The sequence below is a fragment of the Nicotiana sylvestris genome, chromosome 3 (genome assembly GCF_000393655.2).
Source record: "Nicotiana sylvestris chromosome 3, ASM39365v2, whole genome shotgun sequence".
NCBI lineage: Eukaryota > Viridiplantae > Streptophyta > Magnoliopsida > Solanales > Solanaceae > Nicotiana > Nicotiana sylvestris.
Window position 1 is genome coordinate 148837988 of NC_091059.1, and position 144179 is coordinate 148982166.

General features: G+C 39.7%; 5 protein-coding genes and 2 long non-coding RNA genes across 7 annotated transcripts; 3 read left to right on the top strand and 4 right to left on the bottom strand.

Moving 5' to 3' along the window:
- Positions 1-33415: 33415 nt before the first annotated feature.
- LOC104242413 (14 kDa proline-rich protein DC2.15-like) lies at positions 33416-37052 on the top strand. Its single transcript, XM_009797458.2, has 3 exons — positions 33416-33599; positions 34034-34037; positions 36595-37052. The coding sequence occupies exons 1-3, from the start codon at positions 33443-33445 to the stop codon at positions 36935-36937; spliced, it is 504 nt and encodes a 167-aa protein (XP_009795760.2). The 5' UTR covers positions 33416-33442; the 3' UTR covers positions 36938-37052.
- Positions 37053-50101: 13049 nt separating this feature from the next.
- Positions 50102-51485, top strand: LOC138886923 (uncharacterized). The gene is made up of 2 exons (XR_011405883.1): positions 50102-50531; positions 51322-51485. It is a non-coding gene; the product is annotated as an uncharacterized lncRNA (long non-coding RNA).
- An 8467-nt stretch (positions 51486-59952) lies between these two features.
- On the top strand, positions 59953-61352 carry LOC138886924 (uncharacterized). The gene is made up of 2 exons (XR_011405884.1): positions 59953-60397; positions 61179-61352. It is a non-coding gene; the product is annotated as an uncharacterized lncRNA (long non-coding RNA).
- Positions 61353-62860: 1508 nt separating this feature from the next.
- On the bottom strand, positions 62861-63716 carry LOC104241161 (14 kDa proline-rich protein DC2.15-like). Its single transcript, XM_009796080.2, has one exon. The coding sequence runs from the start codon at positions 63588-63590 to the stop codon at positions 63114-63116; it is 477 nt and encodes a 158-aa protein (XP_009794382.2). The 5' UTR covers positions 63591-63716; the 3' UTR covers positions 62861-63113.
- A 7071-nt stretch (positions 63717-70787) lies between these two features.
- Positions 70788-71641, bottom strand: LOC138886925 (14 kDa proline-rich protein DC2.15-like). Its single transcript, XM_070168607.1, has one exon. It carries the CDS (start codon positions 71515-71517, stop codon positions 71041-71043), a length of 477 nt encoding a protein of 158 aa, XP_070024708.1. The 5' UTR covers positions 71518-71641; the 3' UTR covers positions 70788-71040.
- A 7231-nt stretch (positions 71642-78872) lies between these two features.
- LOC104232051 (14 kDa proline-rich protein DC2.15-like) lies at positions 78873-79532 on the bottom strand. The gene has a single exon (XM_009785143.2). The coding sequence runs from the start codon at positions 79442-79444 to the stop codon at positions 78968-78970; it is 477 nt and encodes a 158-aa protein (XP_009783445.1). The 5' UTR covers positions 79445-79532; the 3' UTR covers positions 78873-78967.
- Positions 79533-133025: 53493 nt separating this feature from the next.
- On the bottom strand, positions 133026-133985 carry LOC138888160 (uncharacterized). Its single transcript, XM_070169976.1, has one exon. The coding sequence runs from the start codon at positions 133983-133985 to the stop codon at positions 133026-133028; it is 960 nt and encodes a 319-aa protein (XP_070026077.1).
- Between the last annotated feature and the right edge of the window lie 10194 nt (positions 133986-144179).

Below are 144179 nucleotides of genomic sequence, written 5' to 3' on the forward strand. Positions count from 1 at the left end.
TTTCCACAGTTGCACTTTGGTGGATGTAAGCACGTGATTTTTGCCCTATGAAACCAAAAAATTCAAAATAAAACGATTTTCCTTTGTGTGCAATTTTTGAGAATTTTTGTGACATTTTTGGATAATTATTTGTATTTGTCCATGCATGTTTATTTGTTAAATTTATAAAAAAAATACAAAAATATGTCGCATTTGCATTTAGGATTTAATTCTACAATTAGGAATAATTAAGTTTGTTTTACAAGAATGAAAATTACAAAAATATGCATCGTTTGCATTTTTAGCATTCAATGTCAGATTGTGCAATTTTGTTTTAATAGGTGTTTAATTATGTATGATATTTGTCGCTAGGAATTAATTAGTATTTTTTATAAGTTAATTTAGTTTATAATTTAATTTAGAATTTTAGTTTTATTAATTAGAAAGTAAAAGAAAATAGAGCAAAAAATATAAAGAAAATCGAAATTGAGCCTCTTCTTCAAATTCAAACCACAGGCCCAAAGATACCCAACCTTCCCCATGACCCGGTCCATTTCAACACGGGTCGACCCGGTCCGCCCCACAACCCCAAATGACCTAACCCCTCCTAATCTTCATTTCATTTTCCTAACCCTAAGACTACACTCATCCGCCTCCCTCTCTCTTTCTCTCCATCTCCTCCAAACAACCTTCATCCATGGCTGCCCCTTTCACACACATGCACAACTCCTTCACCATCTCCAAAACTCCAAAACACACACACACACAAACCACCACCATCATCTTCCTCCTCACGTGAGGCAGCTCCAAACAAAAAGCCAAGCAAGTTGCTTTCTTCTTCGTCGTCGAGCTCGAGCTTGAGCTCCCATGGCGGCCTTCTTCGTTGAGCTCCATGTTTGACGCCGACATGAACGACCACTGCCATCTCCGAGCTCCAGCCATGGACATGGGGTTTTCTTCATCTGCTCCACCAACAAACCTTCCCAGCTCGCTTCTGCTGCTTCTGCTACGTCCAAACAGAACCCATGGCTTCTACTTCTTCGTCGTCTCCTTCAGTCAAACAACCCATCGTCAACACTGCCCAGTCGACCTCCAGCTGCCTCGTCGAGCTCCTTGTCCAGCAGTAGCAGTTGCTGCTATTTCACTACCTCCGTAACTGCCCAGTCGACCTCCAGCTTGGCGACACAGCAGCAACAACTGCTGTTTCTCCGGGGTGTTGCTGCCTTCTGCTTCGTCCAGCTTCGACGGGCTGCCACTGCCTCGTTTTCAAACGATACCAAACGACCATCTTCCTTGATCGTCTGTTCGTGGTCGTCTTCGGCATCGAGTTATTTTGGTGCGATAATTGTTTCCGGACAGATTTGTTTTCGTTCAAGTTCATCGTCGTTCCGATCCGGTTAGTTGGTTTAACCAATTCATTTTTATTGTTTTTCTTATTTTTCTTCAGTTTGTTTCATTTTTCTTGTTTATTTTTAGGTAGAAATTGTTAGTAATTATAATGTTTTTAGATTTAAGTTGAAGTTTAATTAATTATTTCTTTAGTTTTTTTATTAATTTAAAAGGATTTGGTTTTAATATAGAAGTATTAGTTTAAATCGTTTGAATCCGTCATGTTTGTTGTTTAATATAGATTTAATTCATGTTCATTTTTTGTTTGAAGTTCGTTTTTAATCCAATGATTTAATGTGAGTTTATGTTTTGGTTTTTAATTTTTTGATTTAGTTTGAATCATGTATCTTTGTTGTTAATATTGTTGTCTCCTTGCTCATTCATTTTTGTCTAGGTTAACCAGGATTGGTTCCCAATATGGTTAACTTATTCCCATTAATTTGATGTTGTATGATTCAATCTGTGTTCATGGGATTTGTTGTTTGAATTTGTTTAGGAATTGGTTATATTTGCTGTATTTTGGTTGGAATTGATTAGGTGAATTGGTTATAGCTGATGGGGGTAGATTGGTAAATTACAGTACGTTCAGGGGTAAAATGATAATTTCAATAAGGTCGGAGGGGTATTTTTGGAATTGAACATTTGAACAATTATTTAATCTGAGTGCTCCGTCCACTAGGCATTAACAATATTAAAATAATATAGTGGGGGACAAGACATAATGTAGTGGGGGGGGAAATAATGTAATTATTTAAGTTAAGCATGGGGGATAGGATATAATGGAGTGAGGTTGATATATTTGTTTAATGTAGTGGGGGACAAAACATGTAGGCATGGGGGACAAAGGAATTAAATAAGAAAACATTAAGTAGTGGGGGCAAGGCATGCAATTAAAAGAATATTTCAGGTTAGTGGTTCAAGACAAGAGTCTTGCTATAAATAAGAGTCATTTTGACATAGAAAGGGGAGGATTTGGGGGAGAAAATTTTTGAGGAGGACATTTTTAGAGAGAGGTTTTTAGAGAGGATTTTTGGAAGAGGAAGACATTCTGAAAATCTCAAGAGTGTTGGAGAGTTGAAAAAGAGAAAACAAAAACAAAGTGAGAAACGAGTTTAGTTTCGGGTTTAATACACGCGTGGGTTGTTACTGTTTAGTCTTTTTACAAACTTGTGAGTTTGTTCTATTAAGCTTGTTTGGTTTTCTTCAAATTTTTCTGGGCCTTGAATCTGGTTCGAATTGCTGCTGTTGGGTTGCTGTTGCGTTGCTGTGTTATTACTGCTGCTGACTCCTCCTTCTTTTCTTCTTGTATTACCATTTCCAGGTACACATTTGTACACTCTTGGCTTGAGGCGAAATGAAGTATTGACCAGGCTTTGTTCCTGTTGAATTCCTCCTGTTTAGATTTTTGCTTGAATAGAATTTTCCTTTCTTTGTATAAAAATGTAGTTGACTGATTAATGAGTAAGGGGGTTGCATATATATAATAACTCCTTCATCTAATGATGTTAGTTTAAATTAATCAAAGAATAGTTAATTTATTTTGATATTATTGTGTGTCAATCTCATGTTCTAGTGTTATTAAATAATAGAATATAGAACGAAAGCAATCTCTCTTTGTACAAGCTCGATTACAATTTCCCATTTGCATTTGTCTTAGACTAATAACTAATAAGTCACGTCCCCATTTTTTAAAAGCATGTAATTAATTTGGAGATTTTATTTTAGAGACAAACTTAATAAAATGTAGTCACATTAGGATTGTCCTTTTAAAATAAATGAGATGAGCCTCGCTGGATAAACACATAAATGATGGGGCCCTCGTTAAATGTATGTATTAAATACTTAGATTTCGGGATGGGCCGTTTAGCAAATTTCACGGCCCTACCCAAAATAATGAGACGCTAGTCACTTTAGGCATGTATTTAATAATGTTATCTTCTTAAACTCGGGTGCACATTTATGTGACCCAAATCCAAATCTCAACGAAGTCGAAATGTGTCGCTAACCACGGGTGCATTGATTGTGACGTGGTTCGAGATGCATGTCCATGACGTTGCAAATTCCTTAAAAAAATAATGAATGAGACGAGCCTCGACAAACAAGAATACACAAATTGCGGGGCCCTCAATGGATAGTTATTTCGAATGCTTAGATTTCGAGACAGGCCGCATAACGAACTTTACGGCTTTTCTTAAAATAACAACGCGTTAGTCTTTAGGCACGTATTTAATAATGTTATCTTCTTAAACTCGGGTGCACATTTATGTGACCCAAATCCAAATCTCAACAGAGTTGAAATGTGCCAACAACCACGGGTGCATTGATGTGACGTGGTTCGAGATGTATTTCCACGATGTTGCAATTCTTGATAAAAATAATAATAATGACAAAAGCGGTTAAAAGTTAAAATTCGCACATAGGTTCAACATGTATTAAATCAGATAATCAAGCCGAATATGACAGTTGAGCGACCGTGCTAGAACCACGGAACTCGGGAATGCCTAACACCTTCTCCCGGGTTAACAGAATTCCTTATCCGGATTTCTGGTTCGCGGACTGTTAAACAGAGTCATTCTTTTCCTCGATTCGGGATTAAACCGGTGACTTGGGACACCCTAAATCTCCCAAGTGGCGACTCTGAAATAAATCAACAAATCTCGTTTCGATTGTCCTTTAATTGGAAAAACCCCTTCACTCCTTGCGGGGACGGAAAAAGGAGGTGTGACAGTGGACGAAGAGGTTGAACCATTTGTGTAATATTTGCTTTTAGTAAAAAAAACCTTACTTTTAATAAAATATTTGCTTTTAGTAAATTTTGAGCACATACAATAACTACAATGAGCCCGTTATTTATAGGCGAGACAACACACACATAACCTACTATCTAATTGGGCTATACTTTGCGTGTTAAATATCATGATGTTGACAAGACAACTTTATGTTAGCTAGTCAGCTTTTTCAGTTCGACAAGACAACACACACATAACGTACTATCTAATGGCGCTATATTTTGCGTGTGAAATATCATAATGTTGACAAGACAACTTTATGTTAGTTGGTTAGCTTTTTCAGTTCGACAAGACAACACACACATAACGTACTATCTAATGGCGCTATACTTTGCGTGTTAAATATCATGATGTTGACAAGACAACTTTATGTCAGCTGGTCAGCTTTTTCAATTCGACAAGACAACACACACATAACATACTATTTAATGGCGTTATACTTTGCGTGTTAAATATCATGATGTTGACAAGACAACTTTATGTCAACTGGTCAGCTTTTTTAGTTCGACAAGACAACACACACATAATAAATATATAGATAATTTTATTAAATTATTATTTAAATAGGTAAAATGGGAAAATACAAATCATAGTTAACAAGCATAATTTTATTTCATAAATCTTGCAACATAGACATAATAGCTAATTATTACAACATCAACTCATGGGTAGTTAGGTACACTAGAAGAACACCCACCACGAGCTTGATTAGTTTTGCCACTCAAACCAGTTGAAGGACATTTACGATGGTCGTGTCCTGTTTGCGAGCATATACCACATTTGCGCGCATAAACGGTGTCACTAACATCCATTTGGTTCCATATACACGTTCTCTTCTACACCTATCTTTTACGCAAATAGGACTTGTTACACACCATTTTAAATGGTTTCGGAGGCCAATAATGCTCAGCACCCACTGGCTGCAACTGACCAATATATGTGTTTAGGTACTTGGAAACACTATATTGTTGATCAACATAGTTGGTCTCCGCATAACCAACACATTGAAAACACTTGATGGCATGTGAGCAAGGCATGTGGTAGATGGACCATTTCCCACAGGAGCATAACCTTGCTAATTCATTTAGGGTATGTACATTATTACCCCGATTATTATGGATAGCGGTGCGAACTTCAAAAATACCTCTTTCGTTATCATACTGCAAAAATGAATGCCAATGTGCTCGCCGTCTGTATTTCTTAAATCTCTGCATCGGCACTGGCATAAATTCAACACCCCTCTCCATCAATTTTGTTGCAGCTGCAGACCATTCAACAAACCTCTCCGCCATCTGCTTGAACGACATCCGCACCATGGCTATGACGGGCAATCCTCTTGCCGACTTCAATAACCCGTTGAAGGACTCTAACACGTTTGTGTGAGCACGTGATTTTTGCCCTATGAGAACTACTCCCAAAAAATTCAAAATAAAATGGGTTTTGTGTTGTTTGTGATTTATTCGTATTTTGTCTATGCATGTTTATTTCTACTTTAATTAAGAAAAAATACAAAAATATGTGGTGCATATGCATTTAGGATTTAATTTTACAATTTAAATCACAAAAAATATGTACTTTGCATTTAATGTCCGAATTGTGTGATTTTATCCTCATTTGATGTTTAATTTCGTGTGATAGATTATTAAGAGTTAATGTTTTAGTTAATTGTCAATTTTATAATTTAATTAGGATTTTTAGTTGGTAATTAGGAATTAAAAAGAAAATAGAAGAAAAAGAAGAAACAAGAGAAGAAAATCGGACTGGGCCAATTTTAAAAGACAGTTCAGGCCTAGTCCAAATACCCTCTTACCCGGTCCAACCCAACCAGTCTTGGGGGCAGGTGGAATGACACCGTTCGGGCATGAAAAATCTGGGACGTTGATCTCACTTGATCGAACGGTCTAGTCAATCTCCAGATATATCCAAACGACGTCATATATAGCCAATAGATCCAGGCCATTCATTTCATTTGATCCAACGCCTCAGAACAATCCCCACAACCCGACCCACTTGCCCCCGGATCGACCCCGCCCCAGTACTACTCTAAACGACATTGTTTCCTTTAAATGAATTGATCCAGGCCATTGATCGTGCTTGATCCAATGACCAGGGTTAAACCACCCCCTCCGTATATAAGCCCAACCTCTCACCTCACACCCCCTAAGCCATACCCCTATTCATCGTCTCTTTCAGAGACAAACCAAACGACCCTCGAAACCCTAGCCACCCTGAAACCCTTTCGCCTAAAATCCGGCGGCAATAACGTCGATGACCATGAAACCAACACCCCTAGGGAAGCTAACCACCCTCTCCACGAATCTCTTACCCATTTTGCTCGAATCAGCCTGTAGCTTCTCGAATCTTCAATTGGAGATTCGAGTAAAACTTGAAACCCACCCCAACCAGTCCCAAACTCACACCAAGGCACCCCCTGACCCCCCTCGTTACGGATCTGTTAACCGTTTGCCTCGAATCAACCTCCAGCTTCTCGAATCTTAAATCGAAGATTCGAGCAGAACCTAAACCTACCCCAACCAGTCCCAAACTCATACCAGACATCTCCCTGACCTCCCTCATCACCAAACCACCATTGGTTTGGTTCGAATCAGACCAGAACCATTCGAACCCCAAATCGAACCCCCAAGAACCCTAGAAAACCAAAGGTTGAAGTTTGTCCGAAGAAAAGTAATTTGGTGGTCCAGTGGACCTTAGTCAAAGTGTTCTCAGTAAAGAACACTCGATTAAGGTCCGTTCGACCTCAAAAAGGTCCGAGTCAGAGTCCAAGTCAGGATCGTCTAGTCTCCGAGTTCCTGAGGTATTTTCCTTTTCCTGTTTGTTCCATTTTTGTGTTTGTTTATTCTGTTTACTTTGTTTAAGTGTAGCTTTATTGATTTTTCAATTTTTGTCGATTGATTCTGTCTTTCTTCATCAGACCTTTTATTTGGTTCAATTTTGTCATTGCTTCTATTTGTTGTCGATTGTTATATGTTATAATTTGTGTAATCGATTGAATAAGTGTCGTCGATTAGTCTGGTATGCTTGAATGTTAGATTAGCATGATAATAGTCTAATTTGTGGTTCATTCTTGTCTGTTTCCCTCCTTCCTCGTTTGTGTTCTAAAGTTTGTATTAAAATGAGCTTGTTTGTATATTTGAATTTAGAACTGCGCCTGTTGGTATATTCAGTTCATTGAACTGGATTTATTGGTCATTTGTTATCGTGAATTACTAGCTGATTTGAATTGGTTATAGCTATTGTAGTTTGTTGGATTCAGCTTAGTTAGTTGGTAGGTTTGAATCGGTTAGAGTTGAAAGGTTCAATGCAGAGTGAAAGGGATTGGGTAGGGCAGTAATTTCAGGGACTTTAGGAGGGTATTTTAGGATTGAAAGATTTGAAATTTGTTAAGCTGAATGTCCTGACAGTGGGGTATTAAAGTACCAATAAACTAATGAATTGTTTAGTAATCAGTGGGGAACAAGGTTTAATGGCATGAGAAGTTGATTAAATAAGTTAAGTTACCCATAACCTTGGATTAAAAAGAGAAAAAAAAACATGTAGTAGTGGCTGTCAGGGAATATCATGGGTAGAAATACTTAAGTGCTCCTTAGAGCTGGAAAATGGGCTAAGGTTTTGGGTTTAAATATAGAGATTAGTAGAGACATTGAGGAGGACTTTTGAACGGGCAGTAAGGGTTTAGAGTCAAAAACATATAGAAAAAGTCCAAATATAGACATACATACAGAGAGAAAAACAGACATTGAGAGACAAAATAGCGAGATGGCTTGAGAGACACACACTTCCTGACCTTGACAAAGATTGAGAAAACCTACTGTTGCATTAGTGCTCCTGAAGTCAAATTAGAATTCCAGTTGATGAGTTGCATGTTTCTAGCTTAATTTCTGTTTGTGAGAGTTTCAGAGGTTTCCTGGTTGGTTTTCTAATGATTTTGGGTTTATTCAGGCTGGTTTTGAGTCAGTTCTGGTAATTCTGTTTGGTTTTAAACACTTCTGGATTTCTGGTTTATCACTTGGGTCTGCTCGTTGTTCTATATTACTGGGCATTGATTACTGTTGTTGTTGTTCGAGTTATTGTTGTACCTGACCTCTTCTACTTCATTTATATTCCAATTCCAGGTACACAGCTTTGCCTTTGATAGTTTCGAGCTGAAATATGAAAGGATTGAAGCAAGAAAGCTAAGTTATTTCAATTTCTGTAACTGTATATTCAACATTCAGCTTATTGATGTGGTTTAGATTTTTGTTTATGATGTATTAAGTGGGCTAATAAAATGCTAAGTATGAATGTGTCTAGTTGAATCATAAAATCATGTATTCATATATACAAAACGTACAGGAATTTAGTCGTTGAGCACCAGTTGTGATTAATTGGAAGAAGTTCATGTTAGCTTTAGTTAAATTCATGTCAACTATTTTCAAATCTGTTTGAAGAAAACTCATGTTATGAGATAGAGTTCCTAATAGCATTTGTCGTGTAGATCATAATATTAGGCGAGCAAGTGGTTTTAATTGGTGACTTTAAGCTCAGTCCCAGCGCATTAATTTGCATGTAGGAAAGGTAATATCCAAATAACAAATAGGATTTTGAAATTGACAGTTTGTTTGCCTATAGAGCATTGAATAAAGCCATGATATCCCTGTACAGAGGCCCATGATGGATCGATTACCAAATTGAACTGAATCTATTTGAGCACTTAGTCACGGTTCAGTGACATGCTAATTAATTAGGGCCTTTTCTTATTACTAGAGACAAAATATGATAGAAAAATGTAGTCACTTTAGGATCGTCCTTTTAAAATAAACGAGATGAGCCTCGCTAAATAAAATGCACGGACTGCGGGGCCCTCACAATTGTATGTATTAATTACTTAGAACTCGGGATCGGCCACTTAGCGAACTTCACGGCCTTTCCCCAAAATAACCACGTGTTAGTCTCTTTAGGCGCGTACTTTATATAACATTACCTTCTTAAACCCGGGTGCACATTTATGTGACCCAAATTTAAATCTCAACGAAGTCAAAATGTGTCGATAATCACGGGTACAATGATTGTGACGTGGTTCGAGATGCATTTCCATGACATTGCAAATTCCTTTTAAAAAAATAATGAATGCGACGGGCCCTCTATACATGTTGGTAAAGTTACTTATACTTCGGGATGGGCCGTTTAGCAAAATTTCACGGTCCTACCCAAAATAATGATACGCTAGTCGCTTTAGGCGCGTATTTAATAATATTATCTTCTTAAACTCGGGTGCACATTTATGTGACCCAAATCCAAATCTCGACAAAGTTGAAATATGTCAATAACCATGGGTGCATTGATGTGACGTGGTTAGAGATGTATTTTCACGATGTTGCAATTCTCGGTAAAAAATAATAATAATAAAAGCGGTACACAGTTAAAAATTTGCACATATGTTCAATATGTATTAAAATTAGATAAATAAGCCGAATATGACAGTTGAGCGACCGTGATAGAACCACAGAACTCGGGAATACCTAACAGCTTCTCCCGGGTTAACAGAATTCCTTACTTGGATTTCTGGTTCACGGACTGTAATACAGAGTCAATCTTTTCCTCGATTCGGGATTCAACCGGTGACTTGGGACACCATAAATCTCCTAAGTGGCGGCTCTGAAATAAATAAATAAACCCCTTTCGATTGTCCTTTAATTGGAAAATCTCCCTTTTACGCCCCTCGCGGGTGTAGGTGAAAAAGGAGGTGTGACAGCTCTGGCGACTCTGCTGGGGAGATAACCCATAATCTTTGGTTCAGGGTTCAGAATTCGAGCTTAGATAAATTGTTATATTTGGCTTTATCTGATTTTGTTACATGTTTGGGCCTAATGTGCTAAATGCCGCTTTTACCGCTTTGATATTATCTGAACTATATATAAACTGTGCCGAAACCCTTCTCTTCTTACCTCCGGGGATGTGCTTGCTGGTTGAGACTCCCTATTCTGTTAGTGTCATATCTGAAATAAGAAAGAGGCCGGACAAGTTACTAAGCCAGATGGCCTTTTGGTTCCCGGTACGTAGCCCCCTCCTCGACTTGAGTTGTCCGCTCGGGTACACAATTTAGAACAAATACCCAAGTTACAAACCTAAAATAACTCAGCTTCATGCCGGATCCCCAGTAGGAACGTTTGTTTGCATCATGTGCATTTGACTTTGGAGGCTCAACACAGGGGTTGGGTCTGTCTAGGACAGGTGTACCAAAACGACAAAAGACCATCATGATGCATCCAACTTGCTACCTGTGCATTTGTTTTTTCGGACTCGCATGCTGACCAGTTTTTGGATACTTTGAGAAAAGAGAGATAGAGCTAGTTAATCGTCTGTTTTGAAAAATCAATGTCCAAATAGCGTCGAAACTCTGTCGAATTTTTGAAAACAAAAAATGGGGTTTTGTTTATGAAAATTGGTTTTATTTGCCATTGAAAAGAGTCTTGTTTTCAAAAGAAGTTTGTTTTATCTACCCAAACTACGCCAGTTTGATTCTCACAGGGTGCGGGATACGTAGGCAACCCTCATCGGGTCCAACCTCCCCTTTTACAAAAATAGCCAAAAATGTCCAATTTTAATTGTCAACATAAATAAGTCGGGTGATGCCGTTTTTGGCAAGAATAGCCGAATGTTCCCGAAAGGGACGCCGGAAGGCTGACTTTGCATAAATGGCCACTTTTAGTCATTTTTGGATTTTTGAATCGGTTGACTCACCCAGCTTTAAAATCTTCGTTCCTGAAGTGCTGAAAAGCCATGTGCGGAGCCGGATCTTCCTTTTAATCTGTGAGAAATTAAAAATAGTCAATTTGTTGAGTCAAATAAATTTTATTTCTTAATCACCTTAATAAATGTGCAGGATAAGCATGATGCAAAATGAACCTTTTTCAATAATGACTAAAATCCCTTTCAAGTTGCGGCTATGGTGGGATGATTTAGGTGGTGAAGGGCAAGATGTGGTCAAGAAATATCTAAAAGGTCTTACGGGTTTATTAGAAATCCAGTCTCGGGGGGATATCATAAGAGCTTTGGTCACCTGCTAGGACCCGACACACAATGTCTTCTACTTCTCCGATTTCGAACTCACTCCGACTTTGGAGGAAATAGCCGGGTACATCGGAAATGCTGAAGTTCCATTGAGGCAAAAATACATGGTTGCTCCAAGAGCTGTCACTGTGCATCGGTTTTTAGATTCATTAAAGATACCCAGGACGGTCCATAACCCAGATTTGGCCGCAGGTTTTTGTAATCTGCGCTTCATATACGACAGATACGGTCATGTCGGAGGATTCAACAACCCGGGTAACGAGTTATGCAGCAAAAGTAACCGTCAGAAATGGGACGAGCATAGAGAAGTGGCTTTTATGATAACCTTTTTGGGCCTTTTGGTATTTCCAAGGAAAGACGGAAACATTGATCTGAAAATAGTTGGGGTCGTCAGTACCTTGCTCACTCAAGATAAAAGCACTCTTGCGCTTATGATAGTATCTGATATCTTCCGAGCTCTCACAGCCTGCAAAGCCAGAGGGAACTTTTTCAAGGGGTGTAACTTGTTGCTACAAATATGGATGACTGAGCATCTCTGCCACCGTTCCCAGCTCTTGAGTTATGGTTCCTCGAATAAAACTTGCATAGTAGAGTTCTACACAAGAATCAAGGGGTCGGTCTACCCGAGGGAGTTACGATGTGGACATCATTCTTTCGGACCCTCACCGCCAGCCAAATACAGTGGACACTGGGATGGCTGCCTGTGGATGAAATCATATATATGCCAGCCATTGGGCCCCATTTCCTTTTGATGGGACTCCGAAGTATTCAGCCTTATGCCCCGTATTGAGTCTTGAGACAGTTGGGGAGATGCCAAATAGTTCCGAAAGATGAAGATATTAGTGGCAAAGTAGTCGAGATCGGGCCCAACGGACAGTTTCCTGAAGCAGCAGTCCGATAAATTTGGAGCGAGTGTCAATACTTAACAGCCAATACATGTGTACGCGATCGGTCCAAGGGTGAAGTTTCGCCGGGATACCTTTCTTGGTTTAGGAAAGAAATTGAGTTTGGGAGACCGACCAAAAGGACCCATCTCTAGGAGTTCGTCCAGGCGTCGCAAGAACAGTGGGATTGGTTGGCTAAAGAAGAGAGTTGCAGGGCAGAAATAGGCAAGCTGAGGCAACAGATTAGAGATCTAGAATTTGAAAATAGTCTTCAAGTTGATGCCGACCGGGGAGAAAAGAGCAAATTGGCCCAAGAAAATAAGGCGCTGAAAGCCCAAATCCGACAGATGAGGAGAGATACTGACAAACAACAAAGGAGTCGGTCGGATGAGCGGTTAATAAAAGGGTTAAAAAAGGAAATCGGTGAGTGCCGGGATGAGTTGAAGAAATCTGAGGATACCTTAGCACAATTCCAGGCACAATGGGCAAAGAGAACAAAAGAGCGCACACAGTACTTATAGCAGGCAAGGAAAGATCATGAAAAGACCATTGTCAGTCTAAACGGAAGGTGACCACCCTAGAGAGCAAGGCGGCTAAACAAGCCAAGGCTTTTGAAACCGAGAGTAAAACATTGCTATAATCTAATGGCCTCGATGGAAGATGAAATACAACAGTTACGGAAACAACATCTGCATGATTCTCGGGTTTTGAAGGCTAGAGGGGATCAAATAGAATGCATACTCCTAGAGAAAGACCAAACCAGGAACAAGATTCTGACTATTGCTCGTGCTATTACCAGGAAGTGTCGGGAGTGTGAAAACATGACCCGTATTACCTTCTTTTCGGTGGTGACGATATTTGTGAAGCAAATCATGTATGAATTGGAGCAGCTGGAAAGGAACCTTACACCTAAAACCGCGGTGAGGCCGAATGACGCCCCGCGAGCACCCAAATTTAAAACTTTAATGTGTTCATAGTTTGAATCTGCATTTTCTTTTTCTTAGAGTCTGTTGTCTGTGAGAGTCTGTCTTTATTTCGCATCAGAGTATGTCAGTAGTTATTGAGTTCGTACTTGGTTTGGTTTCGAGTCTATTATTTTCCTTTCCAAGGAGCGTCTGGGTTGTAATAGAATGTTTATTAATGAAAAATCGAAAATTTCCAAAAATTATCTTTTTGCTTTTCGCACTTATAGGGTAGAACTACGCCCGGTCTGATTCATGCGGGGACATGATACGTAGGAAATCCACATAAGATTCGACCACCACTAAAAAGAAAAAGAGAAAAGGCGAAGTGAATAAAAGAAAAGAAAAGAAAGAAATAAAAAGAGAGATAAAGAAAGTTTCGGAAACACTTAAACGAGGCACAAACAAAGTAAGCCGGAATGACGCATGCGGTCGAAGCAAAGACATGTTAGAAATGGTTAAACTGCCTAGGAACATTGCATCCGCCAACGTGAAATTGCAATATGTGTTAAACTCTAACGCTAACAAGTTTGTTGTTGATCCAGAGATTTCGAACCAGTTAGTTTGTTAGAACGTTCTGGCAGATTACCATTACTAAACAAGATCCAAAGGGTCCGTATTAAAAAGCATGACTAGTTCAGACCAAAGTGTCGAGGATGAAAGGACGGAGAATCAAATGCTGAAGGAGGAAATGGATAAGATGAGACAGGAGATGAAAGAAATGCAGTTGGCCTTAGCTAGGGTACAAAAAGTGCCTTGCCCTCCCGTTATTCCCACTCTCCCACCAGGACACATGCCGGAATACCCTCCCCCTGGCCCTTCGACAAGCTTCCCCAGTCACCAATACTATCATGGAAGGAATGCCTATGATCCCCAAGCTTCACAACCCAATCAGAACCCTCCTCCACCAAATGTTCCTATTTTTGTGGCACCCCCACTAGCCACGTTGCAAAGATCATCCAGCGAGCCGTTGTTTCAGGCTCACGATAACCAATATTACCCACCTAAACCAACCTTCAAAGCACCCGAGCCTCATACTTATAATACTCACTTCGAGATCCCAGTAGAGACTGAAAAACCGGCTAAGAGCCTAGAGAAAGACGAAGTGCTTCAAAAGTTTAAAAGCATGGAGCAGTCCTTCAGGAATATCCATGGGTTAGGCAACCAAGTCAGTGTGGCCTACAAAGATCTGTGCCCATTCCCAGACATTCAATTGCCAGCAGGGTTCAAGATGTCAAAGTTTGATCTATATGAGGGGCACGGTGATCCAATGGCACATCTGTGAGAGTTTTGCAGTAAGATGAGAGTGCCCGGGGGAAAAGACGAGCTGCTGATAGCTTACTTTGGTCAGAGTCTGAGCGGTTCCGCACTGGAATGGTACACAAGACATGATCCGAGCAGGTGGTACACCTGGGATGATTTAGCACAAGCATTTGCAGGTCACTTTCAGTACAACCTTGAGATCGTCCCTAACCGTCTCACATTGTTGAAACTTGAGAAGAAGCCTGGGGAAAACTTCCGAGAATTTGGGTTCCGCTGGAGAGAGAAAGCGGCAAGAGTTGATCCTCCGATGAGAGAGGGGGAGATGGTGGACTACTTTCTGCAGACTCTGGAGCCAACTTACTTCGGTCACCTAGTGATGTCAGTTGGCAAATATTTCAACGAAGTAGTGAAAATGGGCGGTATGATTGAAGAGGGACTTAAGTCCAACAAAATCTTGACCTATTCGGCAATTAAAGTAACCACTCAAGCCATCCACAGCAGCACAGGAAGTGCGCTCGGAAAGAAGAAAAAGGAAGATGTCGCAACAGTCAAGGCAGGTACTTGGTCTAGATCCAGAGGTCCCCCCTCACTACAAACCTAGACCCCATCACTCAAACTACCCACATATTCCATACGGCCCTCCACAGCCCTACTACCCACCACAAGAGCCACATTTCTCTGTCCATCACGCCCAAACTTACACCCAGCCCCCGGATTGCCCACAATAGCGTGCGCTGGCTCCCCAGAATACATATCCACCTCCATAAAACACATATCTACCACCAAGGGCCTACAGGAATCCTTCGGGGCCAGGTTTCCGTGGGAATCAGACTCTCAGGAATGAAAGGGTGCAGAGGCAGAGAACATTTACTCCACTGGGAGAAACCTATACTACTCTGTTCCACAAATTGAGGCAGTTAGGCCTATTGAGTCCTGTGGAGCCCAAATTGCCAAATCCCCTTCCCAAAAAACTGGACCACTCGGTAAGCTGTGAATATTGTTCGGGGTTTCCCAGGCACGATACTAAAAAGTATTGGAAGTTGAAGACTATTGTACAAGATCTTATTGACACAAATAGGATCGAGGTCCAGGAGCCAGAGACACCCAACATCAATTAGAACTCGTTGGCAACACACCATGAAGCCCACATGATCGAACTAGTGCATGAAGGAGTGAAGCTCAAGAGGCCCTCACAAACAGTAATGATGATCCGTGCCAGTCCGAAAGAAAAGTCGATCAGTGGAGAGGCGGTAGTATAGTCGGAAAGGGAAGAAGGCAAGCCAGTAGTGGTGATGGGGAAGAGTTCGTCTGATGTTGCCAAGAATGCAGAGCCGGTCAAAGTAACGGTGCAAGGGATATCAAGAAAGCCAGTAGCCGTGAAGGGGGCATGAACAGGACCAGTTGTTATCAGGCCAGTAATGCAGTTGCCAATAATCAGCGAGAAAGCTGTGCCATGGAGCTACAGTCAAGTAATGGTAATGCATAAGGGGAAGGAAGTTGTGGAGTAAATATGTGAGGCACAGGGGTTAACTCGTTCGGGAAGGTGTTTTGCTCCCACAGAGTTAAGAAGGGCCAATCCAGTAGCGACAGAATCCAGTTACCGAGGAAGAGGCGGAAGAATTTTTAAAGAAAATGAAGGCGCAAGATTACTCCATTGTGGAGCAGTTGAGGAAGACCCCGGCACAGATCTCATTGTTATCGTTGTTGATCCATTCAAATGAGCATCGCCAGGTATTGATGAAAATTCTGAACGAAGCCTATGTTCCGGATAAGATCTCTGTGAATCATCTGGAGAAAATAGCAAACAAGATTTTCGAGGTCAACAGGGTCACTTTTTCAGACGATGAGTTGCCCGTGGAGGGTACAGAACATAATAGAGCCCTTTATTTGACCGTGAAGTGTGAAGACTCGGTAGTCACTCGAGTACTGATTGATAATGGGTCCAGTGCCAATATCTGTCCTTTGGCCATATTGAACAAACTGAAGGTCGATGGTGACAGGATTTACAAGAACAACATCTATGTTTGAGGGTTTGATGGTGGTGGTACAGACACAGTGGGTGACATCATACTTGAATTAACAATTGGTCGAGTCGAGTTTACCATGGAGTTTCAAGTTTTAGACGTGGCAGTGTCATATAATCTTCTGTTGGGGCAACCCTAGATCCACGCCACCAAAGCAGTGCCTTCTACTTTACATCAGATGGTCAAATTCGAGTGGGATAGGCAAGAGATCATAGTACATGGGGAAGACAATGCAAGCGCCGTAAGTGATGCCATCGTGCCCTTCATATAGACTGATGATGATAAGGGAACGTGGGTTTACCAGGTTTTCGATCCGGTTTCAGTGGATAAAATTTCTGAAGGCAAGGACCTTCCACTTCCTAGGATCGCAGCCGCGACTGTCATGGTAGCCTCAGAGATGTTGAAGAACGGGTTTGTGCCAGGCAGAGGTTTAGGGGCTGCTCTTCAGGGTATTGTTCAACCGGTTTCTTTGCCTAAAAATTTGGATACCTTTGGGTTGGGGTTCAAGCCTACAGCGGCGGATGTGAGGCGGGCCCGCAAGTTGAAGAAAAGAGTCTGGGTCCTTCCTAAGCCAATCTCGCGCCTATCCAGATCATTTGTCAGAGCAGGTATCAGAAAGTTGTCGGTCCCGAAAGTTCTCGGACCACTGATCGGGCCAAATGGAGATTTGAATGAGGGCTTTGAAAGGTTGTTCGCTGATGTCAACATGATAGAAGCTGGAGAGGGTTCCAGTAAGGCAGACATACAGTTTGTGGGGCCTAGGGCCAATATCAACAATTGGACGACTACTCCTCTTCCTACCCGGAGGGAGTCTTGGTAGTAGGCTCTGGATTTTTCTTTCTTGTTTTCTGGATTATTCCAGGGTTGTAATCCAGTTTTTGTTTTATTTTTCTATTCGACAAAAGCGTGAAACTCTGTTATCCCACATTTTAATAAAGTGAAAGTTTTCTCTCTTTATTTTGTTTTAATTCTGTTTTCTTCTTTTCTCTTTCTGAACAGTTCTCTTTATACTGGTTCTAATGACATACCATGCACAACGAATCTTCAACCTAGTCTAAAAAATCAATCTGATTACGAACTAATTGTACAAGAGGTCGATTATGATGATGAATCGGAATACGATGAGGATGAAGCCTTTGAAGAGATAAACAGAGAATTAAGCCAGTTCGAAGAGAAACCCAAGCCCAATTTGAACGACACTGAAGCTGTCAATTTAGGGGATGCAGACGATGTCAGGGAAACCAAAATAAGCATCCACATTGAGCCGAACATCAGGGAGGAACTAATCAAAGCACTCATTGAATTCAAAGATGTTTTTGCATGGTCATACGATGACATGCCGGGCTTAAGCACAGATCTAGTGGTTCACAAATTGCCCACTGACCCCACATGCCTCCCGTCAAGCAGAAATTGAGGAAGTTCAAGAAAAATATGAGTGTGAAGATTAAAGAAGAAGTAACCAAGCAGCTGCAGGCAAAGGTTATTCGGGTCACTCGATATCCTGATTGGTTGGCTAATGTGGTGCCAGTGCCGAAGAAAGATGGGAAGATCAGAGTGTGTGTCAATTACCGCAATTTGAACAAAGCAAGCCCCAAGGATAACTTTCCATTACCCAACATCCATATCTTGATCGATAACTGTGCCGGACGTGAGATCGGGTCTTTTCTAGATTGCTATGCGGGGTATCATTAGATTCTGATGGATGAAGAAGACGCAGAAAAGACGGCTTTCATTACGCCATGGGGGACTTATTGCTACCGGGTAATGCCTTTTGGCTTGAAGAACACTGGGGCAACGTACATGAGAGCAATGACTATGGTGTTTCATGACATGATACCCAAAGAGATTGAGGTGTACGTAGATGATGTGATCATAAAATCTAAGCGTCAGGAAGACCACGTGGCAGACCTAAGGAAGTTTTTCCAAAGACTTCGAAGGTACGACATTAAGATCAATCTAGCCAAATGTGCATTTGGTGTTCCATCTGGGAAGTTGTTGGGATTCATCGTCAGTCGGCGAGGCATTGAGTTGGACCCGTCAAAGATCAAATCCATCCAAGATTTGCCACCGCTGAAGACAAGACACAAGTAATGAGTCTGTTGGGAAGGTTGAATTATATCAGCAGGTTTATTGTGCAACTCACGACAACTTGTGAGCCCATTTTTCGGCTACTGAAGAAAGATGTTGCAGTAGAATGGACGGCAGAATGTCAGGAAGCATTTGACCAAATCAAAGATACTTATCAAATCCACATGTGTTGGTTCCACCTGAGCCGGGAAGACCGTTAATTCTTTATCTAACGGTCCTAAGGAATTCGTTTGGCTGCATACTGGGCCAACACGATATTATAGGAAGAAAGGAGCAAGCCATCTATTATCTCAGCAAGAAGTTTACAGGCTATAAGGTTAAGTACACTCAACTCAAGAAGACAAGTTGTGCCCTAACTTGGGTGGCCTAGAAATTGAAGCATTATCTGTCATCATATACTACTTATCTCATTTCACGCTTGGATCCACTGAAGTATATATTTTTCAGAAGCCAATGCCCACAGGGAGATTGGCGAAATGGCAGATATTACTCACAGAATTTGACATCGTCTATGTGACGAGGACGGCCATGAAGGCCCAAGCATTGGCTGATCACTTGGCCGAGAATCCTGTTGATGAAGAATACGAGCCCTTGAGGACGTATTTTCCTGATGAAGAAGTGATGCATGTAGATGAGTTGGAATTATCTGAGGAACCAGGTTGGAAGCTCTTCTTTAATGGAGCCGCAAATGCGAAAGGAGTTAGAATAGGAGCGGTACTTATTTCTAAAACAAGACATCATTATCCTGTTACGGCACAGCTACGTTTCTATGGTACCAATAACATGGCTGAATATGAGGCATGTATTTTGGGCTTACGGTTAGCTGCAGACATGGATGTCCAGGACGTCCTAGTCTTGGGAGACTCGGACCTCCTGGTGCATCAGATTCAGGGTGAATGGGAAACAAGGGATTTGAAGCTCATACCATATCGACAATGTTTGCACGATCTAAGCAAGAGATTTCGATCAGTGGAGTTCAGACACATCCCAAGAGTTCATAATGAAGTTACCGGTGCTTTGGCCACCTTAGCATCAATGTTGCACCACCCAGATAAAATTCATGTTGACCCATTGCATATCCAGGTTCGTGATCAGCATGCTTATTGCAACATGATAGAGGAAGAAATGGATGGCGAGCCATGGTTTTATGATGTCAAGGAATACCTCAGGATGGAGATATACCCGGAGCAGGCCACCGGAGATCAAAAGAGAGTCATTCGGCGATTGGCAAATGGATTTTTCCTCAGTGGAGGAGTGTTGTACAAAAGAACACCAGATTTAGGATTGCTGAGATGTATAGATGCTAGTCAAGCCACGACAGCTATGACAAAGGTACATGCTGGAGTTTGTGGGCCACATATGAGCGTATATGTATTGGCGAAGAAGATTCTTTAAGTAGGGTATTATTGGCTCGCTATGGAGCGTGATTGTATCAGTTTCGTGCGGAAATGCCATCAGTGTCAGATACATGGAGATCTGATTCATTCTCCACCGACATAATTGCATACAATGTCAGCGCATTACCATTTGTTGCCTGGGGCGTGAATGTCATTGGACCTATTGAGCCGGCAGCTACCAACGGGCATAGATTCATTCTGGTGACCATCGATTATTTCACTAAGTGGGTTGAAGCCAAAACTTTCAAGTCAGTAACCAAGAAGGCAGTGGTAGATTTTGTTCACTCCCATATCATCTGTAGATTTGGAATCCCAAATGTGATCATCACGGATAATGGTGCTAATCTTAACAACAATTTGATAAAAGAGGTATGTCAACAGTTTAAAATTACACACCGCAATTCCACCCCATACCGTCCCAAGGCGAATGGAGCAGTTGAGGCAGCCAACAAGAACATAAAGAAGATACTGAGGAAGATGATAGAAGGATCCAGACAATGGCATGAGAAATTACCATTTACTTTGTTGGGATATCGCACTACTGTTCGCACTTCAGTAGGTGCAACTCCTTATTCGTTGGTATACGGAACTGAAGCAGTGATACCGTCGGAAGTTGAAATTCCATCCCTTCGAATTGTCGCTGAGGCTGGGATTGATGATGATGAATGGGTCAAAGCCCGATTGGAGCAGTTGAGCCTGATTGATGAAAAGAGATTGGCAGCAGTATGTCATAGCCAGTTGTATCAGAAGAGGATGACAAGAGCATATAATAAGAAGGTGCGTCCCAGGAAATTTGAAGTAGGACAACAGGTGCTGAAACGCATCCTCCCACATCAGGCTGAGACAAAGGGCAAGTTCGCCCCGAATTGGCAAGGGCCATTCATTGTAACCAGAGTGTTGTCCAATGACGCTTTATGTTTAACAGATATCAAAGGGAATGCGTCGACATGGCTATCAATTCGGACGTAGTTAAGAGATATTATGTATGATTTCTTTTGATTATAATCGTTGTTTGTTTGTACTTGGCATTTATCGGAGAATGAAATGACGAAGGCAATTCTTTATTCTATCTAAATACTTTAACCTTTGCTTCCCCCTTTGAGCCTTATTTATCTTTCATACCCCTCTTTTGGAATCAGTAATGAAAATGAAAGAAAATGAGAAGAGAAAAAAATGATAATAAAGACAAAAGAAAGTCACAAGAAAAACAAAGGAATTGGGAACTACGTTTGACCTGATTCCTCAAAGAGGATAGGCGCCTCAAGGCTCGGTCATAGTGTAACAAAAACAAAATCCCAAAGCAAGAAAAACTGGGGCAGAAGTTGTGTTTATAATTTTGGGAAAGAAAGTTGATTCCAAGAGTTGTAATGTTTTACCCATCAAAATTATTTTGAATCTTTTGATACCCCTTTTTCTTTTAGCCATACATAAAAACCCATATTGATGTCCAAAAAATACCTCCCGATCAGTATCCGAGAAGTGCCAAGTCAGGCAAATAAGAGTCGAGAATAACACTCTGATCCCCAACAGAGAAGAGGATCATAAGCTGGAAATGAATTGATAGCCGAAAGAATCCCTAGCAGAGAGAGTCATATCGGTAACACTCTGATCCCCAGCTGAAAAAAATAAAATAAAATGAGAGAGTCTTATCGGTGAAAACCTCCACAGGCACCATAAGGCGACGTAAGTTGAGAGAAATATAACGAGAGAGTCTTATCGGTGAAAACCTTCACAGGCACCATAAGGCGACGGGAGATGAGAGAAATGAGAGAGTCTTATCGGTGAAAACCTTCACAAGCACCATAAGGCGACGAGAGTTGAGAGAAATGAGAGATTCTTATCAGTGAAAACCCTCGAAGGGCGCTGTGAGGCGACAAGACAAGATTGGTGGAAGGGATCCACATTTGGCAAAGGGTTGAGTGCCTATTTATCCCCAGCAAGATGAGGTCGTCCGAAAGATTGATTGATACAAATAGACTAGGTTGATTAATCCGGAATGCACGACATGATCGTTGGGATCGGTTATATCATTTAGATAAGTTCTTTTCTTTCTTTTTCCCCAGCATTTGTTCAGAAAGACTTCTTCTTTTTCTATCTTTTAAAATCATCATTTTTTCATTTTTGGTCTAAAGACTTTATCTCCCCAGCAGTTTGGTTTTGAAAAGGATTTTTCAAAGCTTATTACCAGTTGCCAAGATGGTGCAAAAGCACAATGTGGATAGGACGGGCCAAAGATAATGCAATGGAACGAGAAAGACGTTCGTTGCAAGACCAAATGATGGATTGGTCTAGGATTACAGGGGAAGTTGGAGAAAAACAGAAAAACAACAGTGGAAAAGTTATGGATCAAACTCCAAGAGCCAGCAGATTTGCGAGATACAGGAACAACTCCGATAGATTATCGACCGAGTTCCGCGATGGTCGGACAACACAGAGCGGGGAAGGAAGAGAAAAGAAAAACCATCCCCGGCAGGAATATCATTCCCAGCAAATAATATCATCTCCAACAAGGTTTGTAATAAAACGCAAAGCAGGGAAAGGAAAAAGGGAAAAACCATCCCCAGTAGGAGTGGCACGACCACTCGCCATGTTTTAAAATAATAAATTTTTCTTTGATTTGAAGCAGGGAAAGGAAATGTTATTGACAGCGGGAAGACGTGGCCACAAAGAAGATTATCAAACGGGGGCAGAAAATTTTCTCTCATTACAAAATTTTTCTTGAAATCAGATAGCCACTTGGGGAAGATGGAAGATAACACAAGTTTTGAAGGAAGTGGAATCCCCAGCAGTTTACGGGAGAAGGAAATACAAGTTTTAAAGAAAGCAATTTTGGAAAAAGCAAGATAACCCAAGTTTTAAGGGTAGTGGTCTTTGAATCAGTATCATCCCCACCATTGTTAAAAGGAGGAAAGTAACTAGTCTTAAAGAAGGAAGATAATTCCCCAGCAGTGTTATCCCCGACAGGTTTCAGAGAAGTGAAAGCACCAGCTTTAAAGGAAGTAGTCTTTGAAGAAAAAAAATAACATATTTATGAATAAAATATCGGTGTTATCCCCAGCAGTTTTCAGAGGAATAAAACACCAGTTTTGAGGGAAGCAGTTCTGAAAGAGGATGATTCAAGTTAGAAGAAAAATGGTTTGGGAGGCAGGAAGGAACAACAGCAATAAAACGCATTGTTTAAGAAGAAGTTGAAGTCAGGAACCCACCTGGAGAATGGAGGTATTACATTTTACGAAATAGTTGAAGTCAGGAGCCCGCCTGTAGAACGGAGGTTGTTACAATTTCAAGTCGAAGTCAGGAGCCCGCCTATAGAATGAAGGTATTATGTTTTGGGAAGTAGTGAAGTCAGGAGCCCGCCTGGAGAATGGAGGTATTACATTCGAGTTGTAGTTGAAGTCAGGAGCCCGCCTGGAGAATGGAGGCTGTTGTCATTTCAAGTTGAAGTTGAAGTCAGGAACCCGCCTGGAGAATGGAGGTGCTATGTTTTAAAGTCAAGTTGGAGTCAGGAGCCCGCCTGGAGAACGAAGGTGTTACATTTTAAGTCATAAATTGAAGTCAGGAACCCGCTTGGAGAATGGAGGTGCTATGTTTTAAAGTCAAGTTGGAGTCAGGAGCCCGCCTGGAGAACGGAGGTGTTACATTTTAAGTCATAAATTGAAGTCAGGAGCCCGCCTGAAAAATGGAGGTGCTATGTCTTTAAGAAATTGTTGAAATTAGGAGCCCGCCTGAAAAATAGAGGAGTTATATTTTTAAGAAGCTGTTGAAATTAGGAGCCCACTGTTGAAATCAGGAACCCGCCTGAAAAATAGAGGAGTTATATTTTTAAGAAGCTGTTGAAATCAGGAGACTGCCTGAAAAATAGAGGAGTTATATTTTTAAGAAGCTGTTGAAATCAGGAGCCCGCCTGAAAAATAGAGGAGTTATATTTTTAAGAAGCTGTTGAAGTCAGGAGCCCGCTTGAAAAATAGAGGTACTATATTTTTAAGAAGTTGTTGAAGTCAGGAGCCCGCCTGTAGAACGGAGGTTGTTACAATTTCAAGTCGAAGTCAGGAGCCCGCCTGTAGAATGGAGGTATTATATTTTGGGAAGTAGTGAAGTCAGGAGCCCGCCTGGAGAATGGAGGTATTACATTCGAGTTGTAGTTGAAGTCAGGAGCCCGCCTGGAGAATGGAGGTTATTGTCATTTCAAGTTGAAGTCAGGAACCCGCCTGGAGAATGGAGGTGCTATGTTTTAAAGTCAAGTTGGAGTCAGGAGCCCGCCTGGAGAACGGAGGTGTTACATTTTAAGTCATAAATTGAAGTCAGGAGCCCGCCTGAAAAATGGAGGTGCTATGTCTTTAAGAAATTGTTGAAATTAGGAGCCCGCCTGAAAAATAGAGGAGTTATATTTTTAAGAAGCTGTTGAAATTAGGAGCCCACTATTGAAATCAGGAACCCGCCTGAAAAATAGAGGAGTTATATTTTTAAGAAGCTGTTGAAATCAGGAGACTGCCTGAAAAATAGAGGAGTTATATTTTTAAGAAGCTGTTGAAATCAGGAGCCCGCCTGAAAAATAGAGGAGTTATATTTTTAAGAAGCTGTTGAAGTCAGGAGCCCGCTTGAAAAATAGAGGTACTATATTTTTAAGAAGTTGTTGAAGTCAGGAGCCCGCCTGTAGAACGGAGGTTGTTACAATTTCAAGTCGAAGTCAGGAGCCCGCCTGTAGAATGGAGGTATTATATTTTGGGAAGTAGTGAAGTCAGGAGCCCGCCTGGAGAATGGAGGTATTACATTCGAGTTGTAGTTGAAGTCAGGAGCCCGCCTGGAGAATGGAGGTTATTGTCATTTCAAGTTGAAGTCAGGAACCCGCCTGGAGAATGGAGGTGCTATGTTTTAAAGTCAAGTTGGAGTCAGGAGCCCGCCTGGAGAACGGAGGTGTTACATTTTAAGTCATAATTGAAGTCAGGAGCCCGCCTGAAAAATAGAGGAGTTATATTTTTAAGAAGTTGTTGAAATCAGGAGCCCGCCTGAAAAATAGAGGAGTTATATTTTTAAGAAGCTGTTAAAGTCAGGAGCCCACCTGAAAAATAAGAGTTACTATATTTTAAAGAAGCTGTCGGAGTCAGGAGCCCACCTGAAGAATGGAGGCTGCTTTATCTTTAAATTGTCGTTGAAGTCAGAAGTCCGCCTGTAAAACGGAGTCTGTTATAATTTTAAGTCAAAGAAGTCAGGAGCCCGCCTGTAAAACGGAGTTTGTTATATTTAAAGTTGATGAAGTCAGGAGCCCGCCTGTAGAACGGAGATTGTTATATTTTAAGTTGAAACAGTCAGGAGCCCGCCTGTTAGAGCGGAGGTTGTTAAAGTTTAAGTTGATGAAGTCAGGAGCCCGCCTGTAGAACAGAGGAATAAATTTCAAGTTTGAAGTCAGGAGCCCGCCTGCAGAACAGAGGAATACATTTCAAGATCAAATCAGAGGTCAGTAATGCGGAGGGTTACAACAAAACACCCCCAGCATGAATCCCATAGCAGAAATCAGAAAAAAGACTACAAGAGCAAGTTGGAAGATAGATAAGATGTTGTAATCCCTAGTTTAGTCTAGCTTCTTATTTTCTTTTAGCACGGTGTAATAAGGAGATCGAAAAGCAGTAGCAACAGTATGCAGCAGCAGTAATAGCAAAAAGGCAGTCCCATGGTAGTCCCAGCTACCAAAACTTCCCGAACTACATTAACCTGATTCCCTTTTAGCCAGGGATATGTAGGAAACCATTGAAGCAAAGGTTCGGTTAAATCTTTTCAAAAATGCTTCACACGGAGTATTCCAACGGGCAAAAAATCGCTCGTATTCGCTCACTTTATCTTTGCACGAAAACTCTTTGTGTTTTCGGACAAAGAGGGCAGCTGTGAGCACGTGATTTTTGCCCTATGAGAACTACTCCCAAAAAATTCAAAATAAAATGGGTTTTGTGTTGTTTGTGATTTATTTGTATTTTGTCTGTGCATGTTTATTTCTACTTTAATTAAGAAAAAATACAAAAATATGTGGTGCATGTGCATTTAGGATTTAATTTTACAATTTAAATCACAAAAATATGTACTTTGCATTTTTTTGTATTTAATGTCCGAATTATGTGATTTTATCCTTATTTGATGTTTAATTTCGTGTGATAGATTATTAAGAGTTAATGTTTTAGTTAGTTGTCAATTTTATAATTTAATTAGGATTTTTAGTTGGTAATTAGGAATTAAAAAGAAAATAGAAGAAAAAGAATAAACAAGAGAAGAAAATCGGACTGGGCCAATTTTAAAAGACAGTTCAGGCTCAGTCCAAATACGCTCTTACCCGGTCCAACCCAACCAGTCTTGGGGGCGGGTGGAACGACGCCGTTCGGGCATGAAAAATCTGGGACGTTGATCTCACTCGATCAAACAGTCCAGTCAATCTCCAGATATATCCAAACGATGTCGTATATAGCCAATAGATCCAGGCCGTTCATTTCATTTGATCCAACGCCTCAAAACAATCCCCACAACCCGACCCACTTGCCCCTGGATCGACCCCGCCCCAGTACTACTCTAAACGACACCGTTTTCTTTAAATGAATTGATCCAGGCCATTGATCATGCTTGATCCAACGGCCAGGGTTAAACCACCCCCTCCGTATATAAGCCCAACCTCTCACCTCACACCCCCATAAGCCATACCCCAATTCATCGTCTCTTTCAGAGACAAACCAAACGACCCTCGAAACCCTAGCCGCCCTGAAACCCTTTCGCCTGAAAGCCGGCGGCAACAACGCCGATGACCATGAAACCAACAACCCTAGAGCACCTAACCACCCTCTCCACGAATCCCTTACCCGTTTTGCTCGAATCAACCTGTAGCTTCTCGAATCTTCAATCGAAGATTCGAGCAAAACTTGAAACCCACCCCAACCAGTCCCAAACTCACACCAAGGCACCCCCTGACCCCCCTCGTTACGGATCTGTTAACCGTTTGCCTCGAATCAACCTCCAGCTTCTCGAATCTTCAATCGAAGATTCGAGCAGAACCTAAACCTACCCCAACCAGTCCCAAACTCATAGACATCTTCCTGACCTCCCTCGTCACCAAACCACCATTGGTTTGGTTCGAATCAGACCAAGACCGTTCGAACCCCAAATCGAACCCCCAAGAACCCTAGAAAACCAAAGGTTGAAGTTTGTCCGAAGAAAAGGAATTTGGTGGTCCAGTGGACCTTAGTCAAAGTGTTCTCAGTAAAGAACACTCGATTAAGGTCCGTTCGACCTCAAAAAGGTCCGAGTCAGAGTCCAAGTCAGGATCGTCTAGTCTCCGAGTTCCTGAGGTATTTTCCTTTTCCTGTTTGTTCCATTTTTGTGTTTGTTTATTCTGTTTACTTTGTTTAAGTGTAGCTTTATTGATTTTTCAATTTTTGTCGATTGATTCTGTCTTTCTTCATCATACCTTTTATTTGGTCCAATTTTATCATTGCTTCTGTTTGTTGTCGATTGTTATATATTATAATTTGTGTAATCGATTGAATAAGTATCGTCGATTAGTATGGTATGCTTGAATGTTAGATTAGCATGATAATAGTCTAACTTGTGGTTCATTCTTGTCTGTTTTCCTCCTGCCTCGTTTGTGTTCTAAAGTTTGTATTAAAATGAGCTTGTTGGTATATTTGAATTTAGAACTGGGTCTGTTGGTATATTCAGTTCATTGAACTGGATTTATTGGTCATTTGTTATCGTGAATTACTAGCTGATTTGAATTGGTTATAGCTATTGTAGTTTGTTGGATTCAGCTTAGTTAGTTGGTAGGTTTGAATCGGTTAGAGTTGAAAGGTTCAATGCATATTGAAAGGGATTGGGTAGGGCAGTAATTTCAGGGACTTTAGGAGGGTATTTTGGGATTGAAAGATTTGAAATTAGTTAAGTTGAATGTCCTGATAATGGGGTATTAAAGTACCAATAAACTAATGAATTGTTTAGTAATCAGTGGGGAACAATGTTTAATGGCATGGGAAGTGGATTAAATAAGTTAAGTTACCCATAACCTTGGATTAAAAAGAGAAAAAAAAACATGTAGTAGTGGCTGTCAGGGAATATCATGGGTAGAAATACTTTCCTAAGTGCTCCTTAGAGCTGGAAAATGGGCTGAGGTTTTGGGTTTAAATATAGAGATTAGTAGAGACATTGAGGAGGACTTTTGAACGGGAAGTAAGGGTTTAGAGTCAAAAACATATAGAAAAAGTCCAAAGATAGACATACATACAGAGAGAAAAACAGACATTGAGAGACAAAATAGCGAGATGGCTTGAGAGACACACACTTCCTGACCTTGACAAAGATTGAGAAAACCTACTGTTGCATTAGTGCTCCTGAAGTCAAATTAGAATTTCAGTTGATGAGTTGCATGTTTTTAGCTTGATTTCTGATTGTGAGAGTTTCAGAGGTTTCCTGGTTGGTTTTCTAGTGATTTTGGGTTTATTCAGGCTGGTTTTGAGTCAGTTCTGGCAATTCTGTTTGGTTTTAAACACTTCTGGATTTCTGGTTTATCACTTAGGTCTGCTTGTTGTTCTATATTACTGGGCATTGATTACTGTTGTTGCTGTTCGAGTTATTGTTGTAGCTGACCTCTTCTACTTCATTTATATTCCAATTTCAGGTACACGTCTTTGCCTTTGATAGTTGCGAGCTGAAATATGAAAGGATTGAAGCATGAAATCTAAGTTATTTCAATTTCTGTAACTGTATATTCAACATTTAGTTTATTGATGTGGTTTAGATTTCTGTTTATGATGTATTAAGTGGGCTAATAAACTGCTAAGTATGAATGTGTCTAGTTGAATCATAAAATCACTCTACTGGAAACATAAAATCACTCTACTGGAAACATAAAATCACTCCAGGCAAATAAAGAGTCGAACAACGAAGCAATGTTGATCAACTTAGAGCTACTTGAGGGACGCAGGGACTTGGCGCGTGTAAGAATGTTAGCTAAAAAGTAGAGAATAAAGCGGTATTATAACCAAAGAAACAACCTCCGTTATTTCAAAGTAGGAGATTTGATTCTAAGGAAAGTAACTCAAAATATTCGGGAGCTCAACACGGTAAGCTGGGTCCGACGTGGGAAGATCCCTACTAGATTTCAGCTATCACTGGAAAGGTTCATACGAGTTGGAGAACCAGAATGGAGACAAGTTTCCTAGCAACTAGAACGTGACACACCTCAAAAGACATTATTGATGATGAATAATATCCGAGCAGAATGTATGTGCTGCACTCTTTTTCCTTCGTTCAGTTTTTGTCCCAATTGGATTGTTCTTGCAAGGTTTTTAATAAGGCAGTGATAGAATGCATACTATGAAGACAGTAGCAATAAGACTTTTGATAGTAAGGAAAACAAGTAATCTTCCACTCGGCGACAATTAGATAATCTTTGGCTCGATAGCAAATTCCCACTGGAAGTTAAGTTTGCTCCGAACAAAGGTTACCCGACCGTTCACGAGCACAAATAGCTAGAGGATTGTTAGATAGTCTTTTGCTCGATAGCATGGATTCCTAAGGGGAAGTATGGTGTGTTGCCGAGTTAAGGATTATCTAGCAGTTCATTGGTAGAATATTTGAAGGCACAAGACTTCCAGTATTCCAATTCACATTCTTCGCATTCGAACACTAGGGGGAACGATATGAGGATACGACAATATTGACTGCGATGGCAACCGGGAAACAAAAATCCAAAAACATAAATGCATCATCGGGGTCGGGGACTGCGCAGCCAGCTCGGTAGAAACAAGTTGTACAACACATCCACAAGTAATGGCAGTTTCTTTTTAGCATAGTAAATGTTTGTGCACTTTTGAAAATAAAAGGAATTATATGAAATGAAATCCTTTTGTTTTTATCTTGTTTTTTATCTGAATAATGAACTAACTTTGTCATTTGAAAGTTAAATAAATACTTCAAATGCTAGTGTCGTAATGAACAGGAGATGTCCTCTTCAAGAGCACCGTAAACATAAGAGGGTCTCTCTTATAAAACCCCTCATGTTAAAGGGTTGGTTTCGGAAGAATTTATATCCAGAATCAAAATGCCTTTGGGGAACAATACTTTCGAAGATGTACACGAAAGGACACAAAAAGTAAACTTGCACAAATACTTATAGAAACCCCCACGTAAAAGGGGATAATGCTTGGAACCAAAGCACTTCGAGGAAAATGCATCCGAGACTTGACATAGTAAAACGCGAATAGAAAAACATGAGTGAATTCTTAAGCAAATGCAAAAGTTAAAGACTTGCATGGATATTCAAACAAAAGTAAGACTCAAACAATACTTGAGAAAAAATATGTCTTTATTTACAAGAACGTGCCAAAATGGCAAAATTATAAGAATGGGAAAAAGAAAAGAAAAGCTAAACTGTAGCATCTCCGGAACTAGGAGGAAGAGAAGTATCCGCGCCCCGGGGAGAAGTAGGTGGATCCACCGATGGCACGACATTTTCCCCAATTTGGTCTTTAGCATCGTCGCCTTCCGATTCCTCTTCAGTTCTGAAAAACTCAGAACCGGAACCAGAAGAACCAGGAGCATCAGACTACGCCGAGAGTCCATTTTTAGCATCCAACTCAAGCTCTCAGACCTTAGCAATTTTGGCATCAAAGTCAATGATACCTGTTTTGGCCTCTTCCAAGTTTTTCTCCTCATGCTGTACATGGAATAAGTTTTTTCAACGAAGAGGGAAGCCGCTCGGTGCTTAAGTTCTTCTTTGAGTTGAGTTACCTCGGCAGAAAGGCTTTCCCGGGAAGACTTAATAGATTTGAGACTAACATCAAGGTCGCGGAAAGTTGAACTACAAAGCCTGTTATGCTCGATAGTTTTCTGGTGCTTCTCTTCCAACTGGGCATGTTTTCTCTCGCAACAACAAGCTCTTAGATTTTGGAGTTCAAGGCTGCCTCTAAGTGAGTCACTTTTCAGTAGTGGCAGCCTCATGCTCCGTCGCAGCAAGAACTCCGTCCTGGAATTCAGCCCGTTTAGAATTAACTTCAACAAATCAATTTGTCGTCTTTGAGGTAAGTATCTTGCCTAACCTTGTGTGGGGGAATTCCACTTAGGATTTGAGTCTTCTATGCTAATTATAGTTCGTGCATGCGAGGTGACGAGTGCGTGCTTGGACTTATTTGTGTGAAATTTGCCTTTAGGGATCTTAGGTCCTTATGTTCATTAAGTGGGGAGTTTTTCGATATGATTGGGTTTTCTAATTGTTGTTTTACCTCTATATGCTCCATACGATGTTGTTTGCTTTCCTCTAACTCTTACTTGTTACTTGGCTCTTATTTGCCTTAATGAAGTGATTGTTCTCCTTATTGTTTTGCTATCTCTTAATTGTGAATTCCTCTATGACCCCGTGCATGTATGCCATATGTCCAAATTATTGTGGTTTCCGGTATAGTTATCACGTGCTTTATATGTCTTGTTGTTTGTAAAGGTTGTTGTGCTTCTTGGTTTCTCCGTGACTCTCTTGTTGTCGTATACTCATACCTTTGGTGGTGGAAATCTTGTGTTTGGGTTGTTGAATTGTTGTTGTTGATTTTAAACTATATTTGGTTGTTGATATGTTGAGGAGGAATAATGGAGAATTGATGTTGTCTGGTGGGATCGGGTTGCACACCGCAACAAGGAGTAATAAGGGTAGACAGGTGGGATCAGGTTGCGCGCCACAACATGAGGAATAAGGGTGACGTATATTGAGGAGTAATAAATGTGGACTGGTGGGATCGGGTTGCACACCGCAATAAGGAGTAATAAGGGTGAATGATCATGTTGTTACTGATATGGTGATATAAATACTATTTACTCTTATTGTAATTGTTAACGAGGAATAAGGGAGGATCGGTGGGATCGGGTTGCACGCCGCAACAAATATATACTATTTACTTTATTGTAATTGTTGAGGAGGAATAAGGGAGGATTGGTGGGATCGGGATGCGCGCCGTATCAATATATATATGCGCTTATGTATTCCTCTTTGATTGTACAAGTTATCCGATGGTTTTACATTTCATTTAGGGTTTGGTTATAGCTGAATATTGAGAAGATCCTAGTTCATTATTTAAGACTTGCCAACTTGTATTTCGGGTTTCATTGAGTCGTGAAGATCGGGTTATTGGCATCGAGTTATTGACTTGCCGTTGTTCCTTGAGTTCTTTCCCCGAAACTATTATTCTGGTGAAATAATTTTTAAAGTAAATTTACCATGTTAAAACATTTTTCTCCTATCCCGTTAAGTTATTAGTGGTATCGTGATTTAAATAAAGGAATTTATACTACGCTGCTTTGCATGACTTTTTAAATTTGATATATATATATATATATATATATATATATATATATATATATATTTCATACTTCACATTTCAATAATTGTTATATTTTTAATTCAATTAGTTTCTCATTAAATTTTCTTAAACCGTCTGAGGTTGATTTTATTTAAAAAGAAATTTCTACTAAGTTTTAATTTATTAAATCCTTTGTTAAAGGTAATAATTCATTCGATGATTGTATTTTAATTGAAAAGGGAACTTTCTTCATTTAAATGAATTCTAAAAATAACTTCATTTCTTGCTGATTTCCTAATTGGTTTAGAGATTGTACTCTACTTTATGTTATGTAAATGAGACTCCTTGAACATCTTAATTGCGTTGGTTATGGACCCTATGTATTGAGTAACATGAGGATGTTGTTGTACAAAGTGAGATAGAAAATGTGGGCATAAGGTGTCGAGTGTGCTAAAGGTTTGGAAATTGAGGTTATAATATGAGACATAGAGTTCTGAGATGGCTGGAATTGTGCATCAGAAATGATATGATTGATTGAGTTGACATTGCCTCCCTTATTTGAGTACATTTTACTTGTCTGTGTCCTAACTATGTTAGTGTTGATTTACTTGGTTATCTTTCGTTTCCATCGTGTTTTCCTTTTATTGTTTCTACTGATTGTAGTTTGTTTTCTTCCTGCTGTTGACATTACTTTGTTACCTTTATCTTAGTAGTTTATTATCATATCTTGTTCATTTATTTGACCAGTAAGTGTCTTGACTGTTCCTCGTCACTACTCCACCGAGGTTAGTCTTGATACTTACTAGGCACCGCTGTGGTATGCTCATACTACACTTCTGTACACTTTTGTGTACAGATCCAGATATTGATCGATAGTAGCTGTGCATTCGTCGCGGTGGAGACTCAAGGTAAACCTGCTACTCCGTTCGCATGCCTCGGAATCACCTTCGGTTGTACTTATTTTCATTGGTCATTTTTGTCCGGATCAGTGACATATTTATTTTGTATAACTACTCTTAGAAAGACTTATGACTTGTACTTATTTAATTTAAAGTTAGAAAATATCAATGTAATGTCAGTTAATGTTAAGCATACCTAGTTTAGAGACTAGATGTCATCACGACTCCTTCCGAGGAATTTAGGGTTGTGACATTACTAGTTTAATATCTCCGTAAACTTTCTTCTTGCAGTATAAATATCCTGCATTAGTACCAGAATTATACCATCTTCCCTTTACAATCTTTGTAGGAAGTACATTTTGCCTTATATTCCTTATAACAATATGGCTTCCAAAACAAGTGCCTCAGTTACCCTTTTCCTCTCCTTGAATCTCCTTTTCTTTGCCATAGTCAGTGGAACTGATTGTGGCTCTTGTCATTATAATCCTCCTAGCACCGGTAATGGTGGTGGCAATACTGGTGGCTCGGGCAACGGAGGAGGTTCCAGTAATTGCTGCGGAGGTGGCAATGGACAAGCCAGGTGCCCGAGAGATGCTCTGATGTTCGGTGTATGTGCAAATTTAGTCGGTGGATTGGTGGGCGCGGTAATTGGGAGTCCTCCAACGATGCCATGCTGCAGTTTGATCGCGGGGCTGGCGGATTTAGAGGCGGCAGTTTGTTTGTGCACAGCCATAAGAGCCAATGTGCTTGGATTAAATCTGAATGTGCCACTCTCTCTCAGCCTTGTTCTCAACAACTGCGGAAGGAGTCCTCCTACTGGATTCACTTGCTAAGCCGACGTACCCAAATGCCTATTTCAGCCTTTGTTATGTCAGTCGTTTTGTTTTTGCATCAATTTTCTTTTATGATCATTTGTTCTATGTTGTGCTAATTGTTATTGCAAAAAAGCGAGTGAGCTTGCAAAATGAAAGCAGGTTCGTGAAGTAGTTGATTTCACATTTGCACTCAAAGGTTTATTAAGGCATATACTACCTCTTCTATTTAACCAGCATCTTGCTGGACTTCTCTTTGACTACTCCATGGTTGTAAGATGGCTGCCTAGCCCAATTTTTCACTAAAAAAAGAGTGAAAAATAAAATATAATATAACAAAGAAAATGGTGAAGAGAAATTTTTCCAGATAACTTGGAACGCTCAAGTCTAGCTATGAGCTATCAGAAAAATAAATGTTTCGGAGATACTTAAAGTGTGCAATTGTAATTGTTTGGCAAAATTAATTACTTCCCTAAATATAATCTTTGTGATTGTTTGGAAATTATTTGTACGTCGATTCTTCTAAAGAAATGTGCAGTTTTCATGGTATCAATTTAGAAATTCCGAAACTCAAAAAAATTGGAGTGCGTTCGAAGTAGGCTATCTCGATTTGTCAAGTGACTTTAAGGAAAAATTCGCAAAAATTTCAAGTTTGAACAATAGTCACGTCCTGCTAGCTACTTTAGTTGATTGATTAAAACAACATCAAGTTGTATGGGCTAATGATAAAAGATTTCTTCATTAGCTACATGCTAGTATACTGTCACGATCCGACTACTAACCAAGTCATAACCGGCACTCGGTGCCTTAGCTTTACCGAACAAAGCTTCTTGGCTTTTCTATTCGGTTCTGTTCTGTTTTTGTTGTGCAATGCATCTCAAAACAATTCAATATAATTTAAAGCAAATTTTTTTCTGAATCTTTAAATAAAATAATATTCTGAAAAGAAATTTGTTCTGTTATCTTAAATACATTGAAAAACAAATATAATACAAATTGGATACCCATGATGACTATGTTCTGACTCTGTCTATAAAGCCTCTAAAAAATACTGAATAACAAGACAAAATTCTGGAATCAACGAACTCCATGAACCAAAATTGAGCTCACCAAGTCTACTGATAATAGGAGGAGGATATCCTAGCTCGTAGCTTACTTACCTGCAAAATATGTGTCCACGTCTTGACCAGTACACACACGACATGCTCCGGCAGTTGCAGCCAAAACACAAGGCCATAAATTCTAGCTCTTGTTCTTAAAATATAATATAATGATCAAGGGGTCAACAGGTCTAAGCCCACAAATCTTTACTCATTCGCAGAGCAGTAAAATAAAATGTATCCATTTTCAGAAAGACACAAGAGCACGGACTCCTGATCTTAATACATTTCCGATAGAACTTCTTGATGGCTGAACATAGCTTCTTGAAAGATATACATGGTAACCGTTTTTACTGACTCAGTCATACTCCAATTGGACAGATGCCTAATTTGACAAGCGATATATGACTCCTCGCAAGTTTCCACTTTTTTTTTTCCACTGAATGAGCATTCCCCAGTTGACATGTCTGAATTCTGATGTACGCTGAAATCTCTCTCAGTACTAAGATTGACAATTTGTTACTCAAGTACTACATGATTTCAACTCCATAATTTGTTTTATTAGTACTGTTTTTCAAACAGCATAAAGTTTTTATGTAGTACCGCAAATAAATCCAAATGAGATTTTTTTTTCTAATTTATCAAGCTGTGATGTTAGATTTATTTAGCATAAGATTTATTACATAAGATTTCTAATACCAAATACACAAAATGTTCAAAAGAAGAATAGGGAAGCAAGTTAGGAAGTGTATTTTGTTTACCAATGCAATGACATCTCCAGCGGCCATGGCCAAGATATCAGCACATGAGACTTTGTTCTTACAACTTTAATTATGCATAAGATGAATTTGCCTGTAGGAGCCTAGAAATTTTCGCATGCAGCAACTAGGATTAACCTTATAATATACACTAGAGGTGTACAAGAAAATACAACCAATACAAATGAAATCAATGAGTAATCTTTACTAAATCCTTAGAAATTCTTGTTTGAAATTTGCATATTAGTCTATCTTGTATGTTATTAACATTTTAATAAACTCCACCACTATGTGGTGGTTTCAATTTAAAAAAATAATAATGTGAAGAATAATATAAGGAGGAACGGGATTACCAGTAAGTATGTTGACATTGAAGTTGTTCTAATTATGAGGAAGTTAATTTGTTAAGTAGTGGGAAACAGGAAAGGGGCATCAGGCATGGCTTAAAATATATGTCATGCAGATTTCAAATCACAGGTATTAGTATTAGCTATGAAGCTAGTGGAGGAGCTGTAATTAATCAATAATAATGTGATAATTTAGCTCAAGAGTCAGAATTTCCTTCCTTGAGAAATTATTTTTCATAACACGCATTACTAGTTTAATATCTCCGAAATTCTCCTCTTGCAGTATAAATACCCTGCATTAGTACCAGACTTATACCATCTCATCTTTGCAATTACTTCTACAATTTTTGTAGGAAGTACATTCTGCCTTAACTTCCTTATAACATGGCTTCCAAAGCAAGAGCCTCAATTACCCTTTTCCTCTCCTTCAATCTCCTTTTCTTTGCCATAGCCAGTGGAACCGATTGTGGCTCGTGTCATTATAATTCTCCTAGCACCGGTAATGGCGGTGGAAATAGTGGTAATACTGGTGGCTCGGGCAATGGCGGCGGCTTTGGCAACGGAGGAGGTTCGGGCAATGGCTGCGGAGGTGGCAATGGACAAGGCAGGTGCCCGAGAGATGCTCTGAAGTTGGGTGTATGCGCAAGTTTAGTTGGTGGATTGGTGGGCGCAGTAATTGGGACTCCTCCAACGATGCCATGCTGCAGCTTGATCACTGGGCTGGCGGATTTAGAGGCGGCAGTTTGCTTGTGCACAGCCATAAGGGCAAACGTGCTGGGAATAAACCTGAATGTGCCACTCTCTCTTAGCCTTGTTCTCAACAACTGCGGAAGGAATCCTCCTAATGGCTTCACTTGCTAATCCAACGTCCCCAAATGCCTATTTCAGCCTTTTGTTATGTCAGTCATTTTGTGTTTGCATCAATTTTCTTTTATTATCATTTGTTTGCTATGTTGTGCTAATTGTTATTACAATAAGCGAGCGAGCTTGCAAAATGAAAGAGCAGGTTCATGAAGTATAGTTTAATTTACATTTGTACTCATGAAAGGATATATATTCATCTTGCTGGACCTTTTTTTAATGCGGTTATCCAGATTCATATCTGGATTGGGTTGTATTTACAAAAGGAGTACATCGAGGGGGGCTAGACCTTACCTCAAGAGATAAATACAACTAGGTGACATAATCACCCAAAACCAGTTGGAAGGAAACAATAGGGCCATATATATTAACTAACAAAAAAATTGGCTTTGTCATATTTTGATCGAAAACTGGGAAATTGCCACTTATCTAATAGGAACACACTTTTTGCTCAGTAGGTAGTTGTGGAAAGTTGTGGCATAATAGTCTCTGACGGGAAGAGGAAGCTACTTTGGCTAAGCTATCAGCTACCAAGTTGCCTTCTCTAAATCAATGGTTTACTCTTATGTTTGCCTCGCCAATATTGCTTAATATTTTGTTCAAAATCTGCTCGATCTTAAAGTTAGTAGCCTTGTTGATTAGCATATTGGCAATGATCAAGGAGTCAAGTTCGAGAATGAAATTAGTGTATCCCTGCTGTTTGCACCATTTCACTCCAAACTTAGCTGCTAATGCTTTAGTCATATTGTTTCTTGTACTAGTAACTGGGACAAAGAAGGCCATGGTTTTAAATCACCTATGTTGTCCCTCACAATACCTCCAATTCCTGCTCTACCACTCTCTTTAATAAAACTTCTATCAGTGTTTACGTTGATTGAGGTCGTTGGAGGAAATTCCTAGATGACTTGCTTCCAAATTCGAATTGGTTGCAATCTCTCGATCTTTACACATAGAGCTGGCCACTGTAGACCTCTCTCCATTTCTGGCAGCTTGCTTATCAGCACCATCTTTAGGTTCCAAATGCGTTGATACTTCATGTTATTGTGATGAAATTTGTTTTTGTTTCCATATCTGCATAAAGTCCATTGTTTCCATATTTCCCAACAAATGATAATAGGTGCCACTTGCAGGACCAGTTTATGAATTGTATTGTTAGTCTTCATCTCCCACCATCTTTTGAAAGTTACAATGACTGGTTTTTGTTGATGTTTCAATCCCAATGGTTGTCCAATTGCATTCCATACGAATTCTGCTACGCCGCTTCCAGTGAAAATATGTTGCACTGATTCAACCTGTGAACTATTACTATAGGAACATCTAGAAATAATGTTAGTACCAAATTTCCCTATGATGTCATCAAAGGGTAATATTTTTTTGAAAATTCTCTAGCTTAAAAAGGACAATTTGAAAGGGATAGAATTGTGACATTCTTTGCTGAGAAAATCATTGTTCTGCTTGTGCATTCTAATAAATGCCATGTAGTTTTGTTAGAGAAAAGACCATTTTCTGAAACTTTTCATACGAGGAAATCATTTAGATTCTGGTCTCCATTGTCCACACTAGTGATCTTACCAATAAGATGATCAGGAACTACTATGGACAGCTTGTTGATGTCCCAGTCGCCATTAAAAATGAAGTCATTAACAGTAACTTTAGCGGATTTTCCAAGGCCTTGAATGATTCTAGCTAAGGCTCCCTCACCAATCCAGTTGTCCCACCAAATTCTAGAGTTACCAGATTGTATTTTTCAGATGATTTTAGGCTCTGCCTTGCTCCTACTCTTCATCAAGCTCTTCCAACCGTGAGAGTCTGAGGAGTTAGGGATTTTAGATACTGGATGAGACCTTTTGCAATATTTGGATTTAAGGAAGGTTGCACGTAGTGAATAATTGGTTCTAAACATCCAGCACCTTTTGATATTGAGTGATTCAGCAATGTCATGCATACTTCTTATTCCTATACCACCTAATTCCTTAGAATAACAAAGATTTTTCCAAGAACTCCAACGGTAGTTCTTGTTACCATCAGAAGAGCCCCAAAAAGATTAGAGAAGTGCTTTTCGATGAGATTGATGGTGCCTTCAAGGGGTTCAGAGCAGACAGAGTGTAAATGGAAAGTGATTGAAGGACATGTTTGATAAGAATCAGTTTTCCCCTGCAATGAGCCTTTTGATATTTTGGATAACAGGCCATCGAACAAACTGATTCTTTTCCTTCCCTGATAGATAGGACATCCAATATAATTGAAAGGAACATCTTTATCCATGAAGCTAGTGGCTTGTCTGATTTTGCTGATCCGGTAGTAAATGTGTTTGGTGCACTGATGAAAAAACTCTTGTCGTCATTCGCTTTCTGCCCTAAGGCCTTTTCATACCTTCTAATAGTCTTTTTAATCAATTTGATAGACCTACTGTTTCCTCCACTGAAAATCATAATATCATCTACAAATGCCAGATAATTAATGACATGTCTATTGTGCTTCATACTGAATGAGGTAAAGCCATCCATAAAGATCAAGATGTTAAGAGATCTAGAAAGCACTTCTACTTCGATGATAAAAAGTGAAGGAGATAGAGAATCTACTTATTTAAGGCCTTGAGTGCAATTGAAAAAACCTTTCATGGTACCATTAATAATGATAGAATACCAAACATCTGTCATAAGCCTACATTTAATATCAATCCATTCTTCGCTAAACCAAATTTTCTCATTGTAGCAAAAAGGAAATTCCAAGACATTTTGTCGTATGTCTTAACCATATCCAATTTGATAATGACATTACCCCTTTTGATAACTTGCATGATGTTGTGAAAAATTTTCCCATACAGAAGAACATTTTCAGTGATCATTCTTCATCTAACAAAGTCACTTTAATCTTCAGAAATAATTTTTTCCCACATGGGATTCAATCTTCAAGCCAAAATTTTCTTACTGGAGAAGTTGCTCAGCTCGAAGAAATTGGTAGGTGATTCCACTTTAGATATGAAAACCAAGCAAATATGAGAATAGAATTTGGTCATGTTCTTCCCATTAAAAAACTCCTGGACAAATTCTTTAATATCCTCATTGATGATATTCCAACATTTATGGTAGAAAATACCATTAAAACCATCCTGACCCGGCTGAACTAGAAGTGCTCATGCTAACAACAGCCTCCCTGATTTCCTCTCACTCTGGAATAGCAGTAAGAATGATGTTTTCCTCCTCTGTGATACATTTGGAAGTATAGTTAAAAATGCCCTGGCCATTGAAGTTATGCTTAAGATTGAAGAGTTGCTGGAAACGATGAATTACAACTTTGCCAATTTTGTCATCTCCCTGAACTCATTGGTCTCTGTGATCCTTGATCCTGTTTAGTTGTAACCTACTCTTTCTATCTCTGATAACACTATGTAAGTACTTAGGATTGGAATCACCCTCCTCAAACCATTTGATCTTGGCCTTTTGTTTTAAAATTGAATTTTGCATTCCTAACCATCAGATATACTTTGCTTGGCCTTTGTTAAGAGCTTCTCTGGATTGGTCATTGTTGGTGAAGGTGTCATGTTCTTCAAGATCTTGCATTTTGGTTTCCCATAGTTTTACATGATCAAAATCATTCCCAACGTTATCTCTAGACCATTGACTCAACTTCTTACTAAGTAGCTTTAGTTTTTGCTGAAGCCTCCAAGTAATGTGAGTAGACCACACTTGTTCTACCAAGTTCATGAAGGATGGCTGGTCTACGAAGAACAAGCAATACTTGATCCCCTTATGATGATCATTTCAACTTCTAACTAGAAGTGGTCTATGATCTGACCCTGTTCCTGGAAGGTGCTTGACCACATTATTAGAATAAAGCTGGAACCATTGGTCATTGATGAAGACTCTATCCAGTCTCATCTATATTCTTTTCTTAGGCTCCCAATTATTTCACCAAGTATATTTTGGACCAACAAAACCCAAGTCCACAAATTCACAGTTGTTCATACAGCTACAAAAGACAAAACTTCTGTACATTCTATGAGGTTTACCCTTTTTTCTCATCAGGATCAAGGATAATATTGAAGTCACTTTCGATACATCAAGGGCCACTAATTTGGTTATGGATGCCCTCAAGACTACTCCATAACTCTTTCCTTTCCACTGAGGTATATTTAGCATAGACAACAATAATATAGAGATCAGTGTTAGTATTAGCTTAGTGCAATAATATAGAGATCAGTGTTAGTTAGTTGATCATCATTTGTCATGACACTGGTATGGAAATTTTCAGTCCACATAAGCCAGATCTGACCATTTGTATTGGAGATATAATGTTGTAGTCCGAAGTATTTCAAGTACCTATCAATATTAGTCATATTGATAAAAGGTTCTAGAATCGCCACAAGATCCACCTTATTGATGTTCATAAGTTTTTTTTTAGCCTTTGAATGGCCTTTCATGAGTCTACTCCTCTAATATCCAAAAATATTACACTGATCAAGGACATATTGGAGGGAAAGGTCAATTTTTCCTCCTTCCATCAGAAGGATTTTGATTAATTTCTTTGGATATTTTTCTTGTTTCTATTTCTGCCTTTTCCCTTTTTAACAAGAGTAAAACTTTAATTGTCATCCTGACTTTCCTGTTCAGTTTGTAATTTATCCTCCGGAATGACAACTGTGACTCTGTTCGGAGAAGTAACCTCTATCTAATGATCAGGCTCCTTGCATTCCTGAAGTTTCTTATCTTGCTCCTGATTAGGATCCCGATTTAATTCCACCACCAAATCAAGTCTAGCATGGCTTTGATATTAGAAGGCATACTGTATGAGGTCTTATTGTCCTTCTGGTAGTTGTTTAATTTCTGCTTACCTTTAGCTTCTTCATATATCCTGGCTTCTTGAATATTTGTGGATTCTTGCAGCACTTCATCTGTGATTACTGAAGTTTCCTCCTCATTGTCGATGCTTTGCGTATCAGAATTATTGTTTTTGAAATCCTCTTTGGTAGTATTCTGATGCACATCTTTATCTTTTTCCTCCTTTGACTTTGAATTTCCATCCTTGTTTTATTCATGTTCTTGTTGTGTTTCTAATTCCACGACCCTGTATTTTTTTCCATCCTTTAGCTTGCCATTAGACTGATTATGCATAGGTTTAAAAGTTACTTTGGGCTTCGTCTTGGGCAACCTCTTTTGCTTCCTAGTCTTGCTTTTATTGGGAAGTTGTTGTCTTGATAGTCTATTCCTTTTGCTCTATGTTGTTACGTCTTTCATCCATGTCTTCATTAGATACGTTCCTTGCTTGTTCACTTCGATTGTCTTGCTCTATAGTATGGACCACTCCTCCACTGTTATTTCTATCCAAATTATTGGTATTTTGACTTGCCTCTTTGGTGACACTGTCCTCTTTTACCTACTTTGCCTTTTGTTTGTTCCTTGTTTCATTTCCTTCCTTCATATCGATATCTTCTTTTTTTTTTCCTTTTTTGGTTTCTTCTTCCTTAGTTTTAGCTGTTTTTTTACTTTTTAGTACCCGACCATTGAGCATGTTGTGCCCGAATTTTTTACAAAACTTACAGTGTTTGGTATGCCTTCATACTTTAACTTCTGGACAAAACCTGTATGTGGAGAATTTTCATAGATACATCCAATATGGACTGATTCTGGTTGGGGATTTAGGAGATCTATTTTAATTCTAACCTTGGGCTTACTGGGTCTAGTTTTTTGCCCAGTGGCCAGGTCTATTTCAAGAGGAGTGCCAATTTCGCTCACCACTTGCTTGACATAATGCCATGTGTGCATGTGAAACAGAAGGCTGGGGAGGAGGACCCATACCGGAGCAATCGGAAGATCTTCTTCAGGGTTGAAGTTAAGTTTGACCATTTTTGAAGCCACATTGCCATTCAATCTCAATAACCCACCTGTACCAAACCGTATTAGAAGCTTCTTCGTTGGTGAAGTCTAGGAAGACATTTTCGTTGTCGTATACTCAAATTTTGACTGAACCTTTGATTGAGATCAATTCCTTAAATTCCGACCTTAAACGATCGATTTGAGGTTTTGGCCTTAAGAATCTGCCGACAATTGTAAGCCTGCACTCTGCTACCATGATACCATAATAGTCCGATGCTTTGAATAAATCTACTGGCATTCCATTATGTGTTGTGTGAATGGCTTTCACAGATTCTCAGTCGTATCGATGAATAAGTGGAGTAGTACCAGCAGTCATAGAACTTTTTTGTGGCTGTTGAATGCCAAAACTCCCACATCTGTGGAGGACCAAATTGGTTGGGAATTTTTCTCTATAAAAGGAGGCATAATATTTAGAATTTAAACACCTCTTATTTGCCTTCTTATCTTCTTAAGGCATTTGTATCTTCTCTCTTTAGTATTATTTCACTTGTATTTTTGAAGTGGAATAAAATATTGGTTGTGTCCGAGAAAGTAGGCAAAATTGGCCGAACCTCGTAAATTCTGGTGTTCCTTTTATTATTGTCTTATTTATTATTTAGTGGTTGCCATAATTTTTGGTATAGTAGTTGTGATTCATTCACACTATATATATTTGGTTTTCACAACAATTGGTATCAGAGCCAAGGTACTTTCTAAGTATGTTTTGTGGTTGCAGCATAGTCTGATCTTCCACATCAGAAAAGATTTATCTTAGTAACTGAGTCAAGGTTCTGTTTGAGTATGCTCTGTGGTTGCAGCTTAGTCTGATCTTCCACACCAGAAAGGAAATAATCTTGATTTGTGTCGTCAGCTATTAAATAATATTTGTGTCAAAATGAGAGACAATAAACAAGAAGAATTTACATCAAATGTCAATAATACGTCATCGTTGACGTCTTCGCTTATGACAAGAATTGTGTCAAATGCGAAATTTGCGGTAGAAATTTTTGACGGGTCATGACATTTTGGGATGTGGCAAGGCGAGGTTCTAGATGTCCTTTTTCAACAAGGGCTAGATCTTGCCATTGAAGAAAAGAAACCAGATGTTATTGGAGAAGAAGATTGGAAAATTATCAACCATGTTGCTTGCGGTACCATTCGATCCTACCTTGCTAGAGAGCAGAAATATCCATACACAAAGAAAACTTCTGCAAGTAAATTATGGAAAGCAGTGGAGGATAAATTTTTGAAGAAAAATAGTCAAAATAAATTGTACATGAAGAAGAGAGTGTTTCGCTTCACCTATGTTCCTAGTACCACGATGAATGAACATATCACTAGTTTCAATAAGTTGGTCACAGATTTGTAAAATATGGATGCAACTTTTGGTGATGGTGACTTGACCTTGATGTTGTTGGGGTCACTTCCTGATGAGTACGAGCACCTTGAAACTACTCTACTCCATAGAAATGACGAAATTTCTCTCAAAGAAGTTTGTTCAGCTTTGTATAGCTATGAACAAAGAAAGGGAAAAAAATAGAAGGGCGGAGAAGGAGAAGCACCAGTTATGGGGGGTCGTCCTCAAAATCAAACGAGGACAAAGAAGGGAAGATCTAAGTCAAGATCTAGACCCAACAAAGATAAATGTGCCTTTTGTCGAGAAAATGGGCACTGGAAGAAAGACTGTTCGAAGTTGAAGAATAAGGCAAAATATCACAATGGAAAGGCCATTATAGATTCAAATGTAGCTAATTGTGATGATTCAGACTTCTCATTAGTTACAACAGAGTCATCAACATTATCATACATATGGTTGATGACCTCGGCTTGTAGCTATCATATATGTCCCAACAAGGACTGGTTCGTGGATTTTTAAGAAGGAGAATATGGAGTCATCCACAAAGCGGACAACAACCCTCTTACCTCATATGGAATTGGTTCAATACGATTAAGGAACCATGATGGAATGATCAGAACATTAACAGATGTTCGATATGTACCGGATTTGAAGAAGAATCTCATCTCTGTGGGAGCCCTAGAATCAAAAGGGTTCAAAATCATTGCAGAAAATGGAGTGATGAGAGTATGCTCCGGTGCACTAGTGGTAATGAAGGCTAATCGGAAGAATAATAATATGTACCGCTATCGTGGCAGTACAGTTATTGGGACAGCGACAGTGACATCCAGTGACGACAAAGAGGCAGAAGCAACCAAGCTATGGCACATGCGCTTGGGACATGCTGGAGGAAAATCCTTGAAAACTCTATCAGATCAAGGATTGTTAAAAGGAGTAAAGGCTTGCAACTTGGAGTTTTGTGAGCATTGTGTCAAAGGGAAACAGACAAGGGTTAAATTTGGTACAGCGATCCATAATACTAAAGGCATTTTGGATTATGTACACTCTGATGTTTGGGGTCCTTCCAAAACACCTTCATTGGGTGGGAAGCACTATTTTGTAACCTTTGTTGATGATTTTTCCCGAAGAGTATGGGTGTATACAATGAAGAGCAAAGATGAAGTGTTGGGAATTTTTCTCAAATGGAAGACGATGGTGGAGAATCAAACAGGCAAGAGGATCAAGTGTATTCGCACAGACAATGGAGGTGAATACAAAAATGATCATTTCAATAAAGTCTGTGAAAATGATGGCATTGTCTGACACTTCACTATCAGACATACACCACAATAGAATGGAGTGGCAGAACATATGAACCGGACCTTGCTGGAGAAGATATGGTGTATGTTGTCCAATGCTGGCTTGGGAAAAGATTTTTGGGCTGAGGCAGTTACATATTCATGCCACCTCATTAATCGTCTACCATCTGCTGCTATTGATGGTAAGACACCATTTAAAAAATGGTATGGAAAGCCTGTTGTAGATTATGACTCTTTGCACGTGTTTGGATCAACTACATATTATCATGTGACAGAGTCAAAATTGGATCCAAGACAAAGAAGGGTATTTTTATGGGGATTACTTCTGGAGTCAAAGGATATCTCTTATGGTGTCCTATGACAAAGAAAGTAATATTCAGCAGGGATGTTACCTTTGATCAATCTGCTATGGTAAATAAGGTAACAGAAGATACCAAACAAAATGAGGGTGCTTCTAAGCAGGTGGAGTTTGAAGGAAAATTTATTTTTCCTACACAAGAAGTAGAGGAGGAAACAAATGAAGATTATCCTATGGAAGAAGAGCCAGTAGAGAGGGAGATTCCAACTCAGGAACCTCAACAACAACTTGAATCAATAGCAACCAGTATGCCAAAAAGGACAATAACAAAACTTGTTTGTCTTATAGAGACGGTTGCTTGTGCAACCTCAATTGTAGCTGATGATGTTCCTACCACTTATAAAGACGCAGTCCAAAGTTCAGAAGAAGATAAGTGGAGGATTGCCATGAATGATGAAATACAGTCCCTTCATCAGAATCATACATGGAGATTGGCCAATCTCCCGAAGGGAAAGAAAGCAATTGGGTGCAAATGGGTATTTGCAAAGAAAGAAGGATTTCCTAACCAAGTAGATGTTCGCTACAAAGCAAGATTGGTGGCCAAAGGATATGCTCAAAAGGAGGGAATTGATTACAATGAAGTGTTTTCTCCAGTTGTAAAACATTCCTCCATTAGAATTATGTTGGCTTTGGTAGCACAATTGGATTTGGAACTAGTTCAGATGGATGTAAAAACTGCGTTTTTACATGGAAACTTGGAGGAGGAAATCTACATGACTCAGCCAGAAGGATTCAAAGTTGCTGGAAAAGAAAATATGGTGTGCAAACTTGAAAAATCGTTGTACGGATTGAAACAATCTTCTAGACAATGGTACAAGCGATTTGACGAGTTTATGTTGCGGCAAGGGTACAAGAGAAGCAAATACGATCATTGTGTGTATTTGCACAAGCTTAAAGATGGTTCCTTTGTATATCTTCTCCTATATGTTGATGATATGTTGATAGCTTCCAAGAATTCGGAAGAAATTGATAAGTTGAAGATTCAACTGAAGAAGGAGTTCGAGATGAAGGATTTGGGTGAGGCAAAGAAAATTCTTGGCATGGAGATAATTAGAGATAGACGTTCAAAGAAACTCTGTTTATCTCAAAAGGAATATTTGAAGAGAGTACTTCAACGTTTTGGCATAGATGACAAGACTAAGCCAGTTAGTACTCCACTTGCTTCCCATTTTAAGCTAAGTACTACTATGTCGCCAATGGATGAAGCTGAACGAGAGTATATGTCAAAGGTACCATACGCAAATGTTGTTGGTAGCTTGATGTATGCAATGGTTTGCACAAGGCCTGACATTTCACAAGCTGTTGGAGTTATTAGCAGATATATGCACAATCCAGGGAAGGAGCATTGGCAAGCTGTGAAGTGGATTCTACGGTATATTCATAATACTGTAGATGTCGGGTTAGTTTTTGAGCAGGAAGACAATCAGTCTGTAGTTGGATATTGTGACTCAGATTTTGCGGGTGATCTGGACAAACGAAGATCAACTACTGGTTATGTGTTTACTTTTGCAAAGGCACCAGTTAGTTGGAAGTCTACTTTGCAGTCAACAGTTGCTTTGTCTACAACAGAGGCAGAGTACATGGCTATTACAGAGGCTGTGAAAGAGGCAATTTGGCTTCAAGGATTGCTAAAGGAGCTTGGTGTTGAACAAAAAGGTATCACAATTTTTTGTGATAGTCAAAGTGCTATTCAATTAGCGAAGAACCAAGTTTATCATGCAAGGACGAAGCACATTGATGTTCGGTATCATTTCGTACGAGAAATCATAGAAGAAGGTGGAGTCACGGTGAAGAAAATTCATACTACAGAGAATCCTGCTGATATGCTGACAAAGGTGGTGACTGCGGTCAAGTTTCAACATTGTTTGGATTTGATCAACATTGTTGAACACTGAAGATTGAAGATGAAGACACAACCAAAATTTGTTATTGAGAGAGAATTGAAAATGTGGAATTTTGCCAAGGTGGAGATTTGTTGAAGTTTGGCAAAATGCCAAAGTCCCACATTGGTTGGGAGTTAAGTTTGGGGGGGATTTTTCCCCTATAAAAGAAGGCCTAATGTTTAGGATTGAAACACACCTCTCATTTGCCTTCTCATCTGTTTAAGGCATTTGTATCTTCTCTCTTTAGTATTATTTCACTTGTATTTTTGGAGTGAAATAAAATATTGGTTGTGTCCGAGGAGTAGGCAAAATTAGCCGAACCTCGTAAATTCTGGTGTTCCCTTTATTGTTGTTTTATTGTCTTATTTATTATTTGGTGGCTGTCATAATTTTTGGTATAGTAGTTGTGACTTATTCACACTATATACATTTGGCTTCCGCAACAATTGGTATCAGAGCCAAGGTACTGTCTAAGTATGCTCTGTGGTTGCAGCATAGTCTGATCTTCCACATCAGAAAAGATTTATCTTGGTAACTGAGTCAAGGTTCTGTCTGAGTATGCTCTGTGGTTGCAGCTTAGTCTGATCTTCCACACCAGAAAGGAAATAATCTTGATTTGTGTCGTCAGCTATTAAATAATATTTGTGTCAAAGATGGGAGACAATAAACAAGAAGAATCTACATCAAGTGTCAACAATACGTCATCATTGGCATCTTCGCTTATGACAAGAATTGTGTCAAATGCGAAATTTGCGGTCGAAATATTTGACGGGTCCGGACATTTTGGGATGTGGCAAGGCGAGGTTCTAGATGTCCTTTTTCAACAAGGGCTAGATCTGGCCATTGAAGAAAAGAAACCAGATGTTATTGGAGAAGAAGATTGGAGAATTATCAACCGTGTTGCTTGCGGTACCATTCGATCCTACCTTGCTAGAGAGCAGAAATATCCATACACAAAGGAAACTTCTGCAAGTAAATTATGAGTGAATAAAGATTTCTTCGTGAGCCAGGGACGGCTCAACCCCAAGGCAACTAAAGCCAAGGATTTAGGTCCCAAAAAATATAGGCTCAAGTATTATTACATATATAACAAGTATATCTTAAATAATTGCTCTTATAATTCTTTATAATAAATTAGAAAATCCTTTGATCAACCATTTGCTATATGAATAATCATTATGGCATAGTCCACACATTATGCTATTTTTCGGGGCGAATTTAGTTGAGCTATAACAAATAAATGTCATACACTTAAATGACTTCCTCTTTTAGTCTTCTTATTCTCTTCAATTTGGATTAACTTTCACTTTACAATAGCTTCTGTACATACCTTGAGCTAATTAGCTCCATATTGATTTTTGGATTTATTTTATAACAAAAGTACTACGAAAAACTATCCATGTAAAAGATAGTACTCTAATAGCTATACTCAATGAAATAAAAGATTTAATTCTTCTTTTACATACCTATATAATATTTCTCATTGAAAAATAAAGACATTTTCCCCGACGGAAAGATGTTTTTCGAAAGTAAAATAAATAAAACTTTATCTAAGATAAACAATATCTCAAGAATGATTAAATAAATCAGCTATATTATCAATTAGGAAAAAAATATTAAAAGGAGTTGGTTGTAAAATATAATTAATATAATTGCCTCCAAAGGCCTTTAATAACAATTCAGCTTTAGGCTCTATACTCCATCGAGCCGCCACTGTCGTTATCTATGTGGTAGTATACGTAATTTTTGCAATCATATATAGTGAATGACGGCATTAAAAGGCAGTCCTCGAGTTTGTTAGCAGATTTTTTTTTTAATTTTCCAAATAATTATACTCTTACCTTTTCATTTTATAGGACAATGTTTAATTGGGTACAGACTTTAAGTTTAAGTAATAAAATCTTTTAAAAACTTGTTGTCTTAAATATGCTTTCAAAGTGTGAACACCTAATTTTTGCACTATTTAACACCTCCTAAAGTTATTAGTGTTTTGTTATTTTAATTATTTTTTTCAATTTTTGTGATTTTAATTGCATATTTCCTATCATAAAATACTAAAAAAATAGTTCTTTCTTTATTTGTGCATTTTAAGAATTAACTAGTTGTTCAGTTGGTGAATTAATTTAGTTAATTGATCATTAGAATAAGTTATTTAATTAATTTATTTGTGTAAAATTAGTTTAATAAGTAGGATTAAGGAAGAAATTTGGCCAAATTTGAAAGAAAAAAGTGTCCAAGAGTGCAAGATAAAGGGCTGACATTGAAAGGGTTTGAAACTACGTAGTTTTGCCTCAAAACTACGTCGTTTCACTAAATGAAACAAGATCAAATCATACCCATCCATTCCATCTTGATCCAATGGATCTCATTCACTCTTGGCTTAAGTATTTAAAGCCTCAAAAATCTGAAAATTGTCCTCATTTTCACACATAATTCTTTTCTCCTTCTTCTCTCTTCTCTCTCTCTTCACTCTCTCTACGCCGCCCCAGCTCCGCCCACCGCCGCCGGCGGACCACCTCCAAACACCTCCAAATTCACACCACGTAATCTCCACAACTTCCTTCTTCCATATCTCCAAACCAAATCCTTCAAAAATCTCTCAAACTCCTTGAATCTTAGATCTAGGAAACTTTCCCGTCACTTTTTTGCCCAAATTCTTGAAGCTCCAACCACTACCACCCCACAATACTTACATCAATGGATAAAGCTCCTCAAGACCTAGCTATTCATGCCAATTTCACCATGAAAATCCGGCGATCAAAATCCGGCCAAATTCCGACGACCTCCCCGAACACCCTCTTTTGGCATACCACCATTTTTTCGGCCACTTGAATTATAAAATGGTAAAAATCCTATTATTTTTCGTGGCTGATTTTTTATTTTATTTTTATTTTTTCAGATCTTATTTTTGTCTATTATTAATTATTTTAGCATTAGTTTTTGAAGTTTGAAATGTCAAATTTTCTGTTTTTGCACTTGTTGAAGTAGTAAAATAGTTTTGTGTTGATAAAAGTGAGGTAGTGAAAAATACTTAAGAGTATATGGTACTTGTTTGATTGTTTATTTACTACTTCAAGACTCTTTGAGTACAACACTCAAAAGTCAAATTGTTTGGTAAGAAAATGTAGACCTTTGGACAGTGTTTGAATAAAAGTCTGTCTTTGAATAGTGGAGAGTAGATTTTGTTTGAAATACTTGACAAGATTTGAACCAGAAAGTCTGGCATTTTGAATTTAAGAGCAGATTTTATAGAAAAATCTGTCAAAAAGATTGATTTTTAATTTTTTTGAAATAGCTGATTGTTTTGATATAAAAGGAGGACACTCCATCTTACTGAGGGAGCTCTAGACACACAAAAAAGAGAAAAATCAGTAGCTATAATATCCCTTAGCAGCTTTTGTGAGTTGATTCTTAAGTGAAAAACTTGTTTAAGGAAAATAGAGTAGTGTTGAAAGATTTTTCTGGAGTTACATAATTGTACTGCTTTGCTGGAGTATTTCTAGTTTATTTTCTTAGGTTTGAATCTGCCGGTTGTCGCTGTCTTTTGCTGTTGTTGCTGCCCGTTTAATTGTTTTGCTGTTGATTTTGGAAAGAGCTGACTCTGCTGTATTTGTTCTTCTTTCTGTTGTCCAGGTAATTTTCGGACCATGTAAACTCATAAAATCGAGTTGGAATGAAAGATAATGACGCTGGAAAATATTAGTAGCTTTATCCTTCTATTGTAATTCATTTTTATATGCTCTTGAATGTTTGATAATGTTATAACGATATGTTAGTTAATTAAATTGTGTTAAACATCTTTAATTATTTTTATTTTTGCAAAGCATTAGATATAATTCCACTTACATTTGGTTGTCTGAAATGAGCATATATATTAAAATATGAACCCTTGTAGCCATGTTTGTCCCTTTGTTGTCACCAAGCTAAGTTTTTATTATTATTATTATTATTATTATTATTATTATTATTATTATTATTATTATTATTATTATTATTATTATTATTATTATTATTATTATTATTATATTTTAGAGTCCCAATAATCTTTTTTTTATCTCTTAAAGAATACTTATTTAGTAAGGTAGTTAAGTTGTAGATTAGAAAGACAATCTGTAAACTTATTTTTGTAAATATTTGACTACGGATTGCAAATAGCAAGATATGGCCAAATCTGTAACATAGCTTTAAAAGGCCATATCTGCAGATTTAAAGTCCAAAAGCATATGGGCTTTTGGATTTTGTCTTGGACATGAGCCCATTTGACTCCATCAACCCAATAGTGGGTTGCCTCATTCAATGTCAAGACAAGCCCACATCTTACTAGTTTTAAGCAATGTCAATTGATAATTTTCTCTCATTACTCTCATCTTTTAAAGTAGTACTCATAACAATAATTTTCTCTCATTAGTTCAGTTGTAGATTATTATTCAAATATTTTCTTTATTTTTTTTAAATAAATAAAAACGGACATAAGAAAAGCATAAAAATCAAATAAACCACAGTTTATCCAAGTTTAATTCAAGCCAAATGTAGTTAATAAAGCGACCGTGCTAGAACCACGGGACTCAGGGAATGCCTTACACTTTCTCCCTGGTCAACAGAATTCCTTACCCGGACATTATTTTCGCAGACCAATAATAATAGAGTCAAACCTTCCTTTGAATAGGGATTCAAACAAAAGGTGATTTGGAACACCAGTAGAAATCAATTCCAAGTGGCGACTCTGTAAATAAAATAATCCCTACTTCAAATTTGTCACTTTAATTGGTAAAGCTCTTTAACCCACAATCCATAATATTTTACACTTATCTCTTAAAGGGGTAAAAAGAGGTGTGACAGCTCTGGCGACTCTGCTGGGGACAACCAGAATTCGAGCTTGTACATTGACTTTATTTGGCTTTATTAATTTTTTGTATATAACTGTGATCTATTTGGGCATAATGTGCTACTTGCTTGCTCTTTACCGCTTTGATATTGTTGAACTGTTTTATGAATTGTCTTGTTGCGCACCCCCTTTGAGTCTTCTGAATACAACCTCGGGAATCGCGGATACGCGCCCTATTCTTTGTTGAGATAAAGCCGGTGGGCCTGGGATCCCGGTGAAGGATTATTAGTCACCCATATTTAAGAACGGGGAGGGTCCAGTAGTTAAGCCGAAGAAGTATTGCTCCTGGTACGCTACCCCTTCACAACTCGAGTTGTTCGCTCGTTTTATGGTCAGTCTAGATACGCCTCATCCCCTAGGACTTTTAAAATATAGAAGAACAAGCCACATGACTGGTTATCCTTAGTAGGATCGTTTTGTTGCATCATATGCACTTGACTTAGCGAAGCTCGGCACAGGGGCCGAGTCCGTATAAGATAGGTATCCTTTTTGAGACCATCATGTTCACTTATGTGCTACTTGTTGCATCATTTGGAAGGCTTGCTTGCATTTGTTGACCGGCTTTAGAAAATTAGTTGAGCGAAAAAAGAAAAAGAAAAGTCATTCCCCAGTTTTGTACAGGTAATTCGTTTTTACCAAATAAAAATAAGATAAAAATGGTCTAGTCTTGGTTTGAACTATGCAGGTCCGATTCTCACAATTTTAGTAGAGTACGTAAGAAACCTTCATCAGGGTTGGCCCCCAATTTTCAAAAAAAAAAATCAAATATGTTTCCCTTTACTTCCTTCTTTAGAAAATAATTTCTTAGAGACCCCAATTTTTGAAAAATCAAAAAAAAAAATCAAAAATATTTTCTTCTTTTTTCTTTTATAAGTCTTTCTTCCACAAAAAAACATCAAAATCAGATTTTTTTTTCTTCAAAAATCACAAATAAATAAATGAAAAAGAAAAAATCAAAAATTCCAATTTTTTTTTGTTGAATTCCAAATTTTTTTTTCTGCTTCAGAAGTTTTTCTTTCAAAAATTGAAAAAACAAAAATATTCGAAATTCAGAAATATTTTATTTCTTCTTTAGAAGTTTTTATTTCAAAAAATTCCAAAAAAAAAAGAAACTTTAAAAATGAAAAAAAAAAACTTTTTTTTTAATTCTTTCTTTCAACAATTCCAAAAAACAAAATGAAAAAAAAATCGCTCTTCTTTAGAAGTCTCACTTTTAACAATTCAATAAAAAAATTGAAATCTAAAAAAAATATCTTTCTTCTTTTGAATTTTTTCTTTCTACAAAAAACAAATCCAAAATTATTTTCCTTGTTAGGAGCTTTCGTGGAGTTATTTGTATATGAGTAAAAAACGAGAGTTAGTTTGTGTACTTTATTCCTGATTTTTTCTGAACTACGTAATGTTCTGATTCATGCGGCGTCATGATACGTAGGCAATCCCCATCGGATTCGATCATAACCATAGAATTAACTGAGGCAAAAATAAACTAAAAAAAAAGAAAGAAAAGAAAAAAAGAGAGTGAAAAAAAAATAAAAGAGTGACAAAAAAAAGGAGAATGCCAAAAAAATAAAAAGCGACAGAGACGAAAAAAATCAAGAGTGATTAAATAGAGGTAGAAATAAAAGAAGTACATACTTAAAGGGTTAGTTAAGGCCAGGATGAAACATGCAACCGTTCAAACACATGGTAGAAATGTTTAACTATTAGGTGCATTGCATCCCCAACGTGCGATTTCCTATGTGTTAAATGTCTCAAAACCAACCAGGTTGTGGTGTGAGCAAATTAGTCAGGTTCTGTTCAAGTGGTTGGTTTTGTTGGTATGCAGTGATGAACGCGTAACCTTGCACGCGGCCACAACATTATACACAAAACTGAGCTCCATCTCCCAGAAATGCACATCCTTACCCAGCTCCATATAATCCCCAACCAAATGATCTCCGATACAATCCTCTCCCAAGAGAGCCTTTCAGAAAGAATCAGTTCACTCCTATTGGTGAATCGTATTCAAGCTTGTTCCAAAAGCTAATCAGGCTAGATCTATTGCAGCTAGTGGCCCCGAAATGGCTGAAGCCCTAATCCCCCTCGCACCGAGCTGACGCTAGGTATGAATACCACTCTGGAGCAGTGGGACACAGTACAAAGGACTGTTGGACCCTCAAAAGGGCAGTTGAAGATTTGATTGAAGCTGAAAGAATCATTTTTCGGGATGAAGAAGCTCCTGATGTGATGAACAATCTATTGTCTGCCCACAACATCAGGCCAATGGTCGGAATGATTTGTGAAACTGAGGAATTTGATCTGACACTGAAGGCCATTGTAGCCATTGCCGAGACAGAAGAAAAGCTAAAAAATGGCCGCCAAGTATGAAAGTTCCCTATCAGACGGGAGTCTTAGTAGCCAGTCTTGCTATCCTTTCTTCGTCCGAATTATCTCAGGGTGTAATCCGGGTATTTTACTTTATTGTCTTATTTTCCGTTGTAAACCCTTCTATAAAAAAAACCAAAAAAATCAAAAAATCAAATGAAATCAATATTTCATTGTCTAGGATTGTCTCTTTTCTTAATCTTGTCATTTTCTTATTCTCTTTTTAGTTCTGTTAAATGCATATTTCAATAACATGACATGCTTGCGGACTCCATGCCCAGATCCTGAAAGCTGTCAGGCCTCGAAATAATGAATCAAGGATTAGATCGAAATGAAGATAAAGTTTAAGGAAATAAAACAAAGAGTTGGAACAACTGAAGGAAAATTGGTTCCCGGATTGGAAAGGTTTGTACATTGCAACAAGAGTACTGCCAAAAGAGTGCGTTGCACTTGGGACACATCGAAGGAAATGTCCCTGAAATAACTGTCAATGCAAATGCAGTCAAAAGGTACTATATTGGATCCTCCATATAGTACTAATATTCTCCAATTGGGATGACGAAGGCTTTCATTCTCGCTAACCAAACACTATCAACACTTTGCATACCCTTTGAGTCGGCTCCCATTCTTTGATCACCCTCTTTGGAACCTGAAAGTGTTATTGAAAAATGAAATGAAAAAAAAAGAAGAAAAAGAAAAAAATGTACAAAAAAAGAGGAAGAAAAGACAAAGAAAAAGAAAAAAAAGAGGAAAAGGAAAGGAAAGAGAAAGAGCAAACAAAACAAAACAGAAGAACGAAAGAAAAAAAAAGTTCCCTGAACTACGTTCGACTTGATTCCGAAAGGATACATAGGCAACCTCTCTCTTGGGTTCAGTCACACTAAAATAAAAATCCAAATTCCTCCAAAAGTGAAACTGGGACAGATGTTGTAATGGTCCGGCGATGATCCCGCCTGAATGGTTCCAAAGTTGTAATTCGATCCAAATCATTTTTACCCAAATCCTTTCAAGTCCTTCCGATCAATCGGTGAGAATGTTCAAGGATCAGAGAATACGACTACTTGGATCCGATGTAATAAAAATGAGAGAAATAAAATGAGAGAGTCTTATTGGTGAAAACCCACACGGGTACCATGAGGCGATGGTAAGAAGAGAAATAAAAAATAAGAGAGTCTTGTTAGTTAAAACTCGTAACGAGCACTATAAGACGAGAAAAAAAATGAGAGAGGTCAGCTCGTGAAAACCCGCAAAGGGCGCCCCTGATCGAAAAGAGGATCCTCACAGCCATCGGCACCGACAGAGTCCTGGCAAGGTTTCTCGATTTTGAGGAAAAAGTTGTGATGAATTTCTGAGAGTCGGACGGTTTACACAGATCAGGCATCCAGTCCAAAAGGCATGTCATGTTCATTGAAGTCCGCATGTACTCACGATAAGTCCTTCTTTCCTTTTCCCGAAAGGGACACTTCTTGTTTTAAACTCATTCTCTATTCCATTGTTTGTTTTCTTTGAATCCCTTTCGGTCTAACACTGTTCCGAATCTAAGACAAACAAAGGATGACAAGACTAATTTATAGGGTTCTCATTTGGTGCGAGCTAATGTGCAGAAAGGCACCCAGCCTCGTACGAGCATCAAGTCGACCCCGACTAGCCATGGCGGCCGATGTTTCGAAATCAAACTCTTGGAAAGAGAAAATCAAATGGAGCGCCTATAAAGGCAAATAAAGTTGAAAAGGTTGAGTCCCACGTGGCTAACCGTCTCGGCAAAGAGTTGAAAAAAGCCAAGGTATCCCAAATGCTCTGAATTTGAAGTTGGGAGAAAGAAGCCAGAAAAGAAAGGCCAACGAAGGCGAAATAAAATTGGAAAAGGTTAAGTCCCACGCGACTAGCCGTTGCAGCAAAGTTTGAGGAGCCGAAAGTTCCCCAATGCTCCGAAGAAAAGAATATAAAAAAAGAGAAATCAGAAGGAAAAGGCCTACGAAGGAAAGATAAAGTTGAAAAGGTTGAGTTCCACCAACCAATCATCATGACAAAGTCTAGATAAGCTAGAGTTTCTCCAGAGTCAGAAAGACAATCGGTATTCAGGAAGCAACCAGTTTCAGTTGAAAGGGCCGAGATCAAGTGATCAAAACAATCAAGGCCACAAAACCAACCACCACTTTGAAAACTCACAAATATTTCTTTGTTTGAAGCAGGGACACAACATGTAGAATGGTTATTTTAAAAGAACGAATGTCACCAAACCTTAACCCAGGTAGAACATTTTCGCCTAGGGGATCCAGCTCATTGTTCCGGGTAGAAGCACTCTTCGCTCAGGTTGTTTTTACGCAGCTTAACTCAGGTAGAACTTTTTCGCCTAGGGGGATCCAACTCATAGTTCCGGGTAGAAGTACTCTTCGCTCAGGTTGTTTTACGTAGCTTAACCCAGGTAGAACCTTTTCGTCTAGGGGGATCCAGCTAATATTTCCGGATAGAAGTACTCTTCGCTCAGGTTGTTTTACATTAGCTTAACCTAGGTATAACCTTTTCGCCTAGGGGGATCCAGCTCATAGTTCTGGGTAGAAGTACTCTTCGCTCAGGTTGTTTTTACGTAGCTTAACCCAGGTAGAACATTTTCGCCTAGGGGGATCCAGCTCATATTTCCGGGTAGAAGTACTCTTCACTCAGGTTGTTTTACGTAGCTTAACCCAGGTAGAATCATTTCGCCTAGGGGGATCCATCTGATATTTCCGGGTAGAAGTACTCTTCGCTCAGGTTGTTTTACATTAGCTTACCAGGTAGAACCTTTTCGCCTAGGGGGATCCAACTTATAATTCTAGGTAGAAGTACTCTTTGCTCAGGTTGTTTATATGTAGCTTAACCCAGGTAGAACTTTTTCGCCTAGGGGGATCCAGCTCATATTTCCGGGTAGAAGTACTCTTTACTCAGGTTGTTCTACGTAGCTTAACTTAGGTAGAACCGTTTCGCCTAGGGGGATCCAGCTCATAGTTTCTGGGTAGAAGTACTCTTCGCTCAAGGTGTTTTACGTAGCTTAACCCAGGTAGAACTGTTTCGCCTAGGGGTATTCAGCTCATACTTTCCGGGTAGAAGTACTCTTCGCTCAGGGTGTTTTACGTAGCTTAACCCAGGTAGAACCATTTCGCCTAGGGGGATCCAGCTCATATTCCGGGTAGAAGTACTCTTCGCTCAGGGTGTTTTACGTAGCTTAACCCAGGTAGAACCCTTTCGCCTAGGGGGATCTAGCTCATAGTTTCCGGGTAGAAGTACTCTTTGCTCAAGGTGTTTTACGTAGCTTAACCCAGGTAGAACCGTTTCGCCTAGGGGGATCCAACTCATAATTTCCGGGTAGAAGTACTCTTCGCTCAGGGTGTTTTACGTAGCTTAACCCAGGTAGAACCGTTTCGCCTAGGGGGATCCAACTCATAGTTTTCGAGTAGAAGTACTCTTCGCTCAGGGTGTTTTACGTAGCTTAACCTAGGTAGAACCGTTTCGCCTAGGGGGATCCAGCTCATAATTTTTACGGGTAGAAGTAATCTTCACTCAGGTTGTTTAATATAGTTTCTCAGATCGAACCTTTTTTCACCTAGAAGGATTCAACACTTTATCAATAATACATGGTGCTAACACCTGATTCTATTTACTTCCAGTAAGATATGGTACCGACCCCTGGTTACATTTCCTTTCAGTAGTACGGGATACCGATCCCTGGTTACACAATCATTCGTTACCAGATTTTATCTCTTTTAGCTAGTTTATACTACTATTTCTGTCTGCTTTTTCAATAAATTAGATAATTTACAGATTTCTCTAATAACTCACAAAATTTTTCTAGTGTCAGACTGGGGCAGAAAATTTTTTGTTCGTTTTTGTTTGTCTTTGATGGTTTTGCAGGCTCGGCCGTATAGCACAAGTGAAGATTAAAGTTTGCAGTTTCAGTTTCTCATCAGAAGGAAGAAGTCTTTCGATCATAGGATAGTTGGAGTTAATTTTGACAATGTGTCAGTAACCTAGCTTCTCAAGATTCATCTTCTCAATTTCAGATCAGGAAAGCAAGCAACTGAAATTGAGTCATAATCGTTTCTTCAAAGAGTATCAAAATCCAATCTAAGGTCAACGCAAGCGAGCAGGTCAAGAATCAAGATTTGACTCCAGAAGACGCATAGATAGGAATTTTGTACTCTTAGTTTGTAGACATATATAGTACTCTTCTCTTTTTCTTTTTTGATGTAAGAAGCGAGTAACAACAATAGCAACAGCGACAGCAACAGCAGAAACAGTCTTAACTCTAGTGTCCGGTAGTCCCAAATACCAAATTTTTCCAGAACTACACTGACTTGATTCCTTTATAGCAAAGGATATATAGGCAGCCTCAGAAGCAAGGTTCGGTCACCTTTTTTTCAAAAAAAAAATTGGTTCGGTCACCTTTTTTTCAAAAAAAAAAAATTGCTTCCATTGGAGTGACATGTGAGCAAAAATTAGCTATGACATTCACTTTTCTTTGCACGAAAACTCTTCATGTTCTCGAGCAAAAAGGGGCAGCTGTGAACACCTAATTTTTGCACTATTTAACACCTCCTAAAGTTATTAGTGTTTTATTATTTTAATTATTTTTCTCAATTTTTGTGATTTTAATTGCATATTTCCTATCATAAATACTAAAAAAAAATAGTTCTTTCTTCATTTGTGCATTTTAAGAATTAACTAGCTATTCAGTTGTTGAATTAATCTAGTTAATTGATCATTAGAATAAGTTATTTAATTAATTTATTTGTGTAAACTTAGTTTAATAAGTAGGATTAAGGAAGAAATTTGGCCAAATTTGAAAGAAAAAGTGTCCAAGAGTGCAAGATAAAGGGCTGCCATTGAAAGAGTCTGAAACTACGTAGTTTTGCCTCAAAACTACGTCGTTTCACTAAATGAAACAAGATCAAATCATACACATTCATTCCATCTTGATCCAATGGATCTCATTCACTCTTGGCTTAGATATTTAAAGCCTCAAAAATCTGAAAATTATCCTCATTTTCACCCATAATTCTTTTCTCATTCTTCTCTCTTCTCTCTCTCTTCACTCTCTCTACGCCGCCCCAGCTCCGCTCACCGCCGCCGGCCGAAAATCGTTGCCGCCGGCGGACCACCTCCAAACACCTCCAAATTCACACCATGTAATCTCCACAACTTCCTTCTTCCATATCTCCAAACCAAATCCTTCAAAAATCTCTCAAACTCCTTGAATCTTAGATCTAGAAAACTTTTCCGTCACTTTTTTGCCAATTCTTGAAGCTCCAACCACTACCACCCCACAATACTTACATCAATGGATAGAACTCCTCAAGACCTAGCTATTGATGCCAATTTTACCATGAAAATCCGGCGATCAAAATCCGGCCAAATTCCGGCGACCTCCCCGAACACCCTCTTTTGGCATAACACCATTTTTTCGGCCACTTGAATTATAAACTAGTAAAAATCCTATTATTTTTCGTGGCTGATTTCTTATTTTATTTTTATTTTTTCAGATCTTATTTTTGTCTATTATTAATTATTTTAGCATTAGTTTTTGAAGTTTAAAATGTCAAATTTTCTGTTTTTGCACTTGTTGAAGTAGTAAAATAGTTTTGTGTTGATAAAAGTGAGGTAGTGAAAAATACTTAAGAGTATATGGTACTTGTTTGATTGTTTATTTACTACTTCAAGACTCTTTGAGTACAACACTCAAAAGTCAAATTGTTTGGTAAGAAAATGTAGACCTTTGGACAGTGTTTGAATAAAAGTCTGTCTTTGAATAGTGGAGAGCAGATTTTGTTTGAAATACTTGACAAGATTTGAACTAGAAAGTCTGTCATTTTGAATTTAAGAGCAGATTTGTAGAAAAATCTGTCAAAAAGATTGATTTTTAATTTTTTGAAATAGCTGATTGTTTTGATATAAAAGGAGGACACTCCATCTTACTGAGGGAGCTCTAGACACACAAAAAAGAGAAAAAAAATCAGTAGCTATAATATCCCTTAGCAGCTTTTGTGAGTTGATTCTTAAGTGAAAAACTTGTTTAAGGAAATTAGAGTAGTCTTGAAAGATTTTTCTGGAGTTACATAATTGTACTGTTTTGCTGGGGTATTTCTAGTTTATTTTCTTTGGTTTGAATCTGCCGGTTGTCGCTGTTGTTGCTGCCCGTTTAATTGTTTTGCTGTTGATTTTGGAAAGAGCTGACTCTGCTGTATTTGTTCTTCTTTCTGCTGTCCAGGTAATTTTCGGACCATGTAAACTCATAAAATCGAGTTGGAATGAAAGATAATGACGCTGGAAAATATTAGTAGCTTTATCCTTCTATTGTAATTCATTTTTATATGCTCTTGAATGTTTGATAATGTTATAACGATATATTAGTTAATTAAATTGTGTTAAACATCTTTAATTATTTTTATTTTTGCAAAGCATTAGATATAATTCCACTGGCATTTGGTTGTCTGAAAGGAGCATATATATTAAAATATGAACCCTTGTAGCCATGTTTGTCCCTTTGTTGTCACTAAGCTAAATTATTATTATTATTATTATTATTATTATTATTATTATTATTATTATTATTATTATATTTTAGAGTCCCAATAATCTTTTTTTTATCTCTTAAAAAATACTTATTTAGTAAGGTAGTTAAGTTGTAGATTAGAAAGACAATCTGTAAACTTATTTTTGTAAATATTTGGCTACGGATTGCAAATAGCAAGATATGGCAAAATCTGTAACATAGCTTTAAAAGACCATATCTGCAGATTTAAAGTCCAAAAGCATATGGGCTTTTGAATTTTGTCTTGGACATGAGCCCATCTGACTCCATCAACCCAATAGTGGGTTGCCTCATTCAATGTCAAGACAAGCCCACATCTTACTAGTTTTAAGCAATGTCAATTAATAATTTTCTCTCATTACTCTCATCTTTTAAATTAGTACTCATAACAATAATTTTCTCTCATTAGTTCAGTTGTAGATTATTATTCAAATCTTTTCTTTATTTTTTTTTAAAATAAATAAAAACGGACATAAGAAAAGCATAAAAATCAAATAAACCATAGTTTATCCAAGTTTAATTCAAGCCAAATGTAGTTAATAAAGAGACCGTGCTAGAACCACGGGACTCAGGAAATGCCTTACACCTTCTCCCCGGTCAACAGAATTCCTTACCCGGACTTTATTTTCGCAGACCAATAAATAGAGACAAACCTTCCTTTGAATAGAGATTCAAATAAAAGATGACTTTGAACACCAGTAGAAATCAATTCCAAGTGGCGACTCGGTAAATAAAATAATCCCTACTTCAAATTTGTCACTTTAATTGAAAAAATTCTTTAACCCACAATCCATAATATTTTACACTTATCTCTTGGAGGGGTAAAAAGGGGTGTGACATAAAGTATGTCAATTTATGTAAGTGGTGGCTGATGCAATATGAGATAAATGGATTGAACATCATTTTTTGCACTTGAGTTAAAATATACATGTAAAAGGATATTTGGTTTAAATTCTGAACACATAATTATAGTTGCAATGAAAAATTCGGGGATACCAAATAAAGTTTTAGTTTTAAGAGGTAGAGCTCATGACTGCACCAATTTTTTCCTTTTGATCGCTTTACTTTTCTCTATTCTTTTGTAAGCATAGTCCTTTTTCCATCAAGTCAGAAGACGTATAACATGAAGTTGTTTTAATCAATTGAATAAAGTGGATTATCAAGAGATTTATCAAGAGATTTTCTGGCACGAGATTATTTTTTTTAATTAAAGGTGGAAATATTTTTTTTAAAATTGAAATAATTATACAATTCAACTATAACTGTCAAAAACTAATTGCACATTTTAATTTTCTCGAGGAGGATTGCAAACAAATAGTTCTCATGGCCAACCATCTTAAGACCATAGACAAGTTAAATAAAATCAACAAACATGCTTATGAAACAGAAAATGATAGTAGTACATATATTAATAAACCTCCAAAGTACACATATAAAATCAACTGTGCTTCACGACCCTGCTATTTAATTTTGCTAGTTCGCTTATTAACTAGAACCGTTAGCATAACACAATTGACAAAGTGATCATAAAAAAAAATTCATGCAAACGCCAAAATGACCGACATAACAAAACCAGAATGAGGATTAATATAATTAATCGGGTACTTCGGCTTAGCAAGTGAAGCCAGTAGGAGGATTCCTTCCACAGTTGTTGAGAACAAGGCTAAGAGAGAGTGGCACATTGAGATTTATTCCCAGCACATTTGCCCTTATGGCTGTGCACAAGCAAACCGCCGCCTCTAAATCCGCCAGCCCCGCGATCAAACTGCAGCATGGCATCGTTGGAGGACTCCCAATTACCGCGCCCACCAATCCACCGACTAAATTTGCACATACACCCAACTTCAGAGCATCTCTCGGGCACCTGCCTTGTCCATTGCCACCTCCGCCGCCATTGCCCGAACCACCTCCGTTGCCGGAGCCGCCACCATTGCCCGAGCCACCAGTGTTACTGCCATTGCCACCACCATTACCGGTGCTAGGAGGATTATGATGACAAGAGCCACAATCAGTTCCACTGACTATGACAAAGAAAAGGAGATTCAATGAGAGGAAAAGGGTAACTGAGGCTCTTGTTTTGGAAGCCATGTTACAAGGAAGCTAAGGCAGAATGTACTCGTACAAAAACTGCAAACAGAAAGTTGCAAAGATGAGATGGTTGAATTGTCTGGTACTAATGTAGGGTATTTATAGTGCAAGGAGGAAGAACAATTTACGAACAATCCCTCTTAAAATAGTAATGCGTGTGCTGCGTGGTGTTGAAAAATAAGTTTGTCATTTTTACCAATTCTTAACTGTTATAGTGCTAGGAGGATGGTTTACTACTTTTGTTGTTTACAGCTCCTCTGCTACCTTCGTAGCGTGATGTAGGTAACTAGGGAGCCTTCTATTATTGTGATGCCTGTGACTCGGTGCATCTGCATGACATATTCTAATTAAGCCATTACATAACCAAATTATTAACCTCCACATTAGGAGATCGCCAATATCACAAGATATCAGGGCCAGGGTGGAACTAGTATGTACATTACGGGTTCGGCCCCGACCGGCAGCTGCTAGGTTTCCTCCTCTAGATCTCTTCCAAACTTCCTCCGATCTTCGGCCTGAGCTGTATGAAGCAAAAAATCGTCTCACGTACGATTCAGAGGCCGAGCCCCACCCCTAGCAAAAATGGTGCGACTTAGGTCAACTAACACAAAAAAGATACATTCCACTTAATGATTGCCTTGGGGTTCCAAACACCACATGTGGAAGGTAACTTTGCTTCAAACCTAATATTTATCTTAATAAAACTTATTAAATATGTACTAATTATTTATTTAGAACCTAGTAATTTGATAGGACTAAAATCCCGAATGCATAAGCTTCAGCTTCGCCTCTGCAAGATATATACTGTAATAACTCCTATAGCTATTACGTTCAATTCTGATTTCTCTCTTCTTTATTACTTACATTAAGAACTGATTGAATGTGTTTTACTTAACTGTAGCTTCCGCAACCCATGTAAACCGTTCATACATTATTTTCTCGATGAAGACAAATATCTTATGCTACGAAAGTTCATGTTAAATAAATCAAACATTGCAACTTGATCACGAAAGTTCTCTCTCATTTGATTTATTTGCAGTACTGACTTTTGGTGTTTGAAAATAACAATAATAATGAAAGAAAATTTTGGGATTGATTTCATGTGGTGGAATAACAAATTGTCAAGCTTGTTACTGAGAGCCATTTCTGCGTCCATCACCATCTTCGACTCTCATGTCAAGTTGGGAATGTAAATGCCATCATTAGATAGGAAATAACTTAACCATACACTTGATATTTATACTAAACCAATTAATGCAAAATATAATCTACCTTATCGACTTCCAGAAAATTTAATATCCGTAGACTTTGTAATAACTATATAGCCTCGAACATTTACCTAATACATTTCATTAGTCCTAGCTCTTAATGCTACTGATATCACATGTGCAGTGAATATATATAATTGGAGGTCTCAGCAGCAATTCATCTAATATGAACCACTTGCACATCTTCTGACTTTAAATAAACTTCCAACTTCAAGTCTCCACCAAATAGAAATTTCACATGCATATACTCTGACTTTAGAATATCTTAAACTTCAAATCCTCAAGCAAAAAGAAAGATTTAGGTTCGATAGTGTTGTTACATTTTGATATGACTACTAAACTAATACTCCACATGAACTGCAGGAGTACTGACCTCAATTATATTGACGCGTTATTGAGAATTCTGTATTATAGTTGTTCAAAGGCGTGGGAGGTTTTTTAAAAAATAACACTGGTTCAAACATTCTGTAGAGATGCCTTGGATCACGGGAATTTCTAGTACTGGTGGAGGCTAAAAGGTAAGCAACTAATTAGGGTGCTAAAAAATCTATGTTATATATTCCTTTAACATTTTCAACACCACACAACCCATGTTGACTTATGTGTAAACAGCTCTGGAATGGAGTTTTGATGGTTCTTATAGCTTCGTGTGGTGATTATGGACTTAGGAGTATGTCCGGATATTGATTTTGAGACCCGTAGGTAATTTCGGCATGAATTGGCCAAAATTGGAAAGTTGAAGGTTTGGAAGGTTGAGAAGTTAAACCCAGAGTTGACTTTGTCGATACAAGGCACGAATTTTCTTTCCAAAATTTGGAATAGTCTGTTGTGTGCAAAATGTGAGGTTAATTGGATTTGGTTTGATAGGTTTCAGTATCGATTGTAGAAGTTGGAAATTCATTAGTTTCAATAGGCTTGAATTTGGGTGCGATTCGTGTTTTTGATATTGTTTGATGTGATTTGAGGCTTCGACTAAGTTCGTATTATATTTAATTAGGATGTGTTGGTATGTTTGGATGGGGTCCGGGGGGCTTCGGGTGTGATTCGGGTTGAAATCGGATTGAATTGGACTTATGGAAAATCTGTTGGGTGCAGTTCTGGTGTAACCGCACCTGCGTGGAATTAACTGCAAGTGCGGAGCAGCAGAAGTAGCCGGGAAGGCATAGATGCGACAATTGGGCAAGACTAGGTGATGACTGCAGGTGCGAGGTTGTTTCCGTGTGGGTAGGTGGTCGCAGAAGCAGATTTTGGATGGGGAAGCTATTGTCGCAGAAACGGAGAGCGCTTGGCAGGTGCGGTCCCGCAGGAGCGAACCTTGGATCGTAGAAGCAGGATTTGGCCGCACAAGCGGCTGGTCGAGAAGGTTAATGAAATTTCGCAGAAGCAAAGGAATTTCAGCAAAATGGGAGACGCAGATGCGGCTGGTGAGCCCGCAGAAACGAGAATCGCTGGGCAGACTAATATAATCGAGGGTTTGAGTCTTTTCTTCATTTTTGGACTTGTGGAGATCGGTTAGGGGCAATTTTTGAGAGGGATTTCACCATAATTCAAGAGGTAAGAAACTTTTGGTCACTTTTGTCCATTAATATTGAATACCCATTAATTTTTCCACCTAAATTATGTGTTTTTAAGTGAAATTTGCGAGGATTTTGGACTAGGTATTGTAGAGTAAGATTTGGGGATTTGAGAGTCGATTTGTGATTGTAATTAAATAATTTTGGTATGGTTGGACTCGTTATTGAATGGATGTTCGGATATTTTGAATTTTATCGGGTTCCGAGGTGTGGGTCCGGGGTTGGTTTTTGTGTTTGACCTTTTGAATTTGGTTAAAGAACTTAGCTTTATCGTATGGGATTGATTCCTATAGCTTGTATTGATTATATTAGGTTGTTTGTGACTAGATTTGAGTCGTTCTAAGGTCGATTCGTGAGGCAAAGGTTTGTTGGAGGATTGAGTTGCGCACTTTGAGGCAAGTAACACGTCTAAACTTGGTACTGAGGGTATGAATCTCTGTAATACGTGTTCTATGGTTGGTGTTGGGGTGACGCACATGCTAGGTGATGGGCGTGTGGGCGTGCACCGTGGTAATTATGACTCGGTTGATTCTGCGGTATTGTGTAGTTATCTAGTCTTGTTTTATCCGTATAATTCCTACGTGTTAGAGTAATTGAGTTGTGATTCATGTTAGGAATCATGTTAGGCTATGTGCTTATTTTGTTGGGACCCATTGAGGTTATTTCTACTGTTGAGTTATTTGCTTAACTGCAATTGTTCACTCAGTCATGTTTATTCATTTGCATATTATATATCTCAATCTCTGTTGTCATTCACTGTTACATCATGTTATCTTTATTTGTGTTGAGTAGTATGAGACTTGTGAACCCGTGAGACTCGAGAGATTGATGACTGAGTTAGACTAGAGAGCCGGATTTTGTAAGTGTTATTATGGATCGGGTTGCGCGTTGCAGCATGCCTTATAGGCTTTATATTAGCACTTGGGCAGAATCCGCCCTCCGGAGTCTGACATACCAGCAGTGAGTGCAGGCACAATGGTTTATATACACGTGCTTGGGTGAGGGGCATTGGTGCCAGGCACCCGTACAGGATTGAGTGATTGTGTGTGATGAGTGGGAATTGGAGATGGACAAATAGAGTACTCTGAGAGTGTGAGTACCTGGTTATCACTATGATACATTACATTTGACATTCATATTTGACATGCAGGCATAGAGACGTAACATTCCTCATGCTAGTTGTTCTTGGCATATTTTTATTAGTGTTTGGCTTGAATTGTTGAACTTGAAAGCATGCCTAAGTTTCTGTACGGTGAACGAGCTGAATATGGAAGTTTCTCTGGGTTATTACTGTCATTCTCTTTGTTATATTTGTGTTGTCATTATTTTGGTTGTGATTGTATCCTTCTGAGCTCGTCATTGCTTTCAGCCTAAGGTTAGTCCTGTTACTTATTGAGTACATTAGATCGGTTGTACTCATACTACACTCTGCACTTCGTGTGCAGATCCAGGTACATCTGGACGTGGTGATTGCTAGACTGGTGCTAGTACCTATTTGGAGACTTTGAGGTAGCTGATATGACGCTCGCAGACCTTGACTCTCCTTCCTTTCATTTTTATTAAGTATTGTTCTACTTTCTGAGACAGTTGTACTAGAGTTTCAGACTATGTTGTCACTCAGTAGCTCATATACTCGGTGACACCAGAATTTTAGGATGGTTGTAGTTGAGTTACAGTTATTTTTGTTAGTTCTCTATGAGATTTTTTCGTTCTTGAGCATATTGAATCATGTTATAAATTCCAATGTGTAGTTGTTTTGTGATTGTGAGCTTTCTTAGTAATGTGTTAGGCGTTGTCACGACAGGCTGAGATTTTGGGTCGTGATAGGATTCAACATCATTTTGTACACTTGTGTATAAATATACATGTAAAAAACATTAGGTTCAAATTCTGAACACATAATTATAGGTGCAATAAATTCAATGCTACCTCCGATCTACTTTATCTGATTTTTGGCCTTTTTTTGTAGTCCAAAATATTAGATATTTTCAGATTTCAAGAATGATTTTTTTTTTCAAAATTGGCATTGGAAATAGTATTGAAGTATGTGTTATACTTATTTTACAATGCAATTGAATTCAAGATTATTAAGTGAACAGTAAAGTGTTGTAGCCATGTTTATTTCATCATTTTAGAAAATTAAACCTTCTTTTATAAGATAACTTTTGGTGGAAAATATTGAATAGTTTTGGCTCCATTTTATATTTCATTGACATTTTTAAATTGAAATTACATGACAAAGTGAGATTTTTTACTGAAAGTTTGAAATAATCATTAATACTCGCAAAGTTTTCAATGAGTTATGCCGGTCACTTCGATTACTGGGAGATGCTAATCATCACATTCAAAATCCCGAAATTGCATTATGCAAGATATAAAATAAAATAAAAAAATGTGAAGAGATAGTAAAGGTTAATATGGTCAATTTCATTGCTAATTACTGGTAAAAATGGATTTTTTAATAAGTGTAAAAATAGCTAAAAAACAAATAAAGTGAACCGGAGGGAGTAAAGTTTTAGTTTAAAAAGATAGAGCTCATGATTGCACCATTTTTTGCCTTTTGATAGCTTTACTTTTCTGTACTTTTGTAAGCGTAGTCTTTATTCTTGTTTACCCTAAAATTCGAGTAACAATTAAACTTGTATTGTGGTTTTAAAGATATATGATTTAATCCAATACTAATTGGTAAACAAGGAATCTAATGTATAAATTAAGGAGTAAAGGTAAGTCAAACCAGCGTATGAGCAGACCTCGACCTCGAGCAATGGAAACCTCGAGGTAAGTGAATAAGAATAATAAAATAATAAGGCAAATCTGATGAACATTAAGCAAGAAAGTGAAATATGTATATTCTCTTGTCAATGAATCAGCCTTACAAATAATTGGGATCCCCTTTATATAGTAGGGGAATCCTAAATAAGGTACACTTCTAATTATAGTAGGGAATCGTATTATACAAATGTCTAACTGCCCAGTACAAATCCGTTCCGGAATTCACTTCGTGATCTTAGGGCCACTATGGGAATCTCGCTCTTTCTGTTATGAAACCATAACAGTATTATCTCGAGGTTTGTCATGCTTGGCCTCGGTGTTCATCAAGTACTTTGATCTTCGAGTCTTGTACTCTACCATCGGGCTCGAGTCCGGTCTATTTCGAACTTGTTCTCGAAGCGACCCGTCGAGCCTACGGAATCGGGCATACCTGATTTCATCCTGTGACGTATGCACTCGAAGTGACCGAAACGTCCCGACGGTTCGCTTCCCTAAAACATTAAATGCTTGCCAGTGGCAGTCGGCCACTAGCGCTGCCGAACGCTGTTTGCCTATAAATACAAAGCCCCTTCTTCGAATTGAGAACTTTACTTCATCTTTAAACCACCTCCTAACTTCTGTGATACCTCTTCCCCTCTTCATCTCTCTCTCTCTCTCATCACCTGCTACTTCCGCCCTTTTAGCGCCGAAAAACACCAAACTTTGCCAAACTGTTTACCCTAAAATTCGAGTAACAATTAAACTTTTATTGTAATTTTAAAGGTATGTGATTTAATCCAATACTAATTGATAAACAAAGAATCTAATGTATAAACTAAAGAGTAAAGGTAAGTCAAACCACCGTATAAGCAGACTTCTACCTCGAGCAATGGCACCTCGAGGTAGGTGAATGAGAATAATAAAATAATGAGGCAAATTTGATGAATAGTAAGCAAGAAATTAAAGTGAAATATGTATATTCTCCTGTCAATGAATCTGCCTTACAAATGATTGGGATCCCCTTTATATAGTAGGGGAATCCTAAATAAGGTACACTTCTAATTGTAGTAGGGAATCTTATTATACAACTGTCTAACCGCCTAGTACAAATCCGTTTCGAAATTCACACCGTGATCTTAGGGTCACTGCGAGAATCTCGCTCTTTCTGTTATGAAACCCTAACGATATTATCTCGAGGTTGGTCATGCTTGGCCTTGGTGTTCATCGAGTACTTCGATCTTCGAGTCTTGTACTCCGCCATCGGGCTCGAGCCCGGTCTATCTCAAACTTGTTTTCGGAGCGACCCCTCTAGCCTACGGAATCGAACATACTTGATTTCAACCGTATACAATTCCATTAATTAAGTCAGAAGACGTATAACATGAAGTTGTTTTAATCAATCGAATAAAGTGGATTATCAAGAGATTTTCCGGCACGAGATTATTTTTTTTAATTAAAGGTGGAAATATTTTTTTTAAAATTAAAATAATTATACAATTCAACTGTAACTGTCAAAAACTAATTGCACATTTTAATTTTCTCGAGGAGGATTGCAAACAAATAGTTCTCATGGCCAACCATCTTAAGACCATAGACAAGTTAAATAAAATCAACAAACATGCTTATGAAACAGAAAATGATAGTAGTACATATATTAATAAACCTCCAAAGTACACATATAAAATCAACTGTGCTTCACGACCCTGCTATTTAATTTTGCTAGTTCGCTTATTAACTAGAACCGTTAGCATAACACAATTGACAAAGTGATCATAAAAAAAAATTCATGCAAACGCCAAAATGACCGACATAACAAAACCAGAATGAGGATTAATATAATTAATCGGGTACTTCGGCTTAGCAAGTGAAGCCAGTAGGAGGATTCCTTCCACAGTTGTTGAGAACAAGGCTAAGAGAGAGTGGCACATTGAGATTTATTCCCAGCACATTTGCCCTTATGGCTGTGCACAAGCAAACCGCCGCCTCTAAATCCGCCAGCCCCGCGATCAAACTGCAGCATGGCATCGTTGGAGGACTCCCAATTACCGCGCCCACCAATCCACCGACTAAATTTGCACATACACCCAACTTCAGAGCATCTCTCGGGCACCTGCCTTGTCCATTGCCACCTCCGCCGCCATTGCCCGAACCACCTCCGTTGCCGGAGCCGCCACCATTGCCCGAGCCACCAGTGTTACTGCCATTGCCACCACCATTACCGGTGCTAGGAGGATTATGATGACAAGAGCCACAATCAGTTCCACTGACTATGACAAAGAAAAGGAGATTCAATGAGAGGAAAAGGGTAACTGAGGCTCTTGTTTTGGAAGCCATGTTACAAGGAAGCTAAGGCAGAATGTACTCGTACAAAAACTGCAAACAGAAAGTTGCAAAGATGAGATGGTTGAATTGTCTGGTACTAATGTAGGGTATTTATAGTGCAAGGAGGAAGAACAATTTACGAACAATCCCTCTTAAAATAGTAATGCGTGTGCTGCGTGGTGTTGAAAAATAAGTTTGTCATTTTTACCAATTCTTAACTGTTATAGTGCTAGGAGGATGGTTTACTACTTTTGTTGTTTACAGCTCCTCTGCTACCTTCGTAGCGTGATGTAGGTAACTAGGGAGCCTTCTATTATTGTGATGCCTGTGACTCGGTGCATCTGCATGACATATTCTAATTAAGCCATTACATAACCAAATTATTAACCTCCACATTAGGAGATCGCCAATATCACAAGATATCAGGGCCAGGGTGGAACTAGTATGTACATTACGGGTTCGGCCCCGACCGGCAGCTGCTAGGTTTCCTCCTCTAGATCTCTTCCAAACTTCCTCCGATCTTCGGCCTGAGCTGTATGAAGCAAAAAATCGTCTCACGTACGATTCAGAGGCCGAGCCCCACCCCTAGCAAAAATGGTGCGACTTAGGTCAACTAACACAAAAAAGATACATTCCACTTAATGATTGCCTTGGGGTTCCAAACACCACATGTGGAAGGTAACTTTGCTTCAAACCTAATATTTATCTTAATAAAACTTATTAAATATGTACTAATTATTTATTTAGAACCTAGTAATTTGATAGGACTAAAATCCCGAATGCATAAGCTTCAGCTTCGCCTCTGCAAGATATATACTGTAATAACTCCTATAGCTATTACGTTCAATTCTGATTTCTCTCTTCTTTATTACTTACATTAAGAACTGATTGAATGTGTTTTACTTAACTGTAGCTTCCGCAACCCATGTAAACCGTTCATACATTATTTTCTCGATGAAGACAAATATCTTATGCTACGAAAGTTCATGTTAAATAAATCAAACATTGCAACTTGATCACGAAAGTTCTCTCTCATTTGATTTATTTGCAGTACTGACTTTTGGTGTTTGAAAATAACAATAATAATGAAAGAAAATTTTGGGATTGATTTCATGTGGTGGAATAACAAATTGTCAAGCTTGTTACTGAGAGCCATTTCTGCGTCCATCACCATCTTCGACTCTCATGTCAAGTTGGGAATGTAAATGCCATCATTAGATAGGAAATAACTTAACCATACACTTGATATTTATACTAAACCAATTAATGCAAAATATAATCTACCTTATCGACTTCCAGAAAATTTAATATCCGTAGACTTTGTAATAACTATATAGCCTCGAACATTTACCTAATACATTTCATTAGTCCTAGCTCTTAATGCTACTGATATCACATGTGCAGTGAATATATATAATTGGAGGTCTCAGCAGCAATTCATCTAATATGAACCACTTGCACATCTTCTGACTTTAAATAAACTTCCAACTTCAAGTCTCCACCAAATAGAAATTTCACATGCATATACTCTGACTTTAGAATATCTTAAACTTCAAATCCTCAAGCAAAAAGAAAGATTTAGGTTCGATAGTGTTGTTACATTTTGATATGACTACTAAACTAATACTCCACATGAACTGCAGGAGTACTGACCTCAATTATATTGACGCGTTATTGAGAATTCTGTATTATAGTTGTTCAAAGGCGTGGGAGGTTTTTTAAAAAATAACACTGGTTCAAACATTCTGTAGAGATGCCTTGGATCACGGGAATTTCTAGTACTGGTGGAGGCTAAAAGGTAAGCAACTAATTAGGGTGCTAAAAAATCTATGTTATATATTCCTTTAACATTTTCAACACCACACAACCCATGTTGACTTATGTGTAAACAGCTCTGGAATGGAGTTTTGATGGTTCTTATAGCTTCGTGTGGTGATTATGGACTTAGGAGTATGTCCGGATATTGATTTTGAGACCCGTAGGTAATTTCGGCATGAATTGGCCAAAATTGGAAAGTTGAAGGTTTGGAAGGTTGAGAAGTTAAACCCAGAGTTGACTTTGTCGATACAAGGCACGAATTTTCTTTCCAAAATTTGGAATAGTCTGTTGTGTGCAAAATGTGAGGTTAATTGGATTTGGTTTGATAGGTTTCAGTATCGATTGTAGAAGTTGGAAATTCATTAGTTTCAATAGGCTTGAATTTGGGTGCGATTCGTGTTTTTGATATTGTTTGATGTGATTTGAGGCTTCGACTAAGTTCGTATTATATTTAATTAGGATGTGTTGGTATGTTTGGATGGGGTCCGGGGGGCTTCGGGTGTGATTCGGGTTGAAATCGGATTGAATTGGACTTATGGAAAATCTGTTGGGTGCAGTTCTGGTGTAACCGCACCTGCGTGGAATTAACTGCAAGTGCGGAGCAGCAGAAGTAGCCGGGAAGGCATAGATGCGACAATTGGGCAAGACTAGGTGATGACTGCAGGTGCGAGGTTGTTTCCGTGTGGGTAGGTGGTCGCAGAAGCAGATTTTGGATGGGGAAGCTATTGTCGCAGAAACGGAGAGCGCTTGGCAGGTGCGGTCCCGCAGGAGCGAACCTTGGATCGTAGAAGCAGGATTTGGCCGCACAAGCGGCTGGTCGAGAAGGTTAATGAAATTTCGCAGAAGCAAAGGAATTTCAGCAAAATGGGAGACGCAGATGCGGCTGGTGAGCCCGCAGAAACGAGAATCGCTGGGCAGACTAATATAATCGAGGGTTTGAGTCTTTTCTTCATTTTTGGACTTGTGGAGATCGGTTAGGGGCAATTTTTGAGAGGGATTTCACCATAATTCAAGAGGTAAGAAACTTTTGGTCACTTTTGTCCATTAATATTGAATACCCATTAATTTTTCCACCTAAATTATGTGTTTTTAAGTGAAATTTGCGAGGATTTTGGACTAGGTATTGTAGAGTAAGATTTGGGGATTTGAGAGTCGATTTGTGATTGTAATTAAATAATTTTGGTATGGTTGGACTCGTTATTGAATGGATGTTCGGATATTTTGAATTTTATCGGGTTCCGAGGTGTGGGTCCGGGGTTGGTTTTTGTGTTTGACCTTTTGAATTTGGTTAAAGAACTTAGCTTTATCGTATGGGATTGATTCCTATAGCTTGTATTGATTATATTAGGTTGTTTGTGACTAGATTTGAGTCGTTCTAAGGTCGATTCGTGAGGCAAAGGTTTGTTGGAGGATTGAGTTGCGCACTTTGAGGCAAGTAACACGTCTAAACTTGGTACTGAGGGTATGAATCTCTGTAATACGTGTTCTATGGTTGGTGTTGGGGTGACGCACATGCTAGGTGATGGGCGTGTGGGCGTGCACCGTGGTAATTATGACTCGGTTGATTCTGCGGTATTGTGTAGTTATCTAGTCTTGTTTTATCCGTATAATTCCTACGTGTTAGAGTAATTGAGTTGTGATTCATGTTAGGAATCATGTTAGGCTATGTGCTTATTTTGTTGGGACCCATTGAGGTTATTTCTATTGTTGAGTTATTTGCTTAACTGCAATTGTTCACTCAGTCATGTTTATTCATTTGCATATTATATATCTCAATCTCTGTTGTCATTCACTGTTACATCATGTTATCTTTATTTGTGTTGAGTAGTATGAGACTTGTGAACCCGTGAGACTCGAGAGATTGATGACTGAGTTAGACTAGAGAGCCGGATTTTGTAAGTGTTATTATGGATCGGGTTGCGCGTTGCAGCATGCCTTATAGGCTTTATATTAGCACTTGGGCAGAATCCGCCCTCCGGAGTCTGACATACCAGCAGTGAGTGCAGGCACAATGGTTTATATACACGTGCTTGGGTGAGGGGCATTGGTGCCAGGCACCCGTACAGGATTGAGTGATTGTGTGTGATGAGTGGGAATTGGAGATGGACAAATAGAGTACTCTGAGAGTGTGAGTACCTGGGATTATCACTATGATACATTACATTTGACATTCATATTTGACATGCAGGCATAGAGACGTAACATTCCTCATGCTAGTTGTTCTTGGCATATTTTTATTAGTGTTTGGCTTGAATTGTTGAACTTGAAAGCATGCCTAAGTTTCTGTACGGTGAACGAGCTGAATATGGAAGTTTCTCTGGGTTATTACTGTCATTCTCTTTGTTATATTTGTGTTGTCATTATTTTGGTTATGATTGTATCCTTCTGAGCTCGTCATTGCTTTCAGCCTAAGGTTAGTCCTGTTACTTATTGAGTACATTAGATCGGTTGTACTCATACTACACTCTGCACTTCGTGTGCAGATCCAGGTACATCTGGACGTGGTGATTGCTAGACTGGTGCTAGTACCTATTTGGAGACTTTGAGGTAGCTGATATGACGCTCGCAGACCTTGACTCTCCTTCCTTTCATTTTTATTAAGTATTGTTCTACTTTCTGAGACAGTTGTACTAGAGTTTCAGACTATGTTGTCACTCAGTAGCTCATATACTCGGTGACACCAGAATTTTAGGATGGTTGTAGTTGAGTTACAGTTATTTTTGTTAGTTCTCTATGAGATTTTTTCGTTCTTGAGCATATTGAATCATGTTATAAATTCCAATGTGTAGTTGTTTTGTGATTGTGAGCTTTCTTAGTAATGTGTTAGGCGTTGTCACGACAGGCTGAGATTTTGGGTCGTGATAGGATTCAACATCATTTTGTACACTTGTGTATAAATATACATGTAAAAAACATTAGGTTCAAATTCTGAACACATAATTATAGGTGCAATAAATTCAATGCTACCTCCGATCTACTTTATCTGATTTTTGGCCTTTTTTTGTAGTCCAAAATATTAGATATTTTCAGATTTCAAGAATGATTTTTTTTTTCAAAATTGGCATTGGAAATAGTATTGAAGTATGTGTTATACTTATTTTACAATGCAATTGAATTCAAGATTATTAAGTGAACAGTAAAGTGTTGTAGCCATGTTTATTTCATCATTTTAGAAAATTAAACCTTCTTTTATAAGATAACTTTTGGTGGAAAATATTGAATAGTTTTGGCTCCATTTTATATTTCATTGACATTTTTAAATTGAAATTACATGACAAAGTGAGATTTTTTACTGAAAGTTTGAAATAATCATTAATACTCGCAAAGTTTTCAATGAGTTATGCCGGTCACTTCGATTACTGGGAGATGCTAATCATCACATTCAAAATCCCGAAATTGCATTATGCAAGATATAAAATAAAATAAAAAAATGTGAAGAGATAGTAAAGGTTAATATGGTCAATTTCATTGCTAATTACTTGTAAAAATGGATTTTTTAATAAGTGTAAAAATAGCTAAAAAACAAATAAAGTGAACCGGAGGGAGTAAAGTTTTAGTTTAAAAAGATAGAGCTCATGATTGCACCATTTTTTGCCTTTTGATAGCTTTACTTTTCTGTACTTTTGTAAGCGTAGTCTTTATTCTTGTTTACCCTAAAATTCGAGTAACAATTAAACTTGTATTGTGGTTTTAAAGATATATGATTTAATCCAATACTAATTGGTAAACAAGGAATCTAATGTATAAATTAAGGAGTAAAGGTAAGTCAAACCAGCGTATGAGCAGACCTCGACCTCGAGCAATGGAAACCTCGAGGTAAGTGAATAAGAATAATAAAATAATAAGGCAAATCTGATGAACATTAAGCAAGAAAGTGAAATATGTATATTCTCTTGTCAATGAATCAGCCTTACAAATAATTGGGATCCCCTTTATATAGTAGGGGAATCCTAAATAAGGTACACTTCTAATTATAGTAGGGAATCGTATTATACAAATGTCTAACTGCCCAGTACAAATCCGTTCCGGAATTCACTTCGTGATCTTAGGGCCACTATGGGAATCTCGCTCTTTCTGTTATGAAACCATAACAGTATTATCTCGAGGTTTGTCATGCTTGGCCTCGGTGTTCATCAAGTACTTTGATCTTCGAGTCTTGTACTCTACCATCGGGCTCGAGTCCGGTCTATTTCGAACTTGTTCTCGAAGCGACCCGTCGAGCCTACGGAATCGGGCATACCTGATTTCATCCTGTGACGTATGCACTCGAAGTGACCGAAACGTCCCGACGGTTCGCTTCCCTAAAACATTAAATGCTTGCCAGTGGCAGTCGGCCACTAGCGCTGCCGAACGCTGTTTGCCTATAAATACAAAGCCCCTTCTTCGAATTGAGAACTTTACTTCATCTTTAAACCACCTCCTAACTTCTGTGATACCTCTTCCCCTCTTCATCTCTCTCTCTCTCATCACCTGCTACTTCCGCCCTTTTAGCGCCGAAAAACACCAAACTTTGCCAAACTGTTTACCCTAAAATTCGAGTAACAATTAAACTTTTATTGTAATTTTAAAGGTATGTGATTTAATCCAATACTAATTGATAAACAAAGAATCTAATGTATAAACTAAAGAGTAAAGGTAAGTCAAACCACCGTATAAGCAGACTTCTACCTCGAGCAATGGCACCTCGAGGTAGGTGAATGAGAATAATAAAATAATGAGGCAAATTTGATGAATAGTAAGCAAGAAATTAAAGTGAAATATGTATATTCTCCTGTCAATGAATCTGCCTTACAAATGATTGGGATCCCCTTTATATAGTAGGGGAATCCTAAATAAGGTACACTTCTAATTGTAGTAGGGAATCTTATTATACAACTGTCTAACCGCCTAGTACAAATCCGTTTCGAAATTCACACCGTGATCTTAGGGTCACTGCGAGAATCTCGCTCTTTCTGTTATGAAACCCTAACGATATTATCTCGAGGTTGGTCATGCTTGGCCTTGGTGTTCATCGAGTACTTCGATCTTCGAGTCTTGTACTCCGCCATCGGGCTCGAGCCCGGTCTATCTCAAACTTGTTTTCGGAGCGACCCCTCTAGCCTACGGAATCGAACATACTTGATTTCAACCGTATACAATTCCATTAATTAAGTCAGAAGACGTATAACATGAAGTTGTTTTAATCAATCGAATAAAGTGGATTATCAAGAGATTTTCCGGCACGAGATTATTTTTTTTAATTAAAGGTGGAAATATTTTTTTTAAAATTGAAATAATTATACAATTCAACTGTAACTGTCAAAAACTAATTGCACATTTTAATTTTCTCGAGGAGGATTGCAAACAAATAGTTCTCATGGCCAACCATCTTAAGACCATAGACAAGTTAAATAAAATCAACAAACATGCTTATGAAACAGTAAATGATAGTAGTACATATATTAATAAACCTCCAAAGTACACATATAAAATCAACTGTGCTTCACGACCCTGCTATTTAATTTTGCTAGTTCGCTTATTAACTAGAACCGTTAGCATAACACAATTGACAAAGTGATCATAAAAAAAAATTCATGCAAACGCCAAAATGACCGACATAACAAAACCAGAATGAGGATTAATATAATTAATCGGGTACTTCGGCTTAGCAAGTGAAGCCAGTAGGAGGATTCCTTCCACAGTTGTTGAGAACAAGGCTAAGAGAGAGTGGCACATTGAGATTTATTCCCAGCACATTTGCCCTTATGGCTGTGCACAAGCAAACCGCCGCCTCTAAATCCGCCAGCCCCGCGATCAAACTGCAGCATGGCATCGTTGGAGGACTCCCAATTACCGCGCCCACCAATCCACCGACTAAATTTGCACATACACCCAACTTCAGAGCATCTCTCGGGCACCTGCCTTGTCCATTGCCACCTCCGCCGCCATTGCCCGAACCACCTCCGTTGCCGGAGCCGCCACCATTGCCCGAGCCACCAGTGTTACTGCCATTGCCACCACCATTACCGGTGCTAGGAGGATTATGATGACAAGAGCCACAATCAGTTCCACTGACTATGACAAAGAAAAGGAGATTCAATGAGAGGAAAAGGGTAACTGAGGCTCTTGTTTTGGAAGCCATGTTACAAGGAAGCTAAGGCAGAATGTACTCGTACAAAAACTGCAAACAGAAAGTTGCAAAGATGAGATGGTTGAATTGTCTGGTACTAATGTAGGGTATTTATAGTGCAAGGAGGAAGAACAATTTACGAACAATCCCACCTAAGCTTAGGGTGAGATATTAAACTAGTAATGCGTGCGGTGCATGGTGTTGAAAAAAAGGTTTGTCATTGTTACCAACTCTTACATGATTTACTATACTTTTGTTGTTTACAGCTCCTCTTCTACCTAGGTAACTAGGGAACCTTCTATATTATTGTATGTAAATTACGGGTTTGGCCCCGACCGACAGCTACTAGGTTTCCTCATCTCTTCTAAATTTCCCCCGGTCTTTGGCCTGAGCTGTATGAGGCAAAAAGCCATCCCACATACAATTCAAAGGCCGAGCGCTACCCCAACAGAAAGGGTGCGACTTAGGTCAACTAACATAAATAAGATACAGTTCACTCAATGATTGCCTTTGGGTTTCGAACTCCTTATGGGGAAGGGGTTGAGTGTGACGACCTGGCCAGTCGTCTCATGAGTTACCGCTCCGTTTCCCCCATTTCTACTTCTTATTGCATTGTCTATCAGTTCTATGTGTGATCGGGTTGGTTGGCTCGTGTTCGGAAAGAATTTGGTAAGGTTTGAGACACTTAGTCTCTTTTGAGGAAGCTTAAGTTGGAAAAGACAACTGGATGTTGACTTATGTGTTAGAGGGCTCGGATGTGAATTCTGATGGTTCGGATAGCTCCGGGAGGTGATTTGGGACTTAGGAGCCTCATCAGAATGAGTTTTGGAGGTTCAGAGTAGATTTATGGTATTTTGACGATTTCCAGTTGATAGGCGAGATTTTGATATAGGGGTCGGAATGGAATTTCGAGAGTTGCAGTAGTTCCTTGGTGTCATTTGGAATGTGTGTGCAAAATTCAGGTCATTCGGACGTGGTTTGGTTGGGTTTTTGATCAAAGGCGGAATTCGGAAGATTTTTGGAAACTTAGGCTTGAATCCGATGTGTTTTGGTTGATTCAATGTTGTTTGAGGTGTTTTGAAGATTGATATAAGTTTGAATAAGATTTTTGGATATGTTGGTGCTTTTGGTTGAGGTCTCGGGGGCCTCGGGGGGATTTCAGATGGTCGACGGAGAGTTGGAGTTTTTGGTGAGCTGCAGATTTTTGGTGCTTCTGGTATTTCCGCACCTGCGGATTGGGGACCGCAGGTGCGACGCCGCATATGCGGGAAAGTAGTCGTAGAAGCAGAAGCTGGTGAACTTGGCAGGAACCGCAGAAGCGGTCTAGGAGCCGCACCTGCGATGGCGCATGTGCGGATATTTCATCGCAGATGCAGAATGGACAGTTTAAGTGATTTTCGTAGAAGCGCTTCAAGGACCACAAATGTGGTACCGCAGAAGCGGGTATATGGCCGCAGATGCGAAAATGCCTGGGCCAGAAGGTATAAATTGTGTCCTTTGCGATGTTGAGCTATTTCACCATTTTTGAGTCGGCTTTGGAGCTTTTTGGACGATTTTGAAAAGGGATTTCAAGAGAACTTCATTGAGGTAAGGATTTTGGACCTAAAACCCATTCCTATGGTATTTGTCACACCTCCTTTTTGCGCGCCCCGCCCCCGAGGGGTAAGATGCGCGGGTGGAGTTTTTCCAATTTAAGTGACAATATTCAAAATGGGATTATTTATTTAATTCAGAGTCGCCACTTGGGAAAGGTTTGGTTTTTGGTGTCCCAAGTCACCGGTTTATCTTGAATCCCAAATCGAGGAAATTTTCGACTTTTCCAAATGAAGTCTGCGAACCAGAAATTCTAAGTAAGGAATTCTGTTGACCCGAGGGAAGGTGTTAGGCATCCTCGAATCCCGTGGTTCTAGCACGGTCGCTTAAATTGTTATAATGGCTAAGTATCTGATTTAAATACAGGTTGTGACTTATGTGCTTTTATTAAGTTTAAACCGCTTTTATTATTATCATTTGTTTTATAGAATTGCAACGTCGTGAAAATGCACCTCAAACCACGTCACAGTCAATGCGCCCGTAGTTGTTAACACATTTCGACTCCATCGAGATTTGGATTCGGGTCACATCAATGTGCACCCAAGTTTAACAGTGTAATTTATTAAGGGCGCCTAAGGGGGTCTAGTGCGTTATTATTTGTGGAAGGCCATGAAATTTATTAAATGGCCTATCCTGAATTCTAGATAATTATCAAGGTTATTTATTGAGGACCCCGCGATTTTCATCTCATTTGGCGAGGCTCGTCTCATTTTTTTAGAAGGAACATCCTAAAGCGATTACATTTCTAATGTGTTTATCTCTAAAAAAATAGAAGAAAAGATGCGTGCTATTTTTACTATGTGTTTGGCCCAAATCCAGATTTTTAGCTAATCATCCAATTAATTATTTACGGGATGAAGAAACATTGTACCTCATGTAAGCATGCTTTGAACTTGATAAAAGAAACGTATATGGGATTGATGAAATGCTATGACTGTTACAAGAGCTCCTTAACTTTAACTTATTCAAACAAGATTAATTAAGATTGCTTGTTAAGAAATGCGACTAATGGTATTTTACTCATCCTATAAACTGCTTCACGCAAACTGAAACTCAAGAGTTTGAAACTGTATTGTCTTTAGCTAAATCTTAAACAATCATTTGCCCCTACATATTCAAAACATGCTGAAATGGCGATTTTGAGTTAGCAATTGTATTAAAATGGCTGCACATTTCATGGATTGTATTTACATCTTATGTACTACCAAACGAATAAAATGTCACAGCTCCAGATGGGCATAAACTTTAATTAAGTACAACCTTACTAATGTGTCTCTATTAGGCTAACAGACCAAGAAACTGCATATCTTAACAACATTAAAAAAGGCAATTCGTAAGCAATACAACAGGTGATTATAACTCCTTCAAATCTTTTGATTCATGCTTTCATTGTTACATCAAATGCGAGTCTTAGTATGTACCTGGATATTGGATACAACAGGAGAAGCAAGGGGTCAGTAGGGCAATAGAAGCGATACCAAACAACAGCAGTAACAGCAGGTGCCAAATAGAACAGAAATCCCAGTGCAAGAGGCCAATAAAGCCAATGGAGGAGAGGCAGAATGAGACAAATTCCCAGTAGTAATGGAGTCAGAGAATCAAGCAATCCAATTCCAGGGGAAGCCAACAAACAAATCCAAACAATAGACTTAACTGACACTTGAAGGAAAACAGGACTAACTTGGACAGTTTGAACAAAATGAGAATCGACAAACAGTAGGGAGAAGACAATTCCTGATTTTTGTGATATCTCTTTCCCTATCTCCTTTCTTTTCAAGTTCTAATATCAGTCCTCAATTTGAAATCTATTTGGTTTATCAAAGAGAAAACTTTTCCAGTTTCTGTTTTCAGAATTTGAAACTTTCAGATGTTCCCTCTCATTGCCTCTCTCTATCTCTGTATGCTTTTTCTGTGTATCTCTATCAACTCTCTCTTTCAAAACTCCTCACAGTGTGTGTGGGTTTCTTCTCTAATCCCCCCTGTCCTAATCTCAGATCCTCCCCTTTTATAAGCCTCCACATCAAAACTTTTACAGCCTGTTAGATTAATCAGATACCCCTCCCATGTGCCCATTACTTTTCAGTTTCCACTCAACTATTTAAGTATTAATCCCATGACATTCCCTTAGCAGGCTTTAACTTTTTTACTTTATTATCTAAAAGCAAGTATGGGCAGTAAAATATATCTGACAGCATATACTGTCAGATTGTTTAAAACTTAAAAGCTTCTTAATGCAGAAAAACAGGCTGTGCACAAGGCACATGAGGTGCACCAATGCACATGCTGTGCACGAGTGCACATGCCTTCCAATTCAGGATTTAAACATAAACAATCCCTTTTTACATTGACTGGTCCAAATCAACAGCTATAGGTAAACGAAACTGATTCTGAATTGATTTCAACAAATGTTCAACAGAAGCAAATCGATTTACTATGCTCAGACAGTTGAAATTAATTGACGACACATGTCGACTCGACTATATTAGCATTATCGTACACAATCGTAGCCGAAAATCAAACATTCAGAAATATAGGATACATGACTCGACTTATACTGATTAAAATAGAATGGTGCATCCGAGGAATCAGTTAGTTAGTACAAATTGGAATACAACCAATACGCATGTCGTATCAGAATAGGAGGAGAAGGATTCAGACAAACACAGATGTTCAAACAGAGTGGACGAACAAAAGTTGATAAAAATTCAAAACACAAATTGACACAAAACATGAACAGACATCTAATCCCTCACATGGACCAAACAAATAAGGGAAGAAGGCAGACTCACCTCAAATCTTGAAAAATCGGAAACCTTGAACCGGACTTGGACAGACTTTCTTAAGGCTGAACGGACTTTAATCGAAGTGTTTCTCAGATGAGAAACACTTCGATTAAGGTCCCTTGGACCTTAATTTCTTTGGCTCGAACGGGTATGAACTAGTGACGAGGAACTACAAAGTTCCAAAACTCAGATCCGGGATTCATGTTTCCCTGGTTAGATTCGGACCAAACCAAGTATGGTTCGGTCACGAGGGGGGTCTGGGGAGTATCTGGTACAAAACTGGGGTTGGTTGGGTCAGATCGAGTTTTGACTCGAATCTTCGAATGAAGATTCGAGGACCTGGGGGGTGATTCGAAACATGGGGTTGGTAGATTTGGGTTCAGGATGGCCTGGGGGTCCTATGGTGTTCAAGGGAAGGTCACCGGCATCCATGCCGCCGGCTTTCATGGCGGAAGTATGCAGAGGCGGCTAGGGTTTTAGGTGTTGTGGTGAAGACGACGAAGGCTGGGGTTTGGATAGGGGGGGCAGGGTAGTGTTATGCGCTTATATAGTTAGTGGGCAAGTGGATCCTGGCCGTTGGATGAGACGAGATGAAGGGCCAGGATCCTTCGGCTAACAGGGAACGACGTCGTTTCAAGGGTAAGGGGTTGGGGTCGGTCCGGGTGTAAATGGGTCGGGTTTGTTGATGGGTTATGGGGATTGATCTTGGCCGTTGATCACTCTGAGATCAACGGCCCAGATCAGGCACGACTCAAACGACGTCGTTTGGACGTCCTGGGCATCAGGTGACCTGGGCTGGGCAGGCCTGGGTCTTGGGCTGTTTGTTTGGGCCAATTTTGTTAAAATTGGCCCAAGTCCGGAAGGGGTCTTTTCTTTATTTTTTTTTTTTTTTTTTTCTTCTTATTTATTTTAAAACAAAGCTAAGCCAAAAAAAATCAAATTAAAATTAAATACACACTCAAATACAATTATTTGCACACATACTAAAATATTTCAAAACCGGTAAAGTCAAACCAAATAAAATCACGGACGAAAATGCCTATTCACGATTTTCTATTTAACGACCGAATTACGGTTTGAAATACGCAGGACACATATATATTTTTTGAATTTTATTTTAATAAAGTAAATAAATAAGAATGGGCCAAAATCACAAATAAATCCACAAGGTGCCGTACAGAAATCCGAAATTGTACAGCAGGGCCAATTATATTTGTTTTTTTATTTCTTTTTGGAGTGATTGTCGTGTGAAACAAAAATCACGTGCTCACAGCTGCCCCTCTTTGTTCGGAAACACGAAGGGTTTTCGTGCAAAGATCAAGTGAGCGTGTATGAGCGATTTTTGCCTATAGACCACTCCGTATGAAGCATTTTTTGAAAGATCTGACCGAATCTTGCTTCAAAGATTTCCTACATATCCTGGGCTAAACAGGAATCAGGTCAATGTAGTTCGAGAAGTTTTGGTAGCTGGGGCTACCCTGGGACTGCAATGCTTGCCGCTACTGCTGCTGCTGTTGTCACTGCTACGTCACTGACCGCCTTATTACAACCAAGCGAAAATTGGAAACTGAACTTAACTACTTTTATGCATGTCAACTGCTAGTTACAAGATTCCTATCTATGATTCTTTTACGACTTGATCTTGGGTCTTAGCTGATTCTGCTTGTAGACTCTGATCTGAATCTTGATGCTTGCGAGCTGTGGCGACTTGTTTTTTAATCTCCGGGATACCGAATAAAATGTGACCGGCAGAGGTCAGGACGTTAGTCAAATGTTGGAGTCGATTTGCTTTCCCTTTACTCTGATATCTCGGGATATCTCTTTTTTGTCTTTTTCTTCTTTGATTCCGAACTGGGATTCATCTCGTGGGTCATTTCGATTCATGTGGCTCGAGGTCAGACCTGCGGGAGAAAACAAACGAACGAAATTTTCTGCCCCAGTTTCACTAGGAAAATTTCGTTAATTATTCACTAGGTAGTTCATAAAATTGATGAAAGAGGATATGCATGCTCAGTGCAGGGTTGGAGCCCTAATATCGACTAGCTGGGGAAAAGTTCAGTGTAGGGTTTAAAACCCTAGCGCCGAACAAAGGGAGAATTCAGTTTAGGGTTTAAAACCCTAATGCTGATTGCATGGAAAAGCTCAGTTTAGAGTTTAAAACTCTAATGCTGGCTAAAAGGAAAAAGTTCAGTTTAGGGTTTAAAACCCTGATGCTGACTAAAAGAGAATTCAGTTTAGGGTTTAAAACCCTAATGCTGATTGCATGGAAAAGCTCAGTTTAGAGTTTAAAACTCTAATGCTGGCTAAAAGGAAAAAGTTCAGTTTAGGGTTTAAAACCCTAATGCTGACTAAAGGAAAATTCAGTTTAGGGTTTAAAACCCTAATGCTGATTGCATGGGAAAAAGCTCAGTTTAGAGTTTAAAACTCTAATGCTGGCTAAAAGGAAAAAGTTCAGTTTAGGGTTTAAAACCCTAATGCTGACTAAAGAGAATTCAGTTTAGAGTTTAAAACCCTAATGCTGACTAAAGGAAAATACAGTTTAGGGTTTAAAACCCTAATGCTGATTGCATGGAAAAGCTCAGTTTAGAGTTTAAAACTCTAATGCTGGCTAAAAGGAAAAAGTTCAGTTTAGGGTTTAAAACCCTAATGCTGACTAAAGGAAAATTCAGTTTAGGGTTTAAAACCCTAATGCTGATTGCATGGAAAAGCTCAGTTTAGAGTTTAAAACTCTAATGCTGGCTAAAAGGAAAAAGTTCAGTTTAGGGTTTAAAACCCTGATGCTGACTAAAAGAGAATTCAGTTTAGGGTTTAAAACCCTAATGCTGATTGCATGGAAAAAAGCTCAGTTTAGAGTTTAAAACTCTAATGCTGGCTAAAAGGAAAAAGTTCAGTTTAGGGTTTAAAACCCTAATGCTGACTAAAGAGAATTCAGTTTAGAGTTTAAAACCCTAATGCTGACTAAAGGAAAATTCAGTTTAGGGTTTAAAACCCTAATGCTGATTGCATGGAAAAGCTCAGTTTAGAGTTTAAAACTCTAATGCTGGCTAAAAGGAAAAAGTTCAGTTTAGGGTTTAAAACCCTAATGCTGACTAAAGGAAAATTCAGTTTAGGGTTTAAAACCCTAATGCTGATTGCATGGAAAAGCTCAGTTTAGAGTTTAAAACTCTAATGCTGGCTAAAAGGAAAAAGTTCAGTTTAGGGTTTAAAACCCTAATGCTGACTAAAGAGAATTCAGTTTAGAGTTTAAAACCCTAATGCTGACTAAAGGAAAATTCAGTTTAGGGTTTAAAACCCTAATGCTGACTAAAGGAAAATTCAGTTTAGGGTTTAAAACCCTAATGCTGACTAAAGGAAAATTCAGTTTAGGGTTTAAAACCCTAATGCTGATTGCATGGAAAAGCTCAGTTTAGAGTTTAAAACTCTAATGCTGGCTAAAAGGAAAAAGTTCAGTTTAGGGTTTAAAACCCTAATGCTGACTAAAGGAAAATTCAGTTTAGGGTTTAAAACCCTAATGCTGATTGCATTGGAAAAGCTCAGTTTAGAGTTTAAAACTCTAATGCTGGCTAAAAGGAAAAAGTTCAGTTTAGGGTTTAAAACCCTAATGCTGACTAAAGGAAAATTCAGTTTAGGGTTTAAAACCCTAATGCTGATTGCATGGAAAAGCTCAGTTTAGAGTTTAAAACTCTAATGCTGGCTGAAAGGGAAAAGTTCAGTTTAGGGTTTTAAAACCCTAATGCTGACTAAAGGAAAATTCAGTTTAGGGTTTAAAACCCTAATGCTGATTGCATGGAAAAGCTCAGTTTAGAGTTTAAAACTCTAATGCTGGCTGAAAGGGAAAAGTTCAGTTTAGGGTTTAAAACCCTAATGCTGACTAAAAGGAAAATTCAGTTTAGGGTTTAAAACCCTAATGCTGATTGCATTGGAAAAGCTCAGTTTAGAGTTTAAAACTCTAATGCTGGCTAAAAGGAAAAAGTTCAGTTTAGGGTTTAAAACCCTAATGCTGACTGGCTGGGGATAAAGCTCGAGAATACTACACGATCTATTTTTGAGTTTTCTTGTTTTAGATAAAAGGGAGTTTCGTGGAAGCTTACCTTTCGAGTGAATTCCTTATTGCCAAAATGTTTCTTGTACCTTCCTCTTTGGGCGACACCTGCTTCTTGCACGGTTGTCTTGGATTATACCTGTTTCAACTTTTCAGATAAAGAACAATTGTTAGTTCGGAAATGACGGTTGGTTCGGTGACCTTGATCGTTCCCAATTGCTTTGTTGCATCTCATATTTCTGTTGCGAAATCGCGCCATTGATTTGATTCGAATGGCGAAACCTTTAGACCGCTTAGGCTTGTATTTCCAGATTCTGTGATGATTTGCCTCGTAAGGCTCTTTTTTTTTTGTTGTCCCGTTTTGCTTGGAGGTCCTCAACGGGGATTTTATTGGAGGTATTTTGTGGGGATTTGTACAAAAGGGAAGCTTTGTGGGGAATATTTACAAAGTGGATTCTTTGTGGGGAATTTTGTACAATGGGCATGCTGGGGATTTATTTCAAAGTGGGATTTCTAGGATTTGTTGGGGTAAGCTTGTTGGGGATGTCTACAAAAGGACCCGCTGGGATGTGCTGGGGAGGTTCCATTTTTTCCCTTTTTTTTTTTTTTTTTTTTTTTATAATTTTATAATTTGGGGGGATTCTGTGGGAGATTGTACAAGACTCTGTTGGGATTTGTACAGGGGGGAGACTCTGTGGGGATTCGTCCGAAGGTGGACTTGCTGGGGAAGATTTCAAGATTTCTCTCTTTTCCTTTTCTCCGGAACACCATCAAACGTCATGATTCATCATGCTTGGGTAATCATATCAACGAGATGAGGTGCTTTCCTTCATGAGACGGGATTCCGTGTAAACAAACCATGCCACCTACCCTTTCCGGTGTGTCCTGAACTCGGGGTTAAAATGCAAAAGGGATTCGAAAAGAAACAAAGCAGGGGAAAACAAATCAGAAAAGAAATACCCTTTTCGGGGAGAGAAAGACTTATCTGAGGAAGATAACGTTGGCTTTAAATGACATGACATGCCCTTTGGACTGGACGTCTGACCTTCTAAGAGCTTGCGTTTTCCTGAACCAGAAACGGACCTGTGATTCCAAACTGGTGGCATTCTGCCGAGACTTTCTTGGGGTGGCGTCATCCTTTTCGGCCGACAGCGCCCTTTGCGGGTTTTCGCTGGCTGACCTCTCTCATTTCTCTCCCTGTCGTTGCTCGATAGCACTCTTTGCGAGTTTTTACTAAACAAGCTCTCTCATTTTGGTTTCTCTTCTCCCGTCGCCTCGTGGTGCCCGAAGGTTTTCACCGCCGAGACTCTCTCATTTTATTTCTCTCAACTCAGGGTGTGCTGGTTTCCTTTGGTGATGCTTATTGGTTTCCCACCATCTTTGGTAATTGATTTGAAGGCTTGTGCCTGGTGAAGAGAGGTAGCTGATACTAAACTTCTCAAGTGTCTGACATGCCCCGGTTTTCAATTTCAGGGTGAATGGGATTTTGTTGTTGGTGTGACTGAACCTCAGGGAGAGGCTGCCTACGTATCCTTTCGGAATCAAGTCAAACGTAGTTCAGGCCTCAATCAATGTTTTGTTTTTTTTTTTTTTTTTTTTTTTTTTTTTTGAGAGGATTGGGTAGTGTTTAGGGAGCAGTGGGGAATAAAACCTTTGCCATTTTCGAATGTGTCAGGACCACCGGAGTATGATTTAGACGTAGTACCTCTTGACTGCATCTGCATTTACTGCTGTGTCGGGGTCATTTCCTTCGATATCACCTAAATACAATGCTCCCCGCGGCAGTATCTTCCTCACAATGTATGGGCCTTTCCAATTTGGGGCAAACTTTCCTCTTGCTTCTTCATGATGCGGCAGAATACGCCTCAGTACCAATTGTCCTACTTCGAAATTCCGAGGTCGGACTTTCTTGTTGTAAGCACGGGCCATCCTTCGTTGGTATAACTGTCCGTGACAAACTGCAGCCATCCGCTTTTCATCAATCAACGTCAATTGCTCCAGTCGAGTCTTAACCCACTCGCTGTCCTCGATTTCTGCTTCGACAATGATTCGAAGTGAAGGAATCTCTATCTCTGCCGGTATTACGGCCTCGGTTCCATAAACCAAAAGATAAGGAGTCGCTCCCACCGATGTGCGCACCGTAGTGCGATACCCCAATAACGCAAAAGGTAACTGCTCATGCCACTGTCGGGAACTTTGTATTGTTTTCCTCAAAATCTTCTTGATGTTTTTATTTGCAGCTTCTACAGCACCATTGGCTTTTGGCCGATAAGGAGTGGAATTCCTGTGTGTTATCTTGAATTGCTCGCACACATCTCCCATCAAGTGACTGTTCAAGTTTGCTGCATTATCTGTAATGATAGTCGCAGGAATACCGAAGCGACAGATAAGATTTGAGTGTACAAAATCCACTACAGCTTTCTTGGTGACCGACTTGAGAGTGACAGCCTCTACCCACTTTGTGAAGTAATCGATGGCAACCAGTATAAACCTGTGTCCATTCGAAGCCTTTGGTTCAATTGGTCCAATGACGTCCATGCCCCAAGCGACAAATGGCCAAGGTGCGGACATGGGATGCAGTTCTGTGGGAGGTGCATGAATCAAATTACCGTGCACCTGACACTGATGACACTTCCGGACAAAGCTAAAGCAATCCTTTTCCATGGTCATCCAGTAATAACCTGCTCTAAGGATCTTCTTCGCTAAGACATACCCGTTCATGTGAGGTCCACATACACCTGCGTGTACTTCGTGCATGATCTTTCTTGCTTCCTCGATATCGACACATCTTAAGAGATTGAGGTCCGGAGTCCTCTTATATAACAATTCACTGCTCAAAAAGAAACCACTTGCATGTCGCCTAATGGTCCTCTTTTGATCTCCAGTTGCATGCTCGGGGTATTCTTGTGTCTTCAAGAATTTCTTGATGTCATGGTACCAAGGCTGCGTATTTGATCCCGCCTCGATTACACAGCAGTAACCGTGTCTTTCCTTGATTTGGATTTCCAAAGGATCGACGTGGGCGTTGCCCGGGTAGGGTAGCATAGAAGCCAGAGTAGCAAGTGCATCTGCCAGTTCATTGTGAAACCTCGGAATATACCTGAATTCTATTGAGTTAAAGCGCTTGCTGAGGTCCTCCACATGTTGTCGGTATGGGATAAGTTTGACATCCCGAGTTTCCCATTCGCCTTGAACTTGCCGGATGATCAGGTCAGAAGTCTCCCATAATCAGTAAGTCTTCGACATCCTGATCGATTGCCATATGTATGCCCATAATGCAGGCTTCATATTCAGCTGTATTATTTGTGCAGAAGAAACGAAGTCTAGCTGTGGCGGGATAGTGCTGACCGGCAGGTGAGATCAAAATTGCCCCGATCCCTATACCCTTGGCATTCACGGCTCCGTCAAAGAACATCTTCCAAACATGAGCTTCCTCCGAGATCGCTTCTACGGTGTTTACCTCTTCATCCGGAAAATAGGTATCCAATGGCTGGTATTCCTCATCGACCGGGTTTTCGGCCAAATGATCTGCTAACGCCTGGGCTTTCATTGCCGTGCGAGTGATATAAACTATGTCGAACTCCGTAAGCAAGATTTGCCATTTAGCCAGTCTCCCAGTAGGCATTGGTTTCTGAAATATATATTTCAAGGGATCCAACCTGCTTATGAGGAATGTAGTGTGGGCTTGGAGATAATGCCTCAGCTTTTGAGCAACCCATGTGAGAGCGCAGCATGTCTTCTCCAACAGAGTGTATTTGGCCTCGTAGCTGGTGAATTTCTTGCTCAGGTAGTAGATCGCCTGTTCCCTCTTCCCGGTCACGTCGTGTTGCCCCAGGACGCAGCCGAAGGAGTTCTCCAAGACTGTCAGATACAAGAAAAGTGGCCTTCCTGGTTCGGGAGGGACCAAGACTGGGGGATTCGAAAGGTACTCTTTGACTTTATCAAAGGCTTCTTGACACTCCGTTGTCCACTTAATCGCCGCATCCTTCCTTAACAACTTGAATATGGGCTCACACGTGCTTGTCAGCTGGGCAATAAACCGACTGATGTAGTTCAGCCTGCCCAAAAGACTCATCACGTCTTTCTTCGTTCTTGGGGGAGGTAGATCTTTGATAGATTTTATCTTAGTCGGATCTAGCTCGATACCTCTCCTGCTTACGATGAAACCCAAAAGTTTACCTGACGGAACTCCGAAAGCGCATTTGGCTGGATTTAGCTTCAAGTCATACTTCCTTAGCCTCTCGAAGAATTTCCTCAAGTCTTGGATGTGGTTATCCTGCGTCCTGGACTTGACTATAACATCGTCCACGTACACCTCTATTTCCTGATGCATCATGTCATGGAAAATGGCGGTCATGGCCCTCATGTAAGTAGCCCCAGCATTCTTTAAACCAAATGGCATGACCCGATAACAGTAGGTGCCCCAAGGCGTGGTGAAGGCAGTTTTCTCGGCATCCTCTTCATCCATCAATACCTGATGATACCCAGCGTAACAATCTACGAAAGACTGTATCTCGTGCTTGGCGCAATTGTCAACGAGGATGTGGATGTTGGGCAGCGGGAAATTATCTTTAGGACTTGCTCTGTTCAAATCTCGGTAATCTACACATACCCGAGTTTTCCCGTCCTTTTTCGGTACTGGAACCACATTCGCCAACCATGTTGTGTATTGGACTACCCGGATCACTCCTGTTTTCAGTTGCTTGGTGATCTCCTCTTTAATTTTGTCACTGACCTCGGTTTTGAACTTTCGTTGCTTTTGTTGAACCGGAGGACAATCAGGATGAATCGGCAATTTGTGAACCACTAGATCGACACCTAGTCCCGGCATGTCATCATATGACCAAGCAAACACGTCTTTAAATTCAAGAAGAAGTTGAATTATCGCCTCTCGCGTTTTCTTGTCCGTGTGAATGCTTATCTTGGTCTCCCGGATTTCTTCCGGGGTTCCTAAATTTACCGGTTCAGTGTCATTCAGATTCGGCTTAGGTTTATTCTCGAAATATTCCAACTCTCGGTTTATCTCCCTAAAAGCCTCTTCCGCATCATATTCTGGTTCTGGATTCATTAATTCGCAATTAAATAGCTCATTGTGACCTGGGCGTGAAGTCCGCAAGCATGTCATATTTAAAGCCGCATTATTAGGACTGAAAAGGAAGATAAGAGGAAAAGTAATAAAATCAGGACGAAAGAAAGAATAGGAAAGCAATGATGATTTTTTTTATTATTTTCTTTTGAAAATTGGAAGACAACAACGTTTACAACTAGGAATTCGGAATAACAAACGAAAAGAAGAAAACGTTCAAGTTATGTCCCGGAGATCACTTGTGATACAGGAAAGGTGGCAGGACAGGTCTACCCGGACTTCCGTCTAGTTGGGACTGGCGTGATCTCCCAGTTTTGGAGCTTGGCGTTTGGCCCCATGTATATCATCTCAGCAGTGCTCGTGCCTTCGCCTGGTTGAACCATGTGGACCTCGTAGAGCATTTCCCTCATTGCCCCACATATTTCCTCGATTTCCTCAACTGTGAAGACCTCATCTTCTTCTTCTTCAGTGTACCCTGGCCTGACAAAAGTCGCATGTAAATCCGGCAGTGGTCGAGGCAACTTCCAGCCCTCACTTCTCCTTTTCTTTGCCCATTTTTCGTCTGCTGGAGTAGGTTTGAAACCTAGTCCAAAAGGTTTCTTGACGACTGGTAAAGTAATGGGTTCCGTCGTTCCCTGAAGATTTCGTCCAAGCCCCTTCCCTGGCCTAAATCCGTGTCGGATCATTTCTTTGGCCACCATAACCGAAGCGTTAGACAAGAAAGGCTGGGGGCAAGGTACTCCCTCTTCGTGCTGCTCTGCCAATACCACCTCGAAAGCTTGATAGACCGTATGCTCACTCCCTTCTCTTGGTTCAAGATACGGGATAGATGGGTCCCGATAAATGGCATGTTCATCTTCTCCATGGACCACGATCTCTTGGTCTTCATACTCGAACTTCACCATCTGGTGAAGAGTAGAAGGCACGGCTCCTGCCGCATGGATCCAAGGCCTGCCAAGGAGGAAATTGTACGATGTGTCCATGTCTATCACCTGGAAAGTGACTCGAGATTCGACTGGTCCTATGACCAGCAACAGGTCTATTTCTCCCATGGTGTCTCTCTTGATACCATCGAAAGCTCTCACGCAGACGTTGTTGGGTCGGATTCTTCCGGTCTCAATCTCCATTCTTTGCAGCGTGGAGAGCGGGCAGATGTCAACACCTGATCCCCCATCCAGCATCACCCGCTTGACATAGTAGTCCTCACATTTGACTGTTAAATGCAATGCCTTGTTGTGTGCGGCTCCTTCCGGGGGTAGATCGTTCTTGCTGAAGGAGATTTGGTTGATGGCGAAGAATCTTTCTGTCATCCGCTCTAGTTGCTCCACCGAGGTTTCGACCGGTACGTATGCTTCATTCAGGGTTTTCAACAGGATCTTTTGATGCTCGGTTGACCTCATTAATAGTGACAGCATGGACACTTGCTCAGGGTGCTTGCGCAGCTGGTCTATCACTTCGTAATCCGGCATCTTCATCTGTTTGAAGAATACTTCCGCTTCTTCAACACTCACAGGCTCCTTTGGAGGGAAGCGCCTTTGTGTGGCGTTGTTCAGTTCTTGGGTATTTGAGTACCCTCCAACGAAAGTATTTTCTGGAAGTTCTTCCCTGACCTCCTTACCTTTATATGTTACCAAAGTCTTTTGATAATTCCACGGCACTGTGGACGGGTTGGTCATTGGCTTTTGTGGCACGCGTCCGATAACCACTGGCTCATTCAGCCGAGGTGGTTGAATCGTCCCCCGGACCACATAGGCCCCTTTTGGCACGTACATAGGTTTTGCTTTTTTGATCCCGAAGTTCTGCGTCTTCTTGGCTTGACCTCGTGGTATGTAAAGAACTCCACCCTTTGCTGGTACTACTTTCCTCTCCACCTTCTTTTCGGGCTTGCTTTCTGCAGCTTTGGCCTCCTTCCCCCTTTCTGATTTCTGGTCTATTTCAGGCCTCCTTGCTGTGTCGACAATGGCAATTATGGCTTTCAAAGCAGGGTCGAACTCTTTGTCTTCACAAATCATGCCGATCAGCGGCCCGTTATTGTGAGCGGGCAATGGATTGTTAGTTACATTTGGGATCTCTTCGTCCCTTAGCACTATCTTCCCCTGCTCTATCAAATTTTCGACCACTCTTTTCAATGACCAGCAGTCGTTTGTATCATGCCCCTCGGCCCCTGAATGATAGGCGCATCTGACTCCGGCTTTGTAAGAAGGAGATGTCGGGTTTTGCCTTGTTTGAGGGATGGGTTGTAGGAAACCCAACTGAACCAACTTTGGGAACAGAGTCGAGTATGGCTCACCGATGGGCGTGAAAGTCCGCCGTCGAGGTGGCTCTTGGGGGCGGTAGTTATTTTGCGGGGGTTGTGGGTTATAGTGGTTGCGGTAAGGAGGCTGATTTCTGGGAGGTGGAGCTGGGCCTCGGTTGGCTTGTTGTGGTGAATGGTTATAAGGTTGGGCATTCATGACCATATAAGGTTGATGAGCATATGCCGCATTTGAGTGGGGGTAGTAGTGTTGTGAGGCACTTTCCGGAAAATGGGGCCTGTGATGACGATACTCCCTTGCTTCAGAGGCTGCCATAGCCGTTTCTTCCTTCTTCTTCCCCCTTGTCGTCCCTCCAGACCCGCTTTGGATGGCCTGAGAGGTTGCCCTTAGGGCTGCTTGACTCAGAATCCGACCCGTTTTCAGCCCATTCTCTACCATTTCTCCTATCTTGATTGCTTCCGCGAATGGCTTACCCATGGCCGACATCATGTTTTGGAAATAGTCAGACTCTTGAGCCTGGAGAAAGGTAGTGACCATTTCCACTTCATCCATGGGAGGCTTTACTCTCGACGCCTGTTCACGCCACTTGATAGCATACTCTCTAAAACTTTCCGAAGGCTTCTTCTTCAAATTCGAAAGAGAGTTTCGGTCTGGCGCAATGTCGATGTTATACTGGAATTGCTTTACAAAATCTCTGGCGAGATCATCCCATATATGCCATCGGGACATTTCCTGATCCATATACCATTCCGAAGCTATCCCTACTAAGCTTTCCCCAAAATACGCCATTAGCAGTTCTTCCTTTCCGCCGGCTCCCCGCAATTGGTTGCAGTATTTTTTAAGGTGTGCAATGGGGTCACCGTGCCCATCGTATTTCTCGAACTTGGGGGTCTTGAAACCCGTCGGCAGGTGCACGTGAGGGAACATGCACAGGTCGGCGTAAGAGACGCTCTTTTGCCCGCTCAAACCTTGCATATTCTTCAAACTTTGTTCAAGGCTTCTCATTCTCTTAGCAATCTCATTTTGTTCTGCAATCCTGGGGTTCTGTTCCTGTCCCGGTGCGAGTTCGCACTGAGGCGGTAGAGGATTATTGTTGGTAGCGAACCTGGTTGGTTCCATTGAGAACGATGGTGCTTGGAATGTAAAAGAGGATGAGTCAAAGCTTGGCTTGTATGTGGCAGGCTGTGCCGTAGCTGGGCAAGGCGATGCAGTAAAGATATTCATGCTTGCATCGGTGGCCGACATTCGGGGATGAGGCTCAGAAGGTGATCCGGCGGAGAGAACGGAGTTAGCTGGGTACCCGAATGGGGTAGCAGGGTAATTTATGGGGACATTAGAAGTCCCACCTGACCTGGAGAATAATTCAGGGAATCCGGGGACGACACTTGGCGGCTCTTTCCCATTGTTCCAATCATCCAGCATTTCCAACATGCGGAGCCGCAGGATTCTATTTTCTTCTGCAGTTGCGGATTCAGGCGTGAGGACGGCTGAGATTGAGCTCTCCTCAGAGACGGGGACTGTTTGCAATGGAATTTCCGAAGACATTTCCACACTTCCTTTTGACCTGGTGAAGTAGGTGTGAGTACTGTTTCTGGTCCTAACAATAGGTAGTTGAACACCTCTCCTTGACCTCGTGAAGTATGAGTGCGAGGCCAGACTTTCACCAAACCAACCGTCTTTTCAAAAACCCTGGAAACATGCTCAATGACAAGCGCACGGTTAATTTGTAGCAGATAACAGATAGTTAATCTCACGTTGGGCATGATGTACCTATACAGTTAAGTGGATTACTATATGTCTGCTACGAGAGCATGCGTCATTCCGGTATTTTCCTCTTATTTCCCCCTCTTTTTTTCTTCTTTTTTTTTTTTTTTTTATCTTATTTTCATTTATTTTTCTTTTATATATATATATTTTGTAGCAAAATAAAATGCGATCGGATCCGATGAGGATTGCCTACGTATCACGATACTCACGTGAATCAGATCATTACGTAGTTCGAAAACACGAATGAACGTGAAAGAAACAAAATCTTTATTATTGAAACAGTCTATTACAAACTACATTTTGCAAAAGAAAAAGCAAACTTTGGAAATAAACCTAGACTCAAAAAATAGACTAAAAATCACCCTGATGACAAAACAGGCAGAAGATGCTAAGATACAGATTTGACCTATGAATGCATTATGGTTTTAAAAATTGGTTTCCGCGGGGCGTCGTTCGGCCTCGCCGCGGTCCTAGGCGTGAGATCCCTCTCAAGTTGCTCTAGCTCGTGCATAGTCTGCTTGACATAACCCATTACTGCCGAGAGGACGGTAGCGCTGGTCATGTTCTCACATCGTAGGCATCGTCTGGTGATGGCATGGGCAATGGCCTTGATCCTATCTCTGGTTTGCTTCTTCTCTACGAGCAGGCGTTTTGTCTGATCGCTGCATATCTTGAAAACTTGAGCATCTTGTACATGCTGATGCTTCAGTCGTCGTACTTCCAACTTCATCTGGGCTATTGAGTCATACCAGTATCTGCTCTCAATTTGGAAATCCTTGGCCTGATTAGCTGTTTTGATCTCAAGTGCAGCCATCTCTCTTTTTATCTTAGCAACAGTCTTCTCATGGTCGCTTTCCAATCGATTCAGGTACCTGCGATGCTTATCCGTTCTTGTATCCCACTGTGCTTTGAGCTCTGCTATGATGTTTTCAGATTTCTCCAAACCATCTCGCCATTCCCTGATTTCACCTTTTAGCCCTTTTATCAGCTGCTCGTCCGATCGACGCCTTGGTTGTCTATCTGCATCCAACCTTATCTGTTTGATCTGGGCTCTGAGCATTTCATTTTCTTGAATCAACCTGTTCCGTTCTCCCAGATCGGTAGCAACTTGCACGTTGTGTTCATATTTCAATTTTTCCACTTGTTGCTTTAACCCGCTGATTTCGGTGCAATAGCCTCTTTCTTTTGCTAACCAATCCCACTGCTTTTGTGATGATTCGGTAAAATTCCGGATGTGGGGTCTCTTAGCTGGCCTTTCATGCTCGAGTTCCCTTCTGTACCATGCAAGGTAACCTGGCGCCGTTTCTCCTTTGGCTTGATCCCGCACGCAAGTATCTGATTTCAAATATTGACCCTCATTCCAGATTTGGCGAATCTTTGCTTCTGGGAACTGTCCGCTAGGGCTTATCTCAATTGCTTGAGTGCTTAGATCTTCCTCATGAGGTACTGTCTGGCATTTTCCGAACTGTCTTAAAACTCGGCCGGGTGCGTAAGGTTGAATGCTCTTAAGCCCCATCAGCAAGAAATGAGTTTTAGTCGCTGACATATATAAGACCTCATCAACGGGCAACCATCCCAACTTCCATTGTATTTGGCTGGCAGTAAGAGCTTGAAAGAACGAGGTCCAAGCCAGGACTCCTTCGGGCAAACTGATCTCTTTGGCTCTTGCGTAAGATTCTTCTATGCGGGTCTTACCCGGGGAACCACGGCTCAAAATCTCGGAATGATGGCAAAGGTGCTCGGTCATCCATATCTGCAGGAGCAAGTTACAACCTTCGAAGAAATTTCCCCCAGCTTTACAAGTTGTGAGAGCTCGAAAGATGTCGGATACCACCATAGGCGCGAGAGTACTGTCACTTTGCGTGAGTAAAGTGCTGACGACCCCCGATATCTTCAAATCAATGTTTCCATCTTTCCTGGGAAATACCAGAAGTCCCAGAAACGTTATCATGAACGCCACCCGTCTGTGCTCGTCCCATTTCTGACGAACTCCTTTGCTGCACAGTCTGTTGATTGGATTATTGAATCCCCCCTCGTGACCGTATCTATCATATATGAAGCATGGAGTACAGAATCCGGCTGCTAGATCCGGGTTGTGGACTGTTCTAGGTATTTTCAATGAATCCAGGAACCGATGTACCGTGACGACTCTTGGGGCGACCAAGTATTTTTCCCTCAACGGAAGTTCAGTATTCCCGATGTATCCGGCCATTTCTTCCAAAGTTGGGGTGAGCTCAAAATCAGGGAAATGGAAAACATTGTGCGCCGGGTCCCAATAGGTAACCAAAGCTCTTATGATATCTCCCCGAGGCTGGATTTCCAACAGACCCATAAGACCTTTCAGATTTTTCTTAACCTCACTTTGCCCTTCAACACCTAGATCATTCCACCATAGCCGTAACTTGATAGGGATTTTGGTCATTATTGAAAAATGTTCATTTTGCATCGTGCTCATCCTGCACATTTATTAAGGTGATTTTAACAAAAATGAATGACTCAAAATATTTTTCAAAGGGGACCAAGCTTTGAATACGGCCTTTAAGCACTTCGGGGACGAAGATTTTAAGGCTGTGTGGGTCTAAAAACGCTAAGCAAAACCCAAAAGTGGCCATTTATGCAAAGTCAGCCTTCCGGCGTCCCTTTCGGGAACATTCGGCTATTCATGTCAAAACAGCATCACCTGACTTATTTATGACTCTTTAAAAATTTGAAACATATATTTTTTTTTTTGATTTTGGCTATTTTAGCAAAATGGGGGTTGAACCCGACGAGGGTTGCCTACGTATCTCACATCCGGTGAGAATCAAACCGGCGTAGTTCGGGGATATCGTAAAATAGGGAAAAAAATCGAATAAACCTAGAAATCAAGAATGCGTATTTTTTACATTTTTGAAAAGAGATAAAGATTATATTGTATTTCTTTTTAGGAAAAATTTGGACTTTTAGTCTGAATTCATAAAAGGGGCACTACGAAAGAAACAACACATTTTTTGAATTATGAATTTGATTTTTTTTTTTTTTTTTTTTTTTTTTTTTTTTTTACTTTAAAAATAAATACCCCTTTTTTTGATTTTGAAAGTGATAAAAGAAGATTTTTATAATTTTTTTTTTAATGACTCTCAATGAACAAGACAGTTTTTTTTTCTTTTTTTTTTTTTTTTTTTAAGAAAATTTCGGCAAGGTTTTGACACTACTTGAACATTGGTTTTATTTTTCCAAAATAAGTAATTATCCTTCCACGTTGCTATTTTCCTCTTTTTTTTTTAGAAACCGGTCAGCATGCGGAACCGAAGCAAATAAATGCACAAAACAAATAGGATGCAGCAGGGTGGTCTTTTCAATTCAGGTTGCCTGTCCTAGACGGACCCAACCCCTGTGTTGAGCCCCCTAAGTCAAATGCAACATAATGCAAATAAACGTTCCTACTAGGGATCCGGCATGAAGTTTCGTTATACTAGGTTTAAACCTTGGTATTTGTTCTAGACTGTGTACCCGAGCGGACCAACTCGAGTCGAGGAGGGGCTACGTACCGGGGACCCGCGAGATCGTCCGGCTTTGTAACTTGTCCGTCCTCTTTCTTATTTTAGGTATTGACATTAACAGAATAGGGAGTCTCGACCAGCGAGCTTCTCCCCGGAGGTAAGAAGAGAAGGGTTTCGGCACAGTTTATATACAGTTCAGATAATATCAAAGCGGTAAAAGACAGCATTTAGCACATTATGCAAAAACATGTAATAAAGATCAGATAATAAAGCCAAATATAACAATTATTCTAAGCTCGAATTCTTGAACCCTGAACCAGTGGTTCTGGGTCCACAATCCCCAGCGGAGTCGCCAGAGCTGTCACACCTCCTTTTTGCGCGCCCCGCCCCCGAGGGGTAAGATGCGCGGGTGGAGTTTTTCCAATTTAAGTGACAATATTCAAAATGGGATTATTTATTTAATTCAGAGTCGCCACTTGGGAAAGGTTTGGTTTTTGGTGTCCCAAGTCACCGGTTTATCTTGAATCCCAAATCGAGGAAATTTTCGACTTTTCCAAATGAAGTCTGCGAACCAGAAATTCTAAGTAAGGAATTCTGTTGACCCGAGGGAAGGTGTTAGGCATCCTCGAATCCCGTGGTTCTAGCACGGTCGCTTAAATTGTTATAATGGCTAAGTATCTGATTTAAATACAGGTTGTGACTTATGTGCTTTTATTAAGTTTAAACCGCTTTTATTATTATCATTTGTTTTATAGAATTGCAACGTCGTGAAAATGCACCTCAAACCACGTCACAGTCAATGCGCCCGTAGTTGTTAACACATTTCGACTCCATCGAGATTTGGATTCGGGTCACATCAATGTGCACCCAAGTTTAACAGTGTAATTTATTAAGGGCGCCTAAGGGGGTCTAGTGCGTTATTATTTGTGGAAGGCCATGAAATTTATTAAATGGCCTATCCTGAATTCTAGATAATTATCAAGGTTATTTATTGAGGACCCCGCGATTTTCATCTCATTTGGCGAGGCTCGTCTCATTTTTTTAGAAGGAACATCCTAAAGCGATTACATTTCTAATGTGTTTATCTCTAAAAAAATAGAAGAAAAGATGCGTGCTATTTTTACTATGTGTTTGGCCCAAATCCAGATTTTTAGCTAATCATCCAATTAATTATTTACGGGATGAAGAAACATTGTACCTCATGTAAGCATGCTTTGAACTTGATAAAAGAAACGTATATGGGATTGATGAAATGCTATGACTGTTACAAGAGCTCCTTAACTTTAACTTATTCAAACAAGATTAATTAAGATTGCTTGTTAAGAAATGCGACTAATGGTATTTTACTCATCCTATAAACTGCTTCACGCAAACTGAAACTCAAGAGTTTGAAACTGTATTGTCTTTAGCTAAATCTTAAACAATCATTTGCCCCTACATATTCAAAACATGCTGAAATGGCGATTTTGAGTTAGCAATTGTATTAAAATGGCTGCACATTTCATGGATTGTATTTACATCTTATGTACTACCAAACGAATAAAATGTCACAGCTCCAGATGGGCATAAACTTTAATTAAGTACAACCTTACTAATGTGTCTCTATTAGGCTAACAGACCAAGAAACTGCATATCTTAACAACATTAAAAAAGGCAATTCGTAAGCAATACAACAGGTGATTATAACTCCTTCAAATCTTTTGATTCATGCTTTCATTGTTACATCAAATGCGAGTCTTAGTATGTACCTGGATATTGGATACAACAGGAGAAGCAAGGGGTCAGTAGGGCAATAGAAGCGATACCAAACAACAGCAGTAACAGCAGGTGCCAAATAGAACAGAAATCCCAGTGCAAGAGGCCAATAAAGCCAATGGAGGAGAGGCAGAATGAGACAAATTCCCAGTAGTAATGGAGTCAGAGAATCAAGCAATCCAATTCCAGGGGAAGCCAACAAACAAATCCAAACAATAGACTTAACTGACACTTGAAGGAAAACAGGACTAACTTGGACAGTTTGAACAAAATGAGAATCGACAAACAGTAGGGAGAAGACAATTCCTGATTTTTGTGATATCTCTTTCCCTATCTCCTTTCTTTTCAAGTTCTAATATCAGTCCTCAATTTGAAATCTATTTGGTTTATCAAAGAGAAAACTTTTCCAGTTTCTGTTTTCAGAATTTGAAACTTTCAGATGTTCCCTCTCATTGCCTCTCTCTATCTCTGTATGCTTTTTCTGTGTATCTCTATCAACTCTCTCTTTCAAAACTCCTCACAGTGTGTGTGGGTTTCTTCTCTAATCCCCCCTGTCCTAATCTCAGATCCTCCCCTTTTATAAGCCTCCACATCAAAACTTTTACAGCCTGTTAGATTAATCAGATACCCCTCCCATGTGCCCATTACTTTTCAGTTTCCACTCAACTATTTAAGTATTAATCCCATGACATTCCCTTAGCAGGCTTTAACTTTTTTACTTTATTATCTAAAAGCAAGTATGGGCAGTAAAATATATCTGACAGCATATACTGTCAGATTGTTTAAAACTTAAAAGCTTCTTAATGCAGAAAAACAGGCTGTGCACAAGGCACATGAGGTGCACCAATGCACATGCTGTGCACGAGTGCACATGCCTTCCAATTCAGGATTTAAACATAAACAATCCCTTTTTACATTGACTGGTCCAAATCAACAGCTATAGGTAAACGAAACTGATTCTGAATTGATTTCAACAAATGTTCAACAGAAGCAAATCGATTTACTATGCTCAGACAGTTGAAATTAATTGACGACACATGTCGACTCGACTATATTAGCATTATCGTACACAATCGTAGCCGAAAATCAAACATTCAGAAATATAGGATACATGACTCGACTTATACTGATTAAAATAGAATGGTGCATCCGAGGAATCAGTTAGTTAGTACAAATTGGAATACAACCAATACGCATGTCGTATCAGAATAGGAGGAGAAGGATTCAGACAAACACAGATGTTCAAACAGAGTGGACGAACAAAAGTTGATAAAAATTCAAAACACAAATTGACACAAAACATGAACAGACATCTAATCCCTCACATGGACCAAACAAATAAGGGAAGAAGGCAGACTCACCTCAAATCTTGAAAAATCGGAAACCTTGAACCGGACTTGGACAGACTTTCTTAAGGCTGAACGGACTTTAATCGAAGTGTTTCTCAGATGAGAAACACTTCGATTAAGGTCCCTTGGACCTTAATTTCTTTGGCTCGAACGGGTATGAACTAGTGACGAGGAACTACAAAGTTCCAAAACTCAGATCCGGGATTCATGTTTCCCTGGTTAGATTCGGACCAAACCAAGTATGGTTCGGTCACGAGGGGGGTCTGGGGAGTATCTGGTACAAAACTGGGGTTGGTTGGGTCAGATCGAGTTTTGACTCGAATCTTCGAATGAAGATTCGAGGACCTGGGGGGTGATTCGAAACATGGGGTTGGTAGATTTGGGTTCAGGATGGCCTGGGGGTCCTATGGTGTTCAAGGGAAGGTCACCGGCATCCATGCCGCCGGCTTTCATGGCGGAAGTATGCAGAGGCGGCTAGGGTTTTAGGTGTTGTGGTGAAGACGACGAAGGCTGGGGTTTGGATAGGGGGGCAGGGTAGTGTTATGCGCTTATATAGTTAGTGGGCAAGTGGATCCTGGCCGTTGGATGAGACGAGATGAAGGGCCAGGATCCTTCGGCTAACAGGGAACGACGTCGTTTCAAGGGTAAGGGGTTGGGGTCGGTCCGGGTGTAAATGGGTCGGGTTTGTTGATGGGTTATGGGGATTGATCTTGGCCGTTGATCACTCTGAGATCAACGGCCCAGATCAGGCACGACTCAAACGACGTCGTTTGGACGTCCTGGGCATCAGGTGACCTGGGCTGGGCAGGCCTGGGTCTTGGGCTGTTTGTTTGGGCCAATTTTGTTAAAATTGGCCCAAGTCCGGAAGGGGTCTTTTCTTTATTTTTTTTTTTTTTTTTTTTTCTTCTTATTTATTTTAAAACAAAGCTAAGCCAAAAAAATCAAATTAAAATTAAATACACACTCAAATACAATTATTTGCACACATACTAAAATATTTCAAAACCGGTAAAGTCAAACCAAATAAAATCACGGACGAAAATGCCTATTCACGATTTTCTATTTAACGACCGAATTACGGTTTGAAATACGCAGGACACATATATATTTTTTGAATTTTATTTTAATAAAGTAAATAAATAAGAATGGGCCAAAATCACAAATAAATCCACAAGGTGCCGTACAGAAATCCGAAATTGTACAGCAGGGCCAATTATATTTGTTTTTTTATTTCTTTTTGGAGTGATTGTCGTGTGAAACAAAAATCACGTGCTCACAGTATTATTTCACGGATTAGAGCCATGATTAAGGGAAATTAAGGGTTAAAATTGTGGAAACTAGGGCTTGGTATTGGAGACCTAGACTTGAGGATTTGAAGGACCTATTGTGGTCGGATTTTGGTACTTTTGATATGTATGAACTCGTGGGAAGATAAGGAACCCATTGATGTGAATTTTTTCGAATTCCGAGACTTGAGCCTGGGGGGTCGGGTTTTGGTAATTTCGGGAGTTGTGTTGTATATTGATTATTTTCGCTTGGGCTTCATTCCCTTAGCATATTTTGACGTCGTGATTCTGATTTTGAATAGATCGACGTGAGTGGAGGCCGATTCGAGGGGCAAAGGCGTCGCGGGCTAGAGATTTGACCGGATTGAGGTGAGTAATGATTGTAAATGTTGTTCTGAGGGTATGAAACTCCGGATCGCACATCGTTGTACTATATTGAGGTGACGCACATGCTTGATGACGAGCCTGGGATCGTGCACTATTGGGGATTGTGACTTAGTCCGTCCCAAATAACTATTCTACCGCGTATTTGACTGAAATCTATTTGTTATCATCTTGTTTTGGGCTGAATGCCATATTTGGGCTTCGTGCCAACTATTTAAACCCTTAGGGGATTTTTATTGATATTTTCTCACTGTTTTGACTTTATACTAGAACTCAGTCACGCTATATCCCACTGTTTTCGTAACTCAGTCATGTTTACTCCGTTTTAACACTTAAATTATCATTTAAATGTTATTTTGAACTGAGAAACATGTTTTGCTATTGCTCGAGTGGCTTGTGAGGATTTTGACTGGGTAAGGCCGAGGGCCTATTTGTGAGGAAACACTGATTATGATTATGAGTCCGAGGGCCTGAGATATGTACGCCACGAGGTGGCTTGTTGATATGAGGCCGAGTGCCTAGTGATGATGCCACGAGATGGCTTGATATTGCGCTTGGGCCGAAAGAGGCCCCTCCAGGAGTCTGCACACCCTCAGTGAGCGCGGGTACCCATTGTGATGTGAGATATAGCCCGAGGGGCTGCTATTGTTGACATTGTGCCCGAGGGGAAATTCTCTATGTGCTTATCTGTCTTATTTGTCTGTCATTTACCTGTTTAATTATTGAATAGACATTTCTTGAAGTTTAAACTGAACTTATATTATTTTTATATCTTTAATGAATCACTGTTCTTACCTGTTTTACTGCTTCATTGTAGCCTATAATGTGCCTTACGTGATTTCATGCTTTCAGTCTTTATTTATGATTATTACTCACTGAGTTGGAGTACTCACTTTACTCTGTGCATCCCGTGTGCAGATTCAGGCGTTGCTGATCCTGCCAGTGCGAGTTGAGAGCTCCCGACTGATTTCGGAGACCACGAGGTAGTTGTTTGGTGTCCGCAGTCCCGTGTTTCTTTTTATTTATCATTTCTATCTCTTTATCAGACATTTTTGTAATAGCTTATAGACTTTTCAGACTTGTATTAGGATTGATAGATGCTCATAACTAGTGACACCCCGGTATCGGGCTGTGTTGGGTTGTATTCCGCAAATTATGTTATTATCTGCTACTTTGAGATTCTATTTATTATGCTTTAGACTTATTTCTTATGGTTTAACTGCTAAAAATTGAAATGGGAAGTGTCGGCTGGCCTTGTCTTCACGAGAGGCGCCATCATGACCGGGTCTGGGTTTAGGCTCATGACATCTAGTCAATAACTTTGCTTCAAACCTTGTATTTGTTATAATAAATTTATTGAATATGTATAAATTATTTATTTAGCACCTAATAATTTAATAGGACTAATATCCCGAATGCATAAGCTTTATATATTGTAACTCCTATAGTTACTACGTTCATTTCTGATTTCTCTTTTTTTGTTAGTTACTTTAAGGATTGGATTTGAATGTGTTTTTCTTAAGTGCAGGCTAATGAATATGCGTCTAGCTAGTGGGAATGAACTCCTTTGATCTTCAATATTCCTCTGTCCCCTTCTTTCTTTTAAGTGTAATTTCCGCAACCCATATAAACCGTTCATACATTATTTTCTCGATGGAGACAAATATCTTATGCTACGAAAGATCATGTTAAACAAATCAAACATTGCAACTTGATTACGAAAGTTCTCTCTCATTTGATTTATTTGCAGTACTGACTTTTGGTGTTTGAAAATAACAGTAATAATGAGACAAATTTTGGCTTTGATTTCATGTCGTTGAATAACGAATTGTCAATCGAGGTGATTTCTGGCTTCTGCGTCCATCACCATCTTCGACTCTCATATCAAATAACTTAACCATACACTTAATATTTATTCCAGAAAATTTAATATTAATAACTATATAGCCTCGAACATTTACTTAATACATTTCATTAGTCATAACCTCTTAGAGGTTGATGATACACCTTTATGGAAGCTTATAAGTTTTCATGTGTAAATCTGGCCGGTGAATTTTGTATCCGATACATGAAATAAATTAAGCGAAAGTCTAAAGGAAATAATCAATAACTTAAATTGTCAGTAATTTAATTTAATTTAATTGATTAGTATCTGAACTTAACATATGGAGTTAAATAAGATTTAATGGATAAATTTCGAAATTGAATAAAGAATGCAATTACGAATTCTTAGTGGAATAATTCGTAATTAATTATGGTGGATATTAATTTTGAAAATTAGAAATTAATTCCATATTTGGAAGCCTTGTTAATTAAATTTTGTGGTCCCTGTTGTGCCTAAATAATAGGAAATAAAGGAATCATTTTTTCGGTGGAAAGGAAAACCCAACAGGTTTTGGAAAAGAGTTTTAACCCTTAAAACTTGTGCGATAAATACATAAGGTTTTCCACCTAGAAAAAAGAGAGAATGTGGCCCAATTTTTCAGCCTTTTTCCTAGAAAATTTCGCTCACATGAAATTAATATATTCGGATATTATTTGGGTAACACAGTAGAAGACCGTGGAACGTTAGGAGATGGTGATAGTGCGGATGATGGAGATTTCATTGCGTTGCTGTAGAATTGGAGGCTTACGTGATAGAGGAGTTTTGTTCGCGCTTCAAGAGGTAACCCGTGAAATTTCGTTTATACTAATTGTCTAGATTACATGTGATTTTGATACTGGGATTGCTTCCGCTGCTTATAATAATCCTTCAATTGGTATCAGAGCACACTCACATCTAATTAGATAACTAGGTTTTTCATGAAACAAGAATATCGTGTTTATGTGCGTTTTTGAATTACATGCATATGTTATTTTCTGAAAAAACTACATTATTGCTTTATGAATTAACTGGGCAAAAATATTGAATTATTCTTGTAATCATGAGATGTCTATTTCTTATTGATATTTGATCGGGATGATCTGAATATTATTTTTAGTTAAACTTGGAAAAACGCAAACCCGATTTAACTGAATTGTCGTGTTTTCGGAGGTCAACGAACTTGACGGACTCTGATTGAGTCAAAATTTGGTGGATCCATCTGAAACGACATGGTGAGAAAAACTCACTGCCCAAGCAGTGAACCGTGGTTTTTTTCAGCGTTTTGAGGTCGTTTTGGAAATTAATTTTAATTCGTTTTTAATTCAATGGTGGTGGGGTGATCCCCCATGGTCTCCATAATTAAATACTAGAGATATAATGAGTTTGCACATTGGCTATTAGTAAATAGGCATGTTGTGGTATCAAATTCAATAATAGAGGTGTAGGATTTTATTGACTAGGTCTTACAAGGTATACTTGATATTGTGTGATGATATAATTATTTTGTAAGAAAGTAAAATCAACTGTTAGATATCCTGGATGACAAATATTGGTGCGTTTGGCATATTTGTGCATAAAAAATTTCTCAAATTGTAGTTTATGTCTTCATGCCCTACGTGATTACTAGTCTTGGATTTTCGATGAAGAATTTTGTTCTGTGGTTGAAGGTTATAATTAATTGAAATATGACGGTATTGTGTATGAGTTTAATATTATTGATATGACTTTTAAGCTGTGGTCCATATTCTGCCATAAAATAATTTTATGAGCTACACGTATCTTCACTTGTAAATTGAGAATTTTGTGAGTAATAAATAGTACCATTAAAGTGGTTTGTTTATTTGAACTCATGGAAAATTCTTAATAAATTTGTACATGTGAAATTATTTTTTTTGGTTTCCCACCCGGTGTCTGATACCCGCATTGGAGCTCGATTATATCCGGATTCGCTCCGTGTAGGGGCCCATTCGGCGGGAAGCGCTCCCTACCATGGATTTTTCCGTACCCAGGGCTCGAACCCGAGACCTCTGATTAAGAAAAGGGTTGTCACATCCACTACACTACATTATTTGGTGGTATACATGTGAAATTATGTCTATTCATGGATTGAGTATTATGATTAATAAGTAGGATCTACAAAATTGTCTATTTATTTGAGTCACGAAAATTTGCTTAATGTACCATGTGAAAATTATCCTTGATAAATCTACATTAGTGGTGGAGGTTCTTAACTAGAAAAAAAGTTTTATCTTTGGGTACTAGTAAGACCAACTCCATCCATGAGATGAGATATTGAGGTTTTCGTCGAATGAGAGAAAATATAATATCTTAGGTTCTTGTGTGTTTAATAAAAGGATAATTTATTGCAAAAGGAGATATATGTATCCTAGAAATAGGAAGAACATAATATATGTATTGAGCGTATAGTATAATTATAAGGAGAATGAAAATTAGTATCATATTTATTTTAATTCATGAAACTGCTTAACACGGTTATTCTCCGAGTTTGGTTACAGGCTGGTGGTCATGAATTTGACGAACTCCGATTGACCTGAAACTTGGTAGGTTCATCGAAAATGATCTAGTGAGAAAAACTCACTGCTTTGCACTGAATCATGCTGTTTTCGGCATTTTGCGGTCATTTAAATGGGGTTTCAAGCAGTTTATTAAATCGGATTTGTTATAAATATGAAAAGTTATTCTTTATACTTGTGTTAAATCTGGAACATGATGACGTAACTTGATATGATATATAGCAACAATGTAAATCACATGGATTTAATCTTAAATACTACAAAAATAATTTATTCAAATTTGGTCTAGTTTTTTGGCGATCGTGAATTTCACGCTCTCCGAATGACCTGAAATTTGGTAGGATCATCGGAAACGATCAGTTAAGAAGAACTCACTGCTATACAGTACTGAATCATACTATTTACCATGCGTTTGGATATAGTATATTCTAACAATTGTCATGGTTAAAAGTCTAAATGGGAGATTGTTAGGATATATACTCTTAACCATTGATTTGGTTTAGATATAGCATTTACTATGAAATAGTGGTGTCAATATCTTCATTTTGATATGACTACTAAACTAATACTCCTCATGGTCTGCAGGAGTACCTAACTTCATTTCTCTGTTTCTAATTTGTCTTGTATTTGTATAATACTCCATGTTAAATTCACAATTTACAGCCGAAACCTTCTTCTTTTCCAGTTTTTCACGCTCAACTATTGAATGGAATCATTATGAAACAAGTAATGTTTAGTGACAATGAGTGAGGTTTATACTAAGTATCATGTAAATAGTTGATGTCCATAAGTATCCAGCCAAAAATGTTGAGAAAAAGAATGAGCTCGTTTACATGCCTTTCCATGTTTTCGTTTTGACAATAAAAAATGTTCCTCGACTGCTTTTTTAGACTGAATTCAGTCGTTATAAATTGCAGGCCATCTCAGGAAATGTTCATTGAGAAATTGGAAAAACCATCTCACTAAATAATTTCAGAACATATATTCCCAACAGTGATCCCTGTGCCGGTTTAATTAAAACTTTGATTCAGGTTATACTTCCTTCCCTTGTTAAGCTTCTGATGTACATACAGATGTATATATAATGCCTTTCCATTTTATTCTAATATTGTGTAATTGAAGCGAGTAGTAGAGTTCAAAGTTTGGAGTTCTCAGATAATTAACGCGTACTCTGGGAAATTTTTTAATACCCATTGTATGATTATTGAGAATTCTGTATTATAATTGCTCAAGGCGTGGGATGTTTTTTTTTTTTAAAAAAAAAAACACCGGTTCAACATTCTGTAGAGATGCCTTGGATCATGGGAATTTCTAGTAATTCTGGAGGCTAAAAGGTAAGCAACTAATTAAATATTCCTTTTAACATTTTCGACACCACACATGACACAACTCATGCATTACCATAATTGGGAGGCGGCAGTTTGCCTATGCACAGCCCTAAGAGCAAACGTGCTGGGCATAAAGCTACTATTTCATTTGGCTCATATTTTATATGAAGCGTTTTTCTTTTTAAATTGCTTTAAGAGTAATGATTTCTTTTTCTTTATCATATGCGAGATGGAAATTAAAATGTCATACATGTTAAATATAGTCGTCTTTTCCTTTTCATTTTATATAACTCTCTCTCTCTCTCCTTTTTAGTCTATTTTAACAACCTTTTATATTTAAAAATCATATAACTTTCCATTTAAACTTCATGACATGATTTTATAGTCATAAATATATCAAAAATTTCTTATACCATATGTTTCAATTTTTTTTTCTTAACTCACGTACCAATATATAAAATGAATTAGATGGAGTAACATAAAATTTTCTGTGAAAAACGAAGAAAACTGAAAAGATAACTTTTTGATGTTTTTACTTTGACTCGTGTTATCTACCGCAAAACGACAAAAAACTAAGTAGCATATCCGTAGTTTAAAACTCAATGGATGATATCTGGCAAAATGTAATATCTTACTTGGGATGTTGAATGGGTACAATTTTACGTTATATCAGCCGTAATCAAGTTAACGTTATCATGGAATAAAGACGTAAAACATTAAGGCAAAGGGTCGATACACACAAAAGCTTACCGTGATTTTTAGCTCTCTATCTCGAGACTTTTGAGATGTAATTGCAAAACCTAGGGGGTCGGTGGATATTTGAAAACCGACTAAATTGATCGAACCATACGACCGTTTTTTAGGTTTCTTTTAATAAAATCGTAGATTTTAATATAAATCTATAATCGAACCGATAATTAGGGTAGGTTTTTTATTTTATGAAAATAAACCGAAAAAATATTGAACCATATTGAATAAATTTACAATGTGAAAATATATTTATATATTAAGTTTAAAAATAATAATGCATTAAATTTTTCTGGGGCCATGGAATTATGTAATAGTTACAAGCCAACAAGTAATTAAACTTAAAATCCTAATTCTCAAACCTATTATGCTACTCCTATTGAAACTAAATTATTTCCAGCATATTCACTAGCTAAACACAAGGTATTGTAGCGATTATGAGTAGCAAACTATAATGTATTGAATATGTTTCCTTTCGTATGATTTAGATTTATCTTTTTGAATATTTAATTTCTATAGACTTTATTCTTGAGACCCAACTTGGTTAATATCTTTCCACTCGTGTGACTTATTTTTTTTGTATTTGCTTAGTTTCTTTTATGCTGATGTGGAATAGTTGATGGATCTATACTCTAGTCATCTTTTATATTTTCTTAATTTATCACCTTTTAAACTATAAAAATGACTAGAAAGTTTTGTTAAGTCCTATAAAAGTACGTATGTATTGCATTCTACTTCTACTAGTGATTTTTACATGACACTTAAAAATAAATTACCGAACCGTACCGATACCGATACCGAAGAGAAACCGACATGATTGGGATGGTTTTGAAAAGTCTAATTTTGGTTATACATAATAGAATAACCGAAAAATTAGTATGGAATAAATTTTATAAAATAACCAGCAGAACCGAACCATTGACACCCCTACCAAAACCTCTCCGCTATCGGGATAGAATCTTCTCAACCCATTCCTTGATGCGGGAATCTTTTCCAGACTGGCTCCAGAACCGCTGCAATACAAAAGCCATGAATCTGGTTCCAGTGGTCCCCTGGCAGAGGAGAGTTGTCACGACCCAAATTTTCCTTCGTAGGATATCGTGATGGCACCTAGTCTCAAAGGCGGATCCAGTGAGTTAGATACGGGTTTCCATTAACCCAGTAACTTTTGTCTAGATCCGGTATTTGTATTAAAAAATTCATTAAATATATAAGAATATTTAGCTTGGAACCCCGTCCGTTAATCTAGTTCTTATAGTATATTAACTTAAGATTTGTGTAGGAACCCATAAACTTAAAATTCTGGATCCGACTCTGCCTAGTCTTATAGACTAGATAAGCCTAACTTTTACTGAAATAATAACAACATTTAACCTACGACTGACAAATACAAAATAAAAATCTCTATACAAACTTACAATCCTAAAACCGGTAGCACAAGTCATAAGCTCTATTGAGTTTGCTAAGAAAATCCTTAAGTACAACTGTTCGGATAGAAATCAAACAATACAGAAACAAAATCAGAAGGTGATTCTGAGGCTTGCGAACACGACAACAGGTTTACCTTGAGTCTCTGCAGCTCGACCAGCCAGTTAATAATCAACAACTTTAGCACCTGGATCTGTACAAAACTATGCAGAAGCATAGTATGAGTACACCACAGCGTTACCCAGTAAGTATCAAGACTAACCTCGGTAGAGTAGTGACGAGGGATAATCAAGACACCTATTGGAATAAAGAACCTGAACAAGTATGTAGATGAACTAATAGAGAACAATATTAATATAAAGCTATACAGGATAAGGAATACAAAAATAATACTTGCAATGATGCACTAGTAACAACAATAGGCAACAAGAAGCAACCAGGTAATAATGCTATAGAGTAACTGATCACAGTCTAAGTCTGGGGAAAAACCAAATAAAAAGGAAAGCCAGCAACAACTCAATAAGAACAACCGCTTTTACACCAGTTCTGTTTGAGCCTTTCCACGAGGTACTGAACCTCATAATCACAGCTCACGGGTCCGAATTCTTGAATCCCAAATCACTTGGCATCTTGTGCCTACATTGCAACTCGTAACCGCACGGAAGACTCATGTGCCAAGAGAACAACTGTCACACAGAAGGCAAGTAGATAAGGATACATGTAATGGTCAATAATGTTAGGATCTATCCCCCTAACTGATATAGTTGATTAATCTACGTGTATGCTTGTGCAAGTGTTCTACCACAATCCAAGTTAACGAACAAGAGTAAAGACAATGAATGGATCATAAGAAACGGTCATCACGAAATATACAATGTAATTAAGAAAGCAATGAAGTGGGTGTTACGACAAGTACAACAAGATTAGCTACATAGAGCTGAGCGAATAGAGCAACACGGAGGAAAACAATTCGTAATATAATAAGTAAAACAACAATCAAAGACAATTGCACAGAAAAGGAGAAATGAAAATAGAGCCCTCCTGAGGTACCACCTTCGTAGTCTCAAATCGTAAAATAAATTACAACGACACGGAAAAAACCTCATGCAAATAATAACAATTCGCATGGCAGAAGCCTCGTGCCAACACAACATTGAATACCACAACAACAACGGCAATAACACAAGAATACAACAAGTAAATCAACACAGAAACTCCAGAACACAAAAAGACGGAAGAACAAACTCACAAGGAAAGACACAACAGGAGATAATGGTACAACATAACAATAGCTCAACAAGGATACTGTGTAGCAATGATCCCACATAAGTACAATTCAACGATAAGAGGGATAACATAAATCAAGGACTCCAATTGTCACGACCCAATTTCATTACAGGTCGTGATGGCGCCCAACACCATTGTCAGGCAAGCCAATGCGGAAATATTAATAAGTTCTCATTTTACTTTACTAGAACAAGTACATCAATTTCTTAAGTTGAAGTTAAAACAAGTGATAATCAGTAATGTACCAAAATAATTATACAAATCCCCAAAAGAGTAGTCTACTAATGTGTGTGCCAAGACCTGGTATCACAAGCTGTGGGCAACTAGTAGAATATACAAAAGAATAAATCTATCCCACTGTCTAAAATAGAATAGACAGCAAAAACAAGGAGAGACTCCATCAAGCTGCTAGACGGCATAGGAAGGGAGCAGCTCACCGTGGGAGTGTCGGACTATGATAAGGGATGCACACCAGACTGATAACTAGATGTACCTGCCTCAGATCCTGTATAATTAAGTACAGAAGTGTAGTATGAGTATATAAATAATATGTACCCAGTAAGTATCATGTCTAATCTCGAAGAAGTAGAGACGAGAGGTCGACTTGACACTTACTAGGGTCAAATAATATGAGAAAGAATTATACTAAGCATGGATAGTACAAATAATTAATAGTTTATAGCAAGAAATAACATGTCCTTTCCTAGATGATATCACAGTTGGCCATTTACATTTCAGGGCATATAACAAAGTCAAATCCACAGAGAAATACTGAGCAAAAGCATGCGCAAGTAGTGCTGATGTTACAACCCATATCCACAAGCGTTAGTTCATGTCATATATTAGTTAACATAAATCCAAGAAGGAATTAACTTTGAGATGATAAGAAGTTAATCTTATTGGTCTTAAGTGATACAAGGGTGTATAAGGGTGATTAACAAGTATTAGAAGTTAAACGAATCAAGGATGTTGTAACTCGTGTTTTCAGGTAAACCTAGAAGTACTTAATACACTCAAGAGGTCATTTATTAAGGTATTTGAATCATATAATATCCATATTATAAGTCTTGAAGTCAAACGAGTTATGAAACAAAAGTCGATAAACGTTGTCGCAACTTAGGTTCATAATTTTACTTAAATATTAGGTCAAATGTTTCTAAGCTTTTCTCCCAAATTACAAGGAATTATGGGGTGATCTACCCACCAAATTAAAGATCTATGAGTCTAATTTTCAACTCATTAAACTGTTTGTCAATATGATCTATAATTATAGAGATATTTGTATTTTCGCAAGTCTGCGCAGATTGGTAGGTGACAAGTAGGTGCATCACCTACTTGCCAAAATGAGAGGACAAAAGTAAAAGTCCCAAAGTCGGCCAAGAGAGGACTTTTAAGGGATTATAAACTCAGTTATTTCACCCTTATTTCAGACCTTCAAAACCAAATTAAACCCCTAGAACTCCTCCCCAAAAATCCCACACCAACCCTAATCGATTTTCCCTCTCTTTCAAGTTCTAATTGAAGATAAAACCTAGAGTTTGAAGAACCAAGGGAAGGGCTGAGTTATCCAACAAGTAAGCTAAGTTACTTCCCTACATTTTTTTCTGCTGTGAATTCATGGTAATTCGTTCTATACATGTAAGAACTCACGAGATGGTGATCGGAAGCCGTGAGTTCGAGTTATTCACTTGTAGCGGACTGTTTTGTGGACTGTTTTGTGTTGTTGTTGGGCTGCGTGGTTTACTACTATTTTATGGAGTTTTGTAGGTGGAAGGGGTGGAGAAACACCATATATATGTAGGTTTGTGGGCTGATAGTTCTTCATAACATTTCCAGGTCGTTTGACACGACTACGGTGACCGTCGTATGTATGAAGTGATTAGGTTGTGCGTGGACTATTTTGGGAGGCTCAATATGATTATTATTGATGTTGTTTGGGCTGTTTGGTGATTTTTTTGAATTGTGTGAAGTCATATATATAGGGGAGGTGCTGTCCGTTTCATCATAAAATAGGTTGTGGTCGATACGTAATAGTTATGACGCTTAAATGATAACGATAGTATCGTTTCTCTTATTGTAGACTAAGGAGTTGTGACAATTGCATAGCTTGAGATTGGGGCAGTATATACAATGTATGTGAGGCTATCCCTTTCCTTCTTTTGCACGACTCCGATTGTACATAATGTAATGAACGAGCTTCCAAAGATACTCTACTCTTAGAAGCTAGCAGTACTTACATTGTTTTTCCTCTTATGGAACAATTGATGTTAATGTTGCTTCTCTTATTCTTATGTTATCAATGTTGTTGGTACTTCCTGATTCTTATAAGGTTCATATTAAAGAGTTAGTCCTAATAACGTGTACAGAGGATACCGACCTTACGTCACTCCGAAAGGTTTAGAATGTGATTCCATGAGTCGAGCATGCATTATATATATATATATATATATATATATATATATATATATATATATATATATATATATATTTTACTCTACTGAGCCGCGCTATAGTCAGCCGGGTACGACACCTATTGTGCAACCACTGATCAGTTGGGTTTTACTGAGCTCCACGTGGCCGAGTACGATACTACCGAGCCTTATGATGGCCGGGTACGTTTTTTTTACCGAGCCTATTACGGCCGGGTACGATATGATGATGATGATGTCCACAGAGGCGTATGATTTAAAAGTTTATGTATTTATATATATGTATCATGCATTTCATGTCAGTAGCGCTCAGAGGTACTCAGATGTTACAGGTTGTATATTCTCTATCCCTGCTTACATTATTGTTCGTATTTATGGTTCCCTGCCTTACATACTCAGTACTTTATTCGTACTGACGTCCTTTTGTTTGTGGATGCTGCATGTCGTGCTGCAGGCCCTGATAGACAGGCAGGTGCAACTCCCCTACCATAGTAGGCTGTCCAGTTCAACAGTGATTGGCGAGATCCCTTCCCCGGACTTGCCGTGGTCTTGGTATACATTTTTGTTATAGACATTATGGGTATGTCAGGGCCCTATTTCGGCTATGTTGCAGCACTTATGTTCATTTAGAGGCTCATAGACAGGTGTCGACTCATGTATAGTTTGGTATACCTTGTCGGCTAGTTTTTGTTGTATAGTCTTTCATGGTAGCGTGGTAGCTCGTACTTTATATGTAGTTTCTTGATTGTCTGGTCATCCCATGTTATGTATGTTCATGCCATCATATTTTATTGTTGGTTGTCCATGATCCATGTCTACCATTTATATTGATCTCATCAACCCTAAAAGATAATAAAGAAGGTTAGATAAAATGTACGTTGGTGCTCAGCAAGTATGGTCGGGTGCTAGTCATGGCCCTTCAGTTTGGGTCGTGACAAACTTGGTATCAGAGCAAGTGTGTCCTAGGGGTTGTCTATGAGCCGTGTCTAGTAGAGTGTTGATTATGTATGTGTAACGCGCCGCATTTATACTTAGGAGGCTACATGACATCTAGGGTTGTTACCTTCTTCATGAATCTAGATCATGTGTAGAGTTGAGTCGTAAGTGTTCGTCTCTAATATTTACCTTGTTTTCTTTCAGTGATGCCTTCGACTAGGAAGCAAAAGATTTGTAGATGACTTGATACAACAGCGAGAGAGGGTACCAGTCAGGTGCCCCAAGCCAGAGCAGGACAAAGTGAGGCTCAGAGTGAGATGCCCTCTCATACCTCATCTACTCTGTCTCCTCCAGAAGATATTAGGAGGCACCCAGCACCTCCAGTTCCTCTGTCTGGCACTACAGACCAGGATATGCGGAGTGCTTTGCAGTTGTTGACTAGCTTGGTAGCTGCTCAGGCTCAGAGGCAGAATATAGGTGCTGCTGATAAACCAGTTAGTACGAGAGTTTGTGGTTTTATTAATTTAGACCCTCCAGTGTTTACCGGATCAAACCCCAAGGAGGACCCGTAGACTTTTATTGACCAGGTTCATCGTACATTGCGGGTTATGCATGCTAGCGATATGGAGGCAGTAAAGTTGGCTTCTTATCGGTTACGAGATTTAGCGATTTTCTGGTATGATAGTTGGGAGAGATCCAGGGGTCCGAATGTTCCTCCAACTGTATGGAAGGAATTTTCTAAGGCCTTTCTTCGTCAGTACTTGCCAGTTGAGATACGACGAGCTAGAGCTGATAAGTTCTTGAACCTTCGACAAGGTAATATGAGTGTGCGAGAGTATAGTATGCAGTTTGATTCTTTGGCAAGGTATGCTCCCCATATGGTGGCCGAGATGAGTGATAGGGTGCATCTGATCGAGAACGGTTGGGACCACATCTGATAAATGAGTGTAAGACAGCCTCCTTGGTGGAGGGCATGGATATTTCCCGTATTCAGGCTTATGCCCAGACCCTAGAGGATCGTAAGCACCAGCAGAGGGCTGATAGGGAGCAGGATAGGGGCCAGCATAAGAGGGCGAGATTTGCAGGGTATTCTGATGACTTTAGAGGCAGCGTCAGGCCCCGGTCTTTGAGGAGTTCGGCGCCACCTGTAGCTAGTGCTCCTCCACAGTTTCAGAGGCCTCGATATGATCAATTTACCTATTCTGGTCCAGGTTAGAGTTCGCGGGCATCAGGCTCGCAACATCACAGGGATACGAGTCAGACGAGACCCCCAACACCACGTTGTGATTAGTGCGGCAAGGCCCACTTTGGACTATATCGTCGAGGTTCTGATGCGTGTTATTCTTACGGATAGCCTGGCCATATGATACGGGATTGTCCTAATAGAGGAGGTGATGGTATGGACCAGCCAACTAGATCTGTATTAGGTTCTTCCTCATCAGTTCGACCTCCAGCATGGGGTTTTCAGCAGTCGACAGGTCGTGGTAGAGGTAGAGGTGCAGTGCCGAGTTTGAGTGGTGCTCAAAATCGAACATATGCTCTAGTAGGTTGACAGGATCTCGAGTCATCTCCAAATGTTGTTATAGGTATATTGTTTGTGTTTTCTTATAATGTATACGCGCTGATTGATCCGGGATCTACATTATCATATGTTACACCCTTTGTGGCTCATAAGTTTGGCATTGAACCTGAATTCATAAGTAAACCCCTTGCGGTATCTACTCCGATAGGGGATTTAGTGATTGCTAGAAGAGTATATAAAGGTTGCACTGTGATGACTTATAGTCATCAAACCTCGGCAAATTTATTTGAGTTGAAAATGGTTGATTTTGATGTGATAATGGGAATGGACTGGTTGGCCTCATGCTATGCAAATGTTGACTATCGTACGAAGATGGTTAGGTTTCAATTTCCTGGTGAACCCATCATTTAATGGAAAGGGAACATTTCTACACCGAAACTTAGGTTTATTTCCTATCTTAAGGCAAGGAAAATTATCTCAAAAGGTTACATTTATCATCTCGTTCGTGTTAGGGATGCGGAAGCAAAGCCGCCTATTCTATAATCAATCCCCGTGGTCAACGAATTTCCAGATGTTTTCCCAGATGCACTCCAAGGCCTTCCTCCTGAAAGGGAGATTGAGTTTAGCATTGATGTGTTGCCTGACACTCAACCGATCTTTATCCCTCCATACAAAATGGCCCCGGTAGAGTTGCAAGAGTTGAAGGTGCAGTTGAAGGACTTGCTGGATAAGAGCTTCATTAGGCCTAGCACTTCACCTTGGGGTGCACCAGTCCTATTCGTGCGGAAGAAAGACGGGTCGTTACGGATGTGTATCAACTATCGACAGTTGAATAAGTTTACTATAAAGAACAAGTATCCACTTCTAAGAATTGATGACATGTTTGACCAACTCCAGGGTGCCAAGTATTTCTCCAAGATTGATTTACGTTCAGGGTATCATCAGGTGAGGGTTAAGGAGAAGAATATTCCAAAGACGGCCTTCCGGACAAGATACAGGCACTTTGAGTTCTTGGTGATGTCGTTCGGGCTAACAAATGCCCCAGCAGCTTTTATGGATCTCATGAATACTGTATTTAGGCCCTATCTTGATGTGTTCGTGATTGTATTCATTGATGACATTCTAGTGTATTCTCGTTCGGAGGCGGAACATGCGGGCCACTTGAGGATAGTATTACAGACGCTTGAGGATCGTAAGTTATATGCTAAGCTCTCCAAATGTGAATTTTGGCTGAACTCAGTAGCGTTCCTTGGCCATGTGATATCTGACGAGGGTATTAGTGTCGACACTCAAAGGATCGATGCAGTAAAGAATTAGCCGAGACCTACAACACCATCAGAAGTCCGCAGCTTCCTGGGGCTAGCAGGATATTATAGGCTGTTTGTAGAAGGGTTTTCCTCTATATCATCACCATTGACTAAGTTACACAGAAAGCTACCAAGTTCCAGTGGTCTGACACTTGTGAACGTAGTTTTCAGGAGTTGAAGAATCGATTGACATCTGCACCAGTGCTCATTCTCCCTAAAGGAACAGAAGGTTATGTGGTATATTGTGATGCCTCAGGTATAGGTTTGGGGTGCGTATTGATACAGCGTGGGAAGGTGATTGCTTATGCATCAAGACAATTGAAGAAGCATGAAAAGAATTATCCAACCCATGATTTGGAATTGGCTGCAGTAATATATGCTTTGAAGATATGGCAGCACTACTTATACGACGTATATGTTGACATCTACATAGATCACAAGAGTTTACAATACATCTTTAAGCAGAAAGAGTTGAATTTGAGGCAGTGTAGGTGGCTTGGATTACTGAAAGACTACGACGTCAGATATTGTATCATCCCGGTAAAGCCAATGTTGTGTCAGACGCTCTCAGCCGTAAATCAATGGGAAGCTTAGTACATATTGAGGCAGGTATATGGAGGTTGACTAAAGAGCTTCATCAACTAGCCAATATGAGAATCAGATTGTTAGACTCTGATGATGGAGGTGTTACTGTACTGAATACATCAGAATCATCTTCGGTAGCCGAGGTAAAAGCACGGCAATATGAAGATCCTATCTTAGTACGATTAAGAGAGAGCATTCAGCAGTGTAAAAGTATGGCTTTTGAGATCGGAAGAGATGGGGCACTGAGATACCAGGGCCGATTATGTGTGCCTAATGTGGCAGGGTTGCGAGAGAAGATTATGAATGAGATTCATCAATCCCGATATTCCATCCATCCCGGCTCGACAAAGATGTATCATGATGTCAAGGAGCAGTATTGGTGGGATAACATGAAGAAGTCTATTGCAGAATTTGTAGCCCAGTGTCCCAATTGTCAACAAGTAAAGATAGAACATCAGAAACCCGGTGGATTGCTTCAGAATATAGAGATTCCGACCTGGAAATGGGAGGTGATTAATATGGACTTCATTATTGGATTACCTCGCTCTTATCATAAGTTTGACTCCATCTGGGTGATAATTGATCGACTTACAAAATGTGCCCATTTTCTGCCAGTTAAGACAACTTACACGGCTGAAGATTATGCGAAGTTTGTCACACCTCCTTTTTCCTTACACCCCCGGGAAGGAGTGCAAGTAGAGTTTTTCCAATTAAAGGACAATCGAAACGGGATTATTTACTTATTAAAAATCGGAGTCGCCACTTGGGATATTTTATGGTGTCCCAAGTCACCGATTAGAATCTCGAATCGAGGAAAATATTGACTCTGTATTACAGTCCGCGAGCCAGAAATCCGAGTAAGGAATTCTGTTAACCCGAGAGAAGGTGTTAGGCATTCCCAAATTCCGTGGTTCTAGCACGGTCGCTTAATTATTATATCCGGTTTAATTATCTGATTTAGAACAGTTTGAACCTATGTGCAATTTTAACTTTAAACACTTTTTAATTAAAAAAATTATCTTGAAACGGGTCACGCGTACGTGCATCCGTTTGTTTGGTGCGTCAAAAATCATGTCACGCGTATGTGTCCCCACTTAGTAATGCTTTATTATTATAAAAAATTCGACCGAAGTTGCACGAACGTGTACTCCGATTTTTTTAGAAATTGTAATTATGTCATGCGAACGTGTCCACAACTACGATAGTATATTAAACGTGTCTAAAGCAAACTACGAACATTTGTCATTTTATATCAAAATTAATACGAGGGATATGTATGATTAAATTATTGATGACACAACTCAAGCTATACGAACTAAAATTAATTTAGCGGCCTATTAGCAATCATTTTTATTGAGAAAATTGGTTCGAAGTTGCACGAACGCATACTCCGAATTGATTCTTAGAATCGTAATTATGTCACGCGAATGTGTACATAATCACTTGAATACCTTAAATCGCGCCTAAATCATTAGACAATTCAACTCTTGAAGAAAAATTACATACATATTAATTCACGCATTGAAAGTTAGATCAAATCTACTTCCAACATTCATTTCTCAATTACCATAGGCAATGCAAAAGAGTCAAATACCATGCAAATCCAACGGCCGCTCGGATTACCGAAATAGGGACGTAACTTAACATATTAATACGAGTTCAATCATCTCTTTCCTTTGAGCATATGAAATCTAGGTGAGATTACAAACAGTCAGTCGAACTAGTCCAATTAGAATTAACATGAAAGATTATACATCTCCCAACCAACTAATGGGAAAAGATCGACAAATTCTGAAAATTAAAGATCCATTATTCAATTTCCAAGAAAACAGTTACACTAGGCCCAAAAGATGCGCATACATGAATGAATTTCCAATTCTAGCATGAGCCGATTATTTTAAAGAGGGATGGCGCAGTTTAGCACAACAAACCAAAAGCCCAATGAAGGGAGAGGGTCCAAGTCTTATTTGAAAGAGGTAATTTCATTTGGGCCTACGAATGAGCACAAGTTCGAGAGCTCAATGCATTTGAGCAAAGAGACCCAACATCTAGTTCTTAAACTTGCAAGCATCAGACTATTTTGAAACGAATAAAATGAATCTAATTCCCAATCCTATATAAAATTAATCTGGAACATACTTGGATCCCTTTTGATCATACCATTTGACCCAAACAATACATAATGCTTATAATTTAGATCACAATTCCTTAACCAAAGGTAACACTTATTACACGACTTTAAATTAATTTAAAGCAAACGTTGACTCCTATTTGAATAATACATAACTCATGCCAGGATTCCTCTTTTAACCGGATAATTCGTGAGTAATCAAACCAAATTCCAACAGTCATACAGGCTCATTCATGCTACGTATCCATATATTTGCCCCAATTATGACAACAATCACGAAACCTCAACCCTTGAACTAAGTAACCAACCTTTAACTAGACAGATCCATGAAAATTAACTACTAGAGAGACTCGAGTTCCCAATCAGCATTAAACTTAAGAATTAACTGAAAACGGAGGAGGGTCTCTACCAATTGAACATATAACCAATTTGAAATTAAGGAATCATATTTCATACTTAAGGTATTGTTAACAACTCAAAAAGCAGACTCGACATGCTTTGAACCATATCGATTAAAAGCTTGAAACAGTCAATTCATTTACATAGAGTTCAAACAATATTATAACCCCAGTATTCTGAAATTATACACTAGATCTAAATAATGACATCACACTAAGTTATTAGCATGAATCAACACTTTAACACAAACCAGAAGTTAAATCAAACGAGATGAAGCATCTGATTCACATATAATGGTAAGAATAATAGCCACATCAGAACTTTAAGAAGTCTATTCAAATTTCAACTTGAACTTCCAAAGCTGTATACAAATTCAGTCTGGTTCCAACTTATGGCACTTCATTTGTTAACAAAGGGTATGAAGGAATACTTGAAAATGAAAGAAGGAAGCAGAAAAAATGAGGTATCAGCAGTAACCAACAGCAAAATACATTAGCACAAAGCCCAACACAGTAGCTTCAACACCTCAATCCAGAAATCCCAGCAACATGGAGAAAACCAGTAAAAATGGAGAAGAAAAATAGTCCGGAAATCTCTCTTTGTTTTCTCTTTCTAGCTTTGAACTCTCTCTGGTGTTCTTCCACTATCAATATTTCAGAAAATTTGGTTCTATCTTTTTTACGCTCTCCAAAATGAATTCTGTCCCTGTATATCCAGTGTATCCATAGTGTATATCGAGTGTATACCGCTCTCTCCGCCCCCTTGAATCTGATTTTCAGCTCCCTTAAATGGGCATTCAATTAGTGCATTTTCCACTACCAATTCAACTTTTTATTTCTTTAATCATCCACTTAATTGTCCACTCAATTAGTATTTTTAGTTAATTTGATAATGCAAATACTACCCTACCACTATTAGGAGCTTCTCAATTAGTAATCACTTGCATAAAATTATATTAATCAGTGGATTATTATACACATTCAATCAAATTATTGAACTAATCTCAGTTATTCTGCCTAAGCGATTAAACGAGATACCATTTCAAAGTTTTCTGATATCCTAATTATTAATTAATTCCAAAAAATGTAAAATCAAATCTTAAATGCCAATTCTATATTTTTGTATTTTTAATGCATTAATAAAATTAAACATGCCCACAAATACATGCAAACAATCAGAAAAATCACGCAATAATTCCTAAAAATAACAAATAATCAAGGCCAAAACCTAATTTTGGGAATTATTTTGGAGTAATTCGTATGAGGCAAAAATCACGTGCTCACAGCTGGCCTTCTTTGTCCGGAAATACGAAGAGTGTTCGTGCAAAGATAAAGTGAGTGGATACGAGCGATTTTTGCATGTTTGAACACTCCGTGGGAAGCATTTTTTGAAAGATTTGACCGAACCTCTGCTTCAAAGGTTTCCTACATATCCTTGGCGATAAAGGAATCAGGTCACTGTAGTTTTGGAAGTTTGGTAGTTGGGACTACCATGAAGCTGCGGTTTTACTGTTACTGTTGTTGCTGCTGCTGATACTGCCTACTGACCTCCTTGTCACACCATGACAAAAATGAAGAAGCTAGACTAAGCTATAATCTATGCTTTACAAAGGTTTATTTCCAAGCTTGATCTTGTGACTGATGTTGCCTTGTTGACTTGTATCTTCCTCATAAGTTCCTTTGTGGCTGACTTGAATGGTATTCTTGAGATGTTTTTCCTTTTCTTCAGGTGGACGCCTGACTGTTGAACTCGAACCGTCTTCTCTTGTTTCTTGACACTATTTTCCCTTACACCTTGAACCATTTCCCCTGAAACTTGAACTGCCTTCCTTCGAAACTGCTTTCCCCAGAAACTTGAGTTGTCTCCCCTTGTTCTCCAGGTGGGTACCTGATTACAACAAAATAGACAAATAAAGAAAATTTTCTTCCCCCAGTTTGCACTAGGAAGATTTGTGAGTTGTTAGCAATATTGTAAATCAAAATATAACTTGAAATACCAAGACTAGGAAGTGCGTCTCCTAGGGGTGGAACATTAATGACTTAAACTAGGAAGTGTGTCTCCTAGGAATAAATTTAAATGACCGAGACTAGGAAGTGCGTCTCCTAGGGGTGAGAACTTCAGTGACTAAAATTCATACGATCCAAACTAGGAAGTGCGTCTCCTAAAAGTGTATCCTAAAAAAACCCAGACTAGGAAGTGCGTCTCCTAAGGGTATAACTTTAGTGCGTGGAACCAGGAATTGCGTCTCCTAGGGGAAAGCTCAATGTAGGAAGTGCGTCTCTTAAAACAAAAATATAACCTGAAAAACCCAGACTAGGAAGTGCGTCTCCTAGGGGTGAAACTTCAATGACTCAAACTAGGAAGTGTGTCTCCCACGAATGAACTTAAATAAACCAGACTAGGAAGTGTGTCTCCTAGGAGAAAATCTCAATTTAGGAAGTGTGTCTCCTAAAACAACAATACAACCTGAACTACCCAGACTAGGAAGTGCGTCTCCTAGGGGTGAAATCTCAATTTAGGAAGTGCGTCTCCTAAAACAAAAATATAACTTGAACTACCCAGACTAGGAAGTGCGTCTCCTAAGGGTGAAATCTCAATTTAGGAAGTGTGTCTCCTAAAACAAAAATATAACCTGAACTACCCAGACTTGGAAGTGCGTCTCCTAGGGGTGAAATCTCAATTTAGGAAGTGTGTCTCCTAAAACAAAAATATAACCTGAACTACCCAGACTAGGAACTGCATCTCCTATGGGTGAAACATCAATGACTCAAACTATAAAGTGCGTCTCCTACGGATGAACTATCAATTTAGGAAGTGCGTCTCCTAAAACAAAATGTAATTGGAAGACTTAGACTAGGAAGTGCATCTCCTAGGGGTAAAACCATCAGTGACTCCAACTCATATGATCCAAACTAGGAAGTACGTCTCCTAAAGGGTAAAATCTCAGTTTAGGAAGTGCATCTCCTACAACAAAATATAACTTGAAAACCCAGACTAGGAAGTGCATCTCCTATGGGTTATGTGTGATCTTCTCAATAGCCTTTGCGTAAGCAGAATTGGGGCATTACACCTGAAAATTTCAAACTTCCCAGCTTTGATATGAACACAACTTCTGTCCCTGTTTCAGACAAAGAAAATTTGTGAGTTTAAATATGGTGGTTGGTCTGTGGCCTTGACTTTGCGACGATTGCTCCTTCACTTGCCATTATAACTTTGATTTCACCTTGAAAGACGTTGCTTGCTTATTAACTAACCAATTTCTCTGTCACCCATATCACAGAAAATACCTCTTTTCTATTCAGACCCAATACCCTCTATCTGTTGCATTGCTCATAAACCGACATTTACCAAACCCTTGTGTTTTCACATGAATCTCAAAGTACGACAATTGCCACCCACTCAGTATGTATGTTGTTCTTTCTTGAATTAAACCACTGGCCTTGGCCTTGAGGTCTATTGCTCCTTCACTTGCCATGCTAGTTTTGATTTCTACTTGGAAAACCTCGCTTGTCACTGGTTAACCATTTTTGTCAATCTTACCACAGAAGATACCTTTGATATTTTCACCTAATATCATCCACCCGTTGCATTGTCCATGACTTGATATGTACCAAACCTTTGTGTTTCACAAGGATCCCAAAGTATGTTGATTGTTACCAACTCAGTGCTCTTGTTGTTTTTCCTGACTTGTGACACTTTGATATGCTAGCCAGACCCCATTTTGTGCAATTGGAAAGCTGGTGGCAAATTTTGAAGTTATTTCTCACTTGTTTTGACCAAACAGACTCAAAGAGAGGGAGTAACCTAGACAAAAGGCATAGAGTATAGGACAAAAGGAAGAGATTATTCCTAACAAGAAAACTACAAAGTAGAAACCTATCAGACGTGGATACCAACTCTAATGGCCATGACATGCACTTGTGGCCTATTCTGTGAAGCAAATCTGATGTTCAACTCTTGTTGTACCCTTAAACCATGAAACTGGGCTTCAATGCTCCGATTATCCAATTCGATTCACAATCCTTATTCGGCTTGTAGTGCCCGGAGGGTTTTCACCATCAAGCCTCTCTCGTTTTGTTCTTTTCTCTCATCTTACAGTCGCCTAAAGGTGCCCATGAAGGTTTTCACCAATAAGACGCTCTCACTTTTTATTTCTCTCAACTTTCATCGCCTTGCGGTACCCGTGGGGGTTTTTATCAATAAGATTCTCACCTTTTTTTTGCTTGAACCAGAGTGTTGCCCTTCATATGAATCACCTCTGCTTGCTCGACTTGGCATGTCTCGAAGACTAGTCGGAAGGTCTTTCTTTGGACCGTAATGTGGGCTTTTGGATGGAGTTAGGAAGAAAGGATATCAAAAGGCTCAAAACAACTCAATTGGGTTCAAAATTACAACTTTCGGAATCAGATTTCTTACAACTACCACAACTTCTGCCCCAGTTTCTTGCTTGGGGAATTTTGGATTTTCTTTTGATGAGACCGAACCATGAGGCTGCCTACGTATCCTTAAAAGGAATCAGGTCGAACGTAGTTCATGTCATAGAAATTACTTTGTTGTTATGACAGGTGTCGACTCATGTATAGTTTGGTATGCCTTGTCAACTGGTTTTTGTTGTATAGTATTTCATGGTAGCGTGGTAGCTCGTACCTTATATATAGTTTCTTGATTGTCTGGTCATCCCATGTTATGTATGTTCATGCCATCATATTTTATTGTTGGTTGTCCATGATCCATGTCTACCATTTATATTGATCTCGTCAACCCTAAAAGATAATAAAAAAAGGTTAGATAAAATGTACGTTGGTGCTCGGCAAGTATGGTCGGGTGCTAGTCAAGGCCCTCCAGTTTGGGTCGTGACAGCTGAGGTCGTACGGCCCGATCCAACATAAAAGTAAATTGTGCACCGCCGAGGGTCAAACGGCGCAAACCATAGATGCATCTATTACCCCGCTCGTGAATCAGACATGTGATGTGGTCAAATATAATTAAAAACAGCAACATGCAAACAAGAATATATATCAAGGGAGCAATTACTCAGAGAAATCTCAACTTCTCCTTAAAAGGGCCAAAAAAAATCATGTTCTTCTTATTAGTCTCATTTACCACAAACAACATGATTTAAAAAATCCAAATTAATCATAGAGTTACAAGAATATCACATAAAGCATGCTTTTGGGTCCTAGACTACCCGGACTTGGCATAATAGTACACACGGACTCTCGTCACCTAGTGCGTACGTAGTCCCCGCATTTAGTAGCAAATTATTCAATTATTTCACCTATGGGGACAATTCCCTCTTACAAGGTTAGATAGGAGACTCACCTCGCTCCAAGCGTACTTCCAATACCAAGAACGTTCCCAAACCCTTAATTTGGAGCCGAACGATTCGAAACTCAAAATGCTAGGTTGAAATCCTCTATTTGAAAGCTCTCAAATCGCCCAAGTGTAGAAGTGAAATGAAATAAATGGACTAAGTCACATTTTTAGAAGTTGTGCCCAGGCCTCTGATGTCGCATTTGCGACACCAGGTTCTCAAATGCGAGGTCACAATTGCGACAAAAGCCTCGCAAATGCAAAGCCTCGGCTTATGTTGTTGGGGTCGCAAATGTGACACATGAGTCATAATTGTGACTTCCGATGGGATCGCAAATGCAAACTCTGCCTGGGTCGGGCTCCTTCGCAATTGCGAAGCCCTCATCGCAAATGCGTGGTTCGCATTTGCGAACAATATCTCGCAATTGCGAGATCTGCTGCAGCAACTAAAAACACCAGAAATCTGGTGTGTTTTCTACTCCCAACCCATGCCCGAAACTCACCCGAGCCCTCGAGGCTCAACTCCGAACACTCACACAAGTCCAACAAAACTGTACAAACTTGCTCGAGCGATCAAATCGCCGAAATAATACCTAAAACCACGGATCCAACACCAAAACACATGAAATCCTTAAGAACATTCAAATTCCTATCTTTACAGCCGGACGTGCGAATCACGTCAAATCAGTCCGTTTCTCACCAAATTTTACAGACAGGACTAAAATGTTATATTGGACATGTACCGAACTCCAGAACCAACATAGAGGACCGATACCAACATGATCAAGCATTATTCATTTTCATTAAATCCTTAGAATTTCAGTTTAAATATTTCTAACAAAAATTCATTACTCGGGCTAGGGACTTCGGAATTCGATTCCGGGTATACGCCCAGGTTCCATATTTTTCTATGGACCCTCTGGGAACGTCAAAACACAAGTCCGAGTCTGTTTGCTAAAAATATTGACCAAAGTCAAACTTAGCCTTTTAAGAAAATCTTAGGGAATCAAGTGTGCCTATTTCAACCCAAACTCTTCCAAATCCCGAACCAACCATTCTCACAAGTCATAAATCAGTAAAAGCAGGTACGGGAAGCCTTAACTAGGGGAACGAGGTTCTATAAAGCATAATAACCAGGTGGGTCGTTACATTCTCCACCTCTTAAACAAACGTTCGTCCTCGAACGGACATAGAAAAGTACATGAGCTAGGAAAAGATGGGGATATCTGCTCCGCATGTCCTCCTCGGACTCCTAGGTCGCCTCCTCGACTGGTTGGCCCCTCCACTAGACCTTCACCGCAGAAATCCTCTTGGATCTAACTTGGCGATCATGTCTATCAACAATGGCAACTGGCTCCTCTTCATAACCCAAGCTCTCATCTAGCTGAATAGTACTAAAGTCTAACATATGGGACAAGTCAGCGTGATACTTACAAAGCATCGATACATGGAAAACTAGATGAACTCCCGATAAACTGGGGGTAAAGCAAGCTCATAAGCAACCTCCCGAACTCGCCTCAACACCTCAAATGGGCCAATAAACCTTGGGCTCAACTTGCCCTTCTTCCCGAATCTCATAACACCCTTCATTGGCGAGACTTTCAAGAGAACTCTCTCGCCAACCATGAATGATACATCACGCGCCTTCTGATCTACGTAACTCTTCTGTCTGGACTGAGCTGTGTGAAGCCTTTCCTGAATCAACTTTACCCTATCCAATGCATCCTTCACCAAGTCTATACCGTACAACTTAGACTCACCCTGCTCAAACCACCCGATAGGAGAACGATATCGCCGACCATATAAAGCCTCAAATGGAGCCATCTCGATGTTGGACTGATAGTTGTTGTTGTACGCAAACTCTACCAAAGGCAAGAATTGATCCCACTACACCCCAAAGTCAATCGCACATGCTCTAAGCATGTCCTCTAAAATCTGAATTGTCCGCTCCGACTACCCGTCGGTCTGAGGATGGAATGTTATGCTAAGCTCCACACGGGTCCCCAACACACTCTGAACGGCTCTCCAGAAATGGGAAGTGAACTGAGGGCCTCTATCTGATATGATGGAAATAGGCACACCGTGCAACCTGAATATCTCCCAAATGTAAATCTGGGTATACCTCTCTGAAGTATAAGTAGTCGCCACTGGAATGAAGTGGGCCGACTTGGTCAACCTGTCAACAATGACCCATATTATATCAAACTTCCGCAAGGTCTGCGGCAACCCAACTACGAAATCCATGGTAATGCGGTCCCACTTCCACTTTGATATAGGCATATGCTGAAGTAGGCCACCTGGCCTCTGGTGTTCATACTTAACCTGCTAGCAATTCAAACACCTGGCCACATACTCCACTATGTTTTTCTTCATTCTCCGCCACCAATAATGCTTTCTCAAGTCTCGATACATCTTCGTAGCACCCGGATGAATGGAATACCGCGAACTGTGTGCCTCCTCTAGGATCCTCTCTCTCAAACCATCAACATTAGAAACACATAGGTGACCCTGGAGTCGCAAAACACCATCCTTGCCAATAGAAACTTCCTTGGCACCACCCTGTAGCACTGTCTTTCTAAGAACCGCCAAATGTGGATCATCGAACTGTCGGGCCTTGATTTGCCCCAATAATGAAGACTGGGCAATAACACACGCAAGAACTCGGCTGGGCTCTGAAATATCCAACCTCACAAGTCTATTAGTCAAGGACTGAATGTCCAAAGCTAGTGGCTTCTCCTCTATTGGAATGAATGCCAAGCTACCCATACTCTCTGCTTTCCTACTTAAGGCATCCGCGACCACATTTGCCTTGCTCGGATGATAAAGAATGGTGATGTCATAATCCTTCAGTAACTCAAGCCATCTACGCTGCCTCAAGTTGATATCTCTCTGCTTGAACAAATGCTACAAGCTGCGATGATCAGTATAAACCTCACATGACACCCCATACAGATAATGCCTCAATATCTTAAGAGCATGAACAATCGCGGCCAACTCTAAATCGTGCACAGGTTAATTCTTCTCATGAATCTTCAACTGACATAAAGTGTATGCAATAACTCGCCTTTCCTGCATCAATGCACATCCCAATCCAACGCGTGAAGCATCACAATATACCGTATACATCCTTGAACCGGAAGGCAACACAAGAACTGGTGTTGTAGTCAAAGCTGTCTTGAGATTCTAAAAGCTCACCTTACAATCATCGGACCAACGGAAAGGAGCACCCTTCTGGGTCAATCTAGTCAGAGGTGATGCAATAGATGAAACGCCTTGTACGAATCGTCTGTAATAACCTGCTAACCCCAGGAAACGCCTAATCTCGGTCACTGAAGTAGGACGTAGCCAACTCTGAACTGCCTCAATTTTCTTAGGATCCAACTTAGTACCCTCTCCTGACACAACATGCCCCAAGAATGCCACTGACTCAAACCAAAACTCACACTTGGAGAACTTAGCATATAGCTTCTGCTCTCGCAAGGTCTGAAGCACTACCCTCAAATGTTGCTCGCACTCCCCTAGGCTGCGGGAGTATATCAAGATATCATCAATGAAGACGATGATAAAGGAATCAATATAAGGTCTGAACACCCTTTTCATCAAGTTCATAAATGATGCTAGGGCATTAGTCAATCCAAAGGACATCACCAGAAAATCATAATGGCCATATCTAGTCCGCATTGCAGTCTTCAGAACATTCGAGTCCAAATCTTCAACTGATGGTACCCTGACCTCAAGTCAATCTTAGAGAACACCCTAGCACCCTGCAACTGGTCAAACAAATCATCGATACGAGGATACAGATACTTGTTTTTGATGGTGCCTTTGTTCAACTGGCGGTAATCAATGCACAACCTCATAGTCCCATCCTTCTTCTTCATAAATAACACTGGTGCACCCCAAGGTGATACACTGGGACTAACAAACCCCTTTGCTAACAACTCCTCAAGCTATTCCTTCAACTCCTTCGGAGCCATACGGTACGGTGGGATAGATATAGGTTAGGTGCCTGGAGCTAAATCAATACAAAAATCAATATCACGATCCAGTGGCATGCCAAGAAGATCAGAAGGAAACACATCGGCGAACTCCCGGACTACTGGAACTGAATCAATCGTCGAAGACTCTGTTGTGGTGTCCCAAACATAAGCTAGGTAAGCCAAACAACCCTTTTTGACCATATGTCGAGCCTTCAGAAAAGAGATAACCCGACTAGATGTATTAACTGAGGAACCCTTCCACTCCAACCTTGGAAACTCTAGCATTGCTAATGTAACAGTCTTGGCATGGCAATCTAGGATGGCGTGGTATGGAGATAACCAATCCATGCCCAGGATGAACTCAAAATTGGTCATGTCAAGCAATAGGAGATCTGCTCTAGTCTCGAAACCACAAAATATAACCACACAGGACCGGTAGATCGAATCCACAACCACAGAATTGCCCACAAGAGTGGACACATGAACAAGAGTACCCAACGACTCACGGGGAATATCCAGAAAATGAGCAAACAGAGATGATACATATGAATAGGTAGACCCTGGATCAAATAACACTAAAGAATCCCTACCACAGATGGAAATATTACCTATGATAACGGCATCTAAGGCCAATGCATCTGGTCTGGCCGGGATGGTATAGAATCTGGCTGGAGCACCGGCATGCTGGCCTCCACCTATCTGAGCAGTAGTAGGATGACCTCCACCTCTAGGACGACCTCTACCCATCTGTCCCCCACCTCTAGGAAGCTGAGCAACCGGTGCTGTAATCATGGGCTGCTGATCCTGTTGTACTGCCTTGCCCCGAAGTCTGGGGTAGGTCCTCTTCATGTGACCCGAATCTCCACACTCATAGCAACCTCTCGGCACCATAGCATGCTGTCCTGAAGTCTGAGCCTGCTGACCTGAATATCCACTAGAAGAACCCTGAATGGTTGGTGGGCGATATGAACTCTCTGGCATGGCACTGAAATAAGGCCTCACTGGAGAACCTCGGGGAGGTGGTGGTGCTGAATAGGGGGGCCTGTTGGGCTGACCCCTCCCGAACACTCACACAAGTCCAACAACATTGTACAAACTTGCTCAAGCGACTAAATCACCAAAATAAAACCTAAAACCACGGATTCAACACCGAAACACATGAAATCCTTAAGAACATTCAAATTCCTATCTTTACAATCGGACGTCTAAATCACGTCAAATTAGTCACGTTTCTCACCAAATATCACAGACAAGACTAAAATGTTATATTAGACCTATACCGGGCTCCGGAACCAACATGTAGGCTCGATACCAACATGATCAAGCATTATTCATTTTTATTAAATCCTTAGAATTTCAGTTTAACAATTTCTAACAAAAATTCATTACTCGGGCTAGGGACCTCGGAATTCGATTCCGAACATACACCCAGGTTCCATATTTTTCTACGGTCCTGGACACAAGTCCGGGTCCGTTTGATAAAAATATTGACCAAAGTCAAACTTAGCCTTTTAAGAAAATCTTAGGGAATCAAGTGTGCCTATTTCAACCCAAACTCTTCCAAATCCCGAACCAACCATTTCCGCAAGTAAAAGCAAGTACGGAAAGCCTTAACTATGGGAACGGGGTTCTAAAAAGCAAAATGATCAGGCGGGTCGTTACATTCTCCACCTCTTAAACAAACGTTCGTCCTCGAACGGACATAGAAAAGTACCTGAGCAAGGAAACAAATAAGGATATTTGCTCTGCATGTCCTTCTCGGACTCCCAGGTCGCCTTCTCGACTGGTTAGCCCCTCAACTGGACCTTCACCGCAGAAATCCTCTTGGATCCCTACTAGCAATCATGTCTATCAATAATGGCAACTAGCTCCTTCTCATAACCCAAGCTCTCATCTAGCTGAATAGTACTGAAGTCTAACACATGGGACAAGTCGGCGTGATACTTCCGCAGCATCGATACATGGAAAACTGGATGAACTCTCGATAAACTGGGGTTAAAGAAAGCTTATAAGCAACCTCCCCAACTCGCCTCAACACCTCAAATGGGCCAATAAACCTTGGGCTCAACTTTCCCTTCTTCCTGAATCTCATAACACCCTTCATTGGCGAGACTTTCAAGAGAACCCTCTCGCCAACCATGAATGATACATCACGCACCTTCTGATTCGCGTAATTCTTCTGTCTGGACTGAGTTGTACGAAGCCTTTCCTAAATCAACTTTACCCTATCCAATGCATCCTTCACCAAGTCTGTATCGTACAACTTAGCCTCACCCGGCTCAAACCACCCGATAGGAGAACGACATCGCCAACCATATAAAGCCTTAAATGGAGCCATCTCGATGCTGGACTAATAGCTGTTGTTGTAAGAAAACTCTGCCAAGGGCAAGAACTGATCCCACTGCCCTCCAAAGTCAATCACACATGCTCTAAGCATGCCCTTTAAAATCTGAATTGTCTGCTTCGACTGCCCATCGTTCTGAGGATGGAATGTGTGCTAAGCTCCACACGGGTCCCCAACTCACTCTGAACGGCTCTCTAGAAATGGGAAATGAGCTGAGGGCCTCTGTCTGATATAATGGAAACAGGCACACCATGCAACCTGACTATCTCCCGAATGTAAATCTGGGCATACCTCTCTGAAGTATAAGTAGTCGCCACTGGAATGAAATGGGCCGACTTGGTCAACCTGTAAACAATGACCCATACTGTATCAAACTTCTGCAAAGTCCACGGCAACCCAACTACGAAATCCATGGTAATGCGCTCTCACTTCCACTCCGGTATAAGCATCTGCTGAAGTAGGCCACCTTGTCTATGGTGTTCATACTTAACCTACTAGCAATTCAAATACCTGGCCACATACTCCACTATGTCTTTCTTCATCCTCCGCCACCAATAATGATGTCTCAAGTCATGATACATCTTTGTAGCACCCGGATAAATGGAATACTGCGAACTGAGTGCCTCCTCTAGTATCCTCTCTCTCAGACCATCAACATTAGGAACACATAGGCGACCCTGGAGTCGCAAAACACCATCCTCGCCAATTGAAACTTCCTTGGCACCACCCTGTAGCACTGTCTCTCTGAGAACTGCCAAATGTGGATTATCGAACTGTCGGGCCTTGATCTACCCTAATAATAAAGACTGAGCAACAAGACATGCAAGAACTCAGCTGGGCTCTAAAATATCCAACCTCACAAGTCTGTTTGCCAAGGACTGAATGTCCAAAGCTAGTGGCCTCTCCTCTGCTGGAATGAATGCCAAGCTACCGATACTCTCTACTTTCTTGCTTAAGGCATATGCGACCACATTTGCCTTGCCTGGATGATAAAGAATGGCGATATCATAATCCTTCAGTAACTCAAGCCATCTACGCTGCCTCAAGTTGAGATCTCTATGCTTGAACAAATGTTGCAAGCTGCGATGATCGGTATAAACCTCACATGACACCCCATAAAGATAATGCCTCCATATATTAAGAGCATGAACAATCGCGGCCAATTTTAAATCATGCACAGGATAATTCTTCTCATGAATCTTCAGCTGACGTAAAGCAAATGCATTAACTCACCCCTCCTGCATCAATACACATCCCAATCCAACGCGTGAAGCGTCGCAATATACCTTATACATCCCTGAACTGGAAGGCAACACAAGAACTGGTGTTGTAGTCAAAGCTGTCTTGAGCTTCTGAAAGCTCGCCTCACAATCATCAGACCAACGGAAAGGAGCACCCTTCTGGGTCAATCTAGTCAGAGGTGATGCAATAGATGAAAAACCCTATACGAATCTTCTTTAATAACCTGTTAACCCCAGGAAACTCTTGATCTCGGTCACTGAAGTAGGACGTGGACAACTCTAAACTGCCTTAATCTTCTTGGGATCCAACTTAATACCCTCTCCTGACACAACATGCGCCAAGAATGCCACTGACTCAAACCAAAACTCACACTTGAAGAACTTAGCATATAGCTTCTGCTCTCGCAAGGTATAAAGCACTACCCTCAAATGTTGCTCGTGTTCCCCCAGGCTGTGGGAGTATATCAAGATGTCGTCAATGAAGACGATGATGAAGGAATCAATATAAGGTCTGAACACCCTATTCATCAAGTCCATAAGTGATATTGAGGCATTAGTCAAGCCAAAGGACATCACCAGAAACTCACAATGGCCATATCTAGTCCAAAATATAGTCTTCGGAACATACGAGTCCTAAATTTTCAACTGATGGTACCCTGACCTCAAGTCGATCTTAAAGAACACCCTAGCACCTTGCAACTGGTCAAACAAATCATCGATACGAGGATACAGATACTTGTTCTTGATGGTAACTTTGTTCAACTGGTGGTAATCAATGCACACCCGCATAGTCTCATCCTTTTTCTTCGCAAATAACACTGGTGCACCCCAAGGTGATACACTGGGCCTAACAAACCCCTTTGCCAACAAATCCTTAAGTTGTTCCTTCAACTCCTTCGGAGCCATACGGTACGGTGGGATAGATATAGGCTGGGTTCCTGGAGCTAAATCAATACAAAAATCAATATCACGATCCAGTGGCATGCCAAGAAGATTAGAAGGAAACACATCGGCAAACTTCTAGACTACTGGAACTGAATTAATCGTCGGAGACTCTGCTGTGGTGTCCCGAACATAAGCTAGGTAAGCCAAACAACCCTTTTCGACCATATTTCGAGCCTTCAGAAAAGAGATAACTCAACTAGATGTATTAACTAAGGAACCCTTCCACTCCAACCTTGGAAACTCTGGCATTGCTAATGTAACAGTCTTGGCATGGCAATCTAGGACGGCGTGGTATGGAGATAACCAATTCATGCCCAGGATGACCTTAAAATCGGTCATGTCAAGCAATAAGAGATATGTTCTAGTCTCAAAACAGCAAAATATAACCACATAGGACTGGTAGATCTGATCCACAACCACAGAATCGCCCACAGGAGTGGACACATGAATAGGAGTACCCAACAGCTCACAGGGAATATCCAGAGAATGAGCAAACAGAGATGACACATATGAATAGGTAGACCTAGATCAAATAGCACTGAACTATCCCTACCGCAGACGGAAATAACACATGTGATAATGGCATCTGAGGCCAATGCATCTAGTCTGGCCGGGATGGCATAGAATCTGGATGGAGCACCGGCTGGCTGGCCTCCACCTGTCTGAGCAGTAGCGGGCTGACCTCTCCTTCTCTGGCCTCCACTTCTAGGAGGCCTCTACCCATCTGTCACCCGCCTCTAGGAGGCTGAGCACCCGGTGCTATAATCATGGGCTACTGACCCTGTTGTACTGCCTTGCCCCGAAGTCTGGGGTTGGTCCTCTTCATGTGACCCAGATCTCCACACTCGTATCAACCTCTCGGCACCATAACCTGCTATCCTAAAGTCTGAGCTTGCTGACCTGAATATCTACTAGAAGAACCCTGAATGGCTAGTGGGTGATATGAACTCTCTAGCATGGCACTGAAATAAGGCCTCACTGGAGCACCTCGAGGAGGTGGTGGTGCTGAATACGGGGGCCTGCTGGGCTGACCCCTCCCGAAGTGACCTCTACCCCTCATTGGGGTACCTCTGAACTCTCCAGAAAATTGGGCCCTCTTGTCCTGTTGAATGTGCTCTCTACCCCTCTGGCGATAACCCTCAATCCTGCGAGCAATCTCTACTACTAGCTGATACTCAGTACCCATCTCCACCTATCGGGCCATACTAGCTCGAATATGGGAGTGCAACCCTGCAACAAATCTCTGCACTCTCTCTGCATCTGTGGGAAGTATCATGAGTGCATGGGGAGACAACTCAGAAAACCTCACCTCATAATCGGTCACGGACATCTGACCCTGCTCAAGCTGCTTAAACTGACACCGCAGCTTTTCCCTCTCAAAGGGTGGAATATACCTGTCCAAGAATAACTGTGTGAACTGAACCCAAGTGATGGGGGGAACCTGCTGGCCTACCAAGAACATAAGACTGCCACCATCTACGGGCTCTACCCTCAAGCTGAAAATCGTTTAAGTCAACCATATGTGACTCCAATATCCTCATGTTGTGCAGTCTATCCCTATACTTATCTATGAAGTCCTGGGCATCCCCATGGCACTCATCCCCGAAGACAGGAGGGTGAAGTTTAGTCCATCTATCCAATAACTTATGCGGGTCACCATCCGCAGCTGGTCTGGGCTCGGGCACCACTGCAGCAACTGGCTGAGCCCCACCTACGGGTAGTGCACCCGGAGTCTGATACACTACAGCTGCATGACCAGGAGCCTGAGCAGTAGGGGTCTATGCTCCCCCTCCTACCTGTGATGTAGCTGGATCTACTGGAAATAAGCCAGCCTGAGTCATGGTGTCCATGAATTGCAACATACGGCCCATGATCTCCTAGAAACCCGGTGTTGTCATGAAGTCCGTTGAGGTAGGCTCAGCTCCGGGCACCTCGCCCTGCTCCTCAATGATAGGATCTCCCATAGGATCTGCTAGTGTTGCTACTAGAATAGCTCTAGGATGCCCTCATCCCCTGCCTCAGGATTGTGCCCTCCCCAGGCCTCTGCCTCGGCCTCTAGCAACAGGGGGAGCAGCTCCTCCCGAGTCCAGAACATCTGTCGTGCGTCTCCTCACCATCTGTGAGAGAATAGAAGAGAGAAATTTAGTGTACCAACCACTACACGATAGGAAATGAATAAAGAGTAGTTTCCTAACACCCTATAGCCTCTCGAAGATAAATACAGACGTCTCTGTACCGATCCTCAAGACTCTATTAGGTTTGCCCATGACTCGTGAGACCTACGTGAACCTAGTGCTCTGATACCATGTTATCACGACCCAATTTCATTATAGGTCGTGATGGCACCCAACACCATTGTCAGGTAAGCCAACACGGAAATATTAATAAGTTCTCATTTTACTTTACCAGAACAAGTACATCAATTTCTTAAGTTGAAGTTAAAATAAGTGATAATTAGTAATGTACCAAAATAATTATACAAATTCCCAAAAGAGTAGTCTACTAATGTGTGTGCCAAGACCTGGTGTCACAAGTTGTGGGCAACTAGTAGAATATACAAAAGAATAAATCTATCCTACCACCTCAAATAGAATAGACAACAAAAATAAGGAGAGACTCCATCAAGATATTGGACGACATAGGAAGGAGACAGCTCACCGTGGGAGTCTCGGACTATGATCAAGGACGCGCACCAGACTGATAACCAGAGGTACCTGCCTCAGATCATGTACAATTAAGTACCGAAGTGTAGTATGAGTACATAAACAATATGTACCCAGTAAGTATCATGTCTAATCTCGAAGAAGTAGAGACGAGAGGTCGACTTGACACTTACTAGGGTCAAATAATATGAGAAAGAATTATACTAAGCATGGATAGTACAAATAATTAACAGTTTATAGCAAGAAATAACATGTCCTTTCCTAGATGATATCATAGTTGGCGATTTACATTTCAGGGCATATAACAAAGTCAAATCCATAGAGAAATACACAGCAAAAGCATGCGCAAGTAGTGCTGAGGTCATACGGCCCGATCCAACATAAAAGTAAATTGTGCATTGCCAAGGGTCGAACGGTGCGAACCATAGATGCATCTATTACCGTGCTCGTGAATAAGATATGCGACACGGTCAAATGTAATTAAACACAGCAACAGGCAGACTAGAATATATATCAGGGGAGCAATTACTTACATAAATCTCAAATTCTCCTTAAAAGGGCCAAGAAAAATGATGTTCTTCTTATTAGTCTCATTCACTACAAACAACACGATTTAAACAATCCAAATTAATCATAGAGTTACAAGAATATAAAAAGCATGCTTTTGGGTCCTAAAATACTAGGACTTGGCATAATAGTAGCTATGCACGGACTCTCGTCACCTGGTGCGTACGTAGCCCCTGCATTTAGTGGCAAATTATTCAATTATTTTACCTATGAGGACAATTCTCTCTTACAAGGTTAGATAGGAGACTCACATCGCTCCAAGAGTACTTCCAATACCAAGAACGTGCCTAAACCCTCAATTTGGAGTTGAACGATCCGAAACTCAAAATGCTAGGTTGAAATTCTCTCTTTGAAAGCACCCAAATCGCCCAAGTGTAGAAGTGAAATAAAATAAATGGCCTAAGTCCCATTTTTAAAAGCTGTGCCCAGGCCTCTGATGTCGTATTTGCGACACCAAGTTCATAAATGCGAGGTCACAATTGCGGTAAATGCGAAGCCTGGGCTTATGCTGCTAGGGTCGCAAATGCGACACAGGAGTCGCAATTGCGACTTCTGATGGGATCGCAAATACGACTGAGTTATCACAAATGCGAACTCTGCCTGGGTCGGGATCCTTCGCAATTGTGAAGCCCTCCTCGCAAATGCAAGGTTCGCATTTGCGAACAATACCTCGCAATTGTGATATCTGTTGCAACAACCAAAAATACCATAAATCTGGTGTGTTTTCTACTCCCAACCCATGCCCGAAACTCACCCGAGCCCTCGAGGCTCCACTCCGAACACTCACACAAGTCCAACAACATTGTACAAACTTTCTTGAGCAATCAAATCGCCGAAATAACACCTAAAACCACGGATCCAACACCAAAACGCATGTGTCGCACCTTCTTTTTACTACCCCCGGAAGGGGATATAAGGGAGTTTTTTCCAATTTAAGTGACAATAATCGAAATGGGATTATTTATTCAAATTCAGAGTCGCCACTTTGGATAATCATATGGTGTCCCAAGTCACCGGTTTAAAATCCCGAATCGAGGAAAGTTTGACTCTTATTTATGGTCTGCGAACACAAAAATTTGGGTAAGGAATTCTGTTAACCCAGGAGAAGGTGTTAGGCATTCCTGAATTCCTTGCTTTTAGTACGGTCGCTCAACTATTACTATTAGCCTAATTATCTGATTCATTACATATTTTATACCTATTGTGCATTTTTAACCTTTGACCGCTTTTAATTATTTATGGAATTATTCTGGAACAAGTTACGATTGTCGTACACTTGTTTGTTTGGTACACATTGCAAATCGTGTCACGGGAATCGTACCCACGATCTACAACGCGTTTAATTTATTAAGATTATTAGAAGTTATGGTTGGGTCTCATAAATATACTTCCGTATTTGGAAATTATGTACCATGACTACATCATGGGAACCTTACCCGTAGCCACGAGGATTAGTTTATTAATCGCGCCTAAAGCAAGCTACGATGTTTATGAATATTAACGGCCTAAGCATGCTCCTAACGAATATAGGCAAGTAACAAAGCAATAGACAATTAAAAGCTCCATTTCATAAACTTTAGCACCCGAGCCCCTTTAATCTAATTTGACGTAGTTCAGTTCATAAATAGCAACCCAATTTATATTGTGTGACAAAATCATGTTCAGCTATAAGCAATTCGAGTAACATATGAGCAGAAAACTAAGTGAACAAACTCAAAACCACGGAGAACAACTACACAAAGAATGGAATCATATCACCAAGCAAACAATTAACATTAAGCTAGAATAAAATGAACAGTAGTCTTAAATTCAAAAAAAAGGATTTCACATGAATCTTAGATATTAGGCTAAGGTATATGAACAAATCAATTCACACACATGCACAACCTTAAATATTTCACAAATATCCGAAATTCCAACTCAGTTCAACATTTGCCAAATTATCGATCGAAATGCATATAAAGGAACACTTGAATTTATGAGCCCCACACTAACCAAAATGGGATGAACAGTCATTCAGAACTCTTAATCATAAGAGACAAAACACAAATAGAAAACTTAAAAAAAAACAAAGTAAGAGATGAAACTTAAAATGATGGCCTTTCTGATTGCAGTGGCAATTTGTGAATTGAAACTAAAGCCGGAACTTGGCCAGAAAACCTCATCGGCAACCTCGACGGATAGCTCGTGCTAAATTTTACTCACGCGCAAACAATCTGCGGTTCGTGGCCTTCGAGTGAACACAAAAATGGGTACGAACAGTTGTTTTGGAATCATCGACGCTACTGTTGGACAGATGTGTGTGCATCAAAAGGACTGAAAACCTACTCGGTTGTAAGAGTTTTGAGCAGATTAACCGCTTCTATGGCCATTTATCACGCCTGATTGTCGTGTCCGGCGTGTTTCAGGTGGTGCGAGATGGCGACTGTGGTGGCTCAAGGGTGTGTGTGTTTCGTTGCTCTCTAGGGTTAGGATCTGTTGGTTTTGTTTGGAGAAGAAGGGTCCATTGGCCTGGTCATTTGAAGGTGGATGACTGATGATGGGATCTTCGTCGACAGCTGGATTAGGTGCTTCTCTATTGTTTGTGTTTGTGAAAAAAACCATGATTCTCTTCTGATGGAAACCAGTTGTTGTCCCTAGGGTTAAGTCTTCTCTCAAGGTTGAAGAAGAAGAGGGAGCTATGGTGTGTGAGGGTTGACGGCTGAGGGTTGGAGATGGCAGGAGAAACTGGTTGTTGATGTTAAAGAAGAGAGAAATGGCCTGGTTTTTTGTGTTGGCGGAGAGGTATTCTTGGGGGTGACGAAGAAGATGGCTCTCGGGGGAGGGGGGGTTATCCTATGAAACGACTGATTTTTTGTTCTAGGTTTAGTTTGTGTTGTAGGGTTTTTTAGGTAAGGGAGGTATGGCCCTAGGAATTATGGGCTTGGGAATTATGGTCTAGGTCTGAAAATCAGGCTTAAAAATGGGTTGTTTGAGCCCAAATTTTATTCTTTCTCCGTGAACAAGATTAAAATACTACCTCATTTACTAATTAATCCTAATTAAATAAAATAACTATTAAAATAAGACTAACCGTTAAAACAAACCTATTATTTGTAATTTTTATTTTTTGTGACAAAATAAAGTAAAGGAGTCAAAATTAGTTGAAATAACTATATTAGGCCTAAACTAAATATTTTACGCTAAAATGGGTGAAATCTTGGGGAGGGTAAAAAATCACATGTCTACAGTTGCCCCTCTTTGACTGGAAACACAAAGTATTTTCAGACAAAGAACGACTAGACAGATTTTTTGACTCCGACCCTTATTTAGGGAGAACAAAACTAAGAGGAAATAAAATGTGACCGAGCCTTGGTATCTGAGCTGCCTACATATCCTTGGCTATAAAGGAATCAGGCCACGTGTAGTTCAGAAG

Excerpts from the sequence above, each read along its gene's own strand:
- LOC138886925 (XM_070168607.1), bottom strand. The coding sequence starts at position 71,517 with ATGGCTTCCAAAACAAGAGCCTCAGTTACCCTTTTCCTCTCATTGAAT.
- LOC104241161 (XM_009796080.2), bottom strand. The coding sequence starts at position 63,590 with ATGGCTTCCAAAACAAGAGCCTCAGTTACCCTTTTCCTCTCATTGAAT.
- LOC104242413 (XM_009797458.2), top strand. The coding sequence starts at position 33,443 with ATGGCTTCCAAAACAAGTGCCTCAGTTACCCTTTTCCTCTCCTTGAAT.
- LOC138888160 (XM_070169976.1), bottom strand. The coding sequence starts at position 133,985 with ATGCCAGAGAGTTCATATCGCCCACCAACCATTCAGGGTTCTTCTAGT.
- LOC104232051 (XM_009785143.2), bottom strand. The coding sequence starts at position 79,444 with ATGGCTTCCAAAACAAGAGCCTCAGTTACCCTTTTCCTCTCATTGAAT.